The following is a 144,179-nucleotide window of genomic DNA, read 5'->3' as shown; positions in this document are numbered from 1 at the left end:
GCTACAGTACTAACTAATTTGCCTGCTGCATGTTTCCACCCTTTCTTTACAGTACATCAAAATACACTTGATCACAAATGTTCTATTATTTTATTGCAAAACTATGTAAATCAAATTCACAACCTGATTGATTCCACTCCTGTGTGGAGTGAAGTGATTAGCCTATGTATTTGGTTTACTCACTTCAGTACCATACTTATACAGTAATTGGTTTAGTTTGTCTATCTACTAATACCCTTTTTATTGCACTTGGTCCTGGCACTGTTAGAAAATGTGTCCTCAATTACCTTTCTTTGCTAAACAAAGGTTAATGATAAATTGGACCTGAACTGCAACTGTGTAGCCCTTTACACTCACAGCCAGTCATCCTGTATACGGGTTGAAAATGGCAGATTTGGTCACTGATAAGTGGCTAAATTGGAACTCAGTGGCTGTACAGTAACATACTATATATGACGTCAGAGCTCAGGCTCTTCACTTTACAGCACTTTTTGGGATTCAACTGACAGCCGTTCTAAGCATGTGTTCCACACACAACAAAAAGATGCCCCCATTTTTTTGTTGTTTGAGTGAGGGGAATGCTGTAAATTGAGAGGAGTTGATGTGTTCTGAAAGATGAGATGTTGAGGATTATAATAAATACCACTTTGATGTCATACAAGCAAACCACACACCTATAAGTCCAAACTCATGTCATTTTAAAGTATCAACATTTAGGATCGATATGTTTGATGTACAGTTACAAAGATGATATGCGTCATACCCTGGGTTGTCCTGAACAGAATTAACCTGTGTCGTATTGTGAAGAGAATTTGTCAAGAACATGCACTTGAATTCACTCATGACTCCATTTTTTGCGCACCAAAATTACTATATGTTTGTCTTAAGTGCCTTGTGAAAGCCTAACACCGTAATATCATATTTTATAACTTAGCTAGTCATGTTGGCAATAGAATAAGCTTTCAAATTATGCTCACCTGACCCAGATTGCGATTTATAATGGAACGTTTTTGGATTGTGTAAACAACAACAGTAATTGTGTAATTTTGGGAGTATGCTTGCTTCAGTTCCTCAATGGCAAAGCTAGGAGAGCTCAAACAAGCATCTTATAGTTGAAGGCTCTTTCCATGAGTCATAAAAGTGCATTGAAATTACTTAGGAACTGTGCACAGTTTGGACAGGTGTGTCCACTTGGAGACACCAGTTAAACCTCTCACTCAAACCCTTGTAATAATTTTTTGTTATGTTGCAGCTACCCCAAAATTGCCATGAATATTCTTATGTTACTGAATGTGTCCAGAGTATTTTCAGATTTCGTTGACAAATGCTGCGAAAAGTACAGTAAATGTAAAATGCATATCAAATCAACAGTTTAATGTTTGGATTCAGTCTTGTGACAGGTGAACTATTGTGTCCTCACCTTTGGTCTGATCATTTCCCCATAATCTCCAAAGTGTTCTCTTTCAATTGCTACCATGGTCATGCATATGCTTTTTATGTTTCTTCGGTTAGAAACATTTCAATTTGGCACTATTCACATAGGCCAATTTCCACGAGTGTAAAGGGTTAAAAGGCCCATAATGTGTGATGCAGGTCCACGATACTGACCAGATCTTTGTGTTAATAATTTTCAGGAGACCCAGATGCCTCAACTGCTCGAGGCTGGCTTCAAGAAGGAGATGATTAGCACCACAACCATGGATATTGTCCCCCCAAGCGAATGCAAATACTATGCCTTCCGCAAGATGATTACTCCCACCATTCTGAAAGAGTGAAATGGCTTGATGCCACTGCAATGTTTTTATTCCTTTTATTCTCAAGTGCCTGTATTTTAAAAAGCCACATTAGTTTACTGTCAAAAATCCATAAGCATTCAGGGATGTCCATCTTTCAATAAACCAATTTAAATCACGTCAACTCTATTTTCTTCTGTCAAAATGAATTTGTTTGGGTATCACCTCGAACAATTTTGCACCTCTTGCTATGGAACCTCTTGAAATTTGTCACAGAATGCATTATATTTTAACTGTATTGCAACGTTAATAAGCATGACATTTTACGTACCACACAGGCAGCCCAATTCTGATCTTTAGTCCAATCATTAGTGCTGAGCGATTAACCGAACTTCAGTTATTTTTAGTTTTTTAAACAACTAATTGACCAACATCGGTTCAATTATTTGAATTCCATTTCGTTTTGGGGTTTTCTGTGAGCTCTATGCACAGTTTCTCTAGAGATAAATCAGATCAAACCTGAACTGTGCGATGTAGTAGGGAGTTGTAGTTTCCAACAGGCCAATATTATATAGTGAACAAAAAATAAAACGCAAACAATTTAAAAGATTTTACTGAGTTACAGTTCACAGAAGGAAATCAGTCAATTGAAATAAATAAATTAGGCCCTAATCTATGGATTTCACATGACTGGGCAGGGGCACAGCCATGGGTGGGCATGGGAGTACAAAGACCCACCCACTTGTGAGCCAGGCCCAGGCAATCGGAATGAGTTTTTCCCCACAAAAGGGCTTTATTACAGACAGAAATACTGCTCACCACCCCCCCCGACGATCCAAAAGGTGAAGAAGCCAGATGTGGAAGGTCCTGGACTGGTGTGGTTACACGTGGTCTGCGGTTGTGAGGCTAGTTGGATGTACTGCCAAATTCTCTAAATTGACATTGGAGGCGGCTTATGGTAGAGAAATTAACATTTAATTATCCGGCAACAGCTCTGTTGGACCTTCCTGCAATCAGCATGCAAATTGCACGCTCCCTCAAAACTTGAGACATCTGTGGCATTGTGTTGTGTCAAAACTGCACATTTTAGAGTGGCCTTTTGTCCGCAGCACAAGGTGCACCTGTGTAATAATAATAATAATATGCCATTTAGCAGACGCTTTTATCCAAAGCGACTTACAGTCATGTGTGCATACATTTTTACGTATGGGTGGTCCCGGGGATCAAACCCACTACCCTGGCGTTACAAACGCCATGCTCTACCAATTGAGCTACAGAGGAGCATGAATGATCATGCTGTTTAATCAGCTTCTTGATATTCCACACCTGTTAGGTGGATGGATTATTTTGGCAAAGGAGAAATGCTCACTAACAGGGATGTAAACAATTTGTGCACAACATTTGAGAGAAATAAGCTTTTTGTGCATATGGTCAATTTCTGGGATATTTTATTTCAGCTCATTAAACAGGAGACCAACACTTTATATGTTGCGGTTATATTTTTGTTCAGTATACATAGTTTAGCGCAGAAAACGTGGAAATTAACTACAATGACCATAATTCATTGCCCGACCACCTACTTCCTGAAAGTACATGACCTAAGAATCAGGGTTTCCCAACTCCGGTCCTCCAGTACTCCCGACAGCACACATTTTTGTTGTAGGCCTGGACAAAAACACCTGATTCAACTTGTCAAGGGCTGGTCAGATGTGTTTGTCTGGGGCCACAACAAAAATATGTACTGTTGGGGGTACTGGTGGACTGGAGTTGGGAAACACTGATCTAAGTGATTGATAGTTGGTATTCAGCAGTCATAAAAGTATGCCATAATTTACTTTGAACTACTAAAATTGTGATTTTCTCAGACAGCATAGGCACAGCTCTATAGAGATGAGATGATGACTTGGAATGAAATAAAGTAATCAAATAAGACACATGTAATATACACAACTGAAATATGTTAAAGTAATGTGAATAAATTATAGTGAAGTGATAAGCAGTAATGGGCAGTCACAACCATCATGAGACTTTTCTTAATTTATTTATTCTGTGTTACAGCATTCTAAAAAAATACAGAAATCGACAAACCTTGAATTATTATAATTAGTTTTATAATCGAACAGACCTCATAAAGCACTAATCACTCAGCACTACCAATTATTGGTCTTTTGACCAATCAGATCAGATCTTATGCCCAATAATTGGGCAAAAGATCAGAATTGGGCTGCCTGTTTAAACACAGCCAAACAGCTTTCGATTTGCCATTTGACTGAATATAAATCAAAATTGCATTAACATCTCTTTTGACAAGAGAACAATTACTTCCTGAGGGACTGGGACAAGCTGCAGAATAAGTCCCTTAAGTAAAGAGATGGAAAAAGTAACTATCTAGTGATAAGTTGTTAATCATTAATGGATAAGTTGTCGTGGCACATTGCCTCACTTATTGCCGCTGGTTGTAGATTGTGTGTGTGTGTGTCTCAGTCACCAGATCTCAACCCAACTGAACACTTATGTTATTTGTAGCTAACACCCCAATCATATATATATATATATATTAATAGGTCTTCTGGATATTGGACAACCTTCAGATCTCTCACAATAATTCAACTAATTCCATAAACATTTACTATGGGGTCACAAATCCTTGAGCCTGGTAAGTGATATGAGTTACTGAAAACGAGATTGATCAAATATCAACTTATCTTTATGGAGCATGCTACATTTCTTGCAGAATAAGCACAAGAGGGCAACAATTCAACATTTCATGTAGATTGGATGTAATTTATCATGCCAAATCACACAAGGGGAGCTTATTTTTTTTATTTTTTGCTTAGGGGGTATATCAGCTTTAATATTGTAGATAGATTGTAACTTCCATCAATGTAATTGTCTGCATCACTTCCAATCCCCCATATGTTTTTTGTTTTTTCTCTCGCATATATACATACAGTGGGGAGAACAAGTATTTGATACACTGCCGATTTTGCAGGTTTTCCTACTTACAAAGCATGTAGAGGTCTGTAATTTTTATCATAGGTACACTTCAACTGTGAGAGACTGAATCTAAAACAAAAATCCAGAAAATCACATTGTATGATTTTTAAGTAATTAATTTGCATTTTATTGCATGACATAAGTATTTGATACATCAGAAAAGCAGAACTTAATATTTGGTACAGAAACCTTTGTTTGCAATTACAGAGATCATACGTTTCCTGTAGGTCTTGACCAGGTTTGCACACACTGCAGCAGGGATTTTGGCCCACTCCTCCATACAGAAAATCACATTGTATGATTTTTAAGTAATTAATTTGCATTTTATTGCATGACAGAAGTATTTGATCACCTACCAACCAGTAAGAATTCCGGCTCTCACAGACCTGTTCGTTTTTCTTTTAGAAGCCCTCCTGTTCTCCACTCATTACCTGTATTAACTGCACCTGTTTGAACTCGTTACCTGTATAAAAGACACCTGTCCACACACTCAATCAAACAGACTCCAACCTCTCCACAATGGCCAAGACCAGAGAGCTGTGTAAGGACATCAGGGATAAAATTGTTGACCTGCACAAGGCTGGGATGGGCTACAGGACAATAGGCAAGCAGCTTGGTGAGAAGGCAACAACTGTTGGCGCAATTATTAGAAAATGGAAGAAGTTCAAGATGACGGTCAATCACCCTCGGTCTGGGGCTCCATGCAAGATCTCACCTCGTGGAGCAGACATTTCCATATTTTTGTTAGCTGCATGTGCGACATAATTCCACCATTCCTATCGATAATATAATTTACGAAGATTATACCTTTTTTTTTTTTTTTCTCAAAAAAGAACGGTTTTTTATCAATTTGTATATTTGAGTTTAACCACAATATTTGTTAGTGTACCTGAATACCTGAAAGTGAGGGGTTGTAATCTCAATAAAGGGAAAAATTCCCTTCTTGAACATTGGGTGAGACAATCTTACTAGTTTGCTATAGAACCAGTTCGGATTTTAGTATAATTTTTGTATGACTGAAGCTTTTAGTGATAGGTCTAATGCTTTAATATTTAATAATTTCTGTCCTCCTAATTCATATTCATTATATAAATAGGCCTGTTTAATTTTGTCTGGCTTGCCGTTCCAAATAAAATGGAATCTTTTTTTCTCATATAATTTAAAAAACTGTTCGCTAGGCGTAGGCAAGACCATAAGCAAATAGGTAAACTGGGATAATACTAAAGAGTTAATCAGGGTGATTTTTCCACAAATTGACAGGTATTTACCTTTCCATGGTAGCAAGATCTTATCTATTTTTTGCAAACTTTCTATTAATTATTTTTGGAGTGAGATCATTTATTTCATTTGGGATATGTATTCCGAGTACATCCACATCACCATCAGACCATTTTATTGGTAAACTACATGGTAATGTAAAAATTGTATTTTTTAGTGATCCAATACGTAATATAGTACATTTATCATAATTTGTTTGTAATCCAGAGAGGTTAGAAAATGTATCTAGATCCTCTATGAGGCTGTGGAGTGATTCAAGTTGTGGATAAAAAAACAACAACATAAATCATCAGCGTACAATGACACCTTTGTTTTTAAACCCTGGATTTCTAATCCCTTGATATTATTGTTGGATCTGATTTTAATAGCTAACATCTCGATGGCAATAATAAATAGATATGCCGATAGTGGACAACCTTGTTTCACTCCTCTTGACAGTTTCAAACTTTCTGAGAAATAGCCATTATTTACTATTTTACACCTAGGGTTACTATACATGATTTTAACCCAATTTATAAGAGATTGTCCAAAATTGAAATGCACAAGGGGAGCTTCTTTGTGCAAATATGTTAAGTGGTTTAGACCTATCAACTTTCCAATAAAATATGAATAGCTCCACCCTGCTTCCTGATAGGCTAGGTGGAATTGTATCCCTATTGCTACCTTCCAATCGTCTAAGATGTACAGAAGTGCATACAGAGGTAGGGTCAATTTGGGATTGGGTGTTGCCGAGTAGAACCAAAGACGGGCCCTGTGACAATACTTTGAGGTTGTACCCAGCCTCATTTCCTTGAAGTAAACACTGATCTGACATGACGTAATTGGTGAAAGCAATACCAAGGAATGCTTGCTTACACCAATTAAATGTCAGATCAGTGATTACTTCAAAGAAGGAAACATTTAGGAGTATTTGAACAGGAACTCTTTGGTAGAACCAGAGATAAAGTAAGTAAATGTCTAAACTCTCTGTAGAACAATATTGTGTGCCAAGTACACCATCTACTGGCTCAGAATTGTACACACAAGTACAAATAGTCTTCAGATAAAGTACACCAACACACATTGTTTTTGTAAAGAATGGACCACTAAAGAAAGCAAAAGACATGATGTGACTTCTAAATAGTGATGACCGTAGAAATAATGTTAAAATTGATCAGGTAAAATGATCATATTACTAAAAGAAAATGGGAAATTAATGAATGTAGTCAAATACCTGCCAGTATCCTAATCTGTGCAGGGCCAAGAACAACAACAGTTAAACTAATGACAAGAAATTAATTTTATTGTTTATACAGAGAAGAGGAGCCAGAGCATACCCAGAGTGACTCCTGAGAATATTGCCTACCGGTTTACTGGGTGGCCAGACCACCCATAAATACAACATTTACAAACAGCCAGAGACATGGATAATTTCACTTGCGATACCAAATCCTCATTTTCTTCTCTCTCTTTATTTTCTTCTGCAACTGGAGCGTGCCGTAGAGAAGGGCCTCTGCTGTGGGTGGGCAGCCTACAGGAGGACAAGTAAACAATCAATTTGAGTCAAATAAGATGATCTTCAAAGAGCTATTTTCCACACTGCTGTACATATACAGTGGGGAGAACAAGTTTTTGATACACTGCCGATTTTGCAGGTTTTCCTACTTACAAAGCAGGTAGAGGTCTGTAATTTTTATCATAGGTACACTTCAACTGTGAGAGACAGAATCGAAAACAAAAATGCAATAACATTTGCATTTTATTGCATGACATTAGTATTTGATCACCTACCAACCAGTAAGAATTCCGGCTCTCACAGACCTGTTAGTTTTTCTTTAAGAAGCCCTCCTGTTCTCCACTCATTACCTGTATTAACTACACCTGTTTGAACTCGTTACCTGTATAAAAGACACCTGTCCACACACTCAATCAAACAGACTCCAACCTCTCCACAATGGCCAAGACCAGAGAGCTGTGTAAGGACATCAGGGATAAAATTGTAGACCTGCACAAGGCTGGGATGGGCTACAGGACAATAGGCAAGCAGCTTGGTGAGAAGGCAACAACTGTTGGCGCAATTATTAGAAAATGGAAGAAGTTCAAGATGACGGTCAATCACCCTCGGTCTGGGGCTCCATGCAAGATCTCACCTCGTGGGGCATCAATGATCACGAGGAAGGTGAGGGATCAGCCCAGAACTACACGGCAGGACCTGGTCAATGACCTGAAGAGATCTGGGACCACAGTCTCAAAGAAAACCATTAGTAACACACTACGCCGTCATGGATTAAAATCCTGCAGCGCACGCAAGGTCCCCCTGCTCAAGCCAGCACATGTCCAGGCCCGTCTGAAGTTTGCCAATGACCATCTGGATGATCCAGAGGAGGAATGGGAGAAGGTCATGTGGTCTGATGAGACAAAATTGCTTTTTGGTCTAAACTCCACTCGCCGTGTTTGGAGGAAGAAGGATGAGTACAACCCCAAGAACACCGTCCCAACCGTGAAGCATGGAGGTGGAAACATCATTCTTTGGGGATGCTTTTCTGCAAAGGGGACAGGACGACTGCACCGTATTGAGGGGAGGATGGATGGGGCCATGTATCGTGAGATCTTGGCCAACAACCTCCTTCCCTCAGTAAGAGCATTGAAGATGGGTCGTGGCTGGGTCTTCCAGCATGACAACGACCCGAAACACACAGCCAGGGCAACTAAGGAGTGGCTCCGTAAGAAGCATCTCAAGGTCCTGGAGTGGCCTAGCCAGTCTCCAGACCTGAACCCAATAGAAAATCTTTGGAGGAAGCTGAAAGTTTGTATTGCCCAGCGACAGCCCCAAAAGCTGAAGGATCTGGAGAAGGTCTGTATAATAATAATATGCCATTTAGCAGACGCTTTTATCCAAAGCGACTTACAGTCATGCGTGCATAATTTTTTTTTTTGTGTATGGGTGGTCCCGGGGATCGAACCCACTACCTTGCCATTACAAGCGCCGTGCTCTACCAGCTGAGCTACAGAGGACCACTGAGCTACGGAGGAGTGGGCCAAAATCCCTGCTGCAGTGTGTGCAAACCTGGTCAAGACCTACAGGAAACGTATGATCTCTGTAATTGCAAACAAAGGTTTCTGTACCAAATATTAAGTTCTGCTTTTCTGATGTATCAAATACTTCTGTCATGCAATAAAATGCAAATTAATTACTTAAAAATCATACAATGTGATTTTCTGGTTTTTGTTTTAGATTCCGTCTCTCACAGTTGAAGTGTACCTATGATAAAAAGTACAGACCTCTACATGCTTTGTAAGTAGGAAAACCTGCAAAATTGGCAGTGTATCAAATACTTGTTTCCCCACTGTATCAGGGACAGAACTAATTTGTTTTATAATAATTAAAATAACAAAAACAGAATGACATACCTGGAACGTATATGTCCACTGGTACGATGCGGTCACACCCTCTGACCACTGCGTAAGAGTAGTGGTAGTAGCCACCCCCATTGGCGCAGCTGAAGGACAGAGTAATAAGATACACTGTCTCAACTAACAGTTGAATATGACCAACACTGTAAAAGCACTGTGTGTAATGGTAAAACTTGGTGTGTGGAATTAAATCACAATCGGTAAAAGCAGTAAACTTTAGGGATGTTGCGTTAAACAATCAGGTGTTTTTAAAAGAACAAGTTTCAAGGACATCATGAGATCCATTTCAAACAAGACAACCACTAACATTTTTCTGTTTAAACCTAATCATATTAGGACAATACTTTACCTTCCCATGGAAATTACATATCTTGGCTCAGGCATCTGGTCATAAACCTAGGGGAAATAATGAGCATCATGTTGAATTCATACACTCAATAAATGCAAATACAGAACTCCTTTCTCCAAAGAAACATGTCCTTCAGTCAAATACCTTGCGCAAAGCGGGGGCCATCTTGTTGGTCAGGGTGCCTGCCACAATCATGACGTCGGCCTGTCTGGGGCTGGCTCTGAACACCACTCCGAATCGGTCCATGTCATAGCGAGGAGCAGCCATGTGCATCATCTCCACCGCACAGCACGCCAGGCCAAACGTCATGGGCCATAGGGAGCTCTAATGTAGAAATGCACAAAGACAGATTAGACTGATAGGTCAACAAAACTATCTGAACAAAGATCATTGAGTCAGTCAATATGTTTTTCCCTTATTCATCTCTGGTGAAAAGAAAAGGAGGTCAAAAAGTGTGGTTTAGAGCAGGAGTTATTTTGGGGGCCCTAAGCGAGATATGGCTGGAGGGACCCCCCACCTCATCAGCTAAACATTTTAGTGATGGCAGAGAGGAAAATATGTTTCAAAGTAAATTTCCTGCAATTCTACACATTCTGCCATGACTTATGCCATGTTAACGTGATATCTGAGTGAGAGTGACAAACAAAAGCAATGGGGGCCCTCTGGAGGTCAGGGCCCCTGGGCACATGCCAGGTTAGTATTCTTACCAAAATTGTTAGCTGACATGGCTAATTGAGTGACTGTCAGTGATTGACATAAAATAAAAACTGCTGATGCACAACCAAAATGTAGAAATTGCACCTTGTGTATTCTACTATTCTGACTCAACAGTAAGTTGAGACCCCGACTGAGTTCCAAATAAACAAAAAAAGATTAAGGCTGGTTTAGAGGAATGCCTGAGATCATACTGTGCTTCCCTCTGTAGTTAGTTTAATCATTTTGACAGTTGTTTGACTGGCAGCCAGTCAGCCACAGAATAGAGAAGGTCACAAAGAGGAGTTTGGGATGGGGAGGGTGCACTTCTTGATTTTCTTATTGAAAAATTGACAAACATTCAAAATGGACCATTGCCACTGAAGAACATAGGTGTTGTGTGGCATTGAATCTGAGCACTGACTTACCCTGCGTGCCCAGTTCACCAGATCATCCAGCTTAGTGATGACATACTCTCCCTTGCTGCTTGCTACTGCAGTTGGCTTGGCAGCAGCCACCGCTGTGCTTTTCTCTCTGACTGGAACCACACTGGAAGAAAATAGGTAATATGAAGTACTCAAACAAATACTTTGACAAATTGACATGTTTGCAGGAACTCCCTTACCATGTAGCATTGCCACTTTTAGCAATGTGGTGTAGCGACGACCTCTGTTGTATCGCAAATACTGAAATGGATCTGTGTGGTAGAAAAATATTAGGTAATACGACATTACAATACAACTGATTGATATGACAGAGAAAGACCATCAAGACAATCTAAATGGCATTAACAATACAAATAAATTACACTACTGTAAGGATATGCTAAATAGAGCAAACATTTCATAAGGTTACTGGTGATTTCAAAACAGAAAGAGCCTCTGTTACTAACTATAGTAAATCCTAGGCCTGTCTTAGTTTAATCACCTTAACTGCGTAATTTGCCTAACGTCATGCTTACCTTGATGAAAAGGTACCAAACGCGGCGAGGCGAGGCACTGCACGGGAAAGACAAATAAAGCACAGATGTCAACAAATGTATCTATAGGTTGTATTTAGATAACATAACAGTTACTTGCGGGACACATAGAAATATTGGCTATAGACAAGGCAGTGCGCTTTTCTTGAGTGACATAACAAGCTGACTGACGTTTGTGATATAAATATGATGACTAGCTACAGTAGCTAGCTAACGTTACCGTCCATAGTTAACTATTTAGTTAGTTATCACGAGCCATTGCTCTAATGTAAAACAGGGACATTTATTGGTCTTTAGATTACCATTGAGACGTTAATAACCGTGCACAATGTCTGAGAAACTTCACGTGTGCTAGTTTTATAACTAGCTAACTACACAAACAAACAGCATTTGCTCCCTAGCTAGCTAGCATAAACAGAGCTCTTTTTGATCAAGCCAAGGCAGGGGTGCTGCAGTGCTAGCAGCTAACTAGCTTGCAAGGTCAGCGATTACAAATAGTGGTGATAGCAAAAAAATGACACAAACAACCAATATAATAAATTAATCGGAAACCATACAAAATAGTGTAATATTTGTGAGATAAATGAGTCAGATATTTTTCAGAATTGTATGTTCCAGTAACTAGCTTTACATTTTAGCCAAAACATCACTCACCCACCAACGCCGCCATCTTTAGATAAAATAATAGGTAGGACTTCCGGTGACTATGCTTACATGATATAACCATTTGGGGCGCTCGTCCTGATTTTATTTTATTGACAGGAGGACAAAAATGTCTAAGTATATTAGTAAAACGTAGGACTATTGATTGGTCTGAACTTTCGAAGTGCATTGCTCAAAGTAAAAAACAAAGGTGTAGAAAATAATGTCACATTAGCCAGTGGCTCCATGGGGTAAGAAGTAGCTCAGAGCAGATCCAGGATCAGTTTACACAACCCAAATCATAGCCTATTAAACAACGCAACACTGACTTCATAATGTGATAATTGCGCGCCAATCTGTGGCGGGAATATTTATTGATCACGCGCATGTAGGCCTGTTCGAATGTCAAACAACAACCGTTAGTGATACAACTTGTTAAAATCATGTTGGAGACATGAGAGTTCGCAAAATGAAATGATTGTTTCCTTAAGACCAAAAATAAATCAGCTGAACAGTTAAAAAAAGAAGCCAGCATGAGGTACCTGTACATCAGTTGCTCTTTGTGTATGGTGTATATGTGCACAATTTATGCAGAAGTCATCTACACCAACAGTTGGGCTCTATATTTGAGTGGCACTCCTGAACAAATCAACAAGATTGCAAAGAAACATGGTTTCCATATCTTGGGAAAGGTAAAACAATTATGTTAATGTTAGTTCACTGTTTATTTATGTTATATAATTATTTTTATTATTTATAGGTACATCTTTTGGCATAATATGACTACCTAGTAGTAGCTCATTTCTTCTGGCAAATTATATTTGTAGATATTTCCAGATGGCAACTATTACCATATGGAGCAACCAGGGGTGGCAAAACAATCATTGCAGGCACACTATTTGCATAATCTTCGACTGAAAATGGACCCTAAGGTGAATAGCTAATACATCTGTAAAACACTTTCTAAAGTTGTCTGTGATAACCAGTCCCAGTATTGCTCTTATTGTGATGAGTGTAATGATCTACCTGTTTCTCAGGTGCTTTGGTTTGCACAGCAATCTGGAAGGATTAGAAATAGAAGACACTCTTTCACAGCACCCACTGATCCATTTTTCAATCAGCAGTGGTACCTGGTATATGTCAACATTATTCTTCCATTTTTGTTTTAAGTTTATTTCCATAAGAAGCTCTTTAGATTTGTATTCTGCTGTTTGAGGTTTTTCTGCCTTGAGTGAAAGCATATGGTAATCCCTGTTTTGAAACTGGAAAATAAAATAAAAAATCTAATGTAGGCCTCTGCTTTTCCAGAGTGAGGCATTTGATCAGAATGTGGTGGCTGCATGGGCTCGAGGCTACACAGGCAAAGGGGTAGTGGTGTCCATCTTAGACGATGGCCTAGAGACAAGCCACCCAGACCTTGCTGAAAATTATGTGAGTTATCGAGATTATTATTGTTGTAGGGGCACGATTGCAATTTGTTAATCATGAAGACAAGTAGAAAATGTTCCATCAGTAGAAAAAAAAACTCACATTTCATTGTACCTGTAGGATCCACTTGCTAGCTATGACATGAATGATAATGACCCCATCCCAGACACTCAATACTCTCTGACCAGACCGAAGAGGTAATTTGGCTGTGATGTTATTAAGATTTTACTACTACAAGACATTACATCATATAACATGTATGAACTGCACTATGTGACGACATTCTGTATTGATGAACCCCTTTTGTCCTCTGCTCCATAGGCATGGAACAAGGTGTGCTGGGGTGGTGGCAGCGGTGGCAAATAATGGGGTGTGTGGGGTTGGAGTGGCATATCAGGCCAAGATCGGGGGCAAGTATTACCTATACATTAAATAATTATCTTGTTAATAGTATTTAGAACAGTACAGTAATTATCCTGCTTTAATTTTCACCCTGGCTTTTGCTGTGTTCTGTCCAGGAGTTCGGATGTTGGATGGACAAGTGACTGACCTGATAGAAGCCATGTCCTTAAACTTGAATCAGCAGCACATTGACATCTACAGCTCAAGCTGGGGACCTGAAGATTTGGGGAGGAATTTGGAGGGGCCAAACACATTAGCCCAAGAAGCCTTTATCAGAGGCATAAGCAATGTATGAAACAACTTGTACCGGTCATCCTATATTACCTGTTTCATCAGTAGTGCCAATCCGTTGGCTGAATAATCTGGAGGCAAAGTAACTAGAGCAGTAAGATCATACAATGAGTCTTAAAAAGCAACTGCAATACCTTACAGGGCCGAGGTGGCTTGGGTTCCATTTACGTCTGGGCTTCAGGCAATGGGGGCGCCAGCTTTGACAACTGCAACTGTGATGGCTACACCAACAGCATTTACACGTTGTCTGTTGGTAGTACCACCGAAAGGGGAACTTTGCCCTTCTACAGTGAACCCTGCTCGGCCATTCTAACAACTACCTACAGTGGTGGTAGCTTTCATCACCACAGAATTGTAAGTGTCTTTTTCCCAACTCATACCATATTATTGTTTTCAACATTCATATATACACTGAACAAAAATATAAATTCAACATGCAACAATTTCAAAGATTTTACTGAGTTACCGTTCATAAAAGGAAATCAGTCAATTGAAATAAAGGCCCTAATCTATGGATTTCACGTGACTGGGAATACAGATATGCATCTGTTGGTCACAGACACCTTAAAAAGGTAGGGGCGTGGATCAGAAAATCAGTCAGTATCTGGTGTGACCACCATTTGCCTCATGCAGCGCAACACATCTCCTTCGCATTGAGTTGACCAGGCTGTTGATTGTGGTCTGTGGAATGTTGTCCCACTCCTCTTCAATGGCAGTACGAAGTTGCTGGATATTGGCGGGAACTGGAACACGCTGTCGTACACGTCGATCCAGAGCATCCAAAAACTGCTCAATGGGTGACATTTCTGGTGAGTATGCAGGCCATGGAAGAACTGGGACATTTTCAGCTTCCAGGAATTGTGTACAGATCCTTGTGACATGGGGCTGAAACATGATGTGAAGGCGGCGGATGAATGGCACGACAATGGGCGTCAGGATCTCATCACAATATCTCTGTGCATTCAAATTGCCACCGATAAAATGCAATTGTGTTCATTGTCCGTAACTTATGCCTGACCATACCATAACCCCACCGCCACCATGGGGCACTCTGTTCACAACGTTGACATCAGCAAACCGCTTGCCCACACAACGCCATACATGCTGTCTGCCATCTGCCCGGTAGAGTTGAAATCGGGAAGAGCACACTTCTCCAGCGTGCCAGTAGCCATCGAAGGTGAGCATTTGCCCACTGAAGTCAGTGACAACGCCGAACGGCAGTCAGGTCAAGAGCCTGGTGAGGACATCGAGCACGCAGATGAGCTTCGATGAGACGGTTTCTGACAGTTTGTGCAGAAATTCTTCGGTTGTGCGAACCCACAGTTTCATCAGCTGTCTGGGTGGCTGGTCTCAGACGATCCCGCAGGTGAAGAAGCCGGATGTGGAGGTCCTGGGCTGGCGTGGTTACACGTGGTCTGTGGTTGTGAGGCTGGTTGGATGTACTGCCAAATTCTCTAAAACGACATTGGAGGCTGCATATGGTAGAGAAATGTACATTAAATTCTCTGGAAACAGCTCTGTTGGACATTCCTTCAGTCAGCATGCCAATTGCAGGCTCCCTCAAAACTTGAGACATCTGTGGCATTGTGTTGTGTGACAAAACTGCACATTTTAGAGTGGCCTTTTATTGTCCCTAGCACAAGGTGCACCTGTGTAATGATTATGCTGTTTAATCAGCTTCTTGAAATGCCACACCCGTCAGGTGGGTGGATTATTTTAGCAAAGGAGAAATGCTCAATAACAGGGATGTAAACAAATGTGTGTACATTTGAGAGAAATACACTTTTTGTGCGAATGGAAAATCTCTGGGATCTTTTAGTTCAGCTCATGAAACATGGGACCAACACTTTACATGTTGCGTTTATATTTTTGTTCAGTATATTTATTTTACAAATATGCATTTAGAGTGACAAAGCATTCTGATAAATCTTTGACTAATTTAGCATTAGAATAATCATGCTTAAAAAGTAGTCACATGAATGTAAGAGGTTTCTGAAGATGTGTGGAACTTGAAAGAGATCAATATTTATCTCACATTCACCACCTACAGCAACAGTAAGCAAAGCCTCAACAAAATACCTGGATGATGTTTCCCCTCTAGGTCACCACTGACCTGCATCAGTCCTGCACCTCTGACCATACTGGGACCTCTGCCTCTGCCCCTCTGGCTGCTGGGATCATTGCACTGGCTCTGGAGGCAAAGTAAGAACGCCCTTGTCACTGCGCACCTGTATCTCAATAACTTATTTGTTGTAAGGCTTTGAGTCATCGAGAAAGATGATAATATTCCAACTTCTCCCACAGCCCAACACTTACCTGGCGTGATGTGCAACACCTTGTGGTGCGAGCATCTAGACTGGCAGATCTTCAAACGCAGGATTGGCGGACCAATGGTGTTGGTAGACCTGGTGAGACATAAAGCACTACCTTCTATTGTAGGTAGTTTACCATTTAGGGAAACTGAGATGTGATTTGCTGACTGTAGGGCCTGAAATTGAATTTAAAAAATAGTGAACTGGCATCTGATTTTCTTTATTATAGTCAGCCATTACTATGGATATGGGCTACTGGATGCAGGTAGACTGGTGGACTTGGCCAGTAAATGGAAAGCAGTCAAACCTCAAAAGAAGTGCACCATTGACCTCATTACCAGAGCCTTGTAAGAAAAACACCCTTGCCCTTTCATCTCACTTATGGATAGTTAGTAGGAATACAGCTACTTATCAGTGTGTCCTACAGCTGTTTACAGTACACATAAATATGATATTCAGATATTATCGAGCATAAAGAGTCATTCAACCAATTCATAATACCAACTTGGCCGGTTAGATTTGTTATACCTGATTTGATGTCTGTCCGATAGTGAACTCCGCATGAAACTAACATTGAGGTGGAATGTGACAGCTTGTCATGGCACCAGGAACTGGATTCGGTCTCTGGAGCATATCCAGGCACGTCTTACACTGACCTATAGCAGACGTGGGGATCTCTCCATCACCCTCATTAGCCCGAAGAAGACAATCTCCAATTTACTCACAACCAGGTAAGGCACAGCCAAGTCAATGGACAGCAAGCTTGAAACCAATAAATAGAAGTATGAAACCATTTATAGATACTCTGTCATAGGGTAGAATACATATTATACATACGGCATAATGGTGAAGTATCAGGATTTACAATATGCAACAAGAGGTCCAAGTGTAACCCATCTTGTCTTTAGTGTACTAAAATATTCCAATCCAATGTTGCATCACAGGCCTTACGATAAAACGTCTGCAGGATTCTCAGACTGGGCCTTCATGAGTACACACTGCTGGGATGAGGATCCCTCTGGATATTGGGTTCTACAGATAGAAAACAACGGAGATTCAACTAACAGAGGTACACTGACTTCAGCAGTCATTCTCAAACTGACAAAAACAAAGTTGGAATTTAAGGTGTCAACTTCAATAACACAGCGAGTCTCTTAAAACACATCTCTGGTATCTCAATTCAATTAGTTAATGGCAGAAATAAATAGTATACATTACATCTAACACATTACATCTAATGTGAACCAGAAAAAATGTATTGTCATCCTTAACTAGTATTACAAATCAAAAGCATTCAGTGCTGCAGCTAGCGTGACAGCAGCTGGCTCTGTTTGGCTCAGGCTTTCATCATCTGTTGGTATCCATCCTGTTCAAACTCACTCTTTCACATCTCATCAAGATACATACTACTTAATGTATTCATGTCATAACATGAAAATGATTTGTTTTTGTTCCCAATTAAGTTAATGTATTTGTATGCTTTACATTGTGCATAATGAACATTTTATACAATGTACTCAGCCACCAACTCGTTTTTTTTCTTTGTTCATAGGGATCCTGTTGAAATTTCAACTAGAGTTGCATGGGACAGATGAACGCATGATTGGCCGTCGCATTGAGAGGGCAGTGGTACAGCAGTGTGCAGTGAGGAATTCTGATGGCGGCTGTGAAGGCAGGCTGCAACATTATTCATTCCCTGAATTTAGTTTACAATGAAACAGTTGCACACACACTGTAATTTCACATTCTGTAAGACAGCTAGAAAATGTTACTAACCAAGAAAGTATCCTCCGTTTTTAGAGTGTATCTACCCACTGTACGTATTTGAGAACATCTGCCTGATGTACTGTCCACCTCACTACTATGAGTTAAATGGAAACAGCACCCACTCCTATCGGAGGTGCTTACCCTGCCATCGCAACTGCCACACTTGTTTTGGCAAACAGGACACAAACTGTCTGGACTGCCCTCCGTATTCCACCTTGGATTCTCGTCACAGTACCTGTAGTCCCCACGTCTACCCCTGGGACCACAGAGGTAAAGTAACCAATGGCATGGATCGGACAGCAGCGGTTCTGGGCATCCTGATGGGAGGGCCGCTGGTGATTTTGTGTGTCATGTGGGCGATTGCATGGATGGTGAGCAGGGCTTGTCTACCACGTGGTGCTGCCAGGAACCAGGTGGACATCAGCACCAGGCATAGCAGTGAGGAGTCCAGGGATGTGGAGATGGTGGTATTCAGTATTACAGAAAGCCAGACAGAGAACAGCGAGAGTACATCTACATTCACCAACATTCCCAATACTTCAAGAGAAACATGACTCACTTCAGTCAGCATAGAATTCATTATTGGCTACTTTCATGTTGACTAACAGAAGTATACATTTTACAAATGGCTTTTATTATATTCAGTATCATTCACAAACTTTCAGATGGATAAAATAAATGTTTTTTGAAGACCCAAGTTGCATTCAGTGTTTTTTATAAAAGAGCACATCAATTGGTAGAATATCCATCCATTTGCAATTATAACTTTTAAGTCAAAGTACTTCACAGAACATTTTAATTATAGGCAGAGGAATAGCTTAAAATTACACATTAAGACGTAGAACATTGCTCAAAGACTTCCTCCACAACTAGAGGGAGGAACGGTTCTTACATTTCAGATAATAAGCATGAATCCACATAAAAAGGTCCTGTATATGAGCCGCAAAATACAACTTAAGCCTTTACAGACTTAGAGGTTTGAGGCATTCTGTGTAGCTCCGCTGACACAGACCACAAGAATGGGCTATTTCTGGAATAAGCTTTCTCTTGAAGTTGAAAGGGAAAGTGCTCTCCTCACTGAGTTTCCAAGATGTCTATGGGTATGACACTATCTGATTTGCCACTGGGGCTCTGTGACATCTCCAGAGGCCAGGATGAAGGGGTGGTCTGATTACAGAGTGTGTCCCCAGACCCAAAGAGCAGCTGTCGGAGGCTCAAGTCATACAGACAGTACAGATTGAAAGCCACCATGGCAAGCCCCGATCCAAAGCCTCTCCAGGGGCTACACATGTAGAGGCAGAGCCAGTAGACAAGCCTACAAGAATACAATGAGGGGGAGGAACTCAAAACATGATCAGCTTTGCAATGTCAAAAATGGTGACGCCTCACTCTTTTCACTCACTGAGCAATGGCTTTAAAAACTCACCTTCCTCCAACGAAAACTACAGTCAAAATGGGCACCACCCTCAGCTGGTCTTGAGGCAGGAATGTAGCTAGAACCAACAGATTGAGAAAGTAGAGAAAAAACTCCTCCATAGACAAACAGCTGCTGAATGGCCGGTCTTCCGGGGAGAGCCTTAGCTGGATTCAAAGACCCAGTGCAGAACTGGCACATCGCACCAATCAGCATAGCTAGAGGGGGAGAACTGCAGTGTAATAAGGTCTCTTAGTTTTCGAATTTGAAAACCCAACACAAAACACCTAATGGTCTGTTTAATTCTCTCTGGCATTATGGGTCTTCAGCATCCTTTCCCAACAGTCTTTGATAATATCTTCCGTTCCTGCTTGACCACCAATAGGTGAAGGGATTTGTTTCTTCACTATGTTGCTTTCATCAGTCAGGTCCTTTCAGTAGAAATAAAGGAAATTAGGAAAGTATTGGGAAACTATTAGGACACAGCTCAGGAGACTTGAGAACTAGTTACCCTCATCTTTTCTATTCTAGTTTATGCTATTTATAAGGAGAGGGAGGAAATTGCCAGTGCTCCAGTAAGGTTGAAAGTGTTGACAATTAAAGACTAAGCCTTTGAGGGACAGATTACAAGGCATTTGGACTAGGAGGCATGTGGTCCTCTGTAGAGCATGGCGCTTGCAACGGCAGGATATTGGGTTTGATTCCCGGGACCACCCATACGTAAAATGTATGCACGCATGACTAAGTCACTTTGGATAAAAGAGACTTCTAAATGGCCTGGGTTCTAGCTTCATGTGGGGGAAACCGACAACAGCCGTCTTTGGGTTCTAGCTTCATGTGGGGGAAACCGACAATAGCCGTCTTTGGGTTCTAGCTTCATGTGGGGGAAACCGACAACAGCCGTCTTTGGGTTCCAGCTTCATGTGGGGGAAACCGACAACAGCCGTCTTTGGGTTCTAGCTTCATGTGGGGGAAACCGACAATAGCCGTCTTTGGGTTCTAGCTTCATGTGGGGGAAACCGACAACAGCCGTCTTTGGGTTCTAGCTTCATGTGGGGGAAACCGACAACAGCCGTCTTTGGATTCTAGCTTCATGTGGGGGAAACCGACAACAGCCGTCTTTGGGTTTTAGCAGCATATGGGGGAAACATTGAGTAGAAATTCACAGTAGCTTTGGTGAGACGGTCCGTTTAAAGGGGGGATGGGGATATGTTCAAGTTTGACAAGTTCGTTTCTGAAAATTCATTCCTGTAGGTCAATGCAATGTCAGAATTCCATATACATTTACAACATTTCACAGATGAGTACAAAAAAAAAACGATGAAATAGGCTAACCATGAAAGTCATTTGGTTGGGAGTAGGCTACACATTCGTGACAGTTCTGCAGTGTAGGCCTACTAAAAGGCACGCATAGATATGCACATAAAAAATTCAACACGAGCCAACATCAAATTAGGGATCGCCTCGACCCCAGAAGAGATATCCACACAGACTAAAATCATGACATTTTTCTAATAAAGCTGAAAAACACCAATATGGTTTAAGTTGTTTTGTTAGTTACAGAAAATGCTCTGGCTTTGCTGAGGTGAAAAATCCTCTCGTCACTAAAATAATCAAACAATATGTACATCACTTTTAAAGCGCTATTTTCTGTCAAGAAATTAGCACGATTAAGTATAAACATAGGCTATTTCAAGTTGTGTTATTATATACAGTGGTTCATTTTTTCAACTATTGGGAATGTATTGCTCTGCAGAGCGATATTGTTTGGAAACGATATACCAACTGTACATGTTTGAAATTAACACACTACATCAGTAACCTACTGGTCATTCAGGGATCATACAGAAGGGCTAGGATAGTACACAAAGATCCAGTTCATGTTCACAATTAAACACGTTACAGGATAAGGATGATCAGAAGCCTTTTCTCAATCCTCTGAGAGCAATCTGTGAAAGTGGTCAGTCCTCCTCTTCAGTACTTCCCGGAAATCATCCTACGGAAAAATTGTGCTTTCAAATTAGTAAAACACAACCATTTTTTTAGTAGGTCAATTGCTGGTGATGTTTCTTGTGGAATACAAGTGGTGGCCCAGTCTTTTTGAATGACATTTCCAAACATAAGAGAAGTTTGACTTGTGGTATTTTGTAAAATACTGGCCAAGTGTTTGTGATTGACTCAAGGTTAGTTCCTCTGCTTTCTCCACACCTACACATTTTTCAATTTTATACCCACTTTCCAAATTAGATCTCTGTAGCATGTGTGACATTTGTTTTGTCAAACTGGATTTAATCCTAGAAGACACCCAAGTATACTGAACATAAATAAACACAACATGCAACAATTTCAACAATTCTACTGAGTTACAGTTTACATATAGAATTCATTCAATTGAAATAAATAAATTAGGCCCTAATCTATGGACTTCACATGACTGGGAAGGGGCGCAGCCATGGGTGGGCATAGGCCCACCCACTGGGGAGCCAGGCCCAGCCAACGATCACGCAGCTGAAGAAGCAAGATGTGGAGGTCTTGGTTACACGTGGTCTGCGGTTCTGAGTCCGGTTGGACATACTGACAAATTCTCTCAAACTACTTTGGAGGCAGCTTATGGTAGAGAAATGAACATACAATTCTCTAGCAACAGCTCTGGTGGACATTCCTGAAGTCAGCATGCCAATTGCACACTCGTTCAAAACTTGAGACATCTGTGGCATTGTGTTATGTGACAAAATTGCAAATTTGAGTGGCTTTTTATTGTCCCCAGCACAAGGTGCACCTGTGTAATGATCATGCTGTTTAAACAGCTTATTGATATGCCACACCTGTCCGGTGGATGGATTATTTTAGCAAAGGAGAAATGCTCACTAACAGGGATATAAACACATTTGAGAGAAATAAGCTTTTTGTGCGTATGGAAAATTTCTTGGATCTTTTATTTCAGCTCATGAAACCAACACTTTACATGTTGCCTTGATATTTTTGTTCAGTATAGGTAGTGAATTATGGAAATTGCCAGATTTAAAAATAAAATATCTAAAATAAGACTTATGCCCCGTCAGGTGGGATACCAAATCACTGTCAACTTACTGCTCCGGACAGTCTCTCAAGACACGGGATGAGCTTCTGAAGTTCTTTGTCATCATTATCTCCAGACCAGCTCTTGATGGGAAGCATATTCATCAGCTGCAGAAATAAAGTAGGAAGTAGTTTAGTTTATTAAAACCACTCTGCTTCCAAAAAAACAACAAAGCATTGTATAATTAAATGAATAACATCACAGCAAATGCACATAGTAGGGGTACGCACATGGTAGGGGTACGTGTGTGGAGCGTTGTCCAAAACCACTGTCTTAGCAAGGTCCCTCTCAAGTACACCCAAGTCCTTGACATAGTGCCCCAGAACACAGGTACAGTCCTGTTGATACAAACGGTGTCTACAAAAGGAAATAAAAGGAGAGTTCTGCACATTTAAAGTACATCCTGATATCAACTGAAATATGGTCATAAAATTATTCAAAGTAGATTATATTGTCAGCCTGTCTCTGGTACACAAAACTCTGCAGCTGCAATATCTCTAAAACTAAAACAATACTGCAAAACAAGTATGGCTAAAATAACAGACAGCAACAAAAGTTACAATGTTAACTTCTCATACCGAAAAAGCCTTCTCTTCGGGTCCAAGATGTCCAGTATTTTCTCTGCATATTCTTTCTTCGCAGATGTATAAACAAACATCTGTAAAAACAAACACATTTGATATATTTAATGAACTGGCCTTTTAACCCCCTAGAGTCGGTCCACGCCCCTGCTGAAATCTAATTAGCATCATTTAAAAAATCCCTATACAAATCCGTCAGTTTAAACAACGTTTTTTTGCGCATTGGATGCATCTCAATCCACCGCATGTGTGGTGAAAGGTGACAGAGCTAGAGTGCTGTTTGTCAGACCATGAGAAATCCCGACAAATCGGTCTTCTCACAAAATCTTCTGTAGCGTCCAAACGGTTTGGCCTACAAACTATTATGTGCCTTTAGAGGCCATGCAATTCAGTACTCATCTCGAAAACAAAAAGCAATTTAGGTCAAGAGTCCATACTAACAAAGGAAATAGGTCTAACAGAACAGATAGTTCTTATTGCTAACAGAGGCTCAGAATAAATTAGAGGAAAAACAAAAGGAAATTGAGAAACTTATTCAAGAAAGATCAAGTGTAATATATTATCAAAATAAAGCAAACTGGATGGAATATGGGGGAAAATGCACCAAATTGATAACTAAGTGGCTCGGGGAACAAAACATCGACATTTTGGGTCCATGGCCAGGAAACGCCCCAGACCTTAATCCCATTGAGAACTTGTGGTCGATCCTCAAGAGGCGGGTGGACAAACAAAAACCCACAAATTCTGACAAACTCCAAGCATTGATTATGCAAGAATGGGCTGCCATCAGTCAGGATGTGGCCCAGAAGTTAATTGACAGCATGCCAAGGCGGATTGCAGAGGTCTTGAAAAAGAAGGGTCAACACTGCAAATATTGACTCTTTGCATAAACTTAATGTAATTGTCAATAAAAGCCTTTGACACTTATGGAATGCTTGTAATTATACTTCAGTATACCATAGTAACATCTGACAAAAATCTCTCACAACACTGAAGCAGCGAACTTTGTGAAGACCAATACTTGTGTCATTCTCAGAACTTTTGACCCCCCCCACCCACACAGCATAGAAAGGGCTTAGACTGTAATGGGGCCTTTTAACAACAAACATATTACACATAATTGGGGAAAGTTGAGCATGTATCAACAACAAAAAACATACGGGTACGGCACACATAAGAACTTGTCAATTAAAACTAGAAGCATACCTCAAAATGTTTTGTCATGGCTTCCAGAAATTCTTTTAAATGTGGTCGTAGAATCACGTAGACCTATCGAGTTAAGAGAAGATATTAAAATATTTTCTGTTACGGTCATTATAAAACAGGTATTCATCCCATTTTTTTTAAATAATAAACTCAACACCAGTCATTCAAGCAAAGAATAAAAAAGCCCTTATCACTGCCCTCCTGAGGCCTTACAAGTCTAGAAGGAACTGGTTGATTCACTCACGTTGTACTGATTGTCCTGGAAGCATGTGTGGAAGGTGTGCTCTGCATCCTCAATCACATTCAGAGAGCTGTACATGAGTGTTTCATCCTAGAACACACAAATCATTCCAAACAACTGGTACCACATAGTGTTTGATTTAATAAATCAAAGAAATAATAATAGAATCAGGCAATTAACATGGAGATACAACCTACCGATACATTTTTATACGCCTTGTATATCAGGCTGTAAACCAGACCCCCCCCCCCCACAAATGTATATTATATTTTACAAGTGAGTTGCAGGGGAATTACACTGGTAAATGCTTTGTTTAGTCACTGAACTCAAAAAGGTAAACCCAACACTCACCAGATCTAAAACTAGGGTGGCTTGGGGCGTACTCCTCGTCTTAGGTGGGATGTCTCTTATGCAGGGTTTGGATTGCTGGGACTTGGATGGAATGTTATTGATGAAGGTGAAGCTAAAGACAACCATGCAAGGGATTCAAATTACTTTCAGGACAAGGGTGTGAGTCCTCCAGAACCATAGACAATGGGAAAGCGATTCCAGGCAGTGGATTATTTCCGCAGAGGTGTATCACAAAGCAGGAACTGTTAAGTTGGCCAGGCTGGCCAGCTGACTTTACAAAGTTATTAAATACCATTTTGGAGGGTTTGTTGCTAACTCTCTGATCCTGCATTTTAATATAACCCCAGATGATCCATAGGTGATTCAACTCATTAAGTAGACATTGCATTTCATCATATAAGTTATAGTATGCTGCACCAATAATTGTATTCCACAGCACCAAGAACACAATATAAAAACGGCACAACTCACGGGCTGAAAATGTCATTGTGGTCCACATCTCCATTGAGAAGGCTAATGGAACCATAGCCAAACACACACTGCTCTGGGCTCATCACATCACCACTGCTGGGGGTTCTTGCATCTGAATAGGAAAAAACTGCCTTGATTAAAATGAATAGGACTCATTCACCCTGGTATATCACTGGACCAACTAAGCTGTTACTGTGCTGACCTCATCCACTCTTGCCTCAAGAATCAAGGAATTACATGCATGTTTGATAAACAATGCAAGTCCTTGCTAGCCTATACAGTAGTTTATTTGAAACTCACAAGTGACAGTTTCTCTGTAAACAAAAAGGCCTACCCAATGGACCCAGGAAAGTGCCAAACCATGATGGCCTATTTTTCAAGACGAAGAATGTCTGTTCTGTTTTACACAATACATTTCTATCTGAACGCTCTGAAAAACTGCACATCATGAATTAGCCTCTGGTCTTTCAGGCAGACTACCCTAACAGCATACAAAAGCTAAAACACACACTCTGTATGCTTACGAAATAGTGTGGATGTATGCAATTTTGAACATAGTATAGGATATACAACATTTACCTATACTTACTTTCCTTGGTAGGAGTGAGGAAACAGACAATGGGGGAGTAGATATTTCGCACAGTGGAATTGAGGGGAGAGGGGTTTAGCTCCGACAGCACCCGGTGATGGCGCACATTAACAGGTGTCTTGAAGCCCAGATCTAGAAATTAATACAGAATGATTCAGTCAGTTTTGAGTTGCCATTTTGAAATAAATGACAATAGAGCAATTGCATTCACCAAAATAATAATAATCCAAAAATAAATGGGTACCTTCTCTGTCTTCATAGCCTGGGGCTGTCACCCTTTTCCTCCCACGCCCTTGTACAAGAGGGCGCTTTGTAGCAGTGGGGATATCATCAGAGTAGAGTGACTGGTCGTCTGGCTGTTGTACCTCTTCATCCTATGCACAGAAAATATAATTGTGACAACAGTATGAAAAGGTAGCCAAAAGCTCTCATCAAAAGGATCAGAATGCCCCCCTACCAACTGCATGTAAGTTAGATATTAGGCACTAGTATAAAAACTGTTGAGTTGCCTCCCATACAGGCTGACCCAAACCTTGATTAAAAAGGCTATATCCAAAGTGACTTACAACAGGTGTAGACTAACAGTGAAATGCTACTTACCGGTCCATTTCCAACAATGCTGAGTTAAAGATACAAAGTAAAATATTTAAATAGTGACACGAGGAATATATAAACAGTGAATAACTAATACAAATAATGAGTAAAAATAACATGGCTATATATAAGGAGTAAAAAATAATATAGCTATATACAGGGAATACCAGTACTGAGTCAATGTGCAGGGGTACAAGGTAATTGAGGTAGCTATGTATTGTAAATATAGGGGTAAAGTGACTATGCAACAGGATAGATTAGACAGTAGGAGAAGCGTATGTGGTGAGTGTGTGGCGTCAGTATGCATGTGTGTGTATGTTATGTGTGTGGGCATATGTAGTGTGTGTACATGTGTCAGAGTTTGTTAGCTGGTAATAGCCAGCTTTTGGCAGTTTTTTAAATATTAAAGCCAATGAATAAAATTGCTGCCGGTCAATTGTCTGGGAAAAGAAGAAAAAAATCCCATTGGGAAATAATGCTTTTTAACCTATTCATTGATGGAAATACCAGTCGATGTAAATACATTTGACTGGTCATGCTTATCGGTCTATAGGTAATTTGCATAATTTAGTGGAATTAAATTGGTGTGTACAGTATGTTCGTTATGTTTCTTATTTATCACACGCGTACCGCATACAGATAGAGTAGGGATGCAAATTTCAGTAAATGTTGCTGCCGACTAACTGACCCTCATTAACCGGTCAACAAACGGCTACATTTTTTCCAAACAGTAAAATGACGTGACCAACAGAAAATACCATCAGAGATCTGTATATAATGGCGAGATGCTTATATTTCCACCCTAACAATGGGAGTCGTTCCAAGGCGGGAAGGCAGGCGACAAGCTTAGGCCCAACATAAGCGCATAGAAACGCATTGGACTTATTTTGGACAGATTTAGGCGAGAGTGAAACCTCTCGCTTCGCCTCTTCCGCTCTGATACTGTGTATGCATACAAGGCTTAATAGAAACATGCAACAATCGCAAGCCTATCATCTTACAGTCAAAAGGCTAAAACCTATTATTGAACATGCAACTCCTGTAATGAAGCAGCTAATAAAACGTATTTCAAACATTTGCCCAAATGCAATTTGCGGAAAACACAGTTCTAAACTGCGCACCTAATGAGAGCAGCTCCATAAGTGACAGAGATGAACATCTCCATTAGAAACTTAGAAAGAGGGGGAATCTAATAGCAACTACTATGATGGGTTGCTAATATGATTAGGATTGTGCCTTGGGCTTCTGGAGAAGGAAAGAAAGTTGATATGGTCCTCTGTAGCTCAGCTGGTAGAGCACGGCGCTTGTAACGCCAAGGTAGTGGGTTCGATCCCCGGGACCACCCATACACAAAAATGTATGCACGCATGACTGTAAGTCGCTTTGGATAAAAGCGTCTGCTAAATGGCATCTTTTTTTAAATAATTTTTTTTAAATATGAAAACCAATAAACAGGAGAGAAATGCTGGTTAATGGCATGAGGAAGTCTTTATAAAATAATTGCCTCCACGTTTCTATGGATGGATTTTCGCAAGGCTACGTTGGAGCAAGGTAAGACATGCGTCATTATTTGAAGTAAAGTAAAACATTCAGGTTTCAAACAATTATACGGCCTCAAGCTCACATTACAAAAGTGGTGGGTGACGCGCTGATAGCCTGCCTACCGTTGACTACAGCCTATGCATCCGAATGGCGAATGGGAGACGCGCTTTACGAGTTCCTCCTTTTTACAATCGTGGCTAGTAAAGTTAATAATTCTAAATGCAATCGCGTGTTATTTGTTTCACAATGACTGGGCTTACAAAAGCAGGTTTCACTCCAGTAGCCTACAGGCTTTTTGAGGCGCTACTCTCCCGCTGTCTGACAGGTGGTAAACTATTCCGGTCCTCAAACTAGGCTTTGTATTCTGTGTTTGTGTGATAAATAAAATGCATGATGACTAATGAAAATACATGAGCGCCAATTTATTCCACAAAATTATGCAAATGTGTTATAGACCGATAAGCATGACAGGTCAAATGTATTTGATGGTTAACCGATTAACGGTTAACCATTAACATCCATACTTCAAAATGTACAACTTCAAATTAAACCAAATCGTTTGCACTCATGACTACTGGTTTACATTTTATTTTTCAGCCAACTTCCAAGCAAATTTTAATTTGTTACAAATCAGCTTGCTAGCCAACTAGTAGTATGGCTAGTAGCTAACATTAGCCAGCTGGAGCTAGCTAGGTAACACTGGTTCTCCATATGACGTTGAGAAATAGTGCATTGTGGGAAGTTCCGAAGAGATCCGAAAATAAGTTAATATTTAAAAACGCTAAAACAGAACTGCTTGTAGTTATAGGTAACCAGATCGTGACAACAACTAAGTTATTAAGTCTTTGACCACACTGTGTTGGTACTTTGGTGAGTAAAAACTAATGTTTCCTACCCTTTAAACGGAAGAAAACAGAACGAAACAGTGGAGGGACCTACCTGAATTTGTCCATTGGAAACTCGTTTTGCTCTGTTTGCCCCTGCAATGACTGCTACATTGTAATGCCGCGTTCAAAACAACTTGGATATCTCCGACTTCCGAGCGTTCTAGACAACTAGGAACTCGATCATAAAACGCGCTCCGACTGGGAAAAATGGTTATGAACGGTTATCCAGCTCGACATTTCAAGTCGGAAACTCGGCCATTTTTCTAGAGCTCCCTCTTTCCGACTTAAATCACTGACATCCTGATTTTACCTCTTTTTCCGAGTTACAGTTGTATTGAAAGCACCATAACTGCAACCGTCGATTGGCCACATGTATGTAATTGTTTCTTTACTTTTCGAATTGTACAAACATGTCGAGTCGGCTAGTTAGGGGTCGTCACTAGTTACCACAGCCACAATTATGGCTAAACCCGCCTATTTCTACAGTTTCTCTTCTTATAATAATCTGACTATAAACCTAACATTAACCACACTGCTAAACATATGACTAACCCTAAATTAAGACCAAAAAGCTCATTTTTGTTTTCATAAATCTTACCGATAGCCAATTTTGACTTTGTGGTTGTGGTAACTAGCTAGTGACAACTGCTAGTTAGCTAACTGTTAGCTACAAACTAGCTAGCTAAAGAAGTTAGTTACCAAGCTCCTATGTTAGTTAGCTTCTGTAGTTTGTTCGCCAACGATCGTGCGTAATACGCATTCGAAGTTTTCATATTAAGCCAAGCAATTTTGGCAAAACAAGTTTCTTGATTTACCTTTTGAGTTATGTTTCGCGCCGCTCTCTTTGAGGTCCGCCGACCGTTAACCCGTGCTGATGAAGGGTGAGCAATACTTCGAGACCGAAGTCTCATCTTCTCAAAATGTGTTGTGTAGCTACACAAACGTGACTTGTTATACAGCCGGTGAAAATAATCTTGGGCCTACTCAAAAAGTCGACAAAAACACAGTTCCTGTTTGTGATTGCCTGTCAGTGTCTACCATTCGTTCTCTTGCCGTCAAATCTACCGGAAAGGTTCGCTCAAAGACAGTACAGTATTAAGATAGACAGAAACTGCCTCTCGGATATAAATCCTGGATCACTTTTGTAGGCTATGGGGGGTGATTCGTGCCAGAATTAAGCCTAGTGAAGCTACTGACACCTCTCACCAAGTCACCTAACTTCTTCCTAGCCCCATAAAATACCGCCATGAATTAACATGGACTGTCAATGGAGACATGTTTTTTTTCTAATGCCCCGTTTAGCTAGCACGCAGTGAAACACTGCTTCCCAATCATTTTCAGTGGGAGGCGGTGAAAAAGTTCAGCATTTCCCAACTTTATGGAAATCACCAGCTGTGACCGCTGAGGGATGACCAATCATATCAAGTGGTTCCCATGACGAATTTGACGCTATGGGACCCATGATGGTGACTTTCTTCAGCAAAGATGGCTGACAAAAATACTAGGAGGGAACAAAATGTAAGTAATTATAACATCATAACGAGTCATGCAACAAATGTACAGTTGAGAGGAATATATTAGTTAATGTAGAGACAAACGATGATGCATATATTTTTTTGTCATAAAGTTAATTTACGAAAATTGCTATTTAGCAAACTAGCTGACTAGCTAGCATTAGCCAGCTAGCTAGCTTTATGGGTGTTGTGACATGAGTATGAAATTGTAATTTGTGTTGTTTGTTTTAGGGACTCCTGGGGAAACCAGCAAACAGTGGATGTAAAGAATCTAGCTAGATAAAGCATTTACTGCAAATTGAATGTCTAATTTTGTAAGCTTGCCTTGATGATACTTCCCATGCAATGCAGCTGAAGTAACGTAGCTAGCTAACTATTTTCTTGCTTATTGTGTAGTGGAGTATAAAAATACCTATGTGCCTATGGATGTGTAGCTAGCTATGTAGCCGATCTGTGTATGGACCCTAAAACGTTTGGTATAAATATTAGTTCAGAACCTAGCTATGAACCTCAACTCTCATAGCCTGTTTTATCAACTTCAAACAGTCTGAATGGCATTAATGAAGCCTATGGATTGAGTAGAATATAATATAACTTTATTGTGCCAAGGATGCAAGTCCTATATGCATGTAGTTATTACCAAGCATGAGATCCCCACATTGTAGCCTGTACATTGAATATATTCACTGATCATATACTCTACCTTGGCAAATAAAGGTGCGTTTCAGGTATGAATGTCTGTGAGACATTCTTTTTCAGTCATATCCAATACCAGGAGTATCAAACTCAATTCTTTGAATGATGCTGTTTCTGCATGTATGTATTACAATTATACACTTCAACAGTGTTTACCAATCCTGGTCCTTTGACATCAATGGTTACACATTGTAACTATGCAATAGACTAGAAACATGATTTAAGTAGTTAAAGGCTGATTTGTAATTCATATTTACAGAAACAGAATTTAAAAACAGTACACTACACTTCCTATGCATCATGTAAATACTCTAAAACCAGTTCATCTCAATATCAAACTCCCTTCATCTGCATTGATCTGAGGACACAGGATATGTGTAGTATTTCATCAAATTTCAACCAGTAGAGAATGTGAAACGCTTTATTGAAAGAAGTTCATTATCCAAGTGTTATAAATACATAATACATGCATTTTAAGTATTATAATTGTAATATTATATTCTAAATACAAGTTCAATCTGTACTTCAATGCACATCTGGTGTGCATTATAAAAACAGAGGAAGAAAGAGGAGGTGGGTAGAGAGGTGTAAGAAAGAGTGTAAAAGACAGAAGGGGAAAGAGGTAAGAACAGAGGAGCAGGGAGACAGCATATGATTAATGAATTACAGTGCTACCCTAATATTCTCTCAGTTCATCACAATTACATAATAGTGTCTCTAGCGGTGTCTCCTAACAGCCTTGGGCTCCCAGTTGGCCTGAAGGTTATCTTAAGAGCAGGTGAGATGGTGATGACGGGACTGTGGGTTGACACCCTCTCTCACATCAAAACATACCTGCAGACGAGAGACAGATGGAGAGAGAGAGAGCATGATTAAGCCTTATGTTTAAAAAAAAAAATCCTTACACTGTCAGTCATCATAATCATCAGGAGGTTAAATGCAAAACTGACCTTGTATCATTAACTTTGGGACTACTACATCTCTATCTGTATTTCAATGTAAAGCATCTCTTTAATAATACTTCCTGTTGACCTGACCAAGTGACCTCTCACCTCTGATCATGCTGTGCCCTCTATGTGTCAGCCAGTTCAGATGCGAGAGGGGTTCACCGACACAGCTGATATAACCTAGAGGATTTAGGGAGAAGGGGGGAGAGGGATGAAGTGAAGGGAGAGAGACTGTTATTGAGAAAATAAGGTAGTTAAAGAGACAATGTTCAACAGGAATCTGTGTGTGTGGTCTCACCTGGTGTCCACACTAAGTGGCTGCAGAGTACTTTATCCTGAAAAACATGCACAGTCACATGAGGACAAACAATATAGGGTAGTTATATAAACAGAAATAATGAAGTGTCTTACTAGTCTCCCTGGTTGGTCCTCTTGCCTAAGGTGGAAGGAGCCACAGTTATACACCTGAGCCTGCTTACTGCACAACACAATCCATCAATCGGATTGATACACGAGTGTGTAGGTGTGGGTTATAGGGTGTGTAATTATTTTAAATGTTTTCAATATGGGTGACTCTTAAAAGAGCCTGTTTTGTTTTTGTACTGACATCACCCTTACCTGAACAGCACCCTCACCTGAGAAGTAGAAATCAAAAGGAGAGAAACTGGGAATTTTATAACTGCTGTTGACATAGCTAAGTAAATTAAAGAATACTCTTATTGCAATGTGGATTGCTCTTAAAAGAGCATTTGGTTGTGCATAGTGTAGTCTGTGGTGTTGCCAGGGAACAGCACCCTCTACGAAGAAGTAGGAGGTGAAGATCTCCCGCACATGGATTGCCTCCCATGCTGCGTTGTTGGCCCCGCCCCCATCCTTGAAACATCCTGCAGAGCAGCGGCCCTCTCCTCTGGCACACGGCGGCGAGCTGCAGATCCCCTCCTGGTCCTCGTGTCCATCCTCATGAAGTTATGCAGGACACAGGTAGCCTTCACATGCCTGAATTCCCCCAGGAGGCAGTCCCAGATGGCCCTGGTCACCCAACCTTGCAGTGCCCTACACGGTAACTGTAAGCAGTCGTTTTGAAGGAATCTCCAGTTACAAGGTATCTGTAGGAACATGGAAGAATGTCATTATTAGACTTTTACATCACCAGGTCATTGTGGATTACTAAAGTATAATTAATATCCCTTATAACAAATCATGATAACATTGGATAAATAGATGCATGTGCACACACGTGCATGTGACAATAGCGGGATTTGACGAACATATCAATAATATTTCAAGGACCGCTTTTTTCCATCTTCGTAACATTGCAAAAATCAGAAACTTTTTGTCCAAAAATGATGCAAAAAAACAAATCCATGCGTTTGTCACTTCTAGATTAGACTACTGCAATGCTCTACTCTCAGGCTACCCGGATAAAGCACTAAATAAACTTCAGTTAGTGCTAAACACGGCTGCTAGAATCTTGACTAGAACCAAAAAATTGGATCATATTACTCCAGTGCTAGTCTGTTAAGGCTAGGGCTGATTTCAAGGTTTTACTGCTAACCTTCAAAGCATTACATGGGCTTGCTCCTACCTATCTCTCCGATTAGGTCCTACACGTACTCTATGGTCACAAGACGCAGGCCTCCTTATTGTCCCTAGAATTTCTAAGCAAACAGCTGGATGCAGGGCTTTCTCCTATAGAGCTCCATTTTTATGGAATGGTCTGCCTAGCCATGTGAGAGAAGCATTCTCGGTCTCGACCTTTAAGTCTTTACTGAAGACTCATCTCTTCAGTAGGTCCTATGATTGAGTGTAGTCTGGCCCAGGGGTGCGAAGGTGAACTCGCCATCACGGTTGACAACTCCGTTGTGTCCTCCTCCCAGAGTGCGAAGAGCCTTGGCGTGACCCTGGACAACACCCTGTCGTTCTCCACTAACATCAAGGCGGTGACCCGATCCTGTAGGTTCATGCTCTACAACATTCGGAGAGTACGACCCTGCCTTACACAGGAAGCGGCACAGGTCCTAATCCAGGCACTTGTCATCTCCCGTCTGGATTACTGCAACTCGCTGTTGGCTGGGCTCCCTGCCTGTGCCATTAAACCCCTACAACTCATCCAGAATGCCGCAGCCCGTCTGGTGTTCAACCTTCCCAAGTTCTCTCACGTCACCCCGCTCCTCCGCACACTCCACTGGCTTCCAGTTGAAGCTCGCATCTGTTACAAGACCATGGTGCTTGCCTATGGAGCTGTGAGGGGAACGGCACCTCCGTACCTTCAGGCTCTGATCAGTCCCTACACCCAAACGAGGGCATTGCGTTCAACCACCTCTGGCCTGCTGGCTCCCCTTCCTCTGCGGAAGCATAGTTCCCGCTCAGCCCAGTCAAAACTGTTCGCTGCTCTGGCACCCCAATGGTGGAACAAGCTCCCTCACGACGCCAGGACAGCGGAGTCACTCACCACCTTCCGGAGACATTTGAAACCCCACCTCTTTAAGGAATACCTGGGATAGGATAAAGTAATTCTTCTTCCCCCCCCCCGCTTTTCTAGGGAGTTTTTCCTAGCCACCGTGCTTCTACGTCTGCATTGCTTGCTGTTTGGGGTTTTAGGCTGTATAGCACTTTGTGACATCTGCGGATGTAAAAATTGAATTTGATAGCATCACAAATTAATACATAAATACCACCTGAAGCTTGATGATGACTTCGAATCAGCTGTGTAACATATTTACTTACTTGAATAGGTTCTCCCAGTCATGTGGACGATTGGAAACAGGGCAGAAAAGTTTGTCACCAGAGCGCTTTAGAGCATATTACTATTTACCTGTGAATAAATTAATGAAATGGAAAATGGATTAAACTATTGACCCATTTAATAACCAGACCTTAATACAAACTTGCTATGCTGAATTCTTGAAGCACAAATGAACTGATGCCAGCGAGCCACTCTGGGCGGCCGACGCGGCACAGGGCAATTTACCACGTAAGGCGTCAAACTGCCGACACGTTCATGTCACATTCATGTCACGTGACACATACACATGATGGAGTGTTCACTTCCTGTAACTTGCCAATGACACATCAGTGTCAGTTTGCTTGTAAGTTTATGGGGGGTGAATAGTGCCAGAATTAAGCCTAGGCAACCGTACCACCGTGTGGCTGTCGCCTACCATTGAACGTGTAGCTAACATGTCATCATACCAACACCTTACTAACGTCTGCGTGACGCCTGCGTGTTAATGAAAGTCATAAGGTGCCTAGTTTATATTTATATTAATTAAATCTCAACCATAAATGTTAGAAATGTACCTTTTTTCCCCGGGCAAGCCGACATGCCGATGTAGCCACCTTGAGCTATAGTGTAGCCTACGACTTGTGTATTTCCTGTTATCGCTAATGGCCTGAAAAAGATGTCCAATCTATACAGTGGCTTGCGAAAGTATTCACCCCCCTTGGCATTTTTCCTATTTTGTTGCCTTACACCTTGGAATTAAAATGTAATGTAATTGATTTACACAACATGCCTACCACTTTGAAGATGCACATTTTTTTTTTTTGTGAAACAAACAAGAAATAAGACAGAAAAACAGAACTTGAGTGCGCATAACTATTCACTCCCCCAAAGTCAATACTTTGAGAGCCACCAATACTTTGAGAGCCACAGTCTCTTGGGGTATGTCTATATAAGCTTGGCACATCTAGCCACTGGGATTTTTGCCCATTCTTCAAGGCAAAACTGCTCCAGCTCCTTCAAGTTGGATGGGTTCCGCTGGTGTATAGCAATCTTTAAGTCATACCACAGATTCTCAATTGGATCGAGAATTTAAATGTCTCCCCTTAAACCACTCAAGTGTTGCTTTAGCAGTATGCTTAGGGTCATTGTCCTGCTGGAAGGTGAACCTCCATCCCAGTCCCAAATCTCTGGAAGACTGAAACAGGTTTCCCTCAAGAATTTCCCTGTATTTAGCGCCATCCATCATTCCTTCAATTCTGACCAGTTTCCCAGTCCCTGTCGATGAAAAACATCCCTACAGCATGATGCGGCCACCACCATGCTTCACTGTGGGGATGGTGTTTTTTTTATTTTTTTACATTTACGTCATTTAGCAGACGCTCTTATCCAGAGCGACTTACAAATTGGTGCATTCACCTTATAGCCAGTGGGATAACCACTTTACAATGTTTATTTTTATTTTTATTATTATTATTCTAATTTTTTTTGGGGGGGTGGGGTAAGGGGGGGGGTAGAAGGATTACTTTATCCTATCCCAGGTATTCCTTAAAGAGGTGGGGTTTCAAATGTCTCCGTAAGGTGGTGAGTGACTCCGCTGTCCTGGCGTCGTGAGGGAGCTTGTTCCACCATTGGGGTGCCAGAGCAGCGAACAGTTTTGACTGGGCTGAGCGGGAACTGTGCTTCCGCAGAGGTAGGGGAGCCAGCAGGCCAGAGGTGGATGAACGCAATGCCCTCGTTTGGGTGTAGGGACTGATCAGAGCCTGAAGGTACGGAGGTGCCGTTCCCCTCACAGCTCCGTAGGCAAGCACCATGGTCTTGTAGCAGATGCGAGCTTCAACTGGAAGCCAGTGGAGTGTTCTCGGTGTGATGAGAGATGTTGGGTTTGCGCCAGACATAGCATACCTTGATGGCCAAAAAGCTCAATTTTAGTCTCCTCTAACCAGAGTACCTTCTTCCATATGTTTGGGGAGTCTCCCACATGCCTTTTGGCGAACACCAAACGTGTTTGCTTATTTTTTCCTTTAAGCAATGGCTTTTTTCTGGCCCAGCTCTGTGGGGTGTACGGCTTAAAGTGGTCCTATGGACAGATACTTCAATCTCCGCTGTGGAGCTTTGCAGCTCCTTCAGGATTATCTTTGGTCTCTTTGTTGTCTCTCTGATTAATGCCCTCCTTGCCTGGTCCGTGAGTTTTGGTGGGCGGCCCTCTCTTGGCAGGTTTGTTGTGGTGCCATATTCTTTCCATTTTTTAATAATGGATTTAATAGTGCTCCGTGGGATAATCAAAGTTTCTGATATTTTTTAATAATCCAACCCTGATCTGTACGTCTCCACAACTTTGTCCCTGACCTGTTTGGAGAGCTCCTTGGTCTTCATGGTGCCGCTTGCTTGGTGGTGCTTAGTGGTGTTGCAGACTCTGGGGCCTTTCAGAACAGGTGTATATATACTGAGATCATGTGACAGATCATGTGACACTTAGATTGCACACAGGTGGACTTTATTTAACTAATTATGTGACTTCTGAATGTAATTGGTTGCACCAGATCTTATTTAGGGGCTTCATAGCAAAGGGGGTGAATACATATGCACGCACCACTTTTCCGTTATTAATTTCTTTGAATTTTTTGAAACAAGTTATTTTTTTCATTTCACTTCACCAATTTGGACTATTTTGTGTATGTCCATTACATGAACTTCAAATAAAAATCTATTTAAATTACAGGTTGTAATGTAACAAAATAGGAAAAACGCCAAGGGGGATGATACTTTTGCAAGGCACTGTAGGTAATCTGTCTTTCCCGCAACGCCTCATGGGATGGTATGTTATCTTATCTCGCTGTATACAGATCTAAATGTTGTTAGCCAATCACAGACTGTGTTGTTACCAGTTCCCAGTGTCAGACAACCAATAAGAGTTGTGTCCGTGGCTTTCAGTCGAATAGAGGAGTTAATAGGCTTTCCCAGAGGGTCCGTGCTATTTGGGATCATTCATTTGTTTTTTTACAAGCGTTAGACACGATTTTCGAGAGTGTCTGCCCCAGATAGTTTCCTTAGAGATGATGAAAATAATTACCAAGATGTCTTTGATCCCGATTGAGTGGTAAGTAGGGTATATTTAAGTTGTGATATCGTTAGGAAATATTTAGGCCTACTGTGTTGATAAGGCAAATTTGGTTTATTTGAAAATTATTCATTTTTGTTGATAACGAGTTGACAACGTATTGTCGAAAGCACGTAGGCAATATTATTTACTGTGGCGAGTAGGCTAGTGTACAATAATAACGTAATTTGATGTGTTAGTATAATTTATTTTATACATTAATTAAATATATAAAAAAATATACATACGTGGTGCTATAGGATATATACAGTGCCAGTCAAAGGTTTGGACACACCTACTCATTCCAGGGTTTTTCTTTATTTTTACGATTTTCTACATTGTAGAATAATAGTGAACACATCAAAACCATGAAATAACACATATGGAATCATGTAGTAACCAAAAAAGTGTTAAGCAAATCAAAATATATTTTATATTTGAGATTCTTCAAATAGCCACCCTTTGCCTTGATGACAGCTTTGCACACTCTTGGCATTCTCTCAACCAGAGAATTCATTTCAATTAACAGCTGTGCCTTCTTAAAAGTTACTTTGTGGAATTTCTTTCCTTCTTAATGCATTTGAGCCAATCAGTTGTGTTGTGACAAGGTATGGGGGGTATACAGAAGATAGCCCTATTTGGACCAAGTCCATATTATGGCAAGAACAGCTCAAATAAGCAAAGAGAAATGACAGTCCATCATTACTTTAAGATATGAAGGTCAGTCAATCCGTAACATTTCAAGAACTTTGAGTTTCTTCAAGTGCAGTCGCAAAAACCATCAAGCGCTATGATGAAACTGGCTCTCATGAGGACCGCCACAGGAATGGAAGACCCAGAGTTACCTCTGCTACAGAGGATAAGTTCATTAGAGTAACCACCTCAGAAATTGCAGCCTAAATAAATGCTTCACAGAGTTCAAGTAACAGACACATCTCAACATCAACTGTTCAGGGGGGACTGTGTGAATCAGACCTTCATGGCCGAATTGCTGCAAAAAAAACACTACTAAAGGACACCAATAAGAAGAAGACACCAGCTTGGGCCAAGAAACACGAGCAATGGACATTAGACCAGTGGAAATTTGTCCTTTGGTCTGGAGTCCAAATTGGAGATTTTTGGTTCAATCCGCCGTGTCTTTGTGAGACGCAGTGTGGGTGAACGGATGATCTCTGCATGTGTATTTCCCACCGTAAAGCATGGAGGAGGAGGTGTTATGCTGTGGGATGCTTTGCTGGTGACACTGTCTGTGATTTATTTAGAATTCAAGGCACACTTAACTAGCATGGCTACCACAGCATTCTGCAGCGATACGCCATCCCATCTGGTTTGGGCTTAGTGGGAACATCATTTGTTTTTCAACAGGACAATGACCCAACACACCTCCAGGGTGTGTAAGGGCTATTTTACCACTCGGCACTTCGTGGAATGAGTTTGACACCTGTGCTCTACATACTGGTCTTTGATGAGAAGAAAAAAAACTGTTGGGTGGAGGTTATCTTCTGCACTGTTAAACCAATCCAGTAACTCTAACCCAGAAGCTTATAAGATGTGTATGATGGCGCCGGAGGGGATGGCTGCCATTTTATGGACTCTTAACCAACCGTGCTATTTTCTTTGTTTTTTCACATTGTTTGTAACTATTTTGTACATAATGTTGCTGCTACCGTCTCTTATGACCGAAAATAGCTTCTGGACATCAGAACAGCGATTACTCACCTTGAACTGGACAAATCATTTTTATTTTATGAGTCGGACGAGAGGGATTTGCTCCAGACACCCGACAGGGCCCTCATTCCCGTCATTTGCAGTAGAAAGAAAAGGAGATATCGCGGAAGGAGATTGGGGTGCTTGGTAAGGAGGCGGCGACGAGTGGCTAATCTGCCTTTGCCATCGATACTATTGGCCAATTTACAATCGCTTGATAATAAAATGGACGAACTACAGGCACGAATATCCTAGCAACGGGACATTAAAAACTGTAATATCTTATGTTTCACCGAGTCGTGGCTGAACGATGACATGAATAACATACAGCTGGCGGGTTATACACTGTATCGGCAGGATAGAACAGCAGCCTCTGGTAAGACAAGGGGTGGCAGTCTATGTATATTTGTAAACAACAGCTGGTGCACGATATCTAAGGAAGTCTCAAGGTTTTGCTCGCCTGAGGTAGAGTATCTCATGATAAGCTGTAGACCACACTATCTACCAAGTTTTCATCTATATTTTTCGTAGCTGTCTATTTACCACCACAAACCGATGCTGGCACTAAGACCGCACTCAATGAACTGTATACGGCCTTAAGCAAACAGGAAACGCTCATCCAGAGGCGGCGCTCCTAGTGGCCGGGGACTTTAATGCAGGGAAACTTATATCCGTTTTACCTCATTTCTACCAGCATGTTAAATTTGCAACCAGAGGGGAAAAAAACTCTAGACCACCTTAACTCCACACACAGAGACGTGTACAAAGCTCTGACCATAATTATATCCTCCTGATTCCTGCTTACAAGCAAAAACTAAAGCAGGAAGCACCAGTGACTCGGTCAATAAAAAGGTGGTCAGATGAAGCAGATGCTAAGCTACAGGACTGTTTTGCAAGCACAGACTGGAATATGTTCTGGGATTCTTCTGGGCATTGAGGAGTACACCACATCAGTCACTGGCTTCATCAATGACGTCGTCCCCACAGTGACTGTACGTACATACCCCAACCAGAAGCCATGGATTACAGGCAACATCCGCACTGAGCTAAAGGGTAGAGCTGCCGCTTTCAAGGAGCGGGACTCTAACCTGGAAGAAATCCTGCTATGTCCTCCGACAACCCATCAAACAGGCAATGCATCAATACAGGACTAAGATCGAATCGTAACACTGAAACATGAATGAGAGCATCAGCTGTTCCGGATGACTGTGTGATCACGCTCTCTGTATCCGATGTGAGTAAGACCATTAAACAGGTCAACATTCACAAGGCCGCAGGGCCAGACGGATTACCAGGACGTGTACTCTGAGCATGCGCTGACCAACTGGCAAGTGTCTTCACTGACATTTTCAATCTCTCCCTGTCTGAGTCTGTAATACCAACATGTTTCAAGCAGACCACCATAGTCCCTGTGCCCAAGAACACTAAGGTAACCTGCCTACATGACTACCGACCCGTAGCACTCACGTCTGTAGCCATGAAGTGCTTTGAAAGGCTGGTCATGGCTCACATCAACACCATTATCCCAGAAACCCTAGACCCACTCCAATTTGCATATCGCCCCAACAGATCCACAGATTATGCAATCTCTATTGCGCTCCACACTGCCCTTTCACACCTGGACAAAAGGAAGACCTTTGTGAGAATGCTATTCATTGACTACAGCTCAGCGTTCAACACCATAGTGCCCTCAAAGCTCATCACTAAGCTAAGGACCCTGGGACTAAACACCTCCCTCTGCAACTGGATCCTGGACTTCCTGATAGGCCGCCCCCAGGTGGTAAGGGTAAGTAACAACACATCCGCAACACAGGGGCCCCTCAGGGGTGCATGCTCAGTCCCCTCCTGTACTCCCTGTTCACTCATGACTGCATGGCCAGGCACGACTCCAACACCATCATTAAGTTTGCCGATGACACAACCGTGGTAGGCCTGATCACCAACAACGACGAGACTGCCTATAGGGAGGTGGTCAGAGACCTGGCCATGTGGTGCCAGGACAACAACCTCTCCCTCAACGTGATCAAGACAAAGGAGATGATTGTGGACTACAGGAAAAAGAAGAGGACCGAGCACTCCCCCATTCTCATCGACGGGGCTGTAGTGGAGCAGGTTGAGAGCTTGAAGTTCCTTGGTGTCCACATCACCAACAAACTAACATGGTCCAAGCACACCAAGACAGTCGTGAACAGGGCACGACAAAACCTATTCCCCCTCAGGAGACTGAAAAGATTTGGCATGGGTCCTCAGATCCTCAAAAGGTTCTACAGCTGCACCGCCGAGAGCATCCTGACTGGTTGCATCACTTCCTGGTATGGCAACTGCTCGGCCTCCGACCGCTAGGCACTACAGAGGGTAGTGCGTACGGCCCAGTACATCACTGGGGCCAAGCGTTCTGCCATCCAGGACCTCTATACCAGGCGGTGTCAGAGGAAGGCCCTAAAAATTGTCAAAGACTCCAGCCAACCTAGTCATAGACTATTCTCTCTGCTACCACACGGCAAGCGGTACCGGAGCGCCAGGTCTAGGTCCAAGAGGCTTCTAAACAGCTTCTACCCCCAAGCCATAAGACTCCTGAACATCTAATCAAATGGCTACCCAGACATTGCCCCCCACCCCTCTTTTACGCTGCTGCTACTCTCTGTTTATTATCTACTATCACTTTAATAACTCTACCTACAGTGGGGAAAAAAAGTATTTAGTCAGCAACCAATTGTGCAAGTTGTCCCACTTAAAAAGATGAGAGAGGCCTGTAATTTTCATCATAGGTACAATCCAAAATCCAGAAAATCACATTGTAGGATTTTTTATGAATTTATTTGCAAATTATGGTGGAAAATAAGTATTTGGTCACCTACAAACAAGCAAGATTTCTGGCTCTCACCGACCTGTAACTTCTTCTTTAAGAGGCTCCTCTGTCCTCCACTCGTTACCTGTATTAATGGCACCTGTTTGAACTTGTTATCAGTATAAAAGACACCTGTCCACAACCTCAAACAGTCACACTCCAAACTCCACTATGGCCAAGACCAAAGAGCTGTCAAAGGACACCAGAAACAAAATTGTAGACCTGCACCAGGCTGGGAAGACTGAATCTGCAATAGGTAAGCAGCTTGGTTTGAAGAAATCAACTGTGGGAGCAATTATTAGGAAATGGAAGACATACAAGACCACTGATAATCTCCCTCGATCTGGGGCTCCACGCAAGATCTCACCCTGTGGGGGTCAAAATGATCACAAGAACGGTGAGCAAAAATCCCAGAACCACACGGGGGGACCTAGTGAATGACCTGCAGAGAGCTGGGACCAAAGTAACAAAGCCTACCATCAGTAACACACTACGCCGCCAGGGACTCAAATCCTGCAGTGCCAGACGTGTCCCCCTGCTTAAGCCAGTACATGTCCAGGCCCGTCTGAAGTTTGCTAGAGTGCATTTGGATGATCCATAAGAGGATTGGGAGAATGTCATATGGTCAGATGAAACCAAAATAGAACTTTTTGGTAAAAACTCAACTCGTCGTGTTTGGAGGACAAAGAATGCTGAGTTGCATCCAAAGAACACCATACCTACTGTGAAGCATGGGGGTGGAAACATCATGCTTTGGGGCTGTTTTTCTGCAAAGGGACCATGACGACTGATCCATGTAAAGGAAAGAATGAATGGGGCCATGTATCGTGAGATTTTGAGTGAAAACCTCCTTCCATCAGCAAGGGCATTGAAGATGAAACGTGGCTGGGTCTTTCAGCATGACAATGATCCCAAACACACCGCCCCGGGCAACGAAGGAGTGGCTTCGTAAGAAGCATTTCAAGGTCCCTGGAGTGGCCTAGCCAGTCTCCAGATCTCAACCCCATAGAAAATCTTTGGAGGGAGTTGAAAGTCCGTGTTGCCCAGCGACAGCCCCAAAACATCACTGCTCTAGAGGAGATCTGCATGGAGGAATGGGCCAAAATACCAGCAACAGTGTGTGAAAACCTTGTGAAGACTTACAGAAAACGTTTGACCTGTGTCATTGCCAACAAAGGGTATATAACAAAGTATTGAGAAACTTTTGACCAACTTTTGACCAAATACTTATTTTCCACCATAATTTGCAAATAAATTCATTAAAAATCCACATTTTCTGGATTTTTTTTCTCATTTTGTCTGTCATAGTTGACGTGTATCTATGATGAAAATTACAGAACTTGCACAATTTGTGGCTGACTAAATACTTTTTTCCCCCACTGTACATGTACATATTACCCCAATTACTTCGACTAACCAGTGCCCCCGCACATTGACTCGGTACCGGTACCCCCTGTAAATAGCCTCGCTATTGTTATTTTTACTGCTGCTCTTTAATTATTTGTTACTTTTATTTCGGATTATTTTATATTGTATTTTTTTGTTATTTTTTGGGGTATTCTTTCTTAAAACTGCATTGTTGGTTAAGGGCTTGTAAGTAAGCATTTCACTGTAAGGTCTACACCTGTTGTATTCGGCGCATGTGACAAATAACATTTGATTTGATTTAAAGGGTGGAGGAGGAGTTAAGATGGAGAGTTGCCTTGTTAACACAGGGCACGTTTCAATGGTAAGGCTACACCAACTGACTAGATGAAAGTTGAGGAGTGAAGTCGGGGGAGGTGCATCTGTGTCGGACACTAATGTGGTTTTCCAACAGCAAGGCTCACATTAACATGGCAGTGTTGCTATTGTTTATACAAGTTTTTCTTGATTATGTGGAAGTAAACATGTCTCCAAACCCCACATCACACACTCACAAACTGAAATCATGTGTGTACACTGTATAATCAGTGAGCCTCAAATATCACATTAATTTGTAGCCACTGTATGAATCATGGCAAAGTTGGGTCCTGTTTCCATCATCGTGTGGGTCGAACAAAAACACCCTAATGATTGGTTGACAATATATTAGATATATATAGAGCCTCCAACAATGCAGCCAATGGCTGCAGGATGAAGTTGGTGAAGAGGAAATGCAGAAACCTGTAGTCGACTGCAGTCAAAACTTTATGACCTTGTAAAGTTCATGCAGTCAGCATGTAGGCACAAGTCGGACAATTTTTATCCCCATAATGCAACACACTTTGAAAGGTGGTGACCATTGACAAAAGTGATCCGCTTGAACAGGCCCATAGTTTCTAAACCAAGAAGTGCATCATCGCAAGACTTCCGGGAACGCTTGCGAAACAGACCAAGCAGATCAGGCCAGTGACGACCGGGGTTTGGGGTTTGCGAAGTCATTTAGAGAAGTGAAAAATTCTTCATTGTTAATTTTCTCAATCTAAAGGCACAACCTAGATTCCAGCCAATGTCTTGAGTAGTTGAACATGTTATTATACCTAAGGAGTGCCTTGGATTTGACAGCCTGCATATGCACAGTTCAGTGCGAGACTACCGTTAGACAAGGGGCCAGGGTTCCAGTCTAGAAGCACAGTTTTGACTGCTCCTACAGTTTTGCTTCGGTACTGCAGTTTAACTGATGCCAAGCCCAGAAAGACAACGTCCATACACGGCCAAATAGAGAAGTCAGGTTTGAACATTCCTATTAAGACACTTTAGTCATCACCTTTGTGCACAAAACATCCATTGAGTTATTCAAATAATTGTCAGTGAGGCAGATTTTATTTTTTTCTTCCATCACTCAGCCGAAGATATTAAAATTGTATATTCATCCAATGTCTGCCATGTTTTTGGATGACGTGATGACGTTGTCGCTGCTCGCGCTGCTCCCTTTGCGCACTGAGTTCTAGTGCGCATGTGATGTTGGTCCTTATAAACAGGATGCAACCTGGATATAGACTGTCCATGAAACAGCATATGCAAAGGTCAACGTGAGTACCTTGAAAACAACGGTCGGACATCTTCGATAAAGTCTCCAGTTCTTATTATACCTCAGTGCTGTTAGACCCCATGACATGTTTCATCATATGATGCATCATGCATGCTTTATTTCTCTATTATGAAAGTTATATATCTTGAAAACTTTATTGCTGACTATATCAACAATGGACTAATGAAACAAATACCAAATAGATAGTTTTGGGGTAGAATTTTCCTTAACCACACTGCTAACCTTATGACTAACCTTAAATAAAGACCAAAAAGCAAATTTTTGTTTTCATGAATTTTTAAGATGTAGACCATTTTGACTTTGTGGTTGTGGTAACTAGTGACAACCCTCGTACTGCTGCAGCTGTAGCTGTAATCAATGGGTGATGCTTCAGAAACAACCTGAGTCAACGGGCGAATTCAAGCGGATCACTTTTGTCAAGACATTGACCAACTGTCACCGACTTTCAAAGTGTGTTGCATTATGGGTATAACAATTGTCCGACTTGCATGTCGACTGCATTAACTTTACAAAAATCATGTGATCAAAGGTCATGCAGTTTCTGAAGTAATCATTACCATATAAATACCTGCTATGCTGATGAGTGACATAGGAAGCAATGTGAATTATGTGTGTTTATTAGATTCATTAAAAGTGACAAGCCATTCAGACCAGCCTTCCTGATTGAACTTTCGTAAACTATATTTGTGGTGACAAGAACAGCACGTAAAACCTCAGCTGACATTCTAGGAAAAGGTGATATTTATTAAAATCCCAAATAAACATATTCACACAAATACATATTGGTTAAATATGCAAGAATAGTTATTCACCCCTCAGAAAATGGTTAAAAGCATTAGAAAGAGGTCACACATTCTAAAAAGCATGTTGATGATCTGCTATTTGGGCACTACACCTTACTAATAACTGGTTATTAAAGAGGCACAACATGCCACACCTCAACTTCACTTGTTTCCTCATATTTTGGGAAACATCCCATTCAGTGGAAAGGTTCATCATAGAAAATAATGAGAAATAAATTGCACACATGTACAGAACAGATTGAAAAATTATTTTGTGCATGTATCTATAAGAAGTAGTTGTAAACTGAAAAATAATCTAGAACACCAATGAAGAGAGCGCAACCCCTTGTGCACCCACTAACTTTAGCCCTAGCAGGGATAAATCTGTAAAACTGGAGGTAGAAGTATATTCCTGAGAAGTAGAAGACAAAAGCCTCATTTATACTCTGAATTTCCAAGTACTGTACATGAAAACAAAATAGTTAACAAAACCAAGGCCGGTATGTCAACCTAGAGCTTCCCCAAATCGCACAATACTATTATCGTCATTAATATTATGACTATTATTATTAATATTATGATAATGCATGTCATCATGTAATCTCTGTGCTAGGTTTCTATATCATATATTTTTTAAAGAAAGAAAGAACTTAAACGTGAAAACAAAGTAAGTCATATAACCTAGAGCCATCCAAAGCCTTTTCAGAAGTGTTATATATACAGATTAATTCATAGAAGAATTGTCACAGCATAAGGCATCTTGTAATTATAGCAGATATTTTCTTTTATCATAACATTTTATTTTATTTAATCTCCACATATGTTTTGGTTGTCCCTGCGATATACTATCTACCAAACAAATAGCTAAAGCAAGTGGTAAGTCTCATATCATAATATCAAGGCTGAAAATTAATGGAATGATTCTGATTAGAAATCCAAAAGTATGCCTCTTCCATGATAAGTAAGTCTCTTGAGATGAAGAAATGGGGGGGGGGCCTTGCAATCAAATATAAACAGGGGAAAGGCAAGTAATTTTATTCAAGAGAATACTACTGTACGCTAGCTATAGGGCCCCCAAAATACACCATATCCATCCCCTGAAACTGTATCTGATTGTGCGCTGTAACAAATAAATCCACCAGGGGGCAGCATCACGGAGGCATAAAATAAGTATTCCTGACTGAGGCTTCCCTGGTCTCCATTGCATGTTGCCAAAACAATCCAAAGTAATTATCATCAGCTATGATAGAGGAAAGATTAATGGTGTAATATGATTGTCTGCAATAATCTATCCTTTTTGGGTTATTTACCAAAAGCCAAATTCCCTGACCACAATCTCTGTTATCTCTGTCAATGCATTGTACAGTATAAACCCTAGTCATGAAGCTCAGCATAATATATCACACTTTAAGGTATAACAGCAATATACTACTTCATTAAGGTACTGTGTAATGATCTTACAAGATATTTAGTCAAATCATAGTCTTTGAGGTAGACTATGATTTGTGGACAAATGGATGTGCAGGGGGAAAAAACACAAGGTATACAATGTTGTAACATCTCCTGATTGTCACTACAATGAAGTCAAAATCGACCCTCGCTGAGGATTCTGAATTGGGAAAAGTACTGAGTGAATCCATGTAGTTTCTTGAAGATGCAGAAACAGCCTTCGTAGTAGCTGTGGTACCTTAGCAGTTAAAATGCAAATATTTCTGAGCGCTGGAAATCAATGGATATCTGATAAAAATAGATATTTTCTTAATGAGCAGATGCTCAGATGTTGCCTTGGGGACAAGGAGGTCAAAAGGTCAATTTGAAGAGCAGCGCTGACCCAAAGACAGGAATTGATTGGCTGTTTCCACCCCCATTCTTTATATATGCAGCACTACATAATGCAAGCATGTAGCTAAATTCATAAACGCTTTGTTGTTATGAAGATGTCATATCAATGTGTAGGTGCTCTTGAGACATTATGATGACAAGTCAATTTACTTCCAACCCCAAACCTTTAAAGCCGCACTATTGCAGAGCTAAGAATTCCTGCACCTATCAATCCCCTACTAAAAACTGTAAGTAAAGACACCCTAAAGAGCAGCCAACTTCAGAGAGTGAAGATGATCCCTCTACTTATAAAAGTACAGAGGATCCTGGGTAATTGATGAGACAACCGGATAGAAAACTACATTCTACATTAAAAACTAAAACAAATGGTTTAAATGGGTCATGAAAGAAACAAACACTCAAACCAGCAAATACATTTGTATAGTGTGTAGTTATGACAGAAACACAGAGCAGTGAAATACAAAGTGATTGTTTTACAGCAAGCTGGCGGACACCTGAGAAAAACCAACATGTCTGCACATATAAGTCCCAATGAGCATGAACAATTCCTGTTGACTTCCACCAGAAAAAAAAGTTCACAAGTCTCTGTGTTCACGATGCAAGATAATCTGTGTCTGAGGTACAATTAATAGAAAATCTCAGCAAAGATTGATTTGTTTGCGACTGCATCATGCAAATGTATTTTCTTTTTCTATAACATGAGGTCACAATGGTACTTTGTTATGCCCTGAAGAAATAAAATCTTTAAAGCTTGTCTACTTAAAATAGAAGATATTTAAAGTGTTCTGCTTTATAGAATCCTAAATATATATATATTTTTGCAATGACTATATTGTTAGTGATGATGATATTAATAATAATAATAATAATAATAATAATGTTACTTAAAAATAAAATACGTTTCATTGTCAGTCAGTAGCTGTGTTAAATGTGTAAACAGTGCATTACCCTTCCAACTTATTATTTTTATTTTGTTCTTAGATAATCTCTACATTTATGTAGAAATAAATTATTCACAGGCTGTGCATATATCGTTATCATATACTGGCTCTTTGTTGGGTTATTCAAACTCATTTTGGCTAAAGAACAAAAGAGGGAAGAATATATGAGAGAACCTGAGATAGTGTACTTCAAGTGGTCTGAGTTTCGGTTTGTGTTTTGCTGTATATGTTTTTTTTGGCGTAGGCTATGTAGAAAATGAGGTTGGGTTTTTTTTTGGCTTTAGTTTTGGCATCAAAAAGGGAAAGGTCCAGAGATGTTAAGATGATGGGTTGGTTGAGGTAGGTGTGTAGGGGAACGGCTGGGATCCACTGCGCCCACCAGGGGCTTTGTTGTTACTTGATGATCCAGAGGGGCCTGACGAGGCTGACGAGGCTGCCTGAGCAAATAGCACACCTGCATGGAAACAAAAAACAGAGATGTACAGTAACATTTATGTCATTGCAAAAATAAGATAGCAAGTTGTAAGTTCAACTTGATGTGTTTTCCTGACCTGCAAAGGTCCAATGTTGACAAACAATGTTGTGAGTTGCAGTAGTAACACATATGGTAACACAAGACAGTGTAGTAGACTCTGTGACTGGTGACTCACCGGTGTACATCACTCCATTGAGCTCCACTGACATACTGATGCTGCTCATGCCATTTGTGGTGAGATTGAGAGCTGAGTCCTGCCGGCCATCTGAGAAGACACACACAGCACGTAACGTACACAGCATTCATAGGTGATGTTGAAAAAAAAAATATATATATATATATTCACTAACTGTAAGTCGCTCTGGATAAGAGCGTCTGCAAAATGACTAAAATGTAAATGTAAATGTTTAAAGCGGCAATCAGCAGTTGAAACAACAAAGCGTTTTTCCCTGCCCGTTTGCATAAAAAGCTGAGGGATGGGGCTGAAGAAACGTAAACACTCTCAAATTCATAGACACCGATATGGATGCAAGGACTGACCATCCATATCAACATAATAGTTTAACCATGTTTTGAGGCTATATAGTGTTTGTTTACATTCACTTTGTTTACAAACATTGGAGTAAAACATGATACTATTTCAGGTTATGATGGGGTATGACAGTTAAACTAAGCTCATGAGGCATTTTATATGTATTTTCAAAAAATGGATGTAGCAACTGCAGTTTATCCCTTTAACGTCAGATAAAAGCATCAACATCACAGGAAGATCTGTACATATGGACAACCTCACTACACAAACTTAACAGAAAGTATTCACACCCCTTGACTTTTTCCACAATTTGTTGTGTTACAGCCTGAATTGAAAATGTATTACATTTAGATTTTTTGTCGCTGCCCTACACACAATACCCCATAATGCCAAAGTGGAATTATGTTTTTAGACATTTTTACAAATTAATTAAAAACGAAAAGCTAAAATGTATTGAGTCAATAAGTATTCAACCCCTTTGTTATGGAAAGCCTAAATAAGTTCAGGAGTAAAAATGTGCTTAACAAGTCACATAATAAGTTGCATGGACTCACTCTGTGTGCAATAATAGTGTTTAACATGATTTTTTTATGACTACCTCATCTCTGTACCCCACCCATACAATTATATGTAAGGTCCCTCAGTTGAGCAATGAATTTCAAACAGATTCAACCACAAAGACCAGGGAGGTTATCCAATGCCTCGCAAAGAAGGGCACCTATTGGTAGATGGGTAAAAATAAAATATAAAGCAGACATTGAATATCCCTTTGAGCATGGTGAAGTTATTAATTACACTTTGGATGGTGTATCAATACACCCAGTCACTACAAAGACACTGGTGTCCTTCCTAACTCAGTTGCCGGAGAGGAAGGAAACCGCCCAGGGATTTCACCATGAGGCCAATGGTGACTTTAAAACAGTTACAGAGTTTAATGGCTGTGATAGGAGAAAACTGAGGATGGATCAACAACATTGCAGTTACTCCACAATACTAACCTAAATGATAGAGGGAAAATATTCAAAAACATGCATCCTGTTTGCAACAAGGCACTAAAGTAATACTGCAAAGAATGTGGCAAAGCAATTCACTTTTTTATCCTGAATACAAAGTGTTATGTTTGGGGCAAATCCAATACAACACATTACTGAGTGCCACTCTCCCTATTTTCAAGCATAGTGCTGTCTGCATCATGTTATGGGTATGCTTGTAATTGTTAAGAACTGGGCAGTTTTTCAGGATAAAAAAGAAATGGAATGGAGCAAGCACAGGCAAAATCCTAGAGGAAAACCTGGTTCAGTCTGCTTTCCACCAGACACTGGGAGATGAATTCATCTTTCAGCAGGGCAATAACTTAAAACACAAGGCCAAATCTACACTGGTGTTGCTTACTAAGAAGACAGTGAATGTTCCTGAATGGCCGAGTTACAGTTTTGACTTAAATCTACTTGAAAATCTATGGCAAAACCTGAAAATGGTTGTCTAGCAATGATCAAAAACCAATTTGAAAGGAATAATGGAAATATGTTGAACAATCCAGGTGTGGAAAGCTCTTAGAGACTTACCCTGAAAGACTCACAGCTGTAATTGCTGCCAAAGGTGCTTCTACAAAGTATTTATGTAAATGTAATACTGTGTTTCTGTATTTCGTTTTCAATAAATTTGCTAACATTTCTAAAAACATTTTTTCACTTTGTCATTATGGGGTATTGTGTGTAGATGGGTGAATTCCGGCTGTAACACAACAACATGTGGAATAAGTCAAGGGGTAGGAATACTTTCTGAAGGCACTGTAAACTAATTAACTAATTGCACAACCTAATTTATAAACAAACTCACTAAACAAACAAACTTCTAAACAAACAAACTCCTTAAACAATCTAACAACATGTACTAATGGATATCTGAATAAACGAACTAGGTGAACAACCCTAACAAACAAACAGAACAACCTAATATATTAAACAAAGTCACTGAATAACCTAACATTTACATACTAACTGTACAACCTATTATGTAAACTGCCTTGCTGAACAACTATACATACAAACAGCCTGAACAACCAAACATCTGAGTAACCACAAAAACATAACCCTACTACTGAAGCACAGACACACAAAACCTCATATGTTTCTGTGGAGACTCGCAAACTAGACAGCAAACACATAAAAGAAGAGTTGAGGGGGGAAAGCTGCATAGCTTTAGGGCCTTTCCATAAAATAGTATGAATTCATTTTAATAAAAACAACAAAATATCAAGGCAAATTCCCCAGCATTCTGTACTTTTACTAGACACTGATAAGAGGATAAGAAAATGCTGCTGTTGACCTAGGGAATCCCTTACGTATAGAGTCTGTATGCTGCCGGGGCACTTTGTATATGCAAAATGAGTCAATATACACAATTGTTTGACCAGTTCAAGATTGACAATTTTGCTTCACAATAGGAGGCCTGATCTACATAACATAAATCCCCTTTTAGGACTGTCCTGTAGACCAGAGTTTTCTAAGATGATGGGTTGAGAACCACTAATGGGTTGTGTTCCCAGTCCCTGGGTTGTAGCTAAAGACTGGGTTGTGGCTTAGAGATACGGTTTTGTCTAATGTGGTGGTTGTCAAGGAAAATTGAAAGGCCTTAGCTAGGTCACAATGTAAATAAGTTTGGGAACCAATGCTGTGAGTGACATACCTTGGTTATTAACCATACTAAGACACATGTTATTTTACTGAAGGGCTGCAATGGTGGCCCAATATTGCTACCTTCAAATCAAACTTTATTTAAAGTGAATCTAAAATTGCAACATGCTTTACCTTGGTTGTTGATGCGGATATTCATGGGCATCTGGGTGGTAATAGCCAGCAGGTTGTGCTGCAGCGCTCTCTGCAGCAGCCGCTGGTGCTCCTCGGCAGGCAGGGCCATCTTCTTCTCCGGGGGCTCGCCCGCCTCCAGTCTGTCCCTCAGCTGCTCCAGAGCCGCTACCTGGGCCGCCATGGCTACCTGGGCCCCTGCCGCCTGCACCACTGCCACCGAGTGACCCACCAGAGGATGCCCAGACATGCGGCCCACGCCGGACAGGGGCTGACCGCCCTCCTCTTCTGCAGGGGAGATGGAGAAGTTTAGAACAGGGTAGTGTTGGTGTGGGATGTGGTGGCATTTCAAATAAAATATCTGTTGTCTGATGCTATGGGTTACTGTTCACTTCAACTGTTCTGTTATAATCTGTATGAACCCTCCCAACACTCTGTGGTTGTGTTCGTGTTATGGGTTACTGTTCACTTCAATCGTTGGCTTTATTCATATATCTGATATGAATGAACCCAAAAAACAATTTAAATTAAAAACAAAAAATGAACTTCCTAATTTCAATGCAGCATAATTGTCCTCTAAAGATATCTGAGCAAAACCCCTTGCTCTCCAACAACACCTTTCTTGATTTTCTGGATGTGAGTGAGAGATGCTCCGTTGGTGGCCACATTCATCCCCATGTTCTGCATGGACATCTTGGGGGAGGACAACATGGTGGGGGTCCCGTTGGGGGAGTAGGTGAAGAGGGAGCTGCCAAAGCTCTGCCGGCGGCCCTCCCGCCGGTTACTGTCAATAGCTGCCTGGAGCTCATTGGGGTTGCTGAGGCTCCTTTTGTCACATTCATATGGGTACAGGTACTTCATGTATCTGTGAAAACGTAATTTCAGTTGGTATTAGGAACATTTGATGAAATATGAAATCATTTGAAAAACACTATTACAATGGATAAGTATACCTTTAAAAAAGTTTCCAAATTATGTGTGTGTACGCGCGAATGTGTGTACTCACCAGGGGTTGGAACTGGTTCAGGGAATGGAACAGAAAACCGGAAAATAATTACATTTTTCAACGAACACAATCAGAACCGGGAACGAAAGTGATTTATACTGTTCCAGAACAGAACGGTTATTTTAAAAGCATGGGAACCGGTTAATAACATTATTTTATGTTATGGCCATTGTTTTTCAGTCCCACAAAAAACGCAACAAAGCGCCTATGCAAAGTGTAGCCTACTGACGTACAAATGGGATTCAGAAATTAGAGAGATTTTGTATTAGAGAAGAATGGATTAACCTTTTCAATGCTAGTTAAGGATACTGTAGTTATTACGTTTCACATTGGATTTATTAACTACAAAAAGGTAAGACGTGTTTTTATTTTAATTCTGGTGCCGCTCTGCTCCAACGTTAAGCCAACTCTCTGAAGTTCAAAGACATTCAAAGTTCCTTCATAGAAGCCACTCCTCTGTAGGTATAATTATGTGGGACTAATTCAGATAATGTATGTCATAACTACAAGATGGCCAGCGCTTCATGCCAAGCCTCCTCCTCCACCCTCTCTCACTCCCCACAAAATGTCAATCGCATCTCACGCCCTACACTTGTCTGTTCAATGCATGTAAATAGCTTGCCCGCGCCATAGCAAGCTGCTCTATATGCACTGATTGGTGAAGTCATTTCATGTTGCGCTAAATGTAATAGATTTCAGAGGTTTTAAAAAGGAACAGAAAGGAATGATATAAACCGTTACTTTGTTTTGGTTCGAACCAGTTCAGAACTTTATTTTGCTGGTCCAAACAGTGGAACGGAATGAAAAAAAGAATGGTTCTTTTCAGAACTAAATGGTTGGGAAATTATTTCAGTTCCAACCCCTGGTACTCACTGTGTCCTGAGAGTAAAGGCAGCACTGGTAATTGAGGTAGGCAGGTTGAGTCCTTTAGTGATCTCTCTCCACAGCTTCTTGTTGATGACCTCCACCAGGCCTCCCTTCTCTGTCACCAGCTGGTACAGCATGTACAGGTCCAGGACCTGCTTGGCCATGATCGGGATCCTGTTCACAGGGGTTCCTGGAGATAGGAAAAGACAACTCACTGCCTGTGGTTACACCATACTCTTTTGCTAGGTTTCTCTTTTGATAAGTTGCTATGGAACTGAGTGTGAACTGAGAAAGCTTTCTAGTAGTTTGAAACTGTTTGAACGCTTCAGGAGTACAACACTACATTCAATGGACGTGGCTTTGGTGACAGAAATGTCATGTTCTATTAGAGAAAGAGGGTTTGTTTTCCTACAGTGTCACACCTTTTCTTAGCACACAATACTTCAATACATAATACATTGTCAATACCATGTCTGTTTTATTCTTGTTATGGTATTGGGTCTTATTATCCTTTCAAAAACATGACATCTTGAACAATTAAAAAATAACAAGGATATTTTCTCCTGTCAGTCTTTTGTAAATTCCCTATATTTTCCCTAGAGGGCAGTGTCCAATTATTAGAGAAACTATGCACGCAGATCCACCCATACATTTGTTTGAGAGCCAACATACTGTAAACATCCAATTCTGGATTTTTCACACTGACTATCTTGACATTTATTTATATTTATTGCTATTACATTCGACATGTTGGCCTTATATTTCCAAAGTAGAACTAATTTGTGTATCAACATTATACAATGTACTGTCCTGTTTGAAATGCTTGAATAAAACACTTATTGAACCCACAATGTGACTTCTGACTACTCTCCATGATGTTTCTCTGCATCGGTTTGTAGATAAAGCTGACTATCATTAATCAAATATGCTTGTGTGAAATTGCCATGTTTTGAGGCAGCAATTCACACATGGAATGCTGAACCAAACCAAACACCATAACGGAGCAACATACAAACTCTGGAGCCTAAACATATAAGTAAATACATTCCTAAGTCAATACATGCACTCTGGTGTACTCTCTACTTTTAGATGCGCTGGGAACAGTGAGGGCTTGGCCGACCATAAAGCAATCATCTCCAAATGAATAAAGATCCACCCATGGAGGTGAAAGCTGAGATGTAAATGTAAATGTAAATGGTGTTTTGTATGTCAGTGGAGGGGGGAGGGGCGGGGGTTAGGGGGTTAGAGCAGTGTTTCCCAACAGTACATATTTTGATTGTCGCCCTGGACAAACACACCTGATTCAACTTTTCAACTAATCATCAAACCCTTGGTGAGTCGAATCAGGTGTGCTTGTCCGGGGCTACAATAAAAATGTGTACTGTTGGGGGTCCTTGTGGACTGGAGTTGGGAAACACTGGGCTAGAGAACAGAACACTGCCTCCCAGTACTAACCCACCAAGGCAAACAGTACAGCCTTCCAGTCTCCATCGAGTCATGGCATTTACATTTACATTTACATTTACGTCATTTAGTAGACGCTCTTATCCAGAGCGACTTACAAATTTATTGGTATTGATGTGGCTCTGCTAGATACAGGGACAGAAATGTACAGTACTCTCTGGCACATACGCCACTCCTTATACAACACTCTCACCTCTCTTTTGCATGAAGCTGAATAGGTCATCCAGAAACTCTTTTCTCTTGGGGTCCCCATCTAGTTCATAGAGCTGAGGAGATGAGAAGAAGGGAGGGGGAAGAGATGAAACAGGTTACAGATGGGAGCAGATTACCAAGGGGGGTTGAGAGCCATTATTGCCCCAAAATGGAGGATGGAGCCTCAGCTTTAGAATGCCATCAAGTCGAGAGAGGAGGCCCGGTCTGATGAAAACCTGATGTGGCCCTGCTGCTATGGCCGAGAGCTCCGGAAGCTCAGTGAAAGTTAACAGTAAAAGTGGATCACATGCTCAGGAGAATACAGTGGGCTATTGAGGCAACTTTAATTGCGGTATGAAGATTGTTCAAAACAGTCTGATTCACACTCGCTGTTGTGGAGAGTATAACAAATGTGCAGCTTATAAACCAATAATGTATCCCTGAGGTCAAAAGAATACACATTTTTTAAGCATTGGGTTATAATTCTCCTTGAAATTATATATATAAACCTGCTACACAAGGTTGTTCATCATTACAACAGATCGGCCAGAGCACACAATGTAAAACTCTATTCATGTTCTTGATTTGGGAGTGCTTTCTCCAGGCTCTTGCTGTGTAACCACAAACAGGCCATTCTCTTTGTGGCATTTAGCGCTCATTAGTGATGCCAAGCTGCCGTAAGATCTTATTATCAGAGGGATGGGGGGCTGGATGATTAGGCGGGGAGAGCGGTAATGTAAGGCTGGAGGCAAGGCGAGTCCTAATTACAGGATGCCTGCATTTCGAGGAGTGCCGTGCCATAAATCTTCAAAATGGCTCCCCTCAGTCTCTCTCGCTCTTTCTCTCTCTCACCAGTTTGTAATGGATCTCCCCCCATGCCTCCCTGCACTTCTTCCTCCTCCACAGCGCAACCAATGTGTTCTTCCTTTTCCTTCCAACCAATCCACACCGGTCTGCTCTGCCAGCATTCCTACTGTAGGCTCCTGAGATAGGCCTACCCTGCCTGGGAAAATTGCCTTGACAATAGAACTGTCTGGACAAAATAAGATCACATAAGTTACAGCAAACATAAACAAGAGGGCATATCTGTTTGATGCCACAGAGCATCTATGTAGTCAATAGGGAGATTTGTGTGCTCTCTTCATCTGGTATAGGATACCTTTTGGCTTCATAGCTTAACCAGGGGTCTGAGACATGCTGCCTGGGGGCCCAATTGTATCCAGCAATTTAATCTAATGTGAACCTCAATGAATTCAGTCAATTCTGGTTTGGCAATGTGGTAATTGCTATACTGTGAGCCTTTACTGTATATTGAAAATATACAATATGCCAAAATTACTTTGAGGCCCCTGGTTTAGACTGAAGATTGGCATGAGATTAATGTCAAAGGAAAGTTGATTAGCTGGGCCAAGTCATAGCAAGGGGTTTGGCGTACCAGTGGCGGGTGAACAAGACAGTTGGAGAGGTTGAGGGGCAGCAGCAACCACTCTGAACAAGATTACCAACACCCTCCCTGACAAACAGTATCAATTTATTTAGGCAAAGCCATAGAGCATGCTCCTCTCTCTTCAAACAGTTAACTTTCCTGACAAGGTACTAGAGAAACCCACCAATCAGGTTCCCTTCCCCACTTCCCCCTCTCTCTATCAACCACCACTCCCTTTAGTTGGGCCCCTCTCTCTCGTATTACTGGATACAGCTGCATCCTTTTCCTAGGAACCTCTTAGAGAACCCCCCCCCCCACACACACACACACTCCTCTAACCCCCCAAACCAGATCCCCCTCCCCCACATACCTCTAGTAGGAACACATCTGTTTATCTGGGTTGGGTGGGGTTTGGGGGCTACAGGTTTTCACATCAACCTAAATCTATAGTACACACACCGATAGGGCGTTGACCGTCTCCTTGTGTGCGATTGTCTCGCAAAGAGCTGTGTCAATGACCACAACGTTGGTGGTGAGAATTAAAATTGTTACATACAGTACATGCCACTGCAGAGGAGTTTTACGTGTGCCCCAGTGATACTGCAACAAAGCAGGCAGGCGTTTTAGATGTAACTTTTAGTAGCAGGGAGTTTTAATGTGAGCAGGTTTCCTGCCAGCACAGATTTCCTTAGATCCACCCAGAATGTTACAATGTGAATAGGCAAACAGATAGTCATAGACCACTTCAATGCATTGCCTGTGCAAACTACATAAAATGGTTGAGCACGCCATGTTTATTTGGCTGTTTACGATGTTTCTTTGTTCGTAACTCTTGGATCATTGATACAAGATAAGCAACATGTTCATTTCTGAATGCTCTAACTACTGTGTGCAGGTCAAGCTTGTTGTTTGCCTGTTGGGTCAAACACACACACAAAAAATATCGTGAATAATTCCAGCACAGGTAGCCAATCTTACTCAAACAGGTTAAGAAAAACAACAGCAACCGGAGTCCCATCATGTCACCGCGCGAGAAGTGTCACTTAGCACATAATTGGGCCTAGCTATTGAACCCTATCCCCACATGGACATTGAGAGGGAACTGCATTGAGCTGATGTGTCACACGAGCTGATGCCTATGAAACACTTACCCATCCTTTCACACCTGACAATCACCTCCGGGCAGGGCTGACACACACACACAGGAGTAGGGGAGGGGAGGGAAAGGTCAGGAGGGGGAGGGGAGGGAGCGAACATGCAGCTTGACTTCACCAGTGTGAGAGGGTTCTGGATATGGTTTGTGAACATGGGTACATGATATTCAAATAGTGTATAATTCCTAGCTGTGTTCCTCCTATGCTAGCTTGCTGTGTTTTCACATGGTTATCAAGTGAACAAGGACAGTTCAACAGCACAATGTGGTGCTGGCTGTTCCCTTTCACTCATTATCCCACTCATACACACACAACTCAAAGAGATATGAAACCACAATTCCAACTAAGAAACCACAGTAATGGCAATGCATCACAGTGAGGTAAGGAAGCTAAAGAGCTAATGCTACGCTAGCTGAGTTTGCTAGCATTGAATTAAAAGAACCAACCATTCTGAATTTATCCATTTGAGTTGGCGTGTAGAAACAGATAAATCATTATTTGTGTCGAGCATAATACCCTTATTTTATGCTACGGCCTACTATATTATGTTACACAACTAAGAGCTTACCTTTTTTTTTTAAAGACAAAAATGATCATAATGCTACTTAGGTCTATATTATCCAGATGTGATATATAGCAGAAAGCAATTTCACTGTGTGCCTTCATGTCAAACTTTTACTGGGCTGTAGGAACAGGAAATAGAGACTACATGGTAGCCTGGCAGGTAGGAGTCTAACCGAAAGGTTACTGGATCGAATCCCTGAGCCGACAAGGTACAAATCTGTCGTTCTGCCACTGAGCAAGGCAGTTAACCCCCAACAACAACTGCTCCCCAGGCGCCGATGACGTGGATGTCGATTAAGGCAGCCCCCCCCCCGCACCTCCCTGCTTCAGAGGGGTTGGGTTAATTGCGGAAGACACATTTCAGTTGAATGCATTCAGTTGTACAACTGGTATCCTTTCCCATAATCTAAGCTCAAGAAGAGGGAACCAGCAAAGTATACTGTAGTTTGTTTTTTAAATGAAAATAAGGAGCTAATACCTACAGGGTAAAGTGACTTGCAGAATATACCAAAGAAGTATGTGGTATGTAAATAAAGATGAATGTCTTCCTAAATCAACCCCAGCCTGTACATTTTTCTAGTTTAGTGTGAAGACATAATTAACACAGTAAGAAATAATTAACACCTGCGGATGGTCAAAGAATGAATAGTTCCACTCTGTATTTGAATGAGCCCGAAACTAGTCGATTTCTGACTTCCCCGTCTGTCTCTCTCCTCTTTCTACACCCTATATAATACAGCAGTAATACATTACCAGCCTTCACACCACAACACCCCCCAGCTAGCTATTCAACACTGAAATCCACAAGACACCTCATTTTACTGAAATGCCATCAAAACAAATACAGAAACCTATGCATGAGCAGACATTTACTATTTTGAAACCCGAGAACAAATGCAGCCTTTCTGAGCCCTATACCTATAGAGACAGAACCCACTACCAAACATGCTCCAACACATCTTAATCCTGACTGAATTCCTGATCTTTAAATCCAAGATTCACCTTGTGGACAGAGGGTTGGGGCACAATCAAAGGATTAAGACGCAGGCAAGTAACCATGTGTATGAAAAATAAAAAATAATGTATGCACTCACTAACTGTAAGTCGCTCTGGATAAGAGTGTCTGCTAAATGACTAAAATGTAAATGTATCCTGTACATACGACTAATAAAACTTAAAACTGAAACTTGAAACTGAAATACTCAGAAGCAAAAACAAAGCTGTTTCTCGTAGTGAGTATTGCTGCATTTTCTAAGAACTGAAGAGAGTTTGGAGAGGATTGTCAAAATAATTTCAAGGATTTGATTTGTGTGGATTAAGCGTAATATGGTGATAGCACGTGTAATATGTTTGAATTCTGCCAATTAATGTAGTCAATAAAATAACTACATTTAATTGATTCAAGGAATCCTGTATTACGTCAAAGTAATAATCATATCTTTCATTGGATATATTTACAGTTGAAGTGAAAATAGAGTGAACACCAATTGACAATACATGACATGGAAATAGAATGAACAATATTCAATGATACATGTATCCCATTCCCACTAACCCCAGCTGTTCTTACATAATGCCAGTATTTGATAATGAATGTAGAATAGTTGGTAGGTTGTGAGCGCATCTACAGTTGAAGTCGGAAGTTTACATACACTTAGGTTGGAGTCATTAAAACTCGTTTTTCAACCACTCCACAAATTTCTTGTTAACAAACTATAGTTTTGGCAAGTCGGTTAGGACATCTACTTTGTGCACGACACAAGTAATTTCTCCAACAATTGTTTACAGACAGATTATTTCACTTATAATTAACTGTATCACAATTCCAGTGGGTCCAGAAGTCCAGAATTCCAGAAGTTTACATACACTAAGTTGACTGTGCCTTTAAACAGCTTGGAAAATTCCAGAAAATCATGTCATGGCTTTAGAAGCTTCTGATAGGCTAATTGACATCATTTGAGTCAATTGGAGGTGTAACTGTGGATGTATTTCAAGGCCTACCTTCAAACTCAGTGCCTCTTTGCTTGACATCATGGGAAAATCAAAAGAAATCAGCCAAGACCTCAGAAAAGAAATGGTAGACCTCCACAAGTCTGGTTCATCCTTGGGAGCAATTTCCAAACGCCTGAAGGTACCACGTTCATCTGTACAAACAATAGTATGCAAGTATAAACACCATGGGACCACGCAGCCGTCATACCGCTCAGGAAGGAGATGCGTTCTGTCTCCTAGAGATTGACATACTTTGGTGCGAAAAGTGCAAATCAATCCCAGAACAACAGCAAACGACCTTGTGAAGATGCTGGAGGAAAGTATCTATATCCATAGTAAAACGAGTCCTATATCGACATAACCTGAAAGGCCGCTCAGCAAGGAAGAAGCCACTGCTCCAAAACCGCCATAAAAAAGCCAGACTACGGTTTGAAACTGCACATGGGGACAAAGATTGTACTTTTTGGAGAAATGTCCTCTGGTTTGATGAAACAAAAATAGAACTGTTTGGCCATAATGACCATCGTTATGTTTGGAGGAAAAAGGTGGCACTTGCAAGCCGAAGAAACTGTGAAGCATGGGGGTGGCAGCATCATGCTGTGGGGGTGCTTTGCTGCAGGAGGGAATGGTGCACTTCACAAAATAGATGGCATCATGAGGAAGGAAAATTATGTGGATATATTGAAGCAACATCTCAAGACATCAGTCAGGAAGTTAAAGCTTGGTCGCAAATGGGTCTTCCAAATGGACAATGACCCCAAGCATACTTCCAAAGTTGTGGCAAAATGGCTTAAGGACAACAAAGTCAAGGTATTGGAGTGGCCATCACAAAGCCCTGACGTCAATCCTATAGTAAATTTGTGGGCAGAACTGAAAAAGCGTGTGCGAGCAAGGAGGCCTACAAACCTGACTCAGTTACACCAGCTCTGTCAGGAGGAATGGGCCAAAATTCACCCAACTTATTGTGGGAAGCTTGTGGAAGGCTACCCGAAACGTTTGACCCAAGTTAAACAATTTAAAGGCAATGCTACCAAATACTAATTGAGTGTATGTAAACTTCTGACACACTGGGAATGTGATGAAAGAAATAAAAGCTGAAATAAATCACTCTACTATTATTTGGACATTTCACATTCTAAAAATAAAGTGGTGATCCTAACTGACCTAAGACAGGGAATTGTTACTAGGATTAAATGTCAGGAATTGTGAAAAACTGAGTTGAAATGTATTTGGCTAATGTGTATGTAAACCTCCGACTTCAACTGTACATGGCTAACTGTATGGATGATGTATTAAAGGCCTAACCTTACTACACTTAAGTGATAATGCCAGAGAAGGCGGTGTTTGGAGGATATATTCGTCTCGGGCCGGCAAACCGTGCCAATATATCCTCTAATCACTGGCTTTGAGGGCATTATCAATTTTATACAACGGGTTACCAACCTATTCAAATAATGATTGACATATTTTAATTAAAAACGTTATTTGGATTAATTTATTCATACTATTTCATCCTTCCAGGAGATATAGTCCTGACACAAATCTAGGGTTGCTACCCAAGCCGTCTGATCATCCGTTCTATCGTTTTGGTTGCCAGAGACTCAATCCAGTCGTTAATTATTTTTGTTCTGTATCTATGGACGCGAACCAGTCGTTCGTTCTAAAGGTTCTATTGACATACTGGCTGGCAACGTTCTTATCCCTTGCTTGCTAGCCAGCTAACATACAGTCACGTCAAACAGTGCAGCCAGAATAAAAAGCAAAATAGCTGCATTTGCATTTGTTTAAGCAGTTTTCTAGTTACATTTATTTGGATACATTCATAAGAATGAGCTAATGATGCGCGATTTCACCTGGCATAGAAAATGTGCTCTCTCGTCAGGACACTGTTGTTCAGAGGAGCTAGCCAACAGCTCTCTCGTCAGGACACTGTTGTTCAGAGGAGCTAGCCAACAACACAGCTAACACAATCACTTCAAACTGAAGCTGGAAAGACTGCAAACCAGCTGCATTTAGTTTCATTTGACCTGTTTTCTATTGACATTTCTTTGTTTATATCCATAGAAATGATGCTGATTCATGATTTCGACTGGCTGAGAAAAGCTGCCTGCCTGTCTGTCTAGTCCCGACTTCCGACCCCTAGACGTTCATTACTATGGAACAGCTGGAGATAGAATTTCAATTTTGAAACAATGTTGCAAATGTCAGAGAGACAGACAACAAGGTTTATACAAATCTCCGCTATTGAAAACTAGTTTCTAGTCTAAAAGAAATGGAAGATAATGTCTATATGCTTTTTACAGTGGAGATCAAGTTGTCTGGCTCGGCTGATGAGACAGTGGATTGCGCAGTGAGATGGAACAGTGAATAGGCATTTCAACGTCATAGCTTTCGCCATTGGTAACTTGTGGAATAGACACCGGCTGGAATGCGGTTTTAACCAATCAGTGTCCAGGATTAGACCCACCCATTGTATAAAGTCTAATGAATAGTATCATGTTTATAAATCACAAAGAAGGTAGGGCAGAACTGTGAGCAAGCTGCAGTTTCACATGGCAGCAATGTGAGTGGGTGGGGAAATGTTTTATTGGCACAAAGAAGAACAGGCTCTAAGAATGACATCACCAAACAAAACAAAGTTGTCCTTTATATAGATTGGACCCTTTCCACACTACATTACCACGTTAGAGACTGATAAGCGTAACTAAGCCCAAAAAGGCCCAAAACATCTGCTTAACAACAAGATAAACATCTAATGACTATTCATACGCAAGCTGGAAGCATTTATTCAGCGCCAGTGGAGATTAAGTGATAATGTTGTCTCTAAATGGTGGAGAGATGGAGATAGGAGCAAAACTCAGGGTTCAAGCCAGAGTCACGAAACAAACCAGAGCCTGTGTCACCTGACAGGGCCGGCAGACAATCTGGAGGGAACAGAAGACATGTTATGTCTGGAGAGAAAGGCTCCAGTTGTTTGTGTAGCAGAGGGCTGGGGTAAGGCGCCTCAAGTGTCAATCAGAATGATTGATGGCCTGGGCTATGAGGGTAATGGTTGACGACAGCCCAGGTCCTGCCCCCTCAGCAGCCCTTTCCATGGGGCTCTTTAGGGAAGGAGATGTTCTGGTCGCGTGAACGGACCATCCAGATCAATAGGTTATGTGGGTGAACGTTTAACCTTTGCTGACCCTTGATTTGTCCTCTCCCTGTCAGCTGTCCTCCCCCATGTTGTGGAGATTGAGTTAAAGGACAAAGAGAGGAACCATGATGGAGGTGGTAAGAGGGGTGCTACTCAGCCTGGCCTTGGCAAGCGCACCTCCTACCAATACAAAACAGCTGACAAAGACCCACCATTGTCATATGAAGATCAGGGGGAGTCATGACACTGCCCACTGTTTTGACTTGAATCCTAAACATCTTCCATATGTAGATGGCTTCCAAACAAGGTGTGGCTTGCTAATCTCACACATCATGCTTTGTATGAAGGTCACGCTTATAATGGGTCGTTATGGATTAAATTGTAAATTCAGATTTTACCCTACTGACATTTTCCTATTCCACCAATCTATTTCAAATAAGGTGGATTCAGAAATGCGAGGTAGTGTGAAACACTAATTAACTCATACATATCTTTGTATTATAGGTCACATTCTAGGCTTTCATACAGTAAGAAGGTGGGGAGAAACAAATGGAGACATCAGAGTTTAAGCCTTGTATAGAAATGTATAGATTAGACAATACAAAAGACACAGGGCATCCACAAAGAAAGATATATGGCTTGAGAAGTCCAGCAATGTCAACCTTTTTTGTTTTTTAATTGCTTTAAGCCAATAAAGGAAATGCAAGTTGTATAATCTCAGTCCACTCCCTGACAATGTATTAGCAGACAACTCACGGTTATGCCTAAATCAAATCAAGTTATGAAGACATACAAGGCTTTTCAGATAACTAAAAACACTGTATAGGTGCCTTCAAACCAAATACAAAAAAGTTCAAGTGCCGAAATGGGAACACACAAAAAAGTGCTGGCCTTTATGCAATCTTTGTTTACATTCCTGCTACTAGCTACCCCCCTTCGACGCCATATTGAGCGCCTGCCAATTTCCAGAATCCCCTTGGCTGCACAGTTCTGACATCAGCTGCACAGCAACTAAATGCTGGACAATTTCCAACACTCTACTTCACAGCCGAAGTCCAGTATTCACTACACATGTACTGCTTGGCTGTTGTTCAAACTGTAACTCCTCCATGCTATCTCCCTCCAACACCCTTCAGTTACATCCCTCCATTTCTCCTTGATTCAACAGGGAGACTTTAATAGGGCTTCCCATGTTGCTGTTTCTTTTATTTTCAATCCATTGTTTTTGTGGGATGCCAAGTTCCATTAACCCTGTTCCTTCTTTGTGTTAAACGGAGCCTGTCGCACACCCAAAGGTTCCCCAGGGCACTTTAAGGCAGATAGTTTGACAACTGAATTTTTCAATAGGTCTTCAGCATATGCTCCTCCAATGGTCTGTTGTGCACTATACAAAATGGTTGGGTCGCACAAGTAAATGCTGTGAGAACTGGACGCAATACTTCACTGACTTTGCTCAAGTTTTGATATTTATTCATTTATATCAGGCCAATGGACTACATTTGTATGAATGAATCCTTATAGGCTAAATAGTTTCAGAGAGACAAACTGTTTTACAGTGGTTACACCAAAGGCAAAAGGCTTAAGTCACATTTTGAGCAAGACTTTGTGTAATATAAATTCCACTAATATTCAGAGTCATTGGCTGATCAATATCTTGCTTTTAGGATTTAGGCCTAAATGTATAAATCCGTTGAAAATTATATTAAAAGCTAAACCTCAGGATATAGTGAAATTGTTTTTTTAGACAGTTCATATTTTTTTCTAATATAAAATGTATTTGTTACAATAAATAGACAGCAGCTGGTAAAACACCAAGTCATACAAAATAAATAACGGTTTAAAAAATACTGAGATAAGCTAAAACGCAAAACTGCATGGCAGTTGCTTTTGACACTATAACAAGTAGGATGGCCTAGCTATAGGCTACATGTATTTTGTCATTTGAGCACTAAACAGTCAGGAAGAAACTGTTAACAAATTTCAGAGGCGAACATCAAGGAATTCCATCGGCATAGGAGTTGTATCAACAGAATCGTGCTGGCGAGCAATCCCAATAAGTGGCACTCTGCTGTATTGGCTCCAATTCGCCCTTCATTTCCTGTGGTCACCGCCCTTCCCCCATTCCATGTGTGTGCGTGCAAATCAATATTTAATGCCAACTCCCTGATAATAGGGAGTGCAATGAATTTTTTAAGAGATACCCTCTTTAATGTCCATCTGTGTTCCATCTGCCCTGCTGTTTATATTTTAAAATACAGAAGGAGAGAGACAAGAGTGGGTACATCAAAGGTTTGTCTGCTTTTGGAGTTTTCTAGCCTGAGGATGATAGTGTAATGCGAGAAGGGTTAGGCAGTGGACAGTTGGGAGGTCAAAACGATTATTTATGAGGCACTCTCCGCCTTGTTTGTGCACGAGCGGCAGATTCCCCTTCAGCAAAATGACTGTTGTGGTTAGTCAACTTTAAGGAACTAGGAACGTGGTAATTGTTGTCCTAAAAGGCCTAAAAAGTAAAAAATCCCAGATAGCGGTTTCGTCTGGAAATCTGCTGTATTACTTAAGTATTTCTCTCTATTTAAAAAGTGCTTGCAATGATTTTTGGAGTTGGACATGTTTGTAACAGAGGTCTGAATGCACTGCATGCTGTGATCATAATTAGAACATGTTTCAAGGTGTTTTAACAAATACAAGAGGTGAATATGTATGTCTACACGCTAGCTGCAGGGTTAATGAGTTTCAGGGGGTAAAGTCAGTTCTGAACATGGAGGTAAAACATGGTGTTGACCCTCTCAGTGTTCTACAGTGCAACCATTTTACGCATTAATATTTTGCTGTGCGACCTGGACTTTTAATTTAGGAGCAACAGAGCACCTAGAAAAATTAAGGATTCTAGCTTTAATATTTTCTAATATTTTTCATTGTGCTCCTAAATTTCTTTGTGTGTGCCTACATTTTTCAACTTAGGCGCACACATGCCCTTGTAAAAAAGGTCAGTGTAGAGCCCTGCCTCTGGTGAATGAGCACCAAGGCTGCTTCAGAAATGGAACCCTATTCCCTACATAGTGCACTATTTTCTGGACAAAAGTAGTACACTATATAGGGAACAGGGTGCCATTTTGGACAAAGCACAGGTTAATTTTCACTGTGGAAGTAGCCCAAAAAGAACCAGATTCTCATCTCATGTGATTGTGATAACGGACGGTTATGATGACCTCTGCCTTGTCAGATGTCAAATGGTAACAGATACATGTAGGCCTACAGGTTGGGAGAGAAAAAAGTAAAAGATTCTCCCTCATGTGTTTAAACAACTCTGAATGGAAAAAGAGGGCCGGGTAGTAATAAAAGAAGTGCTGCCATATAAACATATCAGGGGCCAGGTGTATGTCCAGGTGCCAGGGGGTGGGGATGGGTCTCACTAATATAACACAGCTCAAATGGCACTATACCAGAGGCAAATCAGTTTAATTGTCAAAACATTATCCACCCCTGGTATAATTTGATATCCACCCAATGAATCATTTTTTAAATTCAGCTGCCTCCTCCTGCCTCCTGCAGATATAGTCTATCTGAGGCTACTGGCAACCTGCCTAGACATTTTTATTAATTAATGACCACATATTTTATCAGACCTCCGCCCAGACCACATTGAGGCTAATTTTGTCAGACCTTTCTTCAGCCAAGAGGATAGACACTCCTAGGCTTCACGGCCAGGTTTGACTAAAGGCAGCTATACACTGGCTGTCATGTAGCGCTCACCTGAATGTCTAGTTTGTATGTAGGGCCCACATTTCAGTTTGGAATGGTTCCAACTGACATAGACTGATAGAGACATGCAGCATTTCTGAGAGTGTCTGGGTCCAGAATGGCCAGATTATCACTCTCCCTCAGGCGCATTCCAACTGTCTCCACCCACCTGCCCAAAATAAACTCTACAGTCTTAACCCCTTTCTTCCGCAGGAAGAAGCACACGCCAGAACACCACAATACTTCTACTCAGCTACAATCATAAAACATTTTTTTTAAACATCGATTATATAACATAAATAAATATATTTTGAACTCATAAAGTTTGAGTTCTTTATATTCCTTCCAGAGTTTCGGGGGGTGTGGGGGGGGAATCGGCAAAGAAAAAAAACCACACTGGCACTCTTGATTATATAACTGTCAACAATATGAATCGATTCTGGGGTAACCATGATAAAACTCTTATCATTTCAGCAACACTACCACGTTTCCATCCACAGTTTTTATGCGAATAAAGTCATACCATATAAAATAAAATCCTGACAGCTGTGATGGAAACAGGAAGTTTAGATACAATTTTATAAATGCCGACAGATAATTTGTTTGATTGACATGGTGGGATCTTTTTGTGTCTGTAAAATTAATTATGTGAGAAATGGCGTGGAAAAGCCTTTATGTGCAAATATTAATATAATAACCATCGTATCGAAGTAAACTTTGAGTCACTTGATGATATGGTGTGTGGTCCTCCCACTACGACTCGGGAAACCATGCAGTTTATTAGGCTACAGATGAAATAAGATGATGAACTTCACAGGGTGGTGAAAGTGCACAGTGATCTTGATGCTCCTTTCCAATAAATATCGAGGGTATTATTCTGGTGACATGATGATCGACGCTTGACTGCCGTTTGACAAATACAAATATTCTCTCTCTTACCCATAGTAATCTCATCATGTAGATAGCCTACCCACACTGTATCTGCAAGCTGTTAGATAGAGCGCACGTGCCAAGACCAGAGTAGGCACATTTGCTATTTAATGCAACAGTTTTTGTGCCAAAACTATCAGTAGAGTTGAAAATGCGATGGAAACATATTGAACTTTCAATTTTTATTCGGTACATGAAAAAGTACATTTTATGTGCATTACGTCGTCACGCACTGATTTTTATCTGCAACAAGTCAGTTTGGTGGAAACACACCACTGGTGGGAAAATGTGAATGTTCACAGGATAATCTGTCGCCAATTGGATGGAAACCTAGCTACGGACATGTCATGATAACATTTACTAGAACATGACAAATTTAACACATTTTGCATTGGGTCTTATAACACAGTAAATAATTAGTTGAAAGCAACAATTTAGGTAATTCACACACATTTTAAGGCACATACCCTTTTAGATAGCCATAATTATAAAAGTCTTATTTGAGTTTTTTTTTAAATCTCAAATAAGACAAATCTAGTTACACTGTAATTTTACCAAATACACAAACTCCCCTATACATTACCACCATTTTTGTGTCATTATTACATAACTTCCAAAGTCTGATCAAACATTTACCGCGTTGTACAGCGGCTGGACTATGTAAAAGTGCAGATTTCTAACAGCTAGGCATGTTAGTACAAACAGTCATGTTTTATGGTTGGTTATACTTTGTTTTCACACAAGAGATAATATAATTGAGGTTTAAATAATGCAATTTAATTTCAGTCACATGTTTAATCTATTATTTTTCCACAACTAACCTTTAGCATTAGCTAACCTATGCATTAGCATTAGCTACAATGGAAACATATGCATAAACAATGTGGATGCAGGACTGCCCTGTGTCCTGCTCATGTTCTTTTGCCATGTGTGGAAACAAAACACTTTTTTTACGCTAGGAGTATAAATTCAATGTCACAGCTTTAAATGTACAGTATGTACCAAATGGTTAATATTTGTTCTTGAGAGCAACTAAATGTACTATAGTGGCCCCAGTGTATTTTCTCTTCTTTCTGGTCCACCTCAAGATAGCCCTATCACTCCGCTCAAACACAGCTGCTCATAACCAAAATCCTTCACATGAAAACAAGTCCACTGTATCTATACAATGATTTCAACAGGTCCTCCAAACCATATCAAAACCAATGCAGTGTTTACAGTAAACACTAGACCGCTAAGGAAGGTTAAAGAGAGACTCAGCAATATGACATCCTCATGCACAACTAGGCAACTTTCTGCTTACATCAACAGCCAAGACTCTTTCCGATGTGAGCATACCTCAACGGAGGGAGGGTGCAAATTGGAGAGCCGAATTGAAGAGCTAATAGTGGCATCCTTGGCAAATATTGAATTCCGTTGTTGTTGATGTCTGTAAGCAGGAAGTCATCCTGCTGTGTATGATGATGTCATACTACTGAGTGTAGATACCCACTATAACATTTAAATATGACATTTTTTGTCATTTAGCAGACTCTCTTATCCAGAGTATACAGGAGCGATAAGGGTTAAGTGCCGTGCTCAAGGGCACATCGACAGGTTTTTCACCTAGTCGTCTGGGTGATTCGAACCAGCGACCTTTCGTTTACTGGCCCAATACTCTTAACCGCTAGGCTACCAGCCGCCCCGCGAGTCCTACCTGTCTGAACTGCTCTTCGTAGGTCCAGTCCCCATGGTCCAGGCCACCCAGCTGGCTGTGGGATCTGTGTGGGGGGAGGATGGCCGCACGGGGCTCCTGATCTGGGTCGGTGCTGGGCCGGGCCGGCTTCAGCAGCTGGGAGTGGGGGTGCAGCTGGCGGTGGGGCAGCAGCAGGATGCCCTTCCCCGAGGCCACCGCCTCCAGGCCTGTAGGCAGGCCCTCATTGACTAGCTCGTCCTCGTAGTCCTCCTCCATCTCCTCCTCAAAGTCCTCCTCATCCCACTTCTGCTTTCTGCAGGCGAGAGAAAAGCCACGCCACCCGCATGTTACAACACAGTACACAAAATGGCATATACCTGGCATATACCTGTATACTGGTACACTTGTGTAAGCAATCATGTGAAATCACATAAGGGCAATTATTATTTCGATGGAAAGCTAGCTAACACACTATTGAAACTTTAAAAAGGTGTTGCATTATATAGGCTAGGCTAAATGGTAAAGATTGAGGAAATGTCTATGAAATGCTCACCCATTACAAGTGAACAAAGATCAGACAAAACCCTAGACCAGAGCAAAGCACCCAGTCAGACATTCAAGGTGAAATGAAGACAACAGGGTAAAAGAATGAGGCAGTCCTACTCACATCTGCTCCTCTTCCACAGAGCCCATCATATCCTTGTACTGCTCCTCTCCTTCCTCATCCTCATCATCCTCTCCCTTGATGCTGCGCTCTGAAGTGGGGCTGTCTGAGGCCCTCTGCAGCCCTGCCGCCACTGCTCTCATGGCTGCCAGTGCCGCCATCTGGGCGTGCTCCGACTCGGGGATGGAGCTTCCGATCAGCTCATCCCCAATGCCGGCGGAGGTACGGCCGTGACTCTGCGGAGCGCCACCCTGCTGCAGCTGCTGCTGCTCCAGTTCCATCAGCAACTTGGCCCTCTGCTGCCTGTGAAGGTTCTCCATCACGGCTTGAAGCTTCATCTCAAGGGAAAGTGATGCACCAGTCAGTGGTCTCCTTCCCCTCCCCCCCTGAACAGCTCCAGTCACAGGGGCCGGTGGGGGCTGCCACCTCTCTAAGTCCTGATGCTGAGGGGCTGGATAGAAGGACTGACCAGCTAACTCAGCGGCTGGAGCGCTCTTTTGACGGGTAGGTCAGGTAGGTCCTTGAAGAGCGGGAAGGGTTCTTAGAGCGATGAGACATGCACTCGGACACTGTCCACAGCTCCCGAGCTGGAAGTCTCTTGTGCTGTTTCTCGGTGCAGGGAAGGCCAGTGAAGACTCACCACTTAGCAGAGTCCATGCGAGTGCGGTACTTAGGAACTAGTGGCTGAAGATCTCTCACCGGAAGGGATTTACCAGGGCCTGTGGGAAAGAGACAAACACATGTGAGACAAAGCACTAGCCACGGCTTCAACATTGTTTCACATGTTGGTTAGCACATATGTTCGCCTGGTTGCAGACAGTCTACAACATGCTGGTTTCAGTTGATGTGACAGATTCAAAAAGTGTTCAAAGAGAAAGTGAAACCGTGTGAAAACTGTAGAAATTAGATAGTAACAAGTGTGTTACATACCGTTGCTAGATAGACTGTCTTCTATATTTCCCTCTCTGTATATTTCCTTCTCTGCTAGACCAACGTTTTAATACTTTCAAAGAAAACATTGAATGAAATGAACACATGATTGAATTAGGGAATAGGCAAATCTGTTTTTGTGGACCGGATAATAAAAGTCAACTGTTACCTTAGACGGTTGAAAAGATAGAAATATAATGACACATATTATAAGTATCATTCCACAAATAGAGAGCCTTTTGGGTAATGTAATTTTGGCCCCAAAAAACAATTTATTTCACCTAATTTTAACATTCTGTCATAAAGAGCACATTTTCCCATCTCAATAGGTTAAATTATGAAAAATTAATATAAAAAGTGACAATTTAATTTAGACAGAGGATACCTAGGTAACCGCCCCCGCCCGCCCCCCAGATCCCTTTTCCCCAGAGCTTAAGATCCAAATCACGTTCTGCGCATGTTTCTTTACCTCTACTTCACTCACACTTTTTTGCGTTCACCCTCCCTTCACATTTCTCACTGTCAATTGTGAATGATAATTCTTCAAGCTTTACTGGTGAAACATATATGCTGCCTCTGCAGTTTCATAGGGAGATGCATTTAGATCTTCTTGAGTTATGTAGGCTACAATGTTGTTTCGAAGTAGTCTACAGTGTTTTGAATTAGCTAGGCTACGTAGCAAACTGTTGCATACCTGTGTATATTTATACACATTTTGCCTAGTGGTGCGCGCTGTTGAGTTTTGGCCACATGAGAGAAAAATACAACCATTAGCACAATCATCATTAAATCTAATAATAAATGAGGTGGCCTTTTTTTGTCTTACAGTAACATTATACTATGCTATTATATTCGGTTCTGTTATGTAGAATTCTGTCATTATGTGATCTTAGAGACATTGATTCAGCTTTGATCTAGCTTTATTAAAACAAGCACCATTCACCAGAGTAGCCTGTTCTCTGAGTAGCCGAACGAGTAGAGCAGAGACGGTGCACAAAGCAGAGAATCCTGCACATGTGCAGAAGCTTCTGACCTTTAGCTGTCGGGAAGAGGGGTCTAGAGAAGTCGGATCCGCAGCCACTCAGTTTAATTTAAGTGACAGGGTTGACCGTAACAGGGTTGACCGTAACAGGGTTGACAATTTTATCTTAAATCAGCCATAACTCTCCTTGTGACAGGGGGAATGAAAGTTTGTTGTGTGAAACAGGGAGGGGCAATTGATGTAAACTAGTCTATCTTTCTATAGGTAACAGGGTCGAAGTGTTATGCTCACCTGCTTTTACACTATGATTTCACTAATAGATGTTCAATGTTTCTTAATTATAATATATTTTTTTAAGGAACAGTTTTAACATAATAAAATGAAAGTTCAGCTCACAGGAGAGGGTTGACCTTCAACCTGAGGGACACATGTAAATTAATCACATTAAAAAAGTAACAATCTTCAGAAATTCCTTTCCCAAAGTTACAAAATAACTAGGGCTTTACAGTGACGGTGAAAACTTGGGAAAATCTTGGGGTTAAGTGGGTTTAAATCTTCCTAGAAGTTGGTCAAACATGACGTGAGACAAGCCAACATTTTGATTTTCAGAGAAAACAACGAACGTACTTTAATGACAACACATTGCTATTGGAATATTTCGTTTCGTTTAGTTAGATATATGTATGCGATCGAACTGTTAAATTGAGTGTTTTACCAACATTCACACACATAATGTCTGAAGGACATAAAAGGCACCCTATTCATGGAACGACCCGTAGGACATACTATTTTTTGTCAGAAATTCAAATATAAGGGGGAAATCCATGACACAGCCCCAATTTGCATGACCAATATGCAAACTGTCCAGTAAAACGTTACTCTGAGTATTTTCTAGGCTGACTAAGATCTTTTTGGACTGTACTCAAATGACTCACATGGACAGCAATTCATAGGGAGACAGTGCCTTCAGAAAGTATTCATACCCCTTGACTTATTCCACATTTTGTTGTGTAAATTAGATATTTCTGTATTTCAGTTTCAATAAATGTAAAACAATTTCTAAAAACATGTTTTGACTTTGTCACTATGGGGTATTGTGTTTAGATGGGTGAGATTCATACCCCTTGACTTATTCCACATTTTGTTGTGTTACAGCCTGAATTCAAAATTGATTAAATATAAAAAAAAATCTCACCCATCTAAACACAATACCCCATAGTGACAAAGTCAAAACATGTTTTTAGAAATTGTTTTACATTTATTGAAACTGAAATACAGAAATATCTAATTTACATAAGTATTCACACCCCTGAGTCGATACATGTTAGAATCACCTTTGGCAGCGATCACAGCTGTGAGTCTTTCTGGGTAAGTCTCTAAGAGCTTTCCACACCTGGATTGTGCAACATTTGCCCATTATTCTTTTCAAAATTATTCAAGCTCTGTCAAATTGGTTGTTGATCATTGCTAGACAACCATTTTCAGGTTTTCCATAGATTTTCAAGTAGATTTAAGTCAAAACTGTAACTCAACCACATTCACTGTCTTCTTGGTAAGCAACTTTTAAATTCCATCTTAAATTCAGGCTGTAACACAACCAAATGTGGAAAAAGTCAAGGCATGTGAATACTTTCTGAAGGCACTGTAGTTGCTTCTATGTAAAAAACTTGGCATGCATGTACAGTACCAGTCAAAAGTTTGGACACACCTACTCATCCAAGGGTTTCTCTTTATTTTCACATACGGAATCATGTAGTAACCAAAAAAGTGTTAAACAAATCAAAATATATTAGAGATTTGAGATTCTTCAAATAGCCACCCTTTGCCTTGATGACAGCTTTGCACACTCTTGGCATTCTCTCAACAAGCTTCACCTGGAATGCTTTTCCAACAGTCTTGAAGGAGTTCCCACATATGCTGAGCACTTGTTGGCTGCTTTTCCTTCACTCTGCCGTCCGACTCATCCCAAACCATCTCAATTGGGTTGAGGTCGGGGGATTGTGGAGACCATGTCATCTGATGTAGCACTCCATCACTCTCCTTCTTGGTCAAATAGCCCTTACACAGCCTGGAGATGTGTTGGGTCATTGTCCTGTTGAAAAACAAATGATAGTCCCACTAAGCCCAAACCAGATGGGATGGCGTATTGCTGCAGAATGCTGTGGTAGCCATTCTAGTTAAGTGTGCCTTGAATTCCAAATTAATCACAGACAGTGTCAACAGCAAAGCACCCCCACACCATAACACCTCCTCCTCCAGGGTTTACGGTGGGAACTACACATGCGGAGATCATCCATTCACCCACACCGTGTCTCACAAAGACAAGGCGGTTTGAACCAAAAATCTCAAATTTGGACTCCAGACCAAAGGACAAATTTCCACCGGTCTAATGTCCATTGCTCGTGTTTCTTGGCCCAAGCAGGTCTCTTCTTATTATTGGTGTCCTTTAGTAGTGGTTTCTTTGCAGCAATTCGACCATGAAGGCCTGATTCACACAGTCCCCCCTGAACAGTTGATGTTGAGATGTGTCTGTTACTTGAACTCTGTGAAGCATTTATTTGGGCTGCAATTTCTGACGTTGGTAACTCTAATTAACTTATCCTCTGCAGCAGAGGGAACTCTGTGTCTTCCATTCCTGTGGCGGTCCTCATGAGAGCCAGTTTCATCATAGCGCTTGATGGTTTTTGCGACTGCACTTGAAGAAACTTTCAAAGTTCTTGACATTTTCAGTATTGACTGACCTTCATGTATTAAAGTATTGATGGACTGTCATTTCTCTTTGCTTATTTGAGCTGTTCTTGCCATAATATGGACTTGGTCTTTTACCAAATAGGGCTATCTTCTGTATACCCCCTCTACCTTGTCACAACACAACTGACTGGCTGAAACGCATTAAGAAGGAAAGAAATTCCACAAATTAACTTTTAAGAAGGCACACCTGTTAATTGAAATGCATTCCAGGTGACTTCCTCATGAAGCTGGTTGAGAGAATGCCAAGAGTGTGCAAAGCTGTCATCAAGGCAAAGGGTGGCTATTTGAAGAATCTGTTTGTTTAACACTTTTTTTTAGTTACTACATGATTCCATATGTGTTATTTCATAGTTTTGATGTCTTCACTATTATTCTACAATGTAATTTTTTAAAGATATAAATAAAAACCCTTGAATGAGTAGGTGTGTCCAAACTTTAGACTGGTAGTGTATGTAAGCTAGAAAGACCTATCACATGTTATAAGGGGAAAGGTCTCCATTTTGATTGAACAAGACCTAGGTCACATCTAGGTCAGAAAAAAGATACGCTTTACACACGTTGCTCTATAAACAATAGCACACACTAACAGGGATATGAAGACAAATTCTCCAAGCAGGTGTTGAACAGACTAGGTTGCCTCTGGAATGACACCCTGGCCTATACCCTATGTACTGCTTTTGACCATAGGCCCATGACTCCAGTCATGATGACTGTGCTTCTCTACTCATTCAAACATATACTGCTTTCACATAGGATTTACGGTATTTTGCCTGTCAAAAATGCTTATATGACCCCCTTACAAACAGGCCAATTTTTACCATATTTTTGCCTGCATACGCCTTTTATACCTCCCGTGCGCATGCCGGCATGCCGGGGACGAGTGGTAGTAGTGGTGTGCAGATGTGGGTGGGCGTCTATTTTAATAAATCCATTGAATATACACCATCAAAAAGAAATCTATTATTAATTCATTTAGGCTGGTCCTAAGAAACATTATAAGACTAATCAAATGTATTTTCAAAACAATAGAATGGCATATTTTGAGTTTAATTATGTTACATCCAAATAAATTAAATCAATAGTTCATTATTTTGTTTATTAAACAGACAATACACACCTACCCCGATCACAGTCAACACACATATTTTGTAGTAAGAATATAATGGAATATAACAGAATAAAATACAAATTATATTTTCCCCGATAGAAAATAATAGCAATCCTATTTTCAAAAGCAGTCTTGTGTCCATATTTCACAACCTCCGTTGGCTTTTGGAGTTGCCTATACGCGATCGGGCAAAATAATAGGCCTACACTTGATTTGGGCTACATTACTGCATGCTAAAAGTTTCTGATCAGTGATAGATGAGCAAATGAATAGATGAGCTATACCACCTCCACTTATTTGCCCAGCCAGAAACTAATTTACCAAATAGCCTATACTATCAGAGATTCAGTGAAACCAAATCACATTGATTGAGACAAGTGACGTCACAGGCCTAGGCTACTAAACTACTGCGAGTGAAGAGCAAAATAATCCACTTGTTAATCTACAGTACATAACATGTTGGCAAAATGTTCTAATAAATGAGCCTACTAGACAAGATGATCATGAGCAGCATTTACCTCAACTTAGCTAACATTTCCCCAGCATAATTGTAGCCTACCAATATCCAAACGGAGATTCAGTGAAAAAACAAAATCTGACATTGATTTATCAAGACGAGTCCCCACGCTTGTCTGAAAGTAGCGTGATGGTGCTGTCCCAATTGACCACACAGGCGTAGGTTATTGTTTCAAATTTATTACAATGATTTGATGACTTTGGGAGTTTCAGTAAACAACAATTTGATACATGCCTTTAATTGCATTAATTTACTCTATTCCAATATTTTTGTCTTTCGGTGATATTTAGTCCCACAGTAATTCTTTATGGATCCATCCAGTTGTGGTTAAGAAAACACTGCATGCTTAGTGGTGGGCTATGCAAAGAGATGGGAGAAGAGACATGCCTCGCAAAGTTTAGAACTAGCAGGAGGATGGTTAACTGGCACTGCCTAGGAACCATCAAGAGCTTAAGAGCGTAGTTCGTGCCAATGCGGCCTCGGCATTAGGCCTACGGCTATGTTTCATACTAAGACATAGACAGAAGTTTACCGAAATGATTACTAAGTCGTTAGGCGGAAATACAAGTTTTGGCTTTGATACCGGCAATTCCTTTCAGATATAAGGAAAAGGCGGAAAAAAGTTGGTGGTATGGTAAAGTTGGCAGAAAAATGTCTTAGTATGAATGGGATAATACAGTGACTAAAATGGCACTGGCAATAAAGGCACTGGCAAACCTTGTGACTTCTATGGGCTTGTGTGTCAGGAGACAAGAAATAAACACCAGATGAACAGTTGTATTAGTAGAGGTGAGAGACATTCAATATTGACTCACGCAACATTCTTTTCTGGCACATAGAGCAACTGTGTCACAGCAGTTGTTGGATCCAAAATAGTAGTAATAGAACATCATACACTACATGACCAACGGTATGTGGACACCTGCTCGTCGAACATCTCATTCCAAAATCATGGGCATTAATATGGAGTTGGTCCTCCCTTTGCTACTATAACAGCCTCCATCCACTCTTCTGCGAAGGCTTTTCACTAGATGTTGGAAGATTGCTGCAGGGACTTGCTTCCATTCAGCCACAAGAGCATTAGTGAGGTCGGGCACTAATGTTGGGGGATTAGGCCTGGCTCGCAGTCAGCGTTCCAATTTATCCCAAAGGTTTTCGATGGGGTTGAGGTCAGGGCTCTGTGCAGGCCAGTCAAGTTCTTCCACACCGATCTCGACAAACCATTTCTGTATGGACCTCGCTTTGTGCACAGGGACATTGTCATGCTGAAACAGGAAAGAGCCTTCCTCAAACTGTTGCCTCAAAGTTGGAAGCACAGAATCGTCTAGAATGTTATTGTCTGCTGTAGCATTAAGATTTCCCTTCACTGGAACTAAGGTGCCTAGCCCAAACCATTATTCCTCCTCCACCAAACTTTACAGTTGGCACTAAGCATTGGGGCAGGTAGTGTTCTCCTGGCATCCGTCAAACCCAGATTTGTCCGTCGGACTGCCAGATGGTGAAGCGTGATTCATCACTCCAGAGAACGCGTTTCCACTGCTCCAGAGTCCAATGGCGGTGAGCTTTACACCACTCCAGCCGACGCTTGGCATTGCGCATGGTGATGTTAGGCTTGTGTGCGACTGCTCGGCCATGGAAACCCATTTCATGAAGCTCCCGACGAACAGTTATTGTGCTGATGTTCCTTCCAGAGGCAGTTTAGAACTTGGTAGTGAATGTTGCAACCGAGGACAGGCGATTTTTACGCGCTACATGCTTCAGCACTCGGCGGTCCCGTTCTGTGAGCTTGTGTGGCCTACTACTTCGCGGTGGAGCCGTTGTTGCTCCAAGACGTTTCCACGTCACAATAACAGCACTTACAGTTGACCGGGGTAGCTCTAGCAGGGCAGAAAATTGACGAACTGACTTGTTGGAAAGGTGGCATCCTATGACGGTGTCACGTTGAAAGTCACTGAGCTCTTCAATACGGGCCATTCTACTGCCAATGTTTGTCTATGGAGATTGCATGGCTGTGTGCTCAATTTTATATACCTGTCAGCAACGGGTGTGGCTGAAATAGCCTAATCCACTAATTTGAAGGGATGTCCACATACTTTTGGTAACAAGTCTCTTGTCTGTTTATTGCAACAATAAAACTAGACTACAGGCTACAGACCAAAACTGTGGTGTTGCTATTATGTTCCAAACATACATGTTGAATCATCAACAGTCAAATGCATTGACCATAATTATTTATCTTACGTCAATTTGCAGCCCCCAATGTTTCACAATACAGTTTTGTAAGCCAGTGGTTAAGCCCAATTCAAAACTGACTGCTTCACGACTGAGTGGTTTTCAAAAATGTTGCACAAAATGTGCTTCCCTATATTTGGAAATATTCCATTACAGAGACACGCCATGGCAGAACAGCAAACTGCTTTCAAGGTCTTTGCTGTTCCTGATTAAAATACATTGAATTGTGGGAGGAGTTAGTGGTTTCTCTGCTTCAAATGCGTTTTTTGGTGGCAAACACCTTTGATTTCCCACAGACATGGCAAGATAGAGCAAGGAATAAGGACTGTATGTGTTAGATCATCCATTCATCGTTCTTATTGTCAATAGGGAACATTGAAGTGTTGCATCACATTAATCACCATTATATGAACAACTTTGGGACTATGTTGTCTATATCTATGATTGTCTATATCTATGATTAATGTCATTACATAATAATGCCATTTTCATTTGTCTGCATGCAAAACTAATGCTACTTTGCATCACAGGTGGTGAATGGCTGGGGCGAACTGAGTAACTTCAGTATACTACTCTACACTACACACAATGTGAACCACAACCTTGAGTCAACCACTGTATCATTGCAACCCATTTCAATTTCATATGACTTTCCAGTGAAATGTCTTTTGGCTTCAAACTATAGCAATGGACATCCATAAGTGATCTGACTGTAGGGTTATTGTTGGAGGCTAGATGAAACTGGATGAGGGGGGAATTGCCACAAAGCCAACCGGGTGGACAGCTGGTTTAAAAGAAGGATAACGGACGAATGATGAGAGTTACTGGGTTAATCCTCTAGTTACCTACTGGCACAGAGACTGAGGGAGGGGTGAGGGTGGAAGATTGTGAGGTCTGAACAAACAAGACAAAGAGATAAGGAAAGCGCTAAGGGTCTAATTCCAAAGTGATAAAGGGTCTCTGCCGCCTCACATAAAGGGTATCCAATATTCAACTATAGTCTCCTAAAGAACACATAACGTTTGTAATTTGCAGTGTATATTTAACCGGCAAGCTGGTATTGGACAGAAAAGGGCTAATTGAGTTTGGAAGTGTGTAGGGATCTCTTCAACATATCTGAGACTACGGCCCACATCTTGACATCTCCTTTTTGCTTAGAATACAGTTGGACATTTTGGAGGCCTTTTGCAGACCAGATAACCACATAAGATAAATACATAAGGTCCTCTGACAAAACCCAGTCAATAGTGCTGGTCTTGATTACTAGTATGTGGTATTCTGTCACATTCCTCCAAGTATTACCTCTGGAGAGAATAACACTGCTTCTATTGAGCCCATTACACTAACAACAAGATCATTCAGGAAGTGTCACACGCACTTTCCACCAACCTCTTCCACAATCCAGTCAGAATGGGGCCAAATCTCAAATCTGATTAGCAAAGCCAGCCATTAATTATGTTGGTCAAATTTCAGAATAATCATAATCCAATGATCTCCTTATTATAAGTTTAGAGGAATTTTGGGTACTTATCAATCAAGCACCCAAATTCAGCCATTATGAAAATGCTGAGAGGTAGTAACCTACTCACTATTCACTTCAATATAGTCCTGATGGAATGAAACTGCAAACCAGTTTTGACTCATTTTTCAGAGCAAAAGCATGGTAAATCAATGGGACTGAAAATACATGAAGGATGGATGGATTGACTGTGGCCTGTGCTCATCTCTGAATGATAGGCTAACACTAGGCTAGCAAAAAGGCTCTCCCCCTCCAACACTGCTATCAGGAGCAGCATTGTACTCTCCCTTGAGCCATGGAAGGAAAATACTGTGACGTGGAAGTCAACCTACGATTGGCGCAGTCAGGATTTCAGTTGAGACTATGCGTTCCAGATTGACCATGTTGAACATGCAGAAGAGTAAACCAGCCAAGTACTTCCAATAAGAAAGCTAATCAGAGATTAAGGTTGCTGTAATTGGAAAGCCATCAACAACTTTAAAGGAGATGTAACTAATTCAGTTTGATAGGTTCTCTCTACTGCAGCACCAGCAATGGCAATTGCAGTTTTGCTAGTGCTCAGTTCTCTAGGTTCTGACACCAGCACTCTGGCTTCTGAATCAATGGTGATCTTAGTATATCAGATCTCCCGCATAACAAACAACTAAACCTTGCACAGCTGTTGCAACTGTAAGACTACTCTGCTATAGGGTGAATGACACACACATAGATGTCAAATGACCTCTGAAATGAAATTCTGCCTGTCGATACAATTATTTTGTTTACTGGCTTCAGCTAGCTCTCTCTTGCGGATATTGGCCTTTCACTGCCTATTATCCATTATCATTACCCTGTCTGCACATAACATTGATCATGTCTGAGGCTATTCATTCCTTTAAAGCACCATTAAATGTTTATAAAGACTTTCCGGGAGATTTCAGAAACAGCCCTAGAAATGCATTTCCTAGATAGGACGCAGTGAGACTCACTTCCATTTTCACTCTTTACATGACACAGGAAAATAATTCTCCCTAAGGACTGAGCAGAAGAGACGGTACTGAGCGTAAGCGTATGAAGTGTATCTACATTGAAACACATAAATGCCCCAAACTGGATTAACTTGTTGATTCATAAAATTGCAGGGAGGTCATGCCATTTTATTGTAATAGTCACCACTAGCCAGCCTCCGCCCAACACCCTGCCTTGAACTTAGTCATTGTTACTAGCCGGCTACTACCCAGTACTCTACCCTGCATCTTAGAGACGGTTGGCCTATGTACTGTACATAGTCATTGAACACTGGTCACTTTAATCATGTTTACTTTAATAATGTTTACATACTGTTTTACCCACTTCATATACAGTGAGCTCCATAATTCATTGGACAGTGACCATTTTTTTGTTATTTTGGTTCTGTACTCTAGCACTTTGAGTTTGAAAGGATACAATGACAATGAGGGTGAAGTGCAGACTGTCAGCTTTAATTTGAGGGTATTTTCATACATATCGGATGAACCGTTTACGAATTATAGAAGCTTTTGTACATGGTCCCCCCATTTTCGGGCATCAAAATCATTGGACAGTTAAACATAATGTAGAATAAAGTAATCATTGTTAATATTTGGTCGCATATCCTTTGCATGCAATGACTGCTTGAAGTCTGCGATGCATCGCCATCACCAGACGCTGGGTATCTTCCCTGGTGATGCTCTGCCAGGCCTGTACTGCAGCCATCTTCAGTTCCTGCTTGTTTCGGGGACTTATTGCCTTAAGTCTCCTCTTCAGCATGTAAAATGCATGTTCAATTGGATTCAGATCTGGTGATTGACTCGGCCAGTCAAGGTTTTTCCACTTTTTGGCCATCAAAAACCCCTTTGTTGCTCTAGCAGTATGTTTAGGGTCATTGTCTTGTTGCGTGATTAAGTGCCGTCCAATGAGTTTGGAGGCATTTGGTTTTATCTGAGCAGATAAAATATTTCTGTAGACTTCAGAATTCATTGTTCTACTTCTGTCTGCAGTCACATCATCGATGAAGACAAGTGAGCCTGTTCCACTGGCAGCCATACAGGCCCAAGCCATAACACCCCCTCCACCATGTTTCATGGATGAGGTGGTATGCTTTGGATCATGGGCATTTCTTTTTTTTCTCCACACTTTTGTCTTTCCATCACTCTGGTACATGTTAATCTTTGTCTCATCTGTCCACAATATTTTTTTCCAGAACTCTTGGGGTTCTTTTAGGTGCTTTTTAGCAAACTGTAATCTTGCCTTTCTGTTCTTCAGGCTTATCAGTGGTTTGCATCTTGTAGTGTACCCTCTGTAGTCCTGCTGGTGTAGTCTTCTGCGTATGGTAGACTTTGACACATCTACACCTGCATCCAGGAGAGTGTTTTTGATCTGTTGGGCTGTTATCAGGGGTTTTTTCTTCACCATAGAGAGTATTCTCCGGTCATCCACTACAGTAGTCTTCCTCTGTCTACCGGGTCTTTTGACATAATTGAGTTCACCGGTTGTTTTTTTCTTGTTAATGATGAACAAAACTGTTGACTTGGGCATGGCCAGGGTTTTTGCAATGTTCCTGAATGATTGATTTTCATTTCTGAGCCTTATGACGGCCAACTTCATTTGCATCGACACTGCTGTCTTCCTCATGTTGTCACACCCCAATAACAACCTCCAAAGGCAATAGCAACGTCTAGAATCATTACTATTCATCAACAGCTCTCCTGCATTCACTAACGACACAAATGAATACACCTGCCTAACGACACACATCTGTGAAGCCAATTTAACAAATACTTGTAGTACCTTAAAATGGGGGGACCATGTACAAAAGGTGCTGTCGTTTCTAAACGGTTCATCCGATATGTATGAAAATACCCTCAAATTAAAGCTGACAGTCTGCACTTCACGCTCATTGTCATTGTATCCTTTCAAACTCAAAGTGCTAGAGTACAGAACCAAAATAACAAAACAATGGTCACTGTCCAATGAATTATGGAGCTCACTGTATATATATATATATACTGTATTCTAGTCATCCTATATAACTGCTGTACATACCTTTCCTATTCACATACAGTATATATATATATACACAGTACCAGTCAAAAGTTTGGACACACCTACTCATTAAACAGTTTTCCTTTAATTTTACTATTTTCTACATTGTAGTGAAGACATCAAAACAATGAAATAACACATGGAATCATGTAGTAACCAAAAAAGTGTTAAACAAATCAAAATATATTTTAGATTTTAGATTCTTCAAAGTAGCCACCCTTTGCCTTGATAACAGCTTTGCACACTCTTGGCATTCTCTCAAACAGCTTCATGAGGAATGCTTTTCAAACAGTCTTGAAGGAGTTCCCACATTTACATTTTTAAATTTTTAGTCATTTAGCAGACGCTCTTATCCAGAGCGACTTACAGGAGCAATTAGGGTTAAGTGCCTTGCTCAAGGGCACATCGACAGATTTTTCACCTAGTCGGCTCGGGGATTAGAACCAGCGACCTTTCGGTTACTGGCACAACGCTCTTACCCACTAAGCTACCTGCCGCCCATATGCTGAGCACTTGTTGGCTGCTCTTCCTTCACTCTGCGGTCCAACTCATCCCAAACCATCTCAATTGGGTTGAGGTCGGGGGATTGTGGAGACCAGGTCATCTGATGCAGCACTCCATCACTCTCCTTCTTGGTCAAATAGCCCTTACACAGCCTGAAGGTGTGTTTTGGGTCATTGTCCTGTTGAAAAACAAATGGTAGTCCCACTAAGCGCAAACCAGATAGAATGGTGTATCGCTGCAGAATGCTGTGGTAGTCATGTTAGTTAAGTGTGCCTTGAATTCTAAATAAATCACAGACAGTGTCACCAGCAAAGCACCATCACACCTCCTCATCCATGCTTCATGGTAGGAACCACACATACAGAGATCATCCGTTCACCTACTCTGCGTCTCACAAAGACACGGCGGTTGGTACCAAAATTCTCAAATTTGAACTCCTCAGACCAAACGACAGATTTCCACCAGTCTAATGTCCATTGCTCGTGTTTCTTGGCCCAAGCAAGTCTCTTCTTCTTATTGGTGTTCTTTAGTAGTGGTTTCTTTGCAGCAATTCGACCATGAAGGCCTGATTCACGCAGTCTCCTCTGAACAGTTGATGTTAAGATGTGTCTGTTATTTGAACTCTTTGAAGCATTTATTTGGGCTAAAATTTCTGAAGTTGGTAACTCTAATGAACTTATCCCCTGCAGCAGAGGTAACTCTGGGTCTTCCTTTCCTGTGGCGGTCCTCATGAGAGCCAGTTTCATTATAGCACTTGATGGTTTTTTCGACTGCACTTGAAGAAACGTTCAAAGTTCTTGAAATTTTCCGGATTGACTGACCTTCATGTCTTAAAGTAATGATGGACTGTCGTTTCTCTTTGCTTATTTGAGCTGTTCTTGCCATAATATGGACTTGGTCTTTTACCAAATAGGGCTATCTTCTGTATACCCCCCCTACCTTGTCACAACACAACTGATTGGCTCAAATGCATTCCAGAAATTAAACATTTAACAAGGCACACTTCTTAATTGAAATGCATTCCAGGAGACTACCTCATGAAGCTGGTTGAGAGAATGCCAAGAGTGTGCAAAGCTGTCATCAAGGCAAAGGGTGACTACTTTGAAGAATCTCAAATATAAAATATATTTTGATTTGTTTAACACTTTTTGGTTCCTACATGATGTTATTTCATAGTTTTGATGTCTTCACTATTATTCTACAATGTAGAAAATCGTAAAAATAAAGAAAAACCCTGGAATGAGTAGGTGTGTCCAAACTTTTGACTGGTACTGTATATACACACACACACACACACACACACACACACACACACACACACACACACACACACACACACACACACACACACACACACACACACACACACACACACACACACACACACACACACACACACACACACACACACACACACACACACACACACACACACACACACACACACACACACACACACACACACACACAGTGCCTTCGGAAAGTACTCAGACCCCTTGACTTTTTCCAAATGTTGTTACGTTACAGCCTTACTCTAAAATTGATTAAAAATATATATATATATATATATATATATATATATCACCGATCTACACACAATACCCCATAAGGACAAAGCAAAAACAGGTTTTTATAACTTTTTGCAAATGTATGACAAAATAAAAATCAGAAATACATTATTTACATAAGTATTCAGACCCTTTGCTATGAGACTCGAAATTGAGCTCAGGTGCATCCGGTTTCCATTGATCATCCTTGAGATGTTTCTACAACTTGATTGGAGTCCACCTGTGGTAAATTCAATTGATTGGACATGATTTGGAAAGGCACATAACTGTCTATATAAAGTCCCACAGTTGACAGTGCATGTCAGAGCAAAAACCAAGCCATGAGGTCGAAGGAATTATCCGTAGAGCTCCGTAACAGGATTGTGTCGAGGCACAGATCTGGGCAAGGGTACCAAAACATTGCTGCAGCATTGAAGGTCCCCAAGAACACAGTGGCCTCAATCATTCTTAAATGGAAGACGTTTGGAACCACCAAGACTCTTCCTAGAGCTGGCCGCCCGGCCAAACTGAGCAATCGGGGAAGAAGGGCCTTGGTCAGGGAGGTGACCAAGAACCCGATGGTCTCTCTGAGAGAGCTCTAGAGTTCCGCTGTGGATATCGGAGAACCTTCCAGAAGGACAACCATCTCTGCAGCACTCCACCAATCAGGCCTTTATGGTAGAGTGGCCAGACGGAAGCCACTGCTCAGTAAAAGGCACATGACAGCCCGCTTGGAGTTTGCCAAAAGGCACCTAAAGACACTCAGACCATGAGAAACAAGATTCTCTTGTCTGATGAAACTTGGCCTGAATGCCAAGCGTCACATCTGGAGGAAACCCGGCACCATCCCTATGGTGAAGCATGGTGGAGGCAGCATCATGCTGTGGGGATGTTTTTCAGCGGTAGGGACTGGGAGACTAGTCAGGATTGAGGCAAAGATGAACGGAGCAAAGTACAGAGAGATCATTGATGAAAACCTGATCCAGAGCACTCAGGACCTCAGACTGGGGCCAAGGTTCACCTTCTAACAGGACAACGACCCTAAGCACACAGCCAAGAAAACGCAGGAGTGGCTTCAAGTCTCTGAATGTCCTTGAGTGGCCCAGCCAGAGCCCGGACTTGAACTCGATCGAACATCTCTCGAGAGACCTGAAAATAGCTGTGCAGCAACGCTCCCCATCCAACCTGACAGAGTTTGAGAGGATCTGCAGAGAAGAATGGGAGAAACTCCCCAAATACAGATGTGCCAAGCTTGTAGCGTCATACCCAAGAAGACTCGATGCTGTAATCGCTGCCAAAGGTGCTTCAATAAAGCACTGAGTAAAGGGTCTGAATACTTATGTAAATTTGATATTTCCGTTTTTATATATTTAATAAATTAGCACAAACAAAAACCTGTTTTTGCTTTGTCATTATGGGGTATTGTGTGTAGATTGATGAGGGAAAAAACTATTGAATCAATTTTAGAATAAGGCTGTAACGTAACAAAATGTGGGAAAAGTCAAGGGGTCTGAATACTTTCTGAAGGCAATGTATACCCATATATACATACACACACACGTATATATATATATATATATATATATATATATATATATATATATATTCCGGACTCGTTCTGATATTTCTTAATAATAATTGGATTTAATTTAATCTTGTACAATCCAGCCATTGTCTGGGTAAGAGAGGAGCGATAGCCAGGAAACAGCTCTTTGGCATGGATTCCTTATCTAGTCTGGTGAAAGACTTTACACGTACATGTGGGCTACATGACACGTTGTGTGCCTGTGTATGCAAAACATGCAATCAACTTGGGAGCCCAGTCGGGAAAATAATTATCCAGTAGCACTGTCTTGATTTCATTCTGGGTGCAAGTTGCCAACTTGCTCATTCAGCACACATTCACGCCAAGGGGTGTAAATATTAAATGCAAATAAACTCCTAGATGGACACGTGCATGTGTGAAGCTCTGTGTTGATCTCAAGGCAGACACATGTAAGCATAGTCCTGGATGACTGGGACTCTGACTTTCAATGTAATTGCACTGGCAGTTGTCCACGCAAAATGTATATCAATGTTATTGGTGGACAAATAACATGGCTCTTCCCACAGAAAGATCCTTATCCAAGCTTCATTCCACCTACAGTACGTCACTATCAGTCTGCCGGGATTCCCCCATGGCTCAAACCCAAAGAGTGAAGTAGTGATTTTATTTTCCTTTTTTTGGCAGGAGAAACACAGAAACTGCCTTCGTGCCAGAAAGACACTTTGATATGTGGGTTTTGGCAAAGGAACAGCTGCAAACGAGCCAACTCACTACACTTCCCCCTTCAATGGCTGGGAAACTACAGTAGTGGAGTAAAGAGGCAGGTAGTTGGCAACCAGTCACACACACACACATTTTGGGTTTGTGTGGTCACTGTGCAAGCAGTAATAGAAAACGACATACGATATTAAAATTATAGAAGACAACAGGTGTCAATTTACATTTTATAGTAACAAATATATCTGCGCAATAACAAGATGATGACAGTACAAAAGCATGATTATTTACATTTTACATTTTAGTCATTTAGCAGACGCTCTTATCCAGAGCGACTTACAGTTAGTGAGTGCATACATTTTCATACTGGCCCCCCGTGGGAAACGAACCCGCAACCCTGGCGTTGCAAGCGCCATGCTCTACCAACTGAGCTACAGGGGACATGATCACTACAAATAAAGCACTCAGTTCAAGCATACAGTATTTGGCGGTTGAAGATTTATCCTCCTTTTAAAACAAATACTCAATTCATTGGCCTTGTGGTTACTGTTCACTCTGATACTGTAGAGTTGACCCAGCTCTGAGCAGACTTATTCAAATTGATTACTAGTCTGTTATGAATATGTTATGCAAATATCACAAGATGTATGTAATACAGCAAAACTAAATGTGTATTTAGAGGATTGTCATCCTTTGTGATATGAAGTCACTAGAAACCAACTACACTGTAATTACACTGTAGATGTAAGATTGGATAGTAACAATATTTTACCCATGTAATTTCAATCGTTGTCACTATAGCTAAAACTGATATAAACTGAGCTACACTGAGATATAAACGTGTCTATAAAAACATACATTTCAACAGCAAACATAGGCCACATTTTTCTTCTTCATATTTTGCCAGTGTGTTCATAAACAACTAAGCTGTTATGTGAGTCTGTATTTCCACTGCACCTGGAAAAAGGAGACAGTCGCACAACGCTATAGCAGAGAACTATTGGATGGATGTTAAGCTCATAGCTTAGAAACATGATAGCTCAATTCAAATAGGTTTTAGCTATTGTAATGTATCGACAAGGATGAAGATGTTGTCACTGTTCTACAAATTGCCCTTGTTTGACTACTTTTATCAAATAAATGGACTGCAGATTGATGCTAGGAATGTTGTCAGCAAAAATATATAAATCCAGATGCAACAACAGGATTAGGGTCATGTGTTAGTGGAAATAGTGAATAATTATGTTATATCACCAAATTTATATTGAGTGTTCAAGACACAATGTACAGAATCTCTTTTTTGATATAATTCCTGACATATTCTGTAAAACAAAACTAAGTTTCATTCCATTAAACAAGAGTATGAAGGTCTCCAAGAGTTTTTTCACACAAAATAAATCACGAAATAAAAGGGAGGCACCAGGAATATTTTCCACAAAGGAAAAATCAGCTGACTCCCCAGCTTCCTAGAAAATGACATTATCTCTAGACTACACCATGTACAAATCATATGATAGATGATACATATCAAACCAAAAGTACTTGTTTGTTTCCGACTCACTATTTCAGTTACAGTTTTCACTTTGATGGAACTACAAAAGCGCTTCCTTAGTGAGCAGTTTGGGCTCTGAGCACATTCAAAACATAATTTCCTGTACACAACAAGTGGCCAGCAGTAACGTAAATTCTGCCTTAACAAGGCATGTTATTCATTAGACTGCCTTCATTATGCAAAGACCTTGGGCCTTTAAGATCTGAACTTGATCGCCTACCATACGTTTCTAATCCAAAGAGGTCCAATCACTGAGCAAATCCCCCTTTTCTTAACGAGGCCTCATTGCAGGCTAATAGGGAGAATGGCCCTCCATTGGAAGAGGAATGTGTATGGGATGCTGAGTTACAGTAGGCTTTAAATATGGACAGGCACAAAGTGAGCCACTATGGTTTCATAATTTGGCATGCTGTCCACACAGATTTCAAGTAGATATACTACCTTGGCTGGGTTTGATAGTGAGAAAAAAGACTGTGTTGATTGTTATTTGTCAGGCTAATACGAAATGAATACAACAAATCAAACAAACATCAACATTGCATGTGTGTGTTTGTTTGTTTTCTGGACTCTTTTTCCCAAGAGTATATTGTAAGTCAGACTCTGTAAACACACAATGAATGAAAGTCTTAGCAAGTTCTTCCTGAGTTTAACCCTGGTCAATCATATCCAATGAAATCACAAATGCCATGTTTACAAAAAAGAGACTTGTGATGAGGCTTTCTCAAAACCTTTACGGGCCAGAATCAATGTATTACCAGATTGGAACCATAGACACAGGCACCTTATGTCATGATGTAATAACAGTCAAAGAGATGACATTTGATTGTTGCAGATTTCGTTTCCCTCCATACTGCCAGACCCAACACCCTTTTTTGAGCACTTACGTAAGACTCCTCCTATCCCTTTGCTTTACTCTACTTATTCAAATTGGGCCATCTCAACATACAAGTTGGGCTGTCTAAACAAATATTGACATATACATGAATATACCACACAGATAAATATACATTATGCACTATGATTGATATACACATTTAATTTGTGTGTAGGCCTTCATTAACAATTTACAAGGCAAGGATGGCTTGTGCAAATTAACATTGGGGAAACACTGCTTGTGGTAGTACACTCTTAGAAAAAGGGGTTCCAAAAGGGTTCTTCAGCTGTCCCCACCTTTTGGTTCCAGGTAGAACACTTTTTGGTTTCATGTAGAACCCTCTGTGGAAAGGGTTCTACATGGAACTGAAAAGGGTTCTTTCTACCTGGAACCAAAGGGGTTCTACCTGGAACCAAAACTTGTTATTCAAAGGGTTCTCCTATGGGGACAGCCGAAGAAACCTTTTAGGTTCTAGATAGCACCTTTATTCCTAAGAGTGTAGTGTTTCCCCCTCACCGTTCATCTAAATGCTGCAACTTTTATGTATCTACAAAAAGTCAATTCAAAGGCCAAGAAAAACAGACCCGCAGTGCTGAAAGGGCCCAATTGATTCCATGCAATCTCATGTAATTTACCTGATAAATATAACAGGCCAATTGGTTTTTATATTTATATAACTTTCATGAAAGTGTTTTGTTTTCTATTTAAGTTGGCTTCAGGTCAGTTGTAAATATAGCTACCAAATCTGTTTGGAACTTCCCCATTTCCCAAAATAATGTGACCATCAGATAACACAGCACACTTTTTTATATTAGAAAGTATATGAGATAATGTACTTTATTATTTGCAAATGCAAAATCAACCAAAACTCTGGATAACTGCAGATGAAAAGGCCACATATCGAAGAGGGCATGTACATCACACATGGCAGCCTATGTATACGAATACATTAGGCTGTATCCGATTAGTCAAGTTGAATCAGACATGATATAAACATATCTTAATTCTATATATTTTTTTAACACTAGGCAGAATAAGCCTGGTGCTTATTTGTATAATTCCAAATCAAATCGAATGTGTGAGCCGCAATAACAGAAATAAAACTTACCAAATCAGCTTCCGTTTTGTTTTTGCACTCGGGAACAAACATGCCAGATTTCCCCAGAATCCACGGCGTTCTGGTGGTTATTGATTGTGTAGTTCATATATAGTAGTAAACTAATATCAATTGATTGTGATATTTCTATTCTGTTGTATGCATCTTATTCGATTTCAATGTATGGCCTTGATTCAGAGGTTACATTGTATCTTTGCCTAATCCAAGGCGTTCTCACCGTCGTAGAGTAAATTCATTGGTTGACAAACAGCAATCGAATGCAAATTCCTAACCTCTGAATCAGAGGGGGCCAACCTACCCCATTACAAAGGGAATGTCGGCAAATGTAGATATATGTGCTGTCAGTGTGGGGGGAAATGATTGCATTATAAACCGACTTTATACGTTTCATGTTGTTGAAATAACTAAGAGATGTTGAAACGTGTGTGCGTTCTATAACTCGAGGAATGCGTTAACCATTTTCTGCCTAAGCACACCTTGGCGTAGTCATGGTTGGAAACTTGGCAGATTGTCCCTTGACATTATAACGAAGACTACCTAACCCATGTAGAGCTTTTGGCGACGTTCCCTTAGGTAGTGATCATTTTAACCCTACAGCGGGTGGGTGGGTGGTGTCTACTGTATACTTAATATACAGCACGCAAAGTAAGCAAACCGAATGAAGAATTGAGTCCACGCCTCCTAATTATCGCTTATAAATTTAGCTTTTCCTTGGGGAATAAACCTACATTATTTAATTATTCTAATATTATTAATAATGATGATTATATTAACTATCATTAATGCATAACAATTAACGAGATAAATCTTGCGTTTCTTCATCAGATTTAGACTACTTGTCCTATCAATGGGTATGCATTTCAATCACCCAGCAAAGGTCAGCTACAATACAGCTACAGTATTTGTAATTATAAACACCAATTACTAAACTGAAGATAACTGCATGAGCTCTAATACATTAATTGAAATGATTGTATCATGAATTCATGTATCAAATTACTACTATTCTTCTTTAATTCATTAAAGAGTCAATACAGTACAATAATGGTCAAACTACTGACCATAACAACAATTAGTTGAGGTAGCCTATTTTAGCCCAGACTGCAATCCTGATAAGATTTGGCTACTCATTTAAACAAATGTGATGCTTGAGCAGAATTGCATTTCTGATTTAAGCAGCATAATGTGTTGATATCATTTATACTTTTAATCAGGTTAGGTGCCATATATGTTTTTCTTGCCATTGAAGGTGATATAATGGAGAATGTAGACCTTTGGCACACATTTATAAAAATCTTTGGTTTGCAGGTCTGTTTCACGAGTGTAGGCCTACTATATTTTATAGTCAAATATAGTAAAATGTCTAATTTTAAGAATGCTGAAGTGAGACAGGACTTAAAAGGGGCAATCTGCAGTTACTACATCCATTTTTGGGCTTATATATTGATATGTACCCATTAATTCTTGAAGAATATAGTTCAACTGTCGCACCCCATTAGAACCCAAAATATGAGCTTGTTTTACTCCAATGTTTGTAAACAAAGTAAATGTAAACAAACCTCATATAGCCTCAAAACATGGTTAAAACTATAATTTTGATATAATGGATAGTCATTCCTTGAATACATGGCTCTGTCTATGAATTTGAGAGTGGTTACATTTCTCCAGTTCTAACTGCTTATTGCCGCTTTAAGTCCATTTTCAGCACAAGTATTTTAATTGAAGCATAATTTCATTCTTACCAGTATCAACAATTTACCTATAATATATTTTGTGGCATTTAATAAATAAAAAACAAAAATAATTGATTGAAGTTTACTGAGGAAAACGTACGTTTCTTCTAACACATGAAAGAGGTTTTTTTTCATTTTTTTTTTTTTCCTAACACATTAAAGATACACTATGCAGAAATCTCTCCACCGTTTCCTGGTTGCTAAAATTCTATGCAGAAATCTCTCCACCGTTTCCTGGTTGCTAAAATTCTAATAGTTCGCCTAGTTTCAGTTTATGTGACAAAACAAGCAAGTACAGTGTAGAAAAACATTGTACCATCTAAACTGCTGTGAAATATATTTTCCATAACCAAAAATATTGTATTTTCAGCTGTTTGAAACTAGTGTACAAAACCAAAAGTAAAAGATGCAATAACAAAACTTTAAAACAGTAAGCATAGAAATAGCACACATAAAACAGATCTTCCGTTTCTTAGACTTGCTTTCAATGAGAATGTCAGATCTACAACTCATATTTCTATGTGAATTTTGTCAGGTCTCCCAAAAAGTTACATATTTGCAGCGTTACTAACATCATCCATTCCTAACATCAGGCTGCCATCTAGTGGATAGATTCATGAATCATGGCAACTCTCAAAATAAAATACACTATCTTGCAAGCAATTTACTGTAGCATTTTACATCTACATTTACGTCATTTAGCAAATAGGTTACAAATAGGTGCATTCACCTTATAGCCAGTGGGATAACCACTTTACAATGTTTTTCTTTTATTATTTTTTTTAATTTAAATATTATTATTATTATTTTTATTAATTTTTTTTGGGGGGTAGAAGGATTACTTTATCCTATCCCAGGTGTTCCTTAAAGAGGTGGGGTTTCAAATGTCTCCGGAAGGTGGTGAGTGACTCTGCTGTCCTGGCGTCGTGAGGGAGCTTGTTCCACCATTGGGGGTGCCAGAGCAGCGAACAGTTTTGACTGGGCTGAGCGGGAACTATGCTTCCGCAGAGGTAGGGAGCCAGCAGGCCAGAGGTGGATGAACACAGTGCCCTCGTTTGGGTGTAGGGACTGATCAGAGCCTGAAGGTACGGAGGTGCCGTTCCCCTCACAGCTCCGTAGGCAAGCACCATGGTCTTGTAGCAGATGCGAGCTTCAACTGGAAGCCAGTGGAGGTGTGCGGAGGAGCGGGGGTGACGTGAGAGAACTTGGGAAGGTTGAACACCAGACGGGCTGTGGCATTCTGGATGAGTTGTAGGGGTTTAATGGCACAGGCAGGGAGCCCAGCCAACAGCGAGTTGCAGTAATCCAGACGGGAGATGACAAGTGCCTGGATTAGGACCTGTGCCGCTTCCTGTGTAAGGCAGGGTCGTACTCTCCGAATGTTGTAGAGCATGAACCTACAGGATCGGGTCACCGCCTTGATGTTAGCGGAGAACGACAGGGTGTTGTCCAGGGTCACGCCAAGGCTCTTCACACTCTGGGAGGAGGACACAACGGAGTTGTCAACCGTGATGGCGAGATCATGGAACGGGCAGTCCTTCCCCGGGAGGAAGAGCAGCTCCGTCTTGCCGAGGTTCAGCTTGAGGTGGTGATCCGTCATCCATACTGATATGTCTGCCAGACATGCAGAGATGCGATTCGCCACCTGGTTATCAGAAGGGGGAAAGGAGAAGATTAGTTGTGTGTCGTCAGCGTAGCAATGATAGGAGAGGCCATGTGAGGATATGACAGAGCCAAGTGACTTGGTGTATAGCGAGAATAGGAGAGGGCCTAGAACTGAGCCCTGGGGGACACCAGTGGTGAGAGCACGTGGTGCGGAGACAGCTTTCGCCACGCCACTTGGTAGGAGCGACCGGTCAGGTAGGACGCAATCCAAGAGTGAGCCGCGCCGGAGATGCCCAGCTCGGAGAGGGTGGAGAGGAGGATCTGATGGTTCACAGTATCAAAGGCAGCAGACAGGTCTAGAAGGACAAGAGCAGAGGAGAGAGAGTTAGCTTTAGCAGTGCGGAGAGCCTCCGTGACACAGAGAAGAGCAGTCTCAGTTGAATGACCAGTCTTGAAACCTGACTGGTTTGGATCAAGAAGGTCATTCTGAGAGAGATAGCAAGAGAGTTGGCTAAAGACGGCACGCTCAATAGTTTTGGAGAGAAAAGAAAGAAGGGATACTGGTCTGTAGTTGTTGACATCAGAGGGATCGAGTGTTGGTTTTTTGAGAAGGGGTGCAACTCTCGCTCTCTTGTAGCAGAAAGGGAAAGGGGGTAGAACTGTTGACAACGTTGCAAAACAACTGACATTTTCACTATCATAAAACATTGTGTCATTTACCATGCACATATAGGCCTATGCTAAATGTCTGATTTATTTCCGCACGGCAAACAGGAGCAAATACCGCCAGTAATTGCCCAACTGTAACGGGCGTGACTGTGCACCAGGCACACGCACAGACAGGAGTCAACCTGTGCCGAGCACATACCACTTTGTCCTCTGACTTGCAAAATGCCCTTTTGGATGGTGGTATAATAAAACATTTTTGTATAAAGTTGTATCATTGTTGTTCTGAACCGTCGAGTGTGTTTAGCTAGCTACCTAGTTTAAATATCAACAGTACTGCCACAGCACCATAACATTTGATTAACACTTGATAACAGTTGATTTACATCATCATCAATATTCGGTCTGATTGGCTGATATGCGCAGCAGAGGCAGAAAGACAGAGTGGAGCGGCAGCATCAAAGACCTTCGCTCCGACCCAACTCCATCCCTTCCTCAGTCGGAAGCAGCAACACAGGTAGTCTAGCTAACCAACATATACTAAAATATCCACACAAGCCACTAGCCAGCCAGCCATATATCTTGAGTTAGAAGATTATGAATATTAGATTATGAAGTTATTATTTAAGAGCATTGAAGATGATTCACTATCACCTACCCTCTGAAAAAGGTCTGTGCACAGCCCTGCTGTGCACGTATGGCTCCAAGCTAAAACATAGTATGGTTTAAGTAGTTCCTGAAATACTGTCTGAATCAATGGTTAAATAACCACCTAATTTAAGAGTAATTGAACACTTGAATTAACATTTATTACAATTGTCTATTCAGACATGGCTATCAGCATTATTTTTCAGTAAGGATTACACAACCAATTGCTTAGAAATAGGAGAAAAGTGTACATTTACAAGCTACACTACTATATTACCATTGTTGATTATTTTCCTACACATACTGAAATTACTTAAGATATATATATATATATATATATATATATATATATATATATATATACATATATATATATATATATATATATATATATATATATATATATATATATATATATATATATATACATATATATATACATATATATACAGTTGAAGTCGGAAGATTACATACACTTAGGTTGGAGTCATTAAAACTCATTTTTCAACCACTCCACAAATGTATTGTTAACAAACTAAAGTTTTGGCAAGTCGGTTAGGACATCTACTTTGTGCATGACACAAGTAATTTTTCCAACAATTGTTTACAAACAGATTATTTCACTTATAATTCACTAAATCCCAATTCCAGTGGGTCAGAAGTTTACATACACTAAGTTGACTGTGCCTTTAAACAGCTTGGAAAATTCCAGAAAATGATGTCATGGCTTTAGAAGCTTCTGGTAGGCTAATTGACATATTTTGAATCAATTGGAGGTGTACCTGTGGATGTATTTCAAGGCCTACCTTCAAACTCAGTGCCTCTTTGCTTGGGAAAATCACAAGAAATCAGCCAAGACCTCAGAAAAAAAATTGTAGACCTCCACAAGTCTGGTTCATCCTTGGGAGCAATTTCCAAATGCCTGAAGCTACCACATTCATCTCTACAAACAATAGTAAGCAAGTATAAACACCATGGGACCACGCAGCAGTCATACCGCTCAGGAAGGAGACGCGTTCTGTCTCCTAGAGATGAACGTACTTTGGTGCGAAAAGTGCAAATCAATCCCAGAACAACAGCAAATGACGTTGTGAAGATGCTGGAGGAAATAGGTACAAAAGTATCTATATCCACAGTAAAACGAGTCATATATCGACATAACCTGAAAGGCCGCTCAGCAATGAAGAAGCCACTGCTCCAAAACCTGCCATAAAAAAGCCAGACTACGGTTTGCAACTGCACATGAGGACAAAGATCGTACTTTTTGAAGAAATGTCCTCTGGTCTGATGAAACAAAAATAGAACTGTTTGGCCATAATCACCATCGTTATGTTTGGAGGATAAAGGGGGTCGCTTGCAAGCCGAAGAACACCATCCCAACCGTGAAGCACGGGGGTGGCAGCATCATGCTGTGGGGGTGCTTTGCTGCAGGAGGGACTGGTGCACTTCACAAAATAGATGGCATCATGAGGAAGGAAAATTATGTGGATATTGAAGCAACATCTCAAGACATTGGTCAGGAAGTTAAAGCTTGGTCGCAAATGAGTCTTCCAAATGGACAATGACCCCAAGCATACTTCCAAAGTTGTGGCAAAATGGCTTAAGGACAACAAAGTCAAGGTATTGAAGTGGCCATCACAAAGTCCTGACCTCAAGCCTATAGAAAATGTGTGGGCAGAACTGTAAAAGCGTGTGCGAGCAAGGAGGCCTACAAACCTGACTCAGTTACTCCAGCTCTGTCAGGAGGAATGGGACAAAATTCACCCAACTTATTGTGGGAAGCTTGTGGGAGGCTACCCAAAACGTTTGACCCAAGTTAAACAATTTAAAGGCAATGCTACCAAATACTAATTGAGTGTATGTAAACTTCTGACCCACTGGGAATGTGATGAAAGAAATAAAAGCTGAAATAAATAATTCTCTCTACTATTATTCTGACATTTCACATTCTTAAAATAAAGTGTTGATCCTAACTGACCTAAAACAGGGAATTTTAACTAGGATTAAATGTCAGGAATTGTGAAAAACTGAGTTTAAATGTATTTGGCTAAGGTGTATGTAAACTTCCGACTTCAACTGTAAATAACACACACACACACACACACACACACACACACACACACACACACACACACACACACACACACACACATTCTTGCATCAAACAAGTATTGAAAGAAATAACCATTCATATCAAATCAAATTTTATTTGTCGCATACACGTGTTTAGCAGATGTTATAGTGGGTGTAGCGAAATGCTTGTGCTTCTAGCTCCGACAGTGCAGTAATATCTAACAAGTAATATCTAACAATTTCACAACATATACTTAATACACACAAAACTAGTAAGGAATGGAATTTAAGAAAATATACATATATGGACAAGCAATGACAGAGCGGCATGTACTAAGATACAGTAGAATATTATAGAATATAATGCAGTATATACATATGAAATGAGTAGTGCAAGATATGTAAACATTATTAAAGTGACTGTAAACATTATTAAAGTGACTAGTGTTCCATTTCTTAAAGTGGCCAGTGATTTCAATAGGCAGCAGCAGCCTCTAATGTGCTAGTGATGGCTATTTAACAGTCTGATGGCCTTGAGATAGAAGCTGTTTTTCATTCTCTCGGTCCCAGCTTTGATGCACCTGTACTGACCTTGCCTTCTGGATGATAGCGGCATGAACAGGCAGTGGTCGGGTGGTTGATGTCCTTGATTATCTTTTTGGCCTTCCTGTGACATCGGGTGCTGTATGTGTCTTGGAGGGCGGTTAGTTTGCCCCCGATAATGCGTTCGGCAGACCGCACCACCCCTGGAGAGCCCTGCGATTGCGGGCAGTGTAGTTGCCGTACCAGGTGGTGATACAGCCCGAAAGGATGCTCTCAATTGTGCATCTGTAAAAGTTTGTGAGGGTTTTAGGTGCCAAGCCGAATTTATTCAGCCTCCTGAGGTTGAAGAGGCTCTGTTGCGCCTTCTTCACCACAATGTCTGCGTGGGTGGACCATTGCAGTTTGTCGGTGATGTGTACGCCAAGGAACTTGAAGCTTTCCACCTTCTCCACTGCGGTCCCGTCGATGTGGATGGGGGGTGCACCCGCTGCTGTTTCCTGAAGTCCACGATCATCTCCTTTGTTTTGTTGACGTTGAGTGAGAGGTTATTTTCCTGGCACCACACTCCCAGAGCCCTCACCTCCTCCCTGTAGGCGGTCTCGTCATTCCAAAGTTTCCTAAGAGCTAGTCGCGAGGCCGCCATCTTCGTCGGCGCAAGGTATTTTGTCACTGTATAAAGCTTTGAGAGAATAAATTGAAACATAAGTTCTTATCCTATATCATTGGCACACATTGAACATTAATGTTGGAGCTCAATATTTACACCACCGCTAGTAACAAACAAGTGACAAAGTTGTATGACTGTAAGTCGCTTTGGATAAAAGCGTCTGCTAAATGGCATATTATTATTATTATTATTTGTAAAAGTGGCACCACTACATATTGTAGAGGGTTGTTGGTTGTAATATTCAAAAGAACTTCAGCTTCTAGTATGCATAAATTAGTTGTGAAATCACAAAAGATAATCATAGTGAGTGGTTGAAAGTCTGAGAAACAGAATGTGTACACACAAGCGCGCAACAAACTTTGGTCAAGTTTCTTCATACCATTTTTGATAGTACAAATAAAGTTAGGGATCCTGGATGGATGCTTTCAAAAGCTCATTAGTATAAATACATACATAAATATGTAGAAACTTATTACATGCATTCGTAAGGCATAACTACTAGTCCAGAGGTGATTTATGCTAGGAAAGTATGCCTGAGAGGCAAAGCACAGAGCAGGTTTGCTGTCAAGTAATGTTGTGTTATATTAACTCATTGGTACTGTACACAAATCGGTACAATACCTTTTGATTAGACATTCCAAACAAAATGTCAGTGGAGAAATTCTATGAAGCAGCTGTACAGTGCCTTCAGAAAGTATTCACACCCCTTGACTTTTTCCACATTTTGTTGTGTTACAGCCTGAATTTAAAATTTATTAAATTGAGATATTTGTCACTGGCCTACACACAATACCCCATAATGTCAAAGGGGAATTATGTTTTATGTTTGAGTCAATAAGTATTCAACCCCTTTGTTATGGCAAGCCTAAATAAGTTCAGGAGTAAACATTTGCTTAGAAAGTCACATAATAAGTTGCATGGACTAATAATAATAATGTTTAACATGATTCTTAATATGATCTCATTCTCTGTACCTCACACATACAATTACAGTGCATTCGGAAAGTATTCAGACCTCTTGACTTTTTCCACATTTTGTTATGTTACAGCCTTATTGGCGGTCCTCTGTAGCTCAGCTGGTAGAGCACGGCGCTTGTAACGCCAAGGTAGTGGGTTCGATCCCCGGGACCACCCATACACAAAAAAAATGTATGCACGCATGACTGTAAGTCGCTTTGGATAAAAGCGTCTGCTAAATGGCATATTATTATTATTATTATTATTATTCTAAAATGGATAAAAATGTTTTTTTCCCCTCATCAATCTACACACAATACCCCATAATGACAAAAAAACTAAAGGACCTTATTTACATACGTATTCAGACCCTTTGCTATGAGACTCAAAATTGAGCTCAGGTGCATCCAGTTTCCATTGATCATCCTTGAGATGTTTCTACAACTTGACTGGAGTCCACCTGTGGTAAATTCAATTGATTGGACATGATTTGGAAAGGCACACGCCTGTCTATATAAGGTCCCACAGTTGACAGTGCATGTCAGAGCAAAAACCAAGCCATGAGGTCGAAGGAATTGTCCGTAGTGCTCCGAGACAGGATTGTGTCGAGGCACAGATCAGGGGAAGGGTACCAAACAATTTCTGCAGCACTGAAGGTCCCCAAGAACACAGTGGCCTCCATCATTCTTAAACTGAAGAAGTTTGGAACCACCAAGACTCTTCCTAGAGCTGGCTGCCTGACCAAACTGCGCAATCGGGGGAGAAGGGCCTTGGTCAGGGAGGTGACCAAGAACCCGATGGTCTCTCTGACAGAGCTCCAGAGTTCCTCTGTGGAGATGGGAGAACCTTCCAGAAGGACAACCATCTCTGCAGCACTCCACCAATCAGGCCTTTATGGTAGAGTGGCCAGACGGAAGCCACTACTCAGTAAGTTGGGGTAAGGGAGGGGTAGAATGATTATTTTATCCTATCCCAGGTATTCCTTAAAATTGGTGGGGTTTCAAATGTCTCCGGAAGGTGGTGAGTGACTCCGCTGTCCTTGCGTCGTGGGGGAGCTTGTTCCACCATTGGGGTGCCAGAGCAGCGAACAGTTTTGACTGGGCTGAGCGGGAACTGTGCTTTCGCAGAGGTAGGGCGGCCAGCAGGCCAGAGGTGAATGAACACAATGCCCTAATTTGGGTTTAGGGACTGATCAGAGCCTGAAGGTACAGAGGTGCCGTTCCCCTCACAGCTCCGTAGGCAAGCACCATGGTCTTGTAGCAGATGCGGGCTTCAACTGGAAGCCAGTGGAGTGTTCGGAGGAGCGGGGTGACGTGAGAGAACTTGGGAAGGTTGAACACCAGACCGGCTGCAGCGTTCTGGATGAGTTGTAGGGGTTTAATGGCACAGGCAGGGAGCCCAGCCAACGGGAGATGACAAGTGCCTGGATTAGGACCTGTGCCGCTTCCTGTGTAAGGTAGGGTCGTACTCTGCGAATGTTGTAGAGCATTAACCTACAGGATCAGGTCACCGCTTTGATGTTAGCGGAGAACGACAGGGTGTTGTCCAGGGTCGCGCCAATGTTCTTTGCACTCTGGGAGGAGGACACAACGGAGTTGTCAACCATGATGGCGAGATCATGGAGCGGGCAGTCCTTCCCCGGGAGGAAGAGCAGCTCCGTCTTGTCGAGGTTCAGCTTGAGGTGGTGATCCGTCATCCCCACTGATATGTCTGCCAGACATGCAGAGATGCGATTTGCCACCTGGTTATCAGAAGGGGGAAACGAGAAGATTAATTGTGTGTCGTCTGCGTAGCAATGATAGGAGAGACCATATGAGGATATGACAGAACCAAGTGACTTGGTGTATAGAGAGAATAGGAGAGGGCCTAGAACTGAGCCCTGGGGGACACCAGTGGTGAGAGCACGTGGTGCGGAGACAGATTCTCGCCACGCCACCTGGTAGGAGCGACCTGTGAGGTAGGACACAATCCAAGAGTGAGCCGCGCCGGAGATGCCCAACTCGGAGAGGGTGGACAGAAGTATTGATGGTTCACAGTATCAAAGGCAGCAGATAGGTCTAGAAGGATGAGAGCAGAGGAGAGAGAGTTAGCTTTAGCAGTGCGGAGAGCCTCCGTGACACAGAGAAGAGCAGTCTCAGTTGAATGACCAGTCTTGAAACCTGACTGGTTTGGATCAAGAAGGTCATTCTGAGAGAGATAGCAAGAGAGTTGGCTAAAGACGGCACGCTCAAGAGTTTTGGAGAGAAAAGAAAGAAGGGATACTGGTCTGTAGTTGTTGACATCGAAGGGATCGAGTGTAAGTTTTTTGAGAAGGGGTGCAACTCTTGCTCTCTTGAAGACGGAAGGGACATAGCCAGTGGTCAAGGATGAGTTGATGAGCGAGGTGAGGTAAGGGAGAAGGTCTCCGGAAATGGTCTGGAGAAGAGAGGAGGGGATAGGGTCAAGCGGGCAGGTTGTTGGGCTGCCGGCCGTCACAAGTCGCAAGATTTCATCTGGAGAGAGAGGGGAGAAAGAAGTCAAAGCATAGGATAGGGCAGTGTGAGCAGGACCAGCGGTGTCATTTGACTTAATAAATGAGGATCGGATGTCGTCAACCTTCTTTTCAAAATGGTTGACGATGTCATCCACAGAGAGGGAGGAGGGATGGGGAGGAGGAGGAGGATTCAGCAGGGAGGAGAAGGTGGCAAAGAGCTTCCTAGGGTTAGAGGCAGAGACTTGAAATTTAGAGTGGTAGAAAGTGGCTTTAGCAGCAGAAACAGAGGTGAAAATGTAGAGAGGAGGGAGTGAAGATGACAGGTCGGCAGGGAGTCTAGTTTTCCTCCATTTCCGCTCAGCTGCCCGGAGCTATGTTCTGTGAGCTCACAATGAGTCGTCAAGCCACGGAGCAAGAGTGGAGGACCGAGCCGGCCGGGAGGATAGGGGACATAGAGAGTCAAAAGATGCAGAAAGGGAGGAGAGGAGGGTTGAGGAGGCAGAATCAGGAGATTGGAGGGAGAAGGATTGAGCAGAGGGAAGAGATGATAGGGTGGAAGAGGAGAGGGTAGCGGGAGAGAGAGAGCGAAGGTCGCGACGACACATTGCCATCTGAGTAGGGGCAGAGTGAGTAGTGTTGGAGGAGAGCGAGAGAGAAAAGGATACAAAGTAGTGGTCGGAGACTTGGAGGGGAGTTGCAATGAGATTAGTAGAAGAACAGCATCTAGTAAAGATGAGGTCAAGCGTATTGCCTGCTGGCTAACCTCGATAGTTTTTCTATATTACACCTTTGTCTTTGATACCAAGACAACTATGTAGCTAGCTAACTTTACACTAATCAAATCGTTCCGTTGAAATGTATTTAGTTGCTACAGTTCTGCTAGCTGGTATAGTTGGCCAGCTAGCAGTGGCTGCGGTGTTGCTACCCACTAGCTAGCTAGCTTTAATGGTCCAGGAAGTGGGTTAGCTAGCTAGCCTCGTGCTTCACCGGGCTCAGCCGAATACACTACAATACTTACCTACAATAACTACCTGGATAAACTACCTACAATACCTAACTACAATACCTACCTACAATCTAAATGCATGGTTTAAGCTTTACTCAACACATTGTGATGTCACGAGAGGCTGTGTCCTGGAGGGACGTTACATCCCCCTGAGGTGGCTGCAAACCCAGACAGCTATGGCTCCATCTGCTGGTATGGTCGGGAACTCCACCCCTCTATGGCCAATCTTCCCACGCAGCTGAAACAAATGAGGAGCTGAGGAGCTGAAGGTTTGGGAAGGGAAGAGACACAGTCTCCAAGCTGGGCTCTCTGGAGGACAAGAGTGCTGCACGTCCACTTCCAGGAGGAATATAAGGATTTGGAGATACTTACCTTTGGGGAAATACTCACCTTTGGATATATGCACCTGTGGAAATACGTGTGGGACATTTGGAAGGACGTTTTGCTGGGTTGGCCACTAGCTGCAACGTGGAATACAGTAAGACTGGGGAAAAGTTATTTGAGCGAGGGAGAGTTATGATTTTGGATGTGGAAGAGACATCCCTGAACTGTTAACCCTTAAGAGCCACCAGAGAACAGTATTGTGTTATACTTTCGTTAGTTTCCCAAGACCTTTAATAAAATCCTTGTTTTGGTTGAACCTGGTCTCCTTGCACTACTTGAGCAATCCCGCTGAAAGCTGTGTAGCCTCTCGTGACATCACAGATGGTGGAGAATACGGGCACGCTCAAGCGTTAATAGTGCATGTCAGAGGAGGATACCGAAGGTTTGATCACCCAGTTTTCCAAGTTGGCCGTAGGCTCCCCGCCCGACTGAAATGGAGGACATATTGAAAGCCCTTGTTGCTGGCCAGCAAGCCCAGATGCAAGCAAACGTGGCTCTCTTGGAGGAGCAAAAGAAAGCCAACCTTCTGAAGGCAGAGGAATTGCAGTTGCAGAGACAGAGGGTTGTCCAAAATACCCGCACAATAAAGGCAAGTGACTTTATATCTAAGATGGGAGCTACCGATGACATTGAGGCATACCTGCATGCATTTGAGGCCACGGCCACTAGGGAAGCCTGGCCCAAGCAACAGTGGGTTGGTCTGTTAGCCCCCTTTCTAACCGGGGAATCGCTGAATGCTGTCCGGGACCTGGGCCCTGACCAGGTTACTGACTATGATGCCCTGAAGTCTGAGATCCTCAGCAGATATGGACTCACAAAGTTTGGTATGGCCCAGCGCTTTCACAGCTGGACCTTCCAACCAGACCAACCTCCTCGGGCGCAGATGCATGAACTTGTCCGAATCGCAAGGAAATGGCTGGATCCGCAGAGGAATACAGCAGCGGCGGTGGTGGAGGCCGTTGTGGTGGATCGTTACCTACGCGCCCTGCCTTATGAGGCAAAACGGTTCATCAGTCAACAGGCCTTGACCACGGCTGATCTGACCGTGGAAGCTGTGGAAAAGTACCAGGCCACAGCGGAGATGCTGAATGCTTCCCGAAAAGACCCCAGGAGTGCGGCCCCACCACAAATGGGAAGAACCCGTCCAAAGGACCCCCAAGGTCTCGAACCCAGCCACGTCAGGACTTATCCCGGCTCCAGGGGGAGCCAGAAACCAGGCGGGTCCAAGAAGAGTATACCAGGAGGGGGGAAACTCGACAGTGTTACCGGTGTGGGGAGATGGGACATATCTCCTGGCAGTGTGGGAAACCAGCCGAGGAACCTATGCCCACTGCGGAGTCCTCCAGCTCAGCACCCACACACCGTTTTGCCTCGCTCTTGGGAGTCGTAGATGGCGGCCCAGATCGACCCCCACCTGCCCGGTAACTGTGAATCACCATGATGTGGAGGCCTTACTGGATTCTGGTAGCCGGGCCACCCTGGTGCGTAAGGATTTGGTGGGCCCAACGTGTCTGACCCCGGGGAAAGTCCTCCCAGTTTCCTGTGTCCATGGGGACACCAGAGAATACCCCATTACTGAACTTACAATGACCAGCACACGGGGAACCATACACACGACGGCGGGGGTGGTTGATTCCCTCCCCGTCCCTGTCCTAATTGGACGAGACTGCCCAGCCTTTTACCCACTCTGGAGAGAGTCTCAGGAGAGGATAACCCGAGTACCTCCGAAACGGAGAGGCAAGACTCATCCTGGGAAGGCTCCGGTGCAATCCTCCCGAATTACTCACTCCCGCCCGGGCTCGGATAGGGATGGCAGGTGCCCAGACCGACACAGAGACGGAGCTACAGAATCTGGACAAAGAACTGTCTGGTCTGAAGGGGACCGCTGAGAGGTATCGTTTGTTAAAGCAACAGTTAGACATGAAGACAGAAGAGTTAGATATCCTCCAGGCTAAACTCCAACAGAGCTCCTTCCATAAGCAACAGGAGGAGCTGGAGAGGCTGCGCAGGACCATCGAGGAGTGTGAGGAGACCCTGCGCAGTAGTAAGGAGGTCCAGAAGAAGGCAGAGGAGAAGTACAAGGTGTTGGAGAACAAGATGAAGAATGCGGAGGCAGAGAGAGAGAAGGAACTGAAAGCTGCTCAACAGAAGCTAAACTCTGCTAAAACCAAGGCTGATGCGTTCAGTAAGAAACTCAAGGAGAGACCCCAGAGACCGGCACTGTACAACACAGCACCAACTCACCAGATGGAGTGGAAACAGCCGAGGGCTGGCAAGCACCACGGCAATGCGGACGCCCTCTCCCGGCGTGATGCCTTCTTCGCTGCCTTTACCCCGACGAGGACGTCGGTCCCGAGGAGGGGGATGTGTGATGTCACGAGAGGCTGTGTCCTGGAGGGACGTTACATCCCCCTGAGGTGGCTGCAAACCCAGACAGCTATGGCTCCATCTGCTGGTATGGTCGGGAACTCCACCCCTCTATGGCCAATCTTCCCACGCAGCTGAAACAAATGAGGAGCTGAGGAGCTGAAGGTTTGGGAAGGGAAGAGACACAGTCTCCAAGCTGGGCTCTCTGGAGGACAAGAGTGCTGCACGTCCACTTCCAGGAGGAATATAAGGATTTGGAGATACTTACCTTTGGGGAAATACTCACCTTTGGATATATGCACCTGTGGAAATACGTGTGGGACATTTGGAAGGACGTTTTGCTGGGTTGGCCACTAGCTGCAACGTGGAATACAGTAAGACTGGGGAAAAGTTATTTGAGCGAGGGAGAGTTATGATTTTGGATGTGGAAGAGACATCCCTGAACTGTTAACCCTTAAGAGCCACCAGAGAACAGTATTGTGTTATACTTTCGTTAGTTTCCCAAGACCTTTAATAAAATCCTTGTTTTGGTTGAACCTGGTCTCCTTGCACTACTTGAGCAATCCCGCTGAAAGCTGTGTAGCCTCTCGTGACATCACAACATATAAAGAAGAAGCCAAGTTTACCTCCCCGCTTAGAGGTACACAACCTCACCCCATACCTCCTGCGAGTAAACTTCTTCTGTCACGCCGCAGAGAAACGTGTCGGCCTCCAAACTCCTCTTCAATCAACTCTTTTATGATAGCCGTCAACTCCCCCTTCCTCCCTAAACTTCAGTCACTTTATGCTCCTACTCACCTCCATGTTCTTCTTGTGTCTACAATCCCACCAGGTCAGACATAGTCAGTAGCCTACTGTTCATTCTAGGTGTTCCTCTGGGGATATAATTGGGAAAAGGCAACTTTTATATTTTGGATATCTTTCTCAGGTATGTCCTGGTGTTTTCCTTTGTACCCTTACAAAAAAGATTGCAGTTTTGAAACTGCAGTAAAAGTGCAGTAACTGCAGTCTTGAATGTTTTGGAAAATGTTTTGCTTGTACATAATATTTAGAGAATCAAAGACAAATTGTAGACATAGGAATGGGCCGGACAAACAAGCCAATGGCAACAAGACCAGAAATAGGCAATAACCCAGTAACACCTGACCCCCATCCATTGGTTGTGGGAGCAGTGAAATGTGTACTCCCCAGAAAGACTGCTTTACAGTTGACTAAAGGTTGTGAAATAACCACAAACAACATCAATGCAAAAAATAAAATAATAATAATAATAATAATAATAATAATGTATCCTCGGTCCCGCAATCGTGCGCCAGTTCTACGAACTGTATCGCCAGTGCGCGTGCACAGCCCAGTGCGTCCTGTGCCAGCACCCCGCACGTGTAGTGCGAAAGTGGGCAGCCAGCCAGGACGGGTTGTGCCAGCTCTCCGCTCTAGACCTCCAGTCCGCCTCCACAGTCCGGCCCGGCCTGTTCCTGCTCCTCGCACCAAGCCAGTGGTGCGCGTCGCCAGCCCGGCCCGGCCTGTTCCTGCTCCTCGCACCAAGCCAGTGGTGCGCGTCGCCAGCCCGGCCCGGCCTGTTCCTGCTCCTCGCACCAAGCCAGTGGTGCGCGTCGCCAGCCCGGCCCGGCCTGTTCCTGCTCCTCGCACCAAGCCAGTGGTGCGCGTCGCCAGCCCGGCCCGGCCTGTTCCTGCTCCTCGCACCAAGCCAGTGGTGCGCGTCGCCAGCCCGGCCCGGCCTGTTCCTGCTCCTCGCACCAAGCCAGCGGTGCGCGTCGCCAGTCCGGCCCGGCCTGTTCCTGCTCATCGCACCAAGCCAGCGGTGCGCGTCGCCAGTCCGGCCCCGCCCGTTCCTGCCCCTCGCATCATGCTGCGCCTTGGTCTGTCCTGTCATTCAACGAACGTGACAAAGACCTCTGCAATGGAACCAAACTGCCTGTCATCCTTAGTATGATCAAGAGAAATCTTTAAACATGGACACATCACCGTCTTTTAACAATAGATGAAAATTGTACATGTTAATGAGGTTTTGATAAATTTCAAGACAAAATATCCAAGATCATCGTATCCTCATTTAAAGGTTTATTACTATATTTTCAGTATATACACTCACTAATTGTAAGTCGCTCTGGATAAGAGCGTCTTCTAAATGACTAAAATGTAAATGTAAAATTGTAAATATCTCTCCTGCTTTGGATTGACAGCCACAATTTATAACATGAGCTTAATTAAAAACAGAAAAACTGAATATAAAATAACAGTTGACCTAATGAAGGCAGTGTTTGGAGTATGGTACGCAGTCTTGTAACTGCCAGTGCAAATAAGCCACATGTTTTGAGAGTCAAATAATAAAATTGATTGGACAGCTGATAAAAATACTATTTTTTGTCTCTGTGCAAAACATGAGACCAATGTGAAAAGATATTGAAGATGTGATGATTTTGTTGCCCTGAACATCTTCAGTGATAATGTAACAATCATCAGTAAGATTGTGCGCAGCATTTCTCAGTTAAAGTGCTTAAGGCAAAATGCAAATGCTAAGAGCCCTGAGGAACACCGCTTTTAGACGTTCATTTGCAAAATGCCGAACATTCTTAGAGAATAACAATAAATACAGTTGAAGTCGGAACTTTACATACACCTTAGCTAAATACATTTAAACTCAGTTTTTCCACAATTCCTGACATTTAATCCTAGTAAAATTCCCTGTTTTAGGTCAGTTAGGATCACCACTTTATTTTAAGAATGTGAAATGTCAGGATACTAGTAGAGAGAATGATTTATTTCAGATTTGATTTCTTTCATCACATTCCCAGTGGGTCAGAAGTTTACATACACTTAATTAGTATTTGGTAGCATTGCCTTTAAATTGTTTAACTCGGGTCAAACGTTTCGGGTAGCATTCCACAAGCTTCCCACAATAAGTTGGGTGAATTTTGGCCCATTCCTCCTGACAGAGCTGGTGTAACTGAGTCAGGTTTGTAGGCCTCCTTGCTCACACACGCTTTTTCAGTTCTGCCCACACATTTTCTATAGGATTGAGGTCAGGGCTTTGTGATGGCCACTCCAATACCTTGACTTTGTTGTCCTTAAGCCATTTTGCCACAACTTTGGAAGTATGCTTAGGGTCATTGTCCATTTGGAAGACCCATTTGCGACCAAGCTTTAACTTCCTGACTGACGTCTTGAGATGTTGCTTCAATATATCCACATAATTTTCCTTCCTCATGATGCCATCTATTTTGTGAAGTGCACCAGTCCCTCCTGCAGCGAAGCACCCCCACAGCATGATGCTGCCACCCCTGTGCTTCACGGTTGGGATGGTGTTCTTTGGCTTGCAAGCTTCCCCCTTTTGTGGTCCTCTGTAGCTCAACTGGTAGAGCACGGCGCTTGTAACGCCAAGGTAGTGGGTTCGATCCCCGGGACCACCCATACACAAAAATGTATGCACGCATGACTGTAAGTCGCTTTGGATAAAAGCGTCTGCTAAATGGCATATTATTATTATTATTATTTATTATTATTTTTCCACCAAACCTAACGATGGTCATTATGGCCAAACAGTTCTATTTTTGTTTCATCAGACCAGAGGACATTTCTCCAAAAAGTACGATCTTTGTCCCCATGTGCAGTTGCAAACCGTAGTCTGGCTTTTTTATGGCGGTTTTGGAGCAGTGGCTTCTTCCTTGCTGAGCGGCCTTTCAGGTTATGTCAATATAGGACTTGTTTTACTGTGGATATAGATACTTTTGTACCTGTTTCCTCCAGCATCTTCACAAGGTCCTTTGCTTTTGTTCTGGGATTGATTTGCACCAAAGTACGTTCATCTCTAGGAGACAGAACGCGTCTCCTTCCTGAGCAGTATGACGGCTGCGTGGTCCCATGGTGTTTATACTTGGGTACTATTGTTTGTACACATGAACGTAGTACCTTCAGGCGTTTGGAAATTGCTCCCAAGGATGAACCAGACTTGTGGAGGTCTACAATGTTTTTTTCTGAGGTCTTGGCTGATTTCTTTTGATTTTCCCATGATGTCAAGCAAAGAGGCACTGAGTTTGAAGGTAGGTCTTGAAATACATCTACAGGTAGACCTCCAATTGACTCAAATTATGTCAATTAGCCTATCAGAAGCTTCTAAAGCCATGACATCATTTTCTGGAATTTTCCAAGCTGTTTAAAGGCACAGTCAACTTAGTGTATGTACATTTCTGACCCACTGGAATTGTGATACAATGAATTATAAGTACATTATTATTATTATTATTATTATAAGTGAAATAATCTGTCTGTAAACAATTGTTGGAAAAATTACTTGTGTCATGCACAAAGTAGACTTTCCAAAACTATAGTTTGTTAACAAGAAATGTTGGATATTGAAATGCCAAATAAAAAGTAAATATTGAGCAATAGACCTGACCCATGCAAGTGTCTAAGTAATTGGAGGTGAATAAAACTAGTTTGGAGGTATTGGACCATTACAGTATAACTGTGATGGAGAATGAACAAGGCACCAAACCCAGACATTAGAGGAGTTATCCGGTAGTAGTTTCCCCCCTCTCTTAGAGACACAGGGGCACAGAGCTGCTGGTATGTCTATTTGAGGGGCTGTGCCCCAATAACTTCACACATTGTGGTCTTGTGTGTTGCTACCCATTAGGAACAGACTGGTCGGATCCTTATTGCCTGAAGTCTCCCTTGTGCCCTTGGATCCGTTGGTGGATGATTCCCTGCTTGACCTCTTACTATACAACTCTCCCCTGCTCGATCCCCTGCTTGACTAGGCTTTCTCCTGTAGCTGTTGTTTTTCTTCTTTTTGTTGTGGCCTGCTTGTCATCGCCATGCCACTGTCCGTGACCCCCTTTGGTTTGGTCTCTCTGGGTCTGCCGTCTGAGGACTTGCCAGACTGGGGAGGCTTGTTTTTTTGGCCTGGATTAGCAGACTGCCCTTGTTGGGAGGGCTGGGCCTTGACCGCTCTGCTTGGTTGAGCTGCTAGTGTCCCAACGTTGACCATCACTTCCCTCAGCTGGTCGTCATCGCTCTGCTCCTTGGCAAAGTTGACAAACACCTGCAGGGTGGGGAGAGGGGGTAATGCACGCACATCGAATGGTTAACACAGGGGCAGGGTATGTCCAGGACAAAATAAGGCAAATTAAAATAGTTGCTTAGAGGGAGGAACAACAGTATAAATGTGCACCGTTCCAAATGCACCACAGGGAATTAAATTAGTGAAATTAATTGATTTCAACCTGTTAGCCTATTCAATGTAATAACCTACCCTTCACCATTCCCCTTGCTAAATCACCTCACATGTTGGGAGTCTTTACTAGTCCTGGTGACCAGCCTCTGTGACCAACTGACCGACCCCAACCTGGTCCAGGGTGGTCTGTGACACAGAGTAGTTGACGATGCCCAGCTCCTCGTGGTTGTTGGACAGCATGTCAAAGACCCATGCCAGGCTGCAGGCGTGGAAGGGCAGCTGGTACTGCAGCACATTATGGTGCCTCTCCTTCAGCTCGATGCCTGGGAAGGAGCCCTTGATGTGGGTGTCCACAGGGCACGGGAGGCTTGGGTGGATTGGTCCCCACCAGGCGCAGGATGATCATGTAGCCGTCCCCAAACCTGAGGAGAAAATGGCAACGTTGAAATAGGGGAGAGGTGTGGGATTTGAAAGACTTAAAGGAGTGCTGTTTTAGGTACTGTATTACATGTTTATGGAGATTTATATCATGCGTTGGTCTTTATAAAGGGTTAGGTCTGTATCATAATGATATTGTAGAGTGAAAGCCTATGAAGTATCACTGAGTTCAAGCTCATTTGAGGTGTGGTAATATCTATACATTGACATCAGTGGAGGCTCCTCGGAGGAGGAAGGGGAGGACCATCCTCAGTGAATTTCAGAAAAGTAAAAATAGTGAAACATTAAAGTTATCCTTTTTAGATAAAACTATACTAAATATAATTGATTAAAACACTGTTTTGCAATGAAGGTCTACAGTAGCCTCAACAGTACTCTGTAGGGTTGCACCATGGTGTAGCTGGAGGACAGCTAGTTTCCGTCTTCATCTGGGTACATTGATTTCGATACAAAACCTAGGAGGCTCGTGGTTCTCACCCCCTTCCATAGACTTACACAGTAAATATGACAACTTCCGGAGGATGTCCTCCAACCTGTCAGAGCTCTTGCAGCATGAACTGACATGTTGTCCACCCAATCAAAGGATCAGAGAATTAATCTAGTACTGAAAGCATAAGCTACAGCTAGCTAGAAACTGCAGTGCATAACATGTGGTGAGTAGTTGACTCAAAGAGAGAAAGACAACAGTTGAACAGTTTTGAACAAATTAAGTTCTGAAAAAATGGAGACGCGAGAGCTATATTTGGTTTTTCTTCTCTCACTTAACTAGTGAATGCAGCTAGCTAGTTTAGCCTACTCAAACACCTGGCTCAAACAGAGAGGGATGCTATGTTACCTAGCTTACTATGGCTATCCAACACTGGAACTCTTCCAAGTCAAGGTAAGCTTTTGGTTTTATTAATTTATTGCCACCGGGGCCTGCCGGTGTAACTGCTAAACTGCTTACTAACTGTACTCCATGATTTTAGCAGGTTTACTAACGCATTAGTTCTAGTAGTTATGTTGTTGACTTGACGTTAGCTAATATGGTGACAATGATGTAAGTTGTGTAGCGGTTATGATAGCTTGCCTGGTTACAGACAGCTGATGTGTTGTGCACTGAAGTCCACATGCGAAAGGAAAAGGTGAGAGGAGGAGACCGCGTAGATGTGAGAAGGAATTCTACAATGATCTGGCTGCTATGAAAGTGAACTGTGTTGCGTGTGATCAGGGGTATATTCATTCCGCCGATTCTGTTGAAAAACATTTCTTAAACGGAAGCAAATGGAACGAAACTGGGATAAACCTACCTGAATGGGTCCAATAGAAACTCTTGTTTGCATCTGTTGGACTAATGATTACATCCTAGATTAGCTAGAAACAGGCAAGATTGTGCAAGGCGGAATTGAATATGTCAATGTCTGTCTCCTTGATTACTCACATTTCTCTTGACCTGTGCACCTACGTTGTAAACTTTCATTCATAGGCTGGGTTGTAGCAACCTCATGATGGATACAGGGAAAATTAGAGTATCATGTAGTAGCCTAAACCTATTGATGCTACATTGAGCTGGGTCAATGGGATATGAATGACAGTCATTCAATATGCTGTAATAGAAATAAGGCCATGCTCTTTAAAAACATTGTCCTCCCTCATCATAAACGGCACCGACCGCCACTGATTGACAGTGATCATGTATGTTACACTAAGACACCTTATAAAGATATGATATTAGTCAAATCAGTAGCAAACTTGTACCTGTTCTTAAGGTGCTGAACGGAGCCCAGACACTGGAACCTGCCGTTCACCATGATGGCCATTCGGGTGCAGAGAGCTTCACATTCCCCTGCTCAAACACATACAGCAAAACACCCCATTATTAGCCAAGGTTCAGGTATATCAAAACAATAGACCAAGGGGTTTAAAGGCCAGGGGAGGGTGTCTAGTTGGCATGAATAGCGTCCCCTACCTGTGGGACGTGAGAACAACAGCCCTTCCCTCCTTGATGACGCTCAGGATGCAGTTCCACAGGAATCTTTTGGCCATGGGGTCCATGCCATTGGTGGGTTCATCCTATAAAACAGGAGTACAGACATAACTGGAGATGAGAAAAGGAAAGCATCAACAAATCTACTCACTCCTTTCTCTCATACATACCAGGAATATAACAAGAGGAGCTCCAATCAGGGAGATGGCAGTGGAGAGTTTGCATTTATTGCCTCCACTGTAGCCTCCGGCCTCTCGCTCTGCGTACTGGGTCAGCCCAAGCTTCTTCGCTCCCCATTGACCACCTTAGAGGGGAAAATGTTAAATTTTTCCTGAGACAAATCGAGAGCTTGGGACTATACGGTTCTATCTGCAAAAGGATGATTCTGAGATAATTGGCTTTAAAGTTCCGAACCCTCATTGGTTTGAATGGTGTCAGCAATTTTGATCTAGTATTCTTTTGAACTTAACATGAATTGGGTATTTAGAGTACTAAATAGGTAGGGAACATTGAACAGAACAAGGCTGTGTCAGTACCTCAATTTTGACAAATGCAGATAGAACCTTATAGTCCCAAACTCTTGAAATGCGGGTGAATTCTTACCCAATTCACTTGGTGTGTAGCTAGATCATGTGTGTATGATGTGTTTGTATGTGCATTACATACCTTGGCACAGACTCCTCTGGCACCCCTCGGAGCCTGGTGTAGAACTCCAGGTGCTTCCTGCCAGTCAGCAGGTCACAGATGGCATCAAACTGGGGGCAATAGCCCATCAGTTGGTTGACCCGCTCCATCTTAGTCAGCACACTACACATCACATCAGAGTATAGGCATAATATAGGGTTAGTGCTGTAGGAATTATCATTAGGTATGAAATAAATGTGAGAACAGCATTTCTAGACTCAGTATTTCCACTTTCACTGCCTCTTTTGTCATTAAAAGTAATTTCTCACAATATCCCAAGACATTCGGCCAGAGATTACACCTTGCTCAATAATACATTATTCCTATTACTTTTTATTTTCACAGTCACTAAGCATATGAATGATGTCATAAAACAACAGGAAGAAAAGGTGCAAACATGTTTGGTATATCAAACTGGGCTTACTATTACCTGTGATAACTGAGAAATGCTTCTCCTTAGGTGATCACGGTGTCTCCAGTAAGCATGCGAAACGTGGAGGTCCCGTTCACCCCCAGCAGCCCAAAGCATTGACAGGGGGAGGCAGATAAAACAACACTCACAGTCACACCTACCTATTACATGCATAGTGTGATACTCGCTAAGTGCTCTAAAGAGTCAACAGTAGTTTTGTGGCTGACAGAAACACTGCTCTATTTCTCACCTCTCCACGAGGGATTCCCAAACACAGACAATCCACTGCTGGCTTCTTGCCAGCTTTGTACACCTGCACAAACAGGGTAATCTGTTTAACACCTTGAAAGACCAACCAAAACGTTGCAAAAACGTATAATAGCACAACTCATTCATAAGTCCATAGGGTGTTTTACTTGCCTTGCTCAGGTCCATCATGGCTACGTTGAGATAATGACTTCTCAATGACCCAAGCCCAACTCAGTTAATCCCTACCATTGTGTCGCTGAGTCATCATAATGCTTTAGCAAATGTACATTATACCAGCGGCATTGGAAGGGAAAGGGAAAGGGGGATACCTAGTCAGTTGTACAACTGAATGCATTCAACTGAAATGTGGGTGGAACTACAGATTTGTACCTTGTCAGCTCGGGGATTCGATCCAGCAACCTTTCGGTTACTGTCCCAACGCTCCATTGGTAGACACAATGTAAGTAACCTAATTTTTGTCCCTCTAACTGCCCTGAATGCCTCTGCTGATCCTACAGCTATTGTCTGCAATCAATGTGCCTATGAACCAGATTTATGCTGTTAGCACTGAGGCGGTGTACCCTAGTAGGAAGTCCACTGTGTGCAGCTCACCCTGCACTAACATAAATAACATGAGAATATCTACTTCTGCTAAGCTTCCCAGTAAAGAAATGAAAACAAGCAAGCATCCCAGAAAAGTGCTCAAAATAGCCCACATTAACATATGTAGCTTAAGAAACAAGGTTCATTAAATTAATAACTTGCTAGTAACAAATGACATTCATATTCTATCTCTCAAACTCACTTAGACAATACCTTTGATACAGTGGTAGCAATACAAGGTTATAACACTTACAGAAAATACAAATGCCAGTGGTGGAGGTGTTGGTGTTTATATTCAGAACCACATTCCTGTAAAGATTAGAGAGGATCTCATGTTAAATACTATTGAAGTAATATGGCTACAGGTTCATCTGCCTCACCTAAAGCCCATTATTGTGGGAAGCTGCTATAGACCACTAAGTGCTAACAGTCAGTATCTGGATAACATGTGTGAAATGCTTGATAATATATGTGATATCATCAGAGGTATATTTTCTGTGGATGTACACAGAGAGCAAACATTAATAATATGCATGTCAATCACTTCTGGCTCAAAGTAGAGGAGAGATTTACTTAATCGCTACTTGTATTTGTGAGAGGTATTGACATGTTGAAAGCACCGAGCTGTCTGTTTAAATGACTAGCACACAGCTCAGACACCGATGCATACCCCACAAGACATGCCACCAGAGGTCTCTTCACAGTCCCCAAGTCAAGAACAGACTATGGGAGGCGCACAGTAATACATAGAGCCATGCCTACATGGAACTCTATTCCACATCAGGTAACTGTAGAATCAGATTTTAAAAAACAGATAAAAATACACCTTATGGAACAGCGGGGACTGTGGAGCTACACAAACACATGCATACACACACGATAACATACGCACTATACACACACGTACACATGGATTTTGTGTTGTAGATATGTGGTAGTGGAGTATGGGCCTGAGGGCACACAGTGTGTTGTGAAGTCTGTAATAAATGTATTGTAATGTTTTTAAAATTGTATAACTGCCTTAATTTTCCCGGACCCCAGGAAGAGTAGCTGCTGCCTTGGCAGCAGCTAATGGGGATCCATAATAAATTCAAATACAAATGGTGAGTGTATCCGCCTGGGCTTTCACAATCTTCACCATCTCTCTCCCTGGCGATGTCTTCATCCTCTGGACCAAGAGGGGGCAGCTCAGGCTCAGAGCAGGACCTGAAAGGAAAGACGTATGAGCAATATGACCTGACTTGAATTGAGCCTATAAAAATAGAATGAGAATCTAAGTCTATGACTGGGCCGGAGATGTCACTGATTTGACACTATGGAGTAAGAGGAAGCATGGGATTCACTGTACAGCTTTCACCTATTATGATAGTAATCCTATAGTAATGGATGTGATTATGTAGCTTTTTTCAACATGTCTTAAAGTGCTTTTACATTGTGTGGAGGTGGCTCACTCCATATCTAATCACATTGCAATCAGTAATCATCTTGAGCAAAGAATGAGGAAAGATGCATTTGACAAGCACAGTATCCAAATGAGATTACATTTGACCAACTGATGCCAGGATATGTTTTGACATCCATACACTGTCCTTGCAGAAGAGGTCACATTACCTACCTGCAGTTGATGAAGAACTTGTACAGTAGCAGTATTGTGATGAGAAAGAACACGACTCCCTCCACGGCCATGGCAAACAAGTTCTTCCCCACAAAGTCCCATTCAAGGGGGTCCAGGGTCTGCTTGGTGCCTGTGGACATGGGCACCCAAAGTAAACTTCAAGTACCTCAAACTACAACTGCTTCCTCTACACTGATATTAAATAGTCCGACCTCACTATTCGAGAGGACTGCAGAAAGACTAAGTCGGTGTTTCCAAAATGAAAGCCACTTGGTGACTCATAAGTACACCAAAAAAGCCTTAAGGTGGGTCCCTGTCCAAATAAATGCTTTGGAACCATTGCGCTACCGGTAAGTGACTGAGGGACAATAAGCTTGAGTGTAAAGCACAGGAGTTGAGAGAGGATATCGATATAAAAAAGAGATTATGATGTCATTGGCACTGATTTGAGTTTGAATGTCTGAACAAGAGTATTATCATACCCAGTCTCTGAAAAGCATCTGACGTAGCCTGGTTCTTGGCCATGTCGTTGAGGCCTCGGCCCGGACAGAAGTGGGGGAAGATCAGGAAGACTTCCTTCAATATCTTGTTGACATCGTTCAAGTGCTGAAAAGCAGAAAGACAAGTTCACCTCTGAATACCATAGAACATTCACATTCACTCTCTGATTTGTTTATCAGATAGTGTTATCACTGGCATCCATTTTGCAATTGCAGTGGTGCAAGCAAGTTGAGAAATACACTCAAAGGAGTACACTGTTGTCCCATGTAACCAGATAGCCACAGCGGACCTAGTGTTGGATGTAAATATATCAGGAGTGTCCCTGGGACTAATCAGTAGCCCTGATAAAATATAATAGTGAACTCCAAGACCCACCTGATCTACGAACAGCTCCAAGACAAAGGTGGCAATGCTGCCGTTGATCCCGATGAAGAGGTTGATTGAGGTAAGGACAACATAGGCAGTGCTGGGGACACTGAACAAGAAGGAGGCTGGATACATGAGAGGAGTGATAGACCAGCTGAAATGGAGGAAAGAGAAATTCTAATCAGTAGCAAGGAATCTGTTTTGTAATGCACCATGAACTTTGCTAAGAACAACTCTGCGTAACATTCATTAAAGAAGGAGACCTCAGCTATTGAATTGCAAAAAACATTGATATCACCACTCAAGCAAACATACTGTCGTTGAGCTAGTTGTTTTAAAAGATAATTCATCATTTTCATATTTGTTATTTACTGAATGTAATGTAATGAAGTGCACATACAACATAATTAGTTATGAGTTCAACGAGAACAGCCGACTAGGTGGAAAATCTGCCGATGTGCCCTTAAGCAAGGCACTTAACCCTAATTGCTCCTGTAAGTCGCTCTGGATAAGAGCGTCTGCTAAATGACTAAAATGTAAAAAATGTAAACTTCTGACCCACTGGGAATTTGATGAAATAAATAAAAGCTGAAATAAATCATTCTCTCTACTATTATTCTGACATTTCATATTCTTAAAATAAAGTGGTGATCCTAATTGACCTAAGACAGGGAATGTTTACTAGGATTAAATGTCAGTAATTGTGAAAAAATGTATTTGGCTAAGGTGTATGTAAACTTCTGACTTCAACTGTAAGTAACGTACAGAACAAAACAATCTACTCGGTAAACACAACTTAATGAAAAGGATATTGGTGAGGGATAATGGATATGTAATATATGGATATGTATGGTTATATTGTATGTATGTAATGTAAATAAGTGCATAAACAAAAGCTGGAACCACAGCCGTAGACTGACATTGAAGATAACACATGCACACATGCCAATGAGGACTATTTCAGTGGTAGAACAGTTAACTAAACCAATTGCCAGTTAATGAACAGTTAATGAACCTAATCAAGGTCTTGACAAGCTCTCCAGGACCAGGGTTGGTGACCCGTGATCTATAAGGGGTGAATCCTAACTTCCACTTAAGTCAAATTTTCACTAAATCTCCCATTGACATCAATGAATGACTAAGTGAAAATTCAACTGAAGTGGAAGTTAGGATTTGGCCCTAAGTGAGTAGGAGAGGTAGCTACCTGGGTGACTTGAGCCAGAGTGGTGATGGTGTTGTTCAGGTCAGTGTACACATCCAGCCAGGTAGAGGGCGCTCCTTCTTTCCTGGGTTTGTTGGGCGTGGACAGGAAGCTGCAATGTGCTTGGCCGTCCAGGAAGTCTCCTCCAGCTGCAGACGGACCAACACGGACACCTCTGGCTGCCTAAGCAGATCCTGTCACACAGACGAAGTGAGATGGTTGGCCAAAGATGCCAAATGGGGAGGATTTCAATGGCGAAGGCCAGACTAGAAATAGGAACACTCACCAGGGAGGCTCTAATTCCTGGATATCATGGACTACTTGGCACTTAAGCAATGTATACAGCAGGCTCTTCGTAAACACAACATACAATAGTAATAGTGAACATGTTACGTATGCAAAAAACTGCACTTTGGTTGCTAGGGCCACATAGTATCCACGGGGACAATTTCTTAATCAAGACCGTTCCAGGTTTGTTGGCATATTTAATCTCTGCAGAACCTGCAGCAGCTGTATCTACACACTACTCTCCATGTAGGTCTTGATTGTCACGGATTCTGCCGAGACTGCCCTTCCTTCTGGCTCGGGCAGGCTTCGGCGTTCGTCGTCACCGGAGTACTAGCTGCTGCCACTCTATGTTAGATGTTTCTATGTTCACTTGATTGTTGTCTGTTGTTGCGCACCTGTTCCCCATTATGTTAGTTTGTCTGCCTATTTAACCTGTACACGTCCACTGTTTGGTGTGCGTGTTTATTGTATGTACGAGTGTCATTAGTGTGAGCGGGTTTTGCTCCTCCTTTGTTGTTTTGGAGGATTTTCCTTGTATTTCTTTACTACTCAGTAAAGTGGTTCTTCATCTCATTCTGTGTCCTGCGCTTGACTCTGGCCTACCGCATTCCACCGACATTCGTGACATTGATACGAGGTCCCACCTCCATCCAGGCACCATTGAGCTCCTCTAGGATCTGCAGGTCCTGGAAGGTCTTGTTCACCTATGAGTGATAGAGGGTATGAGGAAAGACGGGTATAGAAGCCTGTAACAGAATAAAACTTGAAATGGGTCATTGCAAAAGTGTTTAATGACATGTAGAGATGCCTTTATATTAGTTAAAGTAAGAGGTAGAAGAGTAAGTAAACAGAACTTAATTGAAATAAATTGTTACAAGCAAAGAAGTAGAAAAGAGAAAAATATACAACAAGAAATACAGAAGGAATGGAATGAGTGCAAAAAGAAAATGGAGGCTTGATGTACCTCTTTCATGACGTTGCGTATGGCAGGGGTGTCTGGTGTGTACCGCGGCTTGCCAATTAACAGGGGCTGGACTCCAGGCTCTGGATCAAGCTTTTACAATATGGGGCTAAGAGAAACAACACAGCACCAATGTTAGGCAGGTAGAAATATTTTCGCCTCATCAGCTCACCACTTATTTGTAACAATATCCCTTTTGAATGTACGTCAATTCATCCACCATTCAAAAAGAGTTAAACTCAAGTAAATCTAATAATTAAATCAATTTTCATCCAAGTTGATCTACAGGTATGCTAGTCTAGCTTTGAATTAGTATTAGCTAATGCTACCACACATAAACCCTATAGATATGGGCTAATGAATTAGTGAACTCTGAACTCTCTCTCACTGGTGACGTTACCCATACACAAAAATGTATGCACACATGACTGTAAGTCGCTTTGGATAAAAGCGTCTGCTAAATGGCATATTATTATTATTATATCCTTGTTCATGTCGGTGTCCTCGGTGACGTTCTTGCCCAGGAATGTTGTTGTTGTTCTCGTACCAGTTGAGTGAAGGTATCATCTTGCCACCCACCTCAGGGTGGCCACACATGATCCTGGAGAAGGCCCTGAAGCTCTCCTGTGGCAGGGCTGAGCGGTTCTCTGGTGAGAGCAGCCGCAGCTCCGACTTCAACTCCATAAAGCTGGAGAGAGAGGACAGCTAGCGGGGGAAAAGAGTAGAGAGAAGAGAAAGAGTAAGAGATGAAAGAGAGAGAAAAAAGAAAGAGGAGAGAGAGAAGAAAGAGAGGGGAGATGCAACATTCATGGATTTTCCGGCATGTGGGTGTGAAGCATTGTTCTGCTACTACTGAGTGAGAATGCCTTTAGGCAGTGTCACGAAGCTATCAAAACAGGTATTGAAGCTTGAACGTCTAACTATAGAAACAGCTCATCCTCATTTACAAGGTAGCTAAGAGATATAACTTATTGCATCACATAGCAGTAGAGAAGAATAGTATTTAATATTGAGAACAACTCATACAACAGATGGTAGAAATGATTAAAACATATAGTAAATCCATAACAAAGAATAGAAGAGGGTATTCTTACATCATTCATGAGTACTGCCAACTCCTTGGACATGGAGGTGACCGCTTGACTGATGACCTGGAGGTCACCGGCGTTAGTCACCAGTCTGTCTCTCTGAGGGAGGAAAGGAGAGCTAGGATACATTTTAAGGCTTAGCTTGATCTGTTGTCAATTGCTTCCATCTAGAGACTCTGAAGATGGGAGACGCTATTGTGTGCAGTGAGATTCTATGTTAGTGTTAGGAGTGGAATGCCCCATTAGCACAAATGCTATGGTATATGAGCTTTCTAACAGCCTTCACAAAGTTGTGTTCCCCAATACAAATTCATGTTGTGCTCACCTAAACATTTCTAAATATAGCCAGGGTCTGCTCATTCTATCAAAACAGAGAAAATAAATAAATAATAATATAATCCAAAAGTAGATGGCCAAACTAAACAAGAATTTATACTCCACATTCTCATAGCATTTAGTGGACTATGTAGGCCAGACTATTTATTTCCACTCCTACTGTGTTGAGTACATATTTTTGTTAGAGCTTCAATGGAGCCCCTGTAACTGAATAGTGTTTTGTGTAGTGGATGAAAGACAGATGCTCTTATCTTGTTCACAGCTAAGAGCATGACACAGTAGTTAATTCATACAGTACAGTAGCTGATTCTTGGAAGACAATAATAAGCAGGTAGAATTAAACTGTAAAAGAGCTTAGCAGACATAATATGTGATCCTTTGTTATAGTATAGAGCATTCCATTTCCCATCAAGAGTGGCTGAATATTTTAGTACGTCGTAAGTTTATTCTTCATTTCATGCACTTCGATAGGACAACAATTTATTTTTCCTTTCACAACAACATGAACAGCCACTGACAGAGTGTGTGAGCGCAACTGACCGTGAAGAACTTGCTGAAGTCCAGCTGGGAGAGGAAGAGCTGCTCTGCTTGCTACAAGGTGTCGGCTGGGATGGCACAGAACTGGCTCTGCAGCTCAGCCATAGAGTCTTCTCCATCCACAGTGAGGAACTGGCTCAGCACAGTGTCATTGCACACAATATCCTTCAGCATCACCCCAGTGCCTGCCAGAGACACCTACAGAGAGATACATAAGGTCAAGAAGATGCCCATAGACACATATGATGTAAAACAAGTGGTATGAATTTTTTGTTCATATACTCTTAGAATTTTTTTTGCTATGTAGAACCTTAAAGGGTTCTTCGGTTGTCCCCATAGGAGAACCCTTTTTGGTTGCAAGCAGAACCCTTTTGGTTCCAGGTAGAACTCTTTCTACAGAGGATTCTACATGGAACCCAAAAGGGTTATTCAAAGAGTTCTCCTATGGGGACAGCCGAAGGAACCTTTTGGAACCCTTTTTTCTAAGAGTGTAGTTGTAATTGTGTATATAGCCAGGTTCAAGTTAACCGCTGATTCAATTGGACGGTTTTACTGTGCAAAACACACATTTAAACCATGAGATCACAGTTATCACATACTCCCTTGGTTGAGCTCATGAGCTACTTTTAGCCTGACTGGGAGTCAATGTGTGTTACAGTGGTTGATGGTGGTGTCATGGAGGGGTTTACTGCAGTGCTTACCACCTGAAAGTTCAGGCGAGCCCTCAACAGCTGTTCTAGAGCAGAGGGAGACAGGCTGCCATTGGTCAGGAGGAAGTTGGAGAAGGTCTTATTGGCTCTCAGGTATTAATGTAAACAAAAAACGTGAATCAGGACAACAACAAATAGCACAGACAGACCCATGACACCATTCATACTTGGCACTTGTTTGAGACAATCAACAAAGAGAATTTACAGACTGGAATACTCGGATCCGTATTCACCATCTCAAGTACACATATATTATCCCAAGCCCTATGTAAGTACAGGTCAATTCAGTCTTTTGAAGTAAACCTTTCTCGTTGTCTTTGGATTAATTCATACAGTACAGTAGCTGATTCTTGGAAGACAATAATAAGCAGGTAGAATTAAACTGTAAAAGAGCTTAGCAGACATAATATGTGATCCTTTGTTATAGTATAGAGCATTCCATTTCCCATCAAGAGTGGCTGAATATTTTTGTACGTCGTAAGTTTATTCTTCATTTCATGCACTTCGATAGGACAACAATTACATAAACACGTAACTGGACATACCAAACTCAACTACACAACTACCATCTAGTGAAATACATTGAATAGACTGCCACATACTTGGCCAGGCGCCTGGCCTCTCTCCAAGTCTCTGTATAGTATCTAGGTGGTCCTGAAAGCCAGAGAAGGCTGTCTGGTTGCCACTGTAGGACAATATTGTCTGGGAGTCCACTTAGAGTCGAGAGAGTCTGCAGGAGAATTAGATGGAGAGATAAGCAGGTTTTATGGATTGGTTGTTATAAAATTAAAGCTTCATATCAAACAAATCAGTGAAGTGCAGCAGGGTTGGACGTCAACTCACGTTCAGTTTGAATAAATATAGAAGATACAGTGGGGAAAAAAAGTATTTAGTCAGCCACCAATTGTGCAAGTTCTCCCACTTAAAAAGATGAGAGAGGCCTGTAATTTTCATCATAGGTACACGTCAACTATGACAGACAAATTGAGATTTTTTTTTACAGAAAATCACATTGTAGGATTTTTAATGAATTTATTTGCAAATTATGGTGGAAAATAAGTATTTGGTCACCTACAAAGAAGCAAGATTTCTGGCTCTCACAGACCTGTAACTTCTTCTTTAAGAGGCTCCTCTGTCCTCCACTCGTTACCTGTATTAATGGCACCTGTTTGAACTTGTTATCAGTATAAAAGACACCTGTCCACAACCTCAAACAGTCACACTCCAAACTCCACTATGGCCAAGACCAAAGAGCTGTCAAAGGACACCAGAAACAAAATTGTAGACCTGCACCAGGCTGGGAAGACTGCATCTGCAATAGGTAAGCAGCTTGGTTTGAAGAAATCAACTGTGGGAGCAATTATTAGGAAATGGAAGACATACAAGACCACTGATAATCTCCCTCGATCTGGGGCTCCCTGCAAGATCTCACCCCGTGGGGTCAAAATGATCACAAGAACGGTGAGCAGAAATCCCAGAACCACACGGGGGGACCTAGTGAATGACCTGCAGAGAGCTGGGACCAAAGTAACAAAGCCTACCATCAGTAACACACTACGCCGCCAGGGACTCAAATCCTGCAGTGCTAGACGTGTCCCCCTGCTTAAGCCAGTACATGTCCAGGCCCGTCTGAAGTTTGCTAGAGTGCATCCAGAAGAGGATTGGGAAAATGTCATATGGTCAGATGAAACCAAAATAGAACTTTTTGGTAAAAACTCAACTCGTCGTGTTTGGAGGACAAAGAATGCTGAGTTGCATCCAAAGAACACCATACCTACTGTGAAGCATGGGGGTGAAAACATCATGCTTTGGGGCTGTTTTTCTGCAAAGGGACCAGGACGACTGATCCGTGTAAAGGAAAGAATGAATGGGGCCATGTAACGTGAGATTTTGAGTGAAAACCTCCTTCCATCAGCAAGGGCATTGAAGATGAAACGTGGCTGGGTCTTTCAGCATGACAATGATCCCAAACACACCGCCCGGGCAACGAAGGAGTGGCTTCGTAAGAAGCATTTCAAGGTCCTGGAGTGGCCTAGCCAGTCTCCAGATCTCAACCCCATAGAAAATCTTTGGAGGGAGTTGAAAGTCTGTGTTGCCCAGCGACAGCACCAAAACATCACTGCTCTAGAGGAGATCTGCATGGAGGAATGGGCCAAAATACCAGCAACAGTGTGTGAAAACCTTGTGAAGACTTACAGAAAACGTTTGACCTGTGTCATTGCCAACAAAGGGTATATAACAAAGTATTGATAAACTTTTGTTATTGACCAAATACTTATTTTCCACCATAATTTGCAAATAAATTCATTAAAAATCCTACAATGTGATTTTCTGGATTTTTTTTTCTCATTTTGTCTGTCATAGTTGACGTGTACCTATGATGAAAATTACAGGCCTCTCTCATCTTTTTAAGTGGGAGAACTTGCACAATTGGTGGCTAACTAAATACTTTTTTTCCCCACTGTATATGGAAAGTTGCCACCATTTTAGCATTTAGTGGACTATGTAGGCCAGACTATTCATTTCCACTCCTACTGTGTTGAGTACATATTTTTGTTAGAGCTTCAATGGAGCCCCTGTAACTGAATAGTGTTTTGTGTAGTGGATGAAAGACAGATGCTCTTATCTTGTTCACAGCTAAGAGCATGACACAGTAGTTAATTCATACAGTACAGTAGCTGATTCTTGGAAGACAATAATAAGCAGGTAGAATTAAACTGTAAAAGCGGACATAATATGTGATCCTTTGTTATAGTATAGAGCATTCCATTTCCCATCAAGAGTGGCTGAATATTTTTGTACGTCGTAAGTTTATTCTTCATTTCATGCACTTCGATAGGACAACAATTTATTTTTCCTTTCACAACAACATGAACAGCCACTGACAGAGTGTGTGAGCGCAACTGACCGTGAAGAACTTGCTGAAGTCCAGCTGGGAGAGGAAGAGCTGCTCTGCTTGCTACAAGGTGTCGGCTGGGATGGCACAGAACTGGCTCTGCAGCTCAGCCATAGAGTCTTCTCCATCCACAGTGAGGAACTGGCTCAGCACAGTGTCATTGCACACAATATCCTTCAGCATCACCCCAGTGCCTGCCAGAGACACCTACAGAGAGATACATAAGGTCAAGAAGATGCCCATAGACACATATGATGTAAAACAAGTGGTATGAATTTTTTGTTCATATACTCTTAGAAAAAAAAGGTGCTATGTAGAACCTTAAAGGGTTCTTCGGCTGTCCCCATAGGATAACCCTTTTTGGTTGCAAGCAGAACCCTTTTGGTTCCAGGTAGAACTCTTTCTACAGAGGATTCTACATGGAACCCAAAAGGGTTATTCAAAGAGTTCTCCTATGGGGACAGCCGAAGGAACCTTTTGGAACCCTTTTTTCTAAGAGTGTAGTTGTAATTGTGTATATAGCCAGGTTCAAGTTAACCGCTGATTCAATTGGACGGTTTTACTGTGCAAAACACACATTTAAACCATGAGATCACAGTTATCACATACTCCCTTGGTTGAGCTCATGAGCTACTTTTAGCCTGACTGGGAGTCAATGTGTGTTACAGTGGTTGATGGTGGTGTCATGGAGGGGTTTACTGCAGTGCTTACCACCTGAAAGTTCAGGCGAGCCCTCAACAGCTGTTCTAGAGCAGAGGGAGACAGGCTGCCATTGGTCAGGAGGAAGTTGGAGAAGGTCTTATTGGCTCTCAGGTATTGATGTAAACAAAAAACGTGAATCAGGACAACAACAAATAGCGCAGACAGACCCATGACACCATTCATACTTGGCACTTGTTTGAGACAATCAACAAAGAGAATTTACAGACTTGAATACTCTGATCCGTATTCACCATCTCAAGTACACATATATTATCCCAAGCCCTATGTAAGTACAGGTCAATTCAGTCTTTTGAAGTAAGCCTTTCTCGTTGTCTTTGGATTAATTCATACAGTACAGTAGCTGATTCTTGGAAGACAATAATAAGCAGGTAGAATTAAACTGTAAAAGAGCTTAGCAGACATAATATGTGATCCTTTGTTATAGTATAGAGCATTCCATTTCCCATCAAGAGTGGCTGAATATTTTAGTACGTCGTAAGTTTATTCTTCATTTCATGCACTTCGATAGGACAACAATTACATAAACACGTAACTGGACATACCAAACTCAACTACACAACTACCATCTAGTGAAATACATTGAATAGACTGCCACATACTTGGCCAGGCGCCTGGCCTCTCTCCAAGTCTCTGTATAGTATCTAGGTGGTCCTGAAAGCCAGAGAAGGCTGTCTGGTTGCCACTGTAGGACAATATTGTCTGGGAGTCCACTTAGAGTCGAGAGAGTCTGCAGGAGAATGAGATGGAGAGATAAACAGGTTTTATGGATTGGTTGTTATACAATTAAAGCTTCATATCAAACAACTCAGTGAAGTGCAGCAGGGTTGGACGTCAACTCACGTTCAGTTTGAATAAATATAGAAGATATATGGAAAGTTGCCACCATTTTAGACATTCTCTGATTACAATTGATGCCCTAAATAATGTACTTTTATTTTATAACATAATTTGACTGAGAACACTTGATCAAAACACATTGAAACAGAACTGGCCCAAATCCCTGATGTTCAACAACAACCCATTAAGTACTTTGTCCACACACAAACACTGTCATCAACAAAACAAAATAACTTCCAGAGGAAGGCAGACCCAATGAGTCACCTAGTCCTGGTTGGTGAAGAGGTAGAGAGAGTGGGGAGTTTTAAGTACCTGGGAACCATCATGGACAGCACACTCTCTTTAAATACCAACACTCAGAACATCAATAAAAAATGCCAGCAATGACTGTCCCTGAGACAACTTAATGTCAACACCAGGACACTCTACTACAACTACTACACCTGCCATATAGAGTGTGCTGACTTTCTGTTTCCTGGCCTGGTACAGTTGGCTGTCACTGGCTAAAAAGGATATCCTCAGGCGGACTGGCTTCAGGGCCTCTATGATAAAAGGGCAAGGGAAAGGGCCAAACGCATCATAGAGGACCCCACACACAATCTTGCTCAATGTTTTGAGCTGTGCTTCAACATCTGCTTTGCATGGTTTTAGGCTCGGTTTCTGTATAAGCACTTTGTGACAACTGCTGATGTAAAAAGGGCTTTATAAATACATTTGCTTGATTGATTAAGGGTCCCACAGAAAGAATAGGAGCAAGGCAAGTTTCATTCCATCAGCCTTCAGGCTGCTGAACAGTGGGACATAGGACAGATGCAGGCACAATACACGGTCGGAGAGTAGGCTGCAGAGACTTTGAATATGTGGAAATGTAAATGTGTTGCATGTCATATTGTGTTGTGTTTGTGTATTTGTATGCTGACATCACCTCCCTGACCAAGGCCCTTCTCCCCCGATTTTTTCTCAGTTTGGCCAGGCGGCCAGCTCTAGGAAGAGATTTGGTGGTTCCAAACTTCTTCCATTTAAGAATGATGGAGGCCACTATGTTCTTGGGGACCTTCAATGCTGCAGACATTTTTTCATGCCCTACCACAGATCTTTGCCTTGACACAATCCTGTCTCGGAGCTCTACGGACAATTCCTTCGACCTCATGGCTTGGTTTTTGCTCTGACATGCACTGTCAACTGTGGGACCTTATATTGACAGGTGTCTGCCTTTCCAAATTTACATTTTAGTCATTTAGCAGACGCTCTTATCCAGAGCGACTTACAGTTAGTGAATACATTTTTTTATTTATTTTTTATACTGGCCCCCCGTGGGAATCAAACCCACAACCCTGGCGTTGCAAACGCCATGCTCTATCAACTGAGCTACATCCCTGCCGGCCATTCCCTCGCCTACCCTGGACGACGCTGGGCCAATTGTGCGCCGCCCATGAGTCTCCCGGTCGCGGCCGGCTGCGACAGAGCCTGGATTCGAACCAGGATCTCTAGTGGCACAGTTAGCACTGCGATGCAGTGCCTTAGACCACTGCGCCACTCAAATCATGTCCAATACATTGAATTTACCACAGGTGGACTCCAATCAAGTTGTAGAAACATCTCACCGATGATCAATGGAAACAGGATGCACCTGAGCTCAATTTCGAGTCTCATAGCAAAGGGTCTGAATACTTCTGTAAATACGTTTTTTTTGTTTGTTTGTTTTTTATACATTGGCAGAAATGTCCAAAAAAATGTTTTCGCCTTGTCATTATGGGGTATTGTATGTAGATTGATGAGGGAATAAAATAAAAAAAATCTGTTTTAGAATAAGGCTGTAACGTAACAAAATTTGGGAAAAGTGAAGGGGTCTGAATACTTTCCGAATGCACTGTATATGTGCTAGCTGAGGGATTGTCCTGAGACATGCAAAACATCTCAACATGGTGAACTAATGCCCGGTTCCTGTGCTATATTTGAATGTGTGTAATAATCACTTTCCTTTCAACACAGAGGGATTGGCCTAGTCTCGGAAATGTCAATCAGAGCATTGTAATGTGGGAGGCAACCAGTTTGCCTAGGGAGACAAGGATTGGCCTGAAACCAGAGTCTACACACTCTCACTGACATGAACGGGGCGGCAGGTAGCTTAGTGGTTAAGATCGTTGTGCCAGTAACCGAAAGGTCGCTGGTTCTAATCCCCGAGCAGACTAGGTGAAAAATCTGTCGATGTGCCCTTGAGCAAGGCACTTAACCCTAATTGCTCCTGTAAGTCACTCTGGATAAGAGCGTCTGCTAAATGACTAAAATGTAAATGTAAATGTAATGAACCATGGAGTCAAATGTAAACACTGAGATCGACCTGAAATACATACAATATTATGACTGTGTGATTGAACCACTGCATGACAAGAGTCCTTAAATAAGACAAAGATGAAGAGCATAACAGGTTGCACCCAGAATCACTCTTACCTAACCAGCTTATGTGGTTGGCTGGAAATTTCAGAAGGGGGAGAGGGAGCGTTTAACCTGTGTGTTACAGCAGAGCTGGTAGGCAGTTTACACTGGAGCAGCACCGTCAAGAGAAGACTGAATGATGGGCACTCACATTGGCTCTGTTTGTAGGGAGGATGAGAGCGACGCACTGAGATGAGGATGAGGAACAGGATCAGGAACAGAGGCCAGACCAGCTCGATAATCAACTGGATCTGGAGGAAGGGAAATGGAAGACATCATCATCATACACACATTGGGCTCATAGTGGCTAGTGTAGCCTAATTGCTATAAAGGCTTAATTTATTCATTAGGCTACAGCATGGATATACATTTAATTAATGATGAAAGGGGACATGTTCAGTAACGTTAGAATCAGAAACAGAATACATAAGATCATTTGTATAAAGAGAAATGTTGGCTCTTTATATCCAAGTTGTCTGTTAATGTGATGTAGGGCCAACTACTGCTACACCACATAACATGTCCCTGTTCAGTTCCCACCTTGTTCCTCCTGCGGTAAGTGAACTTCTTCCAGAGTAGGAGCAATAGCAGAGTCCCCAATCCCATGTTGTGCTGAAAGGTGCTACCAGCCCATTGTGCATCACTATAGGATCAAAACATGAGGGAGAGCAGAGTTACTTACCTTTGTTCTGACCCCAAAAAAGAATCTGACCAAAGATAATGAACTACACAACAGCGGTGCTGGCACCTCCACTTGGAAATGTCAAACAAGCAGAAAAATCGGGATATTAGTTATTTCAACTGATCTTAATGCCAAAGTATATGGATAATTCAGGTGCAGACGGGAGCACACTGTCCTATAAGTCCTACTTCCCTAAAGGCAGCTGACGACACCAGTAGATCACGTCAGGCCAACTTAATCCAGAAAATAAACAAGCTCTTTTAATACACCTGTGATGGAAAATGTTATCTTGTGAAGAGACAGCCTTGAAAATGTTAATCTTGTCTTAGTGTCATAAATAATCCTTGGTTCCTGCCTGTGCTTGGTAACGATATGAGGGGGGGCGACATGACCCCCTCCTTGGGACCATCTGGCAGAACGCCCAGAATATGTTCTATAAATTAAGATAGGAGACGGTGCCTGACACATGCCGGAACCAACACTATGAACTATGCCTATGTAACGTGTCTGTAACCAGTATATAACACATCTAACGGGACTGCCCCGAGAGAGCTCCTGACAGATGTGTACTATGGTGCATCCAGTTTGTTGGAACCTCTCCAGTTAACTGTTCATAAACAATGATTCATTTAAGATTGACTTCGAGTGCCCTTGTGTAGAATTTCCACGACACACCTTTGTACTTTACAGATGGGTTTAGTGAAGCTACAATTGGAAAACTTTGAGAGTAAGGTTATCTAATACGGGAGAGGAGAAATATTAACAAAAACACAATCACATGAATGAAAAAGCATGAAGATGAGGGTACTATGCCATCATGTCACGGAGGAGGACGTTCATTTTCTCTGGACTCCCCCCATGTTGATCCTGCAATCCTCATTATCCCAATTGGCTTACGTGATTATGAGATTTCAATATTAACTTTTGCTCAACAAATGCTTCCACAAACGATCAATTATTTATAAACAGCATTGTTTTCACCTAAATTAATTCATCGGTGAAGACACAACTGATTTCACTTGCATATTTAATTTAGGAAATTGCATAGGCCATCCCTAGTGCCAAGCCATTGTCTGTGTATTCATCTTTGTACAACAACTAACACTTTATCTGCAGTAAGCCTTTATAACATGCTCATTACCATAATTTGCAAATAAATTAATACTACATCACAATATGAAATAATTAAATTTTCTCTTAATCTCTCTACACAACAATCAGATCAAAATGGTGAGGCTGATGTCAGCCACTGAAATGACTGTAGTGAACACAATTCAGTTGAGAACCCAGGTGGGGCCTGGATGAATGTCGTGGGAGGAAGACAAATAGGCCTACTCAAGTCCTACCTGGTCTCCCCCCATTGAGCATATCAACTGACCTGGGCTCAAATAAAATATTAATGCTGCACCTTAAAATGAATAAAAGGGACATTACTACATTTCATGACATTAAGTATGACCACATAGTTCTCAACATTTCACACAATTTGGGGTACAACACTGAGAAAGATGGTCCGTGTGGCTCAATTGGTAAAGCATGGCTCTTGCAACGCCAGGGTTGTGGGTTCGATTCCCACGGGGAACCTGTACGAAAAAAAAGTACCAAAATGTATGCACTCACTAATGTAAGTCACTGGAGCGTCTGCTAAATGACTAAAATGTAAAATATGAAAGAGAAAGTATGAAAACAACATGCCATACCAGAAAATGCTATTCAGCTATCACTCAAGAAACGCAAACCTAACATGTTCATTAATAAAATAAAAGGTATTCATTAATCAAATTAGAACTAAATTACATTTGAAAAAGAACAAAACCAGTGTTCAAACAAGTCAGCAAAATTGTTACACAAGCCATACAACTATCGAGGTCACTTTAAAATGTGTATACAATAAAACTATGAAAACAGACAAATAATTAATATGATACATGACATGTTATCATAGCTATAAAAATGTATACCATATAACAATTGAACATGCACCTACCCAGTCCTCTCGTCCCAAAGTGATGCTAACGTGTGTGAGATAAAACAGCCTACGCAGTATTACTGATTAAATTAGCAAATGCAGCTGAGAGGCATGCTGGACTAAAAATGTAATATGCTCACCTTTTGCATCAATGAAAATATGCCTATTTATCAGTGAAACAGTCCCAAATAAGTCATTTCGGTAACTCGTTGACTTAAACTTTCCATTTCAAGTGTTTGTTATTGGAGATGTTGATTGGCTAAAAGATGATTATGACAGGGTCACAGAAACCCATTTCCTATCTGATTTGTTGAAACACTGTCAAGTCTACCTCTATTTTGGTACACAAACTAAGCTTATTGGCCAGAAGTATGAGAGGTACAGTGTTAAACAAGGTCGACTACTACTACTACATACTAACAGAAAAAAGTACCGAGGTTATAATACACTGCTCAAAAAAATAAAGGGAACACTTAAACAACACAATGTAACTCCAAGTCAATCACACTTCTGTGAAATCAAACTGTCCACTTAGGAAGCAACACTGATTGACAATACATTTCACATGCTGTTGTGCAAATGGAATTGACAACAGGTGGAAATTATAGGCAATTAGCAAGACACCCCCAATAAAGGACTGGTTTTGCAGGTGGTGACCACAGACCACTTCTCAGTTCCTATGCTTCCGGGCTGATGTTTTGGTCACTTTTGAATGCTGGCGGTGCTTTCACTCTAGTGGTAGCATGAGACAGAGTCTACAACCCACACAAGTGGCTCAGGTAGTGCAGCTCATCCAGGATGGCACATCAATGCGAGCTGTGGCAAGAAGGTTTGCTGTGTCTGTCAGCGTAGTGTCCAGAGCACGGAGGCACTACCAGGAGACAGGCCAGTACATCAGGAGACGTGGAGGAGGCCGTAGGAGGGCAACAACCCAGCAGCAGGACTGCTACCTCCGCCTTTGTGCAAGGAGGAGCAGGAGGAGCACTGCCAGAGCCCTGCAAAATGACCTCCAGCAGGCCACAAATGTGCATGTGTCTGCTCAAACGGTCAGAAACAGACTCCATGAGGGTGGTATTAGGGCCCGACGTCCACAGGTGGGGGTTGTGCTTACAGCCCAACACCGTGCAGGACGTTTGGCATTTGCCAGAGAACACCAAGATTGGCAAATTCGCCACTGGCGCCCTGTGCTCTTCACAGATGAAAGCAGGTTTACACTGAGCACATGTGACAGACGTGACAGAGTCTGGAGACGCCGTGGAGAACGTTCTGCTGCCTGCAACATCCTCCAGCATGACCGGTTTGGCGATGGGTCAGTCATGGTGTGGGGTGGCATTTCTTTGGGGGGCCGCACAGCCCTCCATGTGCTCGCCAGAGGTAGCCTGACTGCCATTAGGTACCGAGATGAGATCCTCAGACCCCTTGTGAGACCATATGCTGGTGCGGTTGGCCCTGGGTTCCTCCTAATGCAAGACAATGCTAGACCTCATGTGGCTGGAGTGTGTCAGCAGTTCCTGCAAGAGGAAGGCATTGATGCTATGGACTGGCCCGCCCGTTCCCCAGACCTGAATCCAATTGAGCACATCTTGGACATCATGTCTCGCTCCATCCGCCAACGCCACGTTGCACCACAGACTGTCCAGGAGTTGGCGGATGCTTTAGTCCAGGTCTGGGAGGAGATCCCTCAGGAGACCATCCGCCACCTCATCAGAAGCATGCCCAGGCGTTGTAGGGAGGTCATACAGGCACGTGGAGGCCACACACACTACTGAGCCTCATTTTGACTTGTTTTAAGGACATTACATCAAAGTTGGATCAGCCTGTAGTGTGTTTAATTTTGAGGGTGACTCCAAATCCAGACCTCCATGGGTTGATAAATTTGATAATTTTTGTGTGATTTTGTTGTCAGCACATTCAACTATGTAAAGAAATAAGTATTTAATAAGATTATTTCATTCATTCAGATCTAGGATGTGTTATTTTAGTGTTCCATTTATTTATGTAGAATAAAACAATATAATAAGTAAACCCACATTTCTTAGTTTTTTGTAGACGCTTTCCTTTCAAAAATATAAAACATTCTGCATGACATATTGCATGCACACAACATTCAACAGGAATTGTGTATGCAAAAGAATAAGTGGCACTGCAGTATACAACTGATTTCAATAGTGGAGTGATTAAATATTCATCAAGATCATTTGTTTTCCGTTGCACAACGTTTCGAAACATTTGCTATGGTGTGCCCTTAATACATGACCCTAGGTACTCACCTGTGGCGGCTAATGTGGCCGGGCCATATCCCCATCACAGAAATGATGTAGGGCGCAAGACGCCATTGCCACCCTGTCACTGTAGGGTCAGGCCTGAAACTCCTAAAAATTAAGATCCATACATTGCAGAGAATGCACCACCATACAGCTACTCCCATTTATGTGCATTCTAAGATATCAATATTGTCACAGGGTTATATTCTACCTTTTTTTTTGTACCTTTTTTCCATTATCGGATCAAATATTAAACTTTGGAGGTAGAACAAGGACATAACATATCACACAATACCATCAGAACAACAGCCTACAATACAGGGTTTAGTCACACGTCCCCAGTCCATAATCAATCAAATTGAAAAACAAATGCCAATTGCTTGCGATAGATCATTTTAATAAACATACAAAACTGCAGTCATTAAAAATATACACTGAGTGTACAAAACATTAAGAACAACTTCCTAATATTGAGTTGCACCCCCTTTTGCCCTCAGAACAGCCTTCATTTGTTGGGGCATGGACTCTACAAGGTATCGAAAGCGTTCCACATGGATGTTGGCCCATGTTGACTCAAATGCTTCCCACAGTTGTGTCAAGTTGGGCTGGATGTCCTTTGGTGGTGGACCATTCTTGATACACATGGAAAAGCTGTTTGAGCGTGAAAAACCCAGCAGCGTTGCAGTTCTTGACACAAACCAGTGCGCCTAGCACCTACTACCTTTCCCCGTTCAAAGGCACTTAAATATTTTGTCTTGCCCATTCACCCTCTGAATGGCACACATACACAATCCATGTCTCAAGGTTTATAATCCTTCTTTAACGTGTCTCCTCCCCTTCATCTACACTGATTGAAGTCGATATAACAAGCGACGTCAATAAGCGGTCATAGCTTTCACCTGGATCCATCTGGTCAGTCTATGTCATGGAATGAGCAGATGTCCTTAATGTTTTGTAAACTCAGTGTACATTTACATTTTTTGTCATTTAGCAGACGCTCTTATCCAGAGCGACTTACAGTTAGTGAGTGCATACATTGTCATACTGGCCCCCCGTGGGAATCGAACCCACAACCCTGGCGTTGCAAGCGCCATGCTCTACCAACTGAGCTACACGGGGCCGTGTATATCTCTTGAACACTAAGTTACCTTTGATTCTGCAAATACAGAACTAAGTTCTGAATTCTTCCAGGCACTGAAATGGGAACACTAGGGAATGGCATGCACAATGCAAAATCTTTCAGCATATTAATAGTACACTGTTTGGAGATTCATTTTAATAACAATGTAACACTGATGTAGTAGTAGCCTGTTGATGTGCATGTTACTCAATGACATTGTCTAGAGGTGGGAAGCACGTAATGACTAGAGATATGGACCATCTTTCTTAAATAAGGCTCCTCTCCATGAACTCAAGTTCCACTGAGCTGAGGCACATCGGCAACTAAAGAGTGGTGGTGGAAGTCATTAATTGCAGAAAGATAATTAGTATAGTAGTAAAATAACCTAACATTTCCTATTGCCGATCTCAGTTATCTGCTTTAAACATCTCATAAATATAAAGTTTTATTAACAGTTCTATCTTTGAAAACATTTGCTGTATTATCATGATATTCCAACATACATCATAAAATATTCTGTACAGGTGGATAACCCCATTATGTTCAGTGGTGTATCAATAGCCAGGTGATACAGTACAATTGCATAGTCCAATTTGAGGCTGCGAGTGTGCATGTGTATAGCTTCAAAATTGTATTCTTCCTTGTTTGCTTCTGAGAGAAGCAGCAGCATTCTCTCCTCCATTCTCTCAGAGAAATACTGGGGTTTCTTGTCCCGTTAGAAGGCGATATGTAGAGGCTGGCATGGTCTTCAAGTGAATCTGCTCAGAAGGATGAACACAGCTATGAATGACAATGCTAATATTTCTTTGACCAATTAATTTACTTATTGATTAATGTTCTGTCAACATAGAGAAAGTAGGATTCATGAAATTAAAGTCAGTGTGAAATCTAGTGCTTCTGAGTTGGGGTTGAATTCCTCGCTCACCTCCCCGACTGCGTTAGTCAAAATGTGGATGATCTTCTCGTGAGGAGTGGCTACCACACTCTGCCCATTGATTTCAATGATGCGGTGCCCGACCCGGATGCCCCCTCTCTCCGCGATCCCTCCACGCATCAGACTGCAGATCTGTTCAAGGCAACAGGGGATGAGAAAGATAGAAAAATACAGATTAAAAGATAAGTGAGAGTTTTGAGGTGAGTGAAAGTGGACAATTGACAATTTTAGCATGACAACTATAGAGTTCCTAAAATGGACGTTGTACACGTACTATTCCGTCTAAAATGCTGTCTCAGACCACATCAATTTAAGATTAACTTTATCTTTATTCCAGACCATGTTCGCGGTGATAAACGAAAATAACCTCAAATGAATACTACTCACTATGTGGGACAAAAATAAAACATGAATAACCTGAATGTGTGAGAATGTGATTTGAAGGAGTCAAGCGCAGGAGGGTAAATCACTGAATACAGAGTTTATTCCGTAGGACACAGTTACGCTGGATAGCGTCAACAAAATACAGGCACACGGGGAACAATATCCCCGGAAATACAAGGTACGGGTAGCTCAACCGAGCTACACTCAACTCACAAATAACAATCACCCACAAGGACAAGGGGGCAGAGGGAACACTTATACAGTGAGGGAAAAATGACAAAGAAATGATCAGTCTATAATTTTAATGGTAGGTTTATTTGATCAGTGAGAGACAGAATAACAACAAAAAAATCCAGAAAAACGCATGTCAAAAATGTTATAAATTGATTTGCATTTTAATGAGGGAAATAAGTATTTGACCCCCTCTCAATCAGAAAGATTTCTGGCTCCCAGGTGTCTTTTATACAGGTAACGAGCTGAGATTAGGAGCACACTCTTAAAGGGAGTGCTCCTAATCTCAGCGTGTTACCTGTATAAAAGACACCTGTCCACAGAAGCAATCAATCAATCGGATTCCAAACTCTCCACCATGGCCAAGACCAAAGAGCTCTCCAAGGATGTCAGGGACAAGATTGTAGACCTACACAAGGCTGGATTGGGCTACAAGACCATCGCCAAGCAGCTTGGTGAGTAGGTGACAACAGTTGGTGCGATTATTCGCAAATGGAAGAAACACAAAATAACTGTCAATCTCCCTCGGCCTGAGGCTCCATGCAAAATCTCACCTCGTGGAGTTGCAATGATCATGAGAACGGTGAGGAATCAGCCCAGAACTACACGAGAGGATCTTGTCAATGATCTCAAGGCAGCTGGGACCATAGTCACCAAGAAAACAATTGGTAACACACTACGCCGTGAAGGACTGAAATCCTGCAGCGCCTGCAAGGTCCCCCTGCTCAAGAAAGCACATATACATGCCTGTCTGAAATTTGCCAATGAACATCTGAATGATTCAGAGGAGAACTGGGTGAAAGTGTTGTGGTCAGATGAGACCAAAATCGAGCTCTTTGGCATCAACTCAACTCGCCGTGTTCGGAGGAGGAGGAATGCTGCCTATGACCCCAAGAACACCATCCCCACCGTCAAACATGGAGGTGGAAACATTATGCTTTGGGGGTGTTTTTCTGCTAAGGGGACAGGACAACTTCACCGCATCAAAGGGACGATGGACGGGGCCATGTACCGTCAAATCTTGGGTGAGAACCTCCTTCCCTCAGCCAGGGCATTGAAAATGGGTCGTGGATGGGTATTCCAGCATGACAATGACCCAAAACACACGGCCAAGGCAACAAAGGAGTGGCTCAAGAAGAAGCACATTAAGGTCCTGGAGTGGCCTAGCCAGTCTCCAGACCTTAATCCCATAGAAAATCTGTGGAGGGAGCTGAAGGTTCGAGTTGCCAAACGTCAGCCTCAAAACCTTAATGACTTGAAGAAGATCTGCAAAGAGGAGTGGGACAAAATCCCTCCTGAGATGTGTGCAAACCTGGTGGCCAACTAGAAGAAACGTCTGACCTCTGATTGCCAACAAGGGTTTTTCCACCAAGTACTAAGTTATGTTTTGCAGAGGGGTCAAATACTTATTTCCATCATTAAAATGCAAATCAATTTATAACATTTTTGACATGCGTTTTTCTGGATTTTTTTGTTGTTATTCTGTCTCTCACTGTTCAAATAAACCTACCATTAAAATTATAGACTGATCATGTCTGTGTCAGTGGGCAAACGTACAAAATCAGCAGGGGATCAAATACTTTTTTCCCTCACTGTACATGTACTAATGAAAGGATATGAACCAGGTGTGTGAAATTGACAAGACAAGACAAATGGAATGCTGAGATATGGAGCGGCAGTGGCTAGTAGGCCGGTGACGACGAACGCCGAAGCCTGCCCGAACAAGGAGTGGAGGCAGCTTCGGAGGAAGTTGTGACAGAATGTTGGATCCTATTTGGGGATTCTGTCTGGCAGTTGTATCCATACAAGTTTGTAGAGTAAAATAATAAAGCAACTGTCACTTACAATCCCGTCCTCCACACTGAAGCCCAACTGAAATGTTGGGTCCGGTCGCTTGATAATTGCCATGGTGACGGGAGGGCAGTGGACGATACTGAGCTTCACCTCTGCTTGTTTTTTAAAATCCTTTTACAAAAACAAAAGTGGAAAATACATCATACAAATACTGGAGAGATGTCTGCAAACATACAGTAAATGTCTGCAACCATAAATGTCTATGTCACCTTAAAGTATCTGTTCACTAACTGCATTCTGTGCTTCTTAGATAATGAAAGACATTCACAGAATGACAGGAGTATTGTGTGAGTGTCCCTGCATGTGCATGGAATACATTTAACAAAACAACATTAGGTGACAAAATGCAACAACCTGCCATCAGGTCCAACCTCATGCCGAAATCATACCTAGAAAGCAACCATTTCTACCAATTCTTCTCCCTCTCTACATATCACCCGCATCAATCTCTATGACTTCAGCAATACAGAACCATCTAGTGTACATTCTAGGAACTACACAACCGAGACGTTTACATTTACATTTTAGTCATTTAGCAGACGCTCTTATCCAGAGCGACTTACAGTTAGTGAGTGCATACATTATTATTATTATTATTTGTATTTGTATTTATATTTCATACTGGCCCCCCGTGGGAATCGAACCCACAACCCTGGCGTTGCAAACGCCATGCTCTACCAACTGAGCTACATCCCTGTGAGACAGCTCACAGGAACAAATTAAACAGGCACAGACACTCTTACCCGTATTATACTCTGGCAGGTGGCTATGGGGAGGCCCACCAGGCTAGTGCCATTGACTGACATGATGCGGTCTCCTATGCTGAGGGCCCCGCAGCGTTCTGCAGGAGCACCGTGGAGCAGGTTGGCCACCACCACCGTGGGCAGGATAGAGCCCCAGCCCGACTCTACCACAGCCACCCCCACTATCTCCCCGGGAGCCTTGGAGATGGACACCTGGACACAGACAGTAGGGAGATGGTTTAAGAGAAAGAGGGATTTCATGGGTGGTGTTCAGTAGGGAAACGCCGTAGCAAAACATTTTGCAATTGAAAACAAAAAAATGACGTTCTTATTGGAAAAGTTCAGGTAGTACCTCACTCCGTTTTAAAATGTTTTTTCGATCAAAAGTAAAAATAGACGCTTATCTAGGCTAAAGGTAGGAGGAATACTGCGTTTGCAGGCCTACACTCAAAAGGAAACCCTGGCTGGTAATAACAACATGGTGCTGAAATGCTGAGGGGTTTCTGTACCTCTCTGATGTTATCTGAATCCGAGAAGTGCACCAGGTCTCCATTGTAGTGCTCCTGTGTCCCCAGGTAGTCACTGTACTCGCTGGGCCTCAGCTCACTGGCCTTGATGCCGTTGGCGTGGAGGAACTGCTGGTAGGCCACACCAAAGGCCTGGCCAATCGCCTGAGCAATCACTTGGGCCTGCATGCAGGAGACACAGTGAGTCAGTGGGCATGTTCAAACATGTCCCAGCCTGGCAGGTAAGAGTATGATAATCCTTTTCATACAACAGTATGGCAATCCTGTTCCTCCTCATAATCTCACAGAGCATTTCAAGTAGTCAAAATAGGCTGTGGCTAACCATCAAGATATGGCCGATTGTTTTCTATGGTTTACCTCAATCCTAATATTAACCCTAACCATAATCTATCCCAAACCTTAACCTAACTGTAACAGTAATGAACTGCTAATTTCCTCCTGTTTAGCAACTCCTGGCATGTAAAAGTCACCTTGGTGCCAGGCTGTTTGTTTCTGTAATCAACAAAGCTGGGCTACCTAGTTGCTTTGGCAAGTACTGTTGGCTCAAGTACTGTAGAAAAAGACAGGCACTGGGAATAAAAAAAATAACAATAAAAAAAACAGTTCAACCCAATCTGATTATTTTCAACAACAAAACAAAAAACACAGAAAACCAATTGGACATAATGTTGTATGGTTTCTGCTTGGCTGACTCACATCGTCAGAGTTGAACACATGGCAGATCATGCAGCACTTTTTCTGTGGCCTGGGGGAGTTGGCCCCAGCAGGGTTCCCCTCCTGGCCCTTACGCCCCCCGGCCGGCTTCCTGCGGGCCATCAGGACCACGATGCTGCCGATGTCTGCGATGTAGGAGATCATCTGGAGAGGGTGGTCCATCATGGTCTCCTATAGGTGGAACAGGAGGAACAGGAGGGATGAATGTGTGGAAACATGTACTAACACTTTCATGTAAGTTAACTAACACTTGAATGGTACAGAGGCAATGATTTTTGTAAATGAATGTGAAAAAAATCCATGATGGACCCATTCCCACTAGGTCTAACAACAAAGAGGGCCAGGTTAGTCTAAGGCTACATTTACACAGGCAGCCCAATTCTGATATATGTTTTCACTTATCAGTCTTTTGTCCAATCAGATCAGCTCTGAAAAAGATCTGATATGAAAATATCTGATGTAATTGGTCAAAATACCAATTAGTGGAAAAAATACTAGAATTGGGCTGCCTTTGTGAACACAGCCTAACAGCACCCACTATATATCTAGAAGCAGCCAGCCATGCAGAAGGGAGCAAGCTGACACAAACTGACCCACTTTGAATCTCTTTACTATTCAACTGTACAGGACGAGTTTGACTTAAATTAGAGACACTGCTATTCAAGGAATGACCTTCAACTACTTTGTCATCCATTCA

General features: G+C 41.9%; 6 protein-coding genes, 1 long non-coding RNA gene and 1 pseudogene across 11 annotated transcripts in view; 3 read left to right on the top strand and 5 right to left on the bottom strand.

Annotated features, from left to right (window-relative positions):
* The window catches only part of LOC121533646 (guanidinoacetate N-methyltransferase), a 5,552-nt gene extending 3,641 nt beyond the window's left edge, over positions 1–1,911 (top strand). The window contains exon 6 of the mRNA XM_041839770.2: positions 1,635–1,911. Within this exon, the coding sequence (XP_041695704.1) occupies positions 1,635–1,775 (141 nt within the window). The 3' untranslated portion in view covers positions 1,776–1,911. The remainder of the gene's footprint in view (positions 1–1,634) is intronic.
* A 5,361-nt stretch (positions 1,912–7,272) lies between these two features.
* Positions 7,273–12,148, bottom strand: LOC121532740 (NADH-quinone oxidoreductase subunit B). Its single transcript, XM_041838531.1, has 8 exons — positions 12,077–12,148; positions 11,405–11,441; positions 11,069–11,140; positions 10,872–10,992; positions 9,895–10,074; positions 9,751–9,797; positions 9,399–9,487; positions 7,273–7,518 (listed from the first exon to the last, which is right to left on the bottom strand). The coding sequence occupies exons 1-8, from the start codon at positions 12,090–12,092 to the stop codon at positions 7,421–7,423; spliced, it is 660 nt and encodes a 219-aa protein (XP_041694465.1). The 5' UTR covers positions 12,093–12,148; the 3' UTR covers positions 7,273–7,420.
* A 355-nt stretch (positions 12,149–12,503) lies between these two features.
* Positions 12,504–18,827, top strand: LOC121533648 (proprotein convertase subtilisin/kexin type 4-like). Its single transcript, XM_041839772.1, has 15 exons — positions 12,504–12,756; positions 12,892–12,996; positions 13,102–13,197; positions 13,373–13,495; positions 13,613–13,689; positions 13,814–13,902; positions 14,011–14,183; positions 14,327–14,539; positions 16,287–16,387; positions 16,490–16,593; positions 16,727–16,844; positions 17,049–17,228; positions 17,442–17,566; positions 18,050–18,169; positions 18,298–18,827. The coding sequence occupies exons 1-15, from the start codon at positions 12,598–12,600 to the stop codon at positions 18,816–18,818; spliced, it is 2,304 nt and encodes a 767-aa protein (XP_041695706.1). The 5' UTR covers positions 12,504–12,597; the 3' UTR covers positions 18,819–18,827.
* Positions 18,828–18,877: 50 nt separating this feature from the next.
* On the bottom strand, positions 18,878–30,138 carry LOC121533647 (CTD small phosphatase-like protein 3). Its single transcript, XM_041839771.2, has 11 exons — positions 30,035–30,138; positions 26,441–26,570; positions 26,197–26,328; positions 25,608–25,719; positions 25,137–25,248; positions 24,789–24,875; positions 24,545–24,607; positions 23,336–23,415; positions 22,988–23,114; positions 22,769–22,864; positions 18,878–21,674 (listed from the first exon to the last, which is right to left on the bottom strand). The coding sequence occupies exons 1-11, from the start codon at positions 30,128–30,130 to the stop codon at positions 21,609–21,611; spliced, it is 1,101 nt and encodes a 366-aa protein (XP_041695705.1). The 5' UTR covers positions 30,131–30,138; the 3' UTR covers positions 18,878–21,608.
* Positions 28,414–31,464, top strand: LOC121533649. Of its 3 annotated transcripts, none has more exons than XR_005994482.2 (3): positions 28,414–29,202; positions 30,561–30,737; positions 30,965–31,464. It is a non-coding gene; the product is annotated as an uncharacterized LOC121533649 (long non-coding RNA). The 3 variants fall into 3 exon arrangements; XR_005994483.1 differs by lacking the exon at positions 28,414–29,202 and adding an exon at positions 29,218–29,591 and having other exon boundaries at positions 30,522–30,737; XR_005994481.2 differs by lacking the exon at positions 28,414–29,202 and adding an exon at positions 29,224–29,591.
* Positions 31,465–46,128: 14,664 nt separating this feature from the next.
* LOC121533650 (AT-rich interactive domain-containing protein 3A-like) lies at positions 46,129–93,130 on the bottom strand. The gene is made up of 9 exons (XM_041839773.2): positions 92,886–93,130; positions 71,960–72,675; positions 71,314–71,605; positions 56,676–56,748; positions 55,025–55,208; positions 53,763–54,010; positions 53,149–53,433; positions 49,982–50,071; positions 46,129–49,785 (listed from the first exon to the last, which is right to left on the bottom strand). The coding sequence occupies exons 2-9, from the start codon at positions 72,292–72,294 to the stop codon at positions 49,649–49,651; spliced, it is 1,644 nt and encodes a 547-aa protein (XP_041695707.1). The 5' UTR covers positions 72,295–72,675; positions 92,886–93,130; the 3' UTR covers positions 46,129–49,648.
* A 19,663-nt stretch (positions 93,131–112,793) lies between these two features.
* LOC121532923 lies at positions 112,794–123,714 on the bottom strand (annotated as a pseudogene).
* Positions 123,715–138,527: 14,813 nt separating this feature from the next.
* Positions 138,528–144,179, bottom strand: part of LOC121533651 (amyloid-beta A4 precursor protein-binding family A member 1-like) — an 8,931-nt gene continuing 3,279 nt past the window's right edge. For all 3 annotated transcript variants that reach the window (XM_041839776.2, XM_041839775.2, XM_041839774.2), the window contains 6 exons: positions 143,465–143,653; positions 142,751–142,930; positions 142,242–142,454; positions 141,490–141,609; positions 139,021–139,161; positions 138,528–138,853 (listed from right to left, as the gene is read on the bottom strand). In XM_041839776.2, coding sequence (XP_041695710.2) covers positions 138,782–138,853; positions 139,021–139,161; positions 141,490–141,609; positions 142,242–142,454; positions 142,751–142,930; positions 143,465–143,653 — 915 coding nt within the window. In that variant the 3' untranslated portion in view covers positions 138,528–138,781. The remainder of the gene's footprint in view (positions 138,854–139,020; positions 139,162–141,489; positions 141,610–142,241; positions 142,455–142,750; positions 142,931–143,464; positions 143,654–144,179) is intronic.

This window comes from Coregonus clupeaformis, chromosome 20 (assembly GCF_020615455.1).
Source record: "Coregonus clupeaformis isolate EN_2021a chromosome 20, ASM2061545v1, whole genome shotgun sequence".
NCBI lineage: Eukaryota > Metazoa > Chordata > Actinopteri > Salmoniformes > Salmonidae > Coregonus > Coregonus clupeaformis.
Note: the sequence above shows the minus strand (reverse complement) of the source record. Positions and strands in the feature narration are given on the sequence as shown.

What these genes read in the sequence shown, in the direction of transcription:
- LOC121532740 (XM_041838531.1), bottom strand. An exon ending in AAAAGTGGCAATGCTACATG is followed by an intron (nt 10,993 to 11,068) that starts GTAAGGGAGTTC and finishes ATTTTCTTCCAG; the next exon opens with TGTGGTTCCAGTCAGAGAGA. An exon ending in TGGTGAACTGGGCACGCAGG is followed by an intron (nt 10,075 to 10,871) that starts GTAAGTCAGTGC and finishes TTTCTACATTAG; the next exon opens with AGCTCCCTATGGCCCATGAC.
- LOC121533647 (XM_041839771.2), bottom strand. Translation starts at nt 30,130, where the DNA reads ATGAGACTTCGGTCTCGAAGTATTGCTCACCCTTCATCAGCACGGGTT. An exon ending in CGCGAAACATAACTCAAAAG is followed by an intron (nt 26,571 to 30,034) that starts GTAAATCAAGAA and finishes TTCTGTGCATAG; the next exon opens with GATGAAGAGGTACAACAGCC. An exon ending in CACACACGTACCCCTACCAT is followed by an intron (nt 22,865 to 22,987) that starts GTGCGTACCCCT and finishes TTATTTCTGCAG; the next exon opens with CTGATGAATATGCTTCCCAT.
- LOC121533648 (XM_041839772.1), top strand. Translation starts at nt 12,598, where the DNA reads ATGAGGTACCTGTACATCAGTTGCTCTTTGTGTATGGTGTATATGTGC. An exon ending in CAGACCTTGCTGAAAATTAT is followed by an intron (nt 13,496 to 13,612) that starts GTGAGTTATCGA and finishes TTGTACCTGTAG; the next exon opens with GATCCACTTGCTAGCTATGA. An exon ending in GACCTCATTACCAGAGCCTT is followed by an intron (nt 16,845 to 17,048) that starts GTAAGAAAAACA and finishes TCTGTCCGATAG; the next exon opens with TGAACTCCGCATGAAACTAA.
- LOC121533650 (XM_041839773.2), bottom strand. Translation starts at nt 72,294, where the DNA reads ATGAAGCTTCAAGCCGTGATGGAGAACCTTCACAGGCAGCAGAGGGCC. An exon ending in ACGAAGAGCAGTTCAGACAG is followed by an intron (nt 56,749 to 71,313) that starts GTAGGACTCGCG and finishes TCATCTCCTCAG; the next exon opens with CTCTATGAACTAGATGGGGA. An exon ending in CAGCTTCATGCAAAAGAGAG is followed by an intron (nt 55,209 to 56,675) that starts GTGAGAGTGTTG and finishes TCCTATCTCCAG; the next exon opens with GAACCCCTGTGAACAGGATC.